This window comes from Mytilus galloprovincialis, chromosome 12 (assembly GCF_965363235.1).
Source record: "Mytilus galloprovincialis chromosome 12, xbMytGall1.hap1.1, whole genome shotgun sequence".
NCBI lineage: Eukaryota > Metazoa > Mollusca > Bivalvia > Mytilida > Mytilidae > Mytilus > Mytilus galloprovincialis.
In genome coordinates this window covers 19,678,690-19,810,499 of record NC_134849.1, presented here as the reverse complement: position 1 = coordinate 19,810,499, position 131,810 = coordinate 19,678,690, and the positions used below count along the sequence as shown (strand labels likewise).

The window sequence follows — 131,810 nt, the reverse complement described above, 5'->3', positions numbered from 1 at the left end:
CTAATCATCTAATCATAGGAGATGTAAATCCTACAAATAGCATAATATAAAGAGAAGATAACGCTTGAAATTGCAATGGAATATACTATAAATTTAAAGACATGTTTCTCATGACACCAACAGATTTTTAAAAACTGATTTTTATATTTTGAGTTGTACCAGTAATTTTAAAGTAAAATAAAACTGATGACAATCTTTCTAACCATGTATCATCATTATTAGTGACTTATTTGAAATGCACAAATTGCATGAAACAATAAACAAGATAACAAATTCAAATTAATTACAAATATGAACTCCTGCAAAATAACAATAATTACATTGACAAGTTCGCTATTCAAATGTGTGCAGTGCTACACAAATTTTTCATAAATGAAGAGGAAACAGCATTTATGACAAGTGATCTTTATCAGTTATCCATCGCTTTTGGGAGTTGAAACAGAAAGTAAAAGTTCCGAATTTTTTTAGGGGAATCATGGAATTTGACGGCAAAGAATTGACAAGTGCTTTGTGGAACATTTTGTACAGTAAAATAGAAAATTATGTTGAAAAGTAATAACAAATGTATATTACATATAAAAAACAGGTCACCCATGAAGGCATGTATGTATATAATATAACTTTAATATTCAAGAAATAATTGTTAATGGGATTACTCGAATAGGAGAAATGGGTCTAAAGGGCAAAATTTGCACAACCTTAAATTCGATTGATAATACTTTAAAAAAAATTATATTTATTATGTTGAGCCTTCAAAGTAACAATGATTTGATGGGTACCACATGCCGTTTTGTTGCTTTGACGTTAAAAAAAAAGCAGCTGAGCTTAAATGTCAGCCTTTTATTCTGTTATCTTTTTTGTATGTAATGTTTACGCTGTACAATAGATGATGCATTAGTAAAGAATAAAAATTGAATGGTAATACTAGTGTTACAATAAAGTTATAATAAAAAAAAATTAGAAAAGTAAATTAATTTCATATCCTCAATATCGTTGATATGGTAATAACAATGTTTACTTAACCATTGGTAACATTCGTCAATCACAAATGTACTTTCACAAAGAAAATATATACAGTTTTGTTATTTCTACATTTTTCGTTTTTTTCGATAACTGTCCACTTCTTTTTTAGCTTATATAACACATTACCAATGGTACTAATGCTATTATTGACTACATTATAGTTGATGTTCTAATTGCTGTGAACTGTAAATTTTAAACTATTTCAAAGTATTACTTATATTGTTCTCTTGTAGGTATCTTTATAAAGCATGTCACATATTTTCTAAGTGAAATACACAGATTTATGCCCTCCTCATATTCTTTTATCTCCACTGTTACAGGCATTACATATGGACACATTTTTTTGTTTAGATCAAGTACATCTGACCAATCAGTCCTTTATTTGCAAAAAGTTTCAATTGAAGATCGCAACTGTTTTACTGGACAATATTTATTTTTAAGCAATACATGTATCGTCACTTTTGTGTAATCAATAATAATGACAATGCAGTTTTTTTAAAACAATAACACAATTGCAATATCTTTTTCTTATATACACGAATTGGCAGAAACACGTCAAAATAAACTTGAAAAAGTTAATTTGTTTTCCACACTTTAACTGAATTTTGTTAGATTACCAATATTTCAGTGTGAAATGTGTTTACCGATCTCAAAGAAAAGACTTTCAAACAAAGACAGTGTTTAAAAAATATGTGTTTCATTGATGCATATTTCAAGCTCAGCGCAAATACAATTATGGAAAATCTAATTAAATCTCACTGTTTTTTAATGTAGGTAAATGATACAAAAAATAATTCAATTGGACAACAAAAAAATAATATGTTAAGATACAGTAACCATGTTATGAACATAAGGCTTTCATCGCCGTTATTCTTCTTTGCAGTTGTTGTTAAATCTTCGACTCTTATACATTACAGAATAGTTCAAACTGAGCATTTTTTCATGTTTTTTGTATCTTAGATTATGCAAATGCATCAATACGATCACAAAATTAAGATTAGCTATAACATTATTTCCACACTCGACATTACAAGCGAAATATTTTCGGTCATTATAGAAGCTCATAAAGTAAACATTTTTTTCATCAATAATATCGCTTATTATTAATATAAATGTCAGCATCTTATTATATAAAATACTGGTCCCTGGATTAAAAAAAATGAATGATAATAATTAAATGTTGAAATAAGGTGTACATGATAAGTACGCGGGTATATAACTTTGATGTCACATTTCAATTCACTGACTTTGAATATAGAATAATTCAAATACTTCTTATTTGCGTAGCATTTATCATACTACGCTTTTCTCGGTCTATAGAAAATAATCTATTGAAGTATACACACATTTATAGCATTAAACCATTCAATTTTAAACATCTTAAAATTGTATAAAAGATTCATTTTTTATAGTCCAGGGCACAAAGAACTTACAAAATAATTTGAAAGAATTAAAAATCAATCAGATTTGAATATGGCTTGCGTGATCAATATGTAACATAGGCGATACGAACCACGTACTCGAATCTATTTATAAATAATCAATTCATTTTTATCATATCTACAGGGTTAATTTTCAATAGCTTTCTCTCCTTTTTAAATTATATATCTTAAATATCAGTACAATACATATTTAATTTTCAATACTTGATTCACTGTCAAAAAACTCGAAGAGAACGTGAAAATAAAATAAAAAAATTTTCAGCTGCACCAGGAGTCATATTTTCTGACATTTTTTTTAATTTAATTCATTTGATTGGGAAAAAAGCACAAACAAATCAGAATATTCGCCATAATGCCATATATATATATATATCACGAGAAGACAAATATTGTGTATTACCGCTATTTTACTAATATTTCCTTCCTCAACACAGTAGAGTAATATGAAAAATTATCTCAAGAAATTAAGGGCGCACTGGCCTGTCAATGAAATCGTCTTAGGTGAAATATTTATGAAATCCGCTACTCCAAAATCCAGGTTACCGGTACATTGCATCTTTAAATTAAATAAGTTCTTTTAGAACTTTTGTATAAAGCAAAACTATGATTCGTTAAATCCGAAGTATCATTTTGATTAATAACAATATTATGTATTAAGTTGTTCTTTGGGAGACACATTCCACTTCATTAGAAAAACACAAGTAAAAATCCGTATTTCAGTCGTGAAGTGCCTACTTAATAAATACCAGTCTCTTATTTTTTTTTTTGTTATATTTAAAAAAAACCAACCTTAATCTTATAAAATAATAATGTGATAAATTTTGACCATCAATAGGACTTAGCTGCTGGACTAGTTCAAACAATAATCAAACTTTTAAAAGATATCAATATGATATATTTAATATTCAAATTAATTTCAACGACAATTCAACAAAAAAGTATTGTGCTTTAATCATTTATTCTATTATTTACGTTTGCCTTTAAATATCTGCATTCTGCATTAATTATTCAGTAATCTGACATTTCTTTGACCTTTGTTGTACTTAAATTAAATTATATAGTAATTTATGCAAATTATCATAAATGATACAAGATAACGAACTATTTAGCAACATTATGGAAATCAGCAAAAATTAAAAAAAATACTCTTGAAAAATATACTCTATAACGATTTCATCATTGTTCATTTCTATTTTTAACCACTCAACGAAACACGTTTGTTCAGTTAAACACATTAATACTACAAAATACAAATAACTCACATAATAGTTCTAGAAAATACCAAGGTTAAATTGAGAATGGAAGTGTTTGGAGTATATTTAACTTTTATTCAATTAAAGGTAAACATCGATAACATTTTGAACAGAATTTCCAAGATCGCTGCAGTTCTCCTATTTAAAGTAGTCGGGATGTTGGGAGCCACTTGTTTCGTGTGACAGTCCCGGCCTAAAATGTATTTATCGATGACAAGCTGCGATCTGAAATATTGTCCACTGACTGTGACAAGCCGCCTATCGAAGATTACTTTGTATAAAAATATATACTCTAAAAGATATATCAAATACAATTCTTACATTATATCATCAACGAAATTATATCAATACATTTATTACCTATAAATGAAAGTATCAGTCCCAGATATGTGCATGCAAATATACTCTTAAAAAAATCTGAACATTATGTGTTTGAATTAACTTCTTAAAATATAATACACAGAATCAATGACTCTGATACGGTTAGACTTAGTGTATTTGATTATAAAGATTACTATGTAATGATTAATGTAGCTTAATAAGTTGTTTTGCTAACATAATTCTCAGATAGCTTAAAGCTTTATATACTTGGAAACATTTATACTGAACTTTTACATAAGAACTAATTTGAGAGTGGTGCTTTTTTGGCTATCAGGAATGTAATACTTTAGTTGATCATTTTTATCTGACATTGTTGGGTTTTTTAATATAAGAAGACAATTCATATAAAGTAAATGAACTATCATAAATTATGTGTACATGGTTATTTTTGTCTAAATATTGCCATTGAATTCTTTCGTATAATTTCTTCTCTCCCTATTGCTTCATGGGTGCTGTTTTACTCGTAAAAAAGATTTATTGGTGAACGCTTTAAAACGCATCAGCACTTTATGAAATATACACTATTTATAACAGTTCAACAGCTATTTCAAATAATAGAATCCACAAATTATTTAAACTTGGTCTAATTTTGTATTAATACAGTTATCTTGGCTGTTAAAAACATAATGAGAGAATTAGTCAATCTTTTACAATTGTACACGAAGAGTTTGATATAACTGAAAAATGATAAAATGTAAGAACATAAGCAGTTTCTGTAAATCAAAATATTAAATGTGTGTTGAAATTCCAAAATTAAAAATTCTTGAGGGTTCCACGGAACCCAGTGTCTCGCCTACTTTTTCTGTTAATCGCAGGCTCAACAAAAATGAGGAAATAAATCAATAGAAATATTCCTCTTGATACTATCTTTTGATTGAAAGAAGCTTCTGTCCAAGTTTGGTAAAAATCCAGGATAGTTTATGAATCTAATTATTGTTGAAAAACTTTAACTGCAGACTGAGTGTAATGCTAACTGAAGGAAAACAAAATAGTATAAGAAAGTTATTAAAATTTTAAAAAGTTTAACCACAGAGTGAATGTGTTGTTTTCTGGTTGAAAAGATGAGTCCATTTAAAAGTAAAATACGAAAAAACTGGATTCATTTGTTTAAAACATTTCCTTCCAGATACTAGCTTTTGATCATTAACAAGCTTCTGATCAAGTTTAGTACAAATCCAAAATATTATAAGAAAGTAATTAAGATTTTAAAAGCTTTAACCACAAAGGGAGAAAATATAAATAAAGGCAACAGTAGTATACCGCTGTTCAAACTTATAAATCCATGGACAAAAAAAAAATCGGGTTAACAAACTAAAACTGAGCGAAATGCATTAAATATAAGAGGAGAACAACGACACAACACTACAATGTAACACACACAGAAACGGACCAAGCATCAGACAAAATCCCACGAGAAAAGCAAATACAACATCAAAACCATATACATGAACGTGGGATAGACAAGTACCGTGGCACGTCTTATCGCAATGCGAATTTACACTCAAAATTAAGAGAAAACAAACGACGCAACGCCAAAATGCAACACACACAGAAACGAACTATAATATAACAAAGGCCATATTCCTGACTTGGTACAGGACATTTTTAAAGAAAAACATGGCGGGTTGAACCTGGTTTTGTGGCATGCCAAATCTCCCCTTTTATAGCCATATGAAATATAACATATAAGTCCAATTAAAAGTAAAATAAGGAAAAAATAGATTTTTTTTTTTACAAAATTTACTTCTGAATACTATATCATGATCATAAACAAGCTTCTGTCCAAGTTTAGTACAGACCCAGGATAGTTTAAGAAAGTTATAAAGATTTTAAAAACTTTAACCACTGAGTGAATGTTATGTTCCCCAGCAGAAAAACTAAGTTCATTTATAAGTAAAATACGGAAAAAAATGGAATTTTATTTTTACAAAATTTACTTCTGGATACTATCTCATGATCGTACACAAGCTTCTGTCCAAGTTTGGTAGAAATTCAGGATTGTTTAAGAAAGTTATTAAAATTTCAAAAAATTTAACAACAGAGTGAATATTTGTGGACGCCACCGCCGACGACGACGCCAACGACGACGATGGAATGTAGGATCGTTATGTTTCGCCTTTTCGACTAAAGTCGAGGGCTGGACAAAAACAAAGAGTTGCGATAGTATTGCCAATCAGACAATTATCCTTCAGTTTTCAAATGACGACGCTAAATATATAAAAAAGAAGATGTGGTATGGTTGCCAATGAGACAACTGTCCACAAGAGACCAAAATGACACAGACATTAACAACTGTCGGTCACCGTACGGCCTTCAACAATGAGCAAAGCCCCTACCACATAGTCAGCTATAAAAGGCCCCGTATGACAATGTAAAACAATTCAAAATAAGTTATTATAGGTCTCTATTCAGGATTTAACCATAAATACTAAACATATACAGTATAGTCCGCCATTACAGGTTTCGACATGAATAATGTGAACCCATTTATATAAGAAAACAAACTAATACGATTATAGAAAAAATAAAAAAGGGAACAGAAGACAACTGCTGAATAACAAACTTGCGACAGACATATACAAAATATGGCTGGGTTCATTGAGTGTATGGATATTCGCAATTTCCTGTAAGGGTTCAATAAAAAAACCAAAAAAAAAAAAAACAAACCCAAAAACCAACACAGTTTGAAATTAAGATGAAAATAAAAATAAACGGAATAAGGTGGTTTAATTAGATAGCTGATAGGACAACTATTTTTAAGTTACATAGATTAAAACTATGATTTAAATAATATTTGAAATAATACACACAACTACGGTTGAAAACTTTTTCCTGGTGCACTCCAACACTTTGATATATGTTTTGCTTGTAACAGTTTTTACCTTTCGATCATAATTTTAAGTACATAGTATGTTTATAGAACACAAACGTATCGATGATAATTCATGTCAACAAAAAAGGGCTGACTGCTGGGTTGGTGAGACTCTGTGGGACGAAAAGTCCACTAACAGTGGTATCTTTAAAATAAAAATTGTAAAATGTTCATATGCTTTTTAAAAGAAATCCAGAAATGAAGTTTGTGTTTAATTTAGAAATGCATTATCACCAATGGTGAATCATAACATTGACTAAATGTGACTCAGCTCCCCCCAAAAAAACAAATAACTGATATTTTAACAGTCGGAGTCACAAAAAGGTTAAACAATCTGATAGGTGATTTTTTTTTAACTTTTGTAAGTAATACTTAAAATAACTAAGCTTATGGGTGCATGGAAACCAACTTTCAGAGGGAAGTAAAATGGTAAATATATGTGTAATTTACCTTACAATAAATTTTTAAGATTTAAATGATAAATGTAATTGAAATGTGATCACCTTTTAACTTCAACAAAAGTTTGTTTACGATATATTAATTTGGTTTTAAATACACAGAGTTGCACAATTGGGGAATTATATAAACTGTTTACTACATATGACTAGTTTTTCAATTGCAAATAATAATCGATAGATTAATAAAGGACAATAAATCTCATAAGTCGTTCACGATTTTTTTTTTATAATACTTAAAAAAAATCATATTTAAAAACTTTAATTTAGGATACGTTTTTGGAATGAACATACATATCTTAACTGAAAGTGATGTTGGTATCATAATGAAAAATGTCATGGTTCCTTATTGATCACCTGGTATATCTGCTTGTTGCAAGTTATAAGGTTAAACTTGTAAGTGATTGATGACCAGCAAATATGTTAGGCGGATCCTGAACCCTTATGACTGGACGGGAACTCTGAAACCAAAAATAAAGAGTTAGTCAGATATGAATAGACGCGAATCTGGGTTGTGTAAGGGAGATTACAGTCAGGGTTTCATTAATGTTATGTATTTTTTTAATAGTGTTTTTAAAGGCTGTTTTTTCGTTCATTTTTGTACATAAATTAGGCAGTTATTTTTCTCGATTGGATTGTTTGAGGTTTATCATTTCTAGGCTTTGTATAGCTGACTATGCGGTATTTGTTCTTGGGTGAAGGCCGATCGGGGACCTATAGTTGTTTATTTCGGTGTCAGTTGGTATTTTGCGAAGATTTGTCTCATTGGCAGTTATACTACATCTTCTTTTTAATATTTCATGTAGATCAGGTGTCGTTCTTAAGTTTTCCCTTATATGCATGTTGCAAACATACTTTTTGGGCTTAAGTTTTCTACATCGTAATAACGGGCTAGCCACAAAACCAGGTTCAACACACCTTTTTTTCTTAAAATGTCCTGTACCAAGTTAAGAAAATAACAATTGTTATATTATAGTTCGTTTCTGTGTGTATTGCATTTTAGTGTTTCTATTGTGTCGCTGTTCTCCTCTTATATTTGATGCGTTTTCCTTAGTTTTAGTTTTATCTAAGTCGTATTCGGAAAAGCTTGAGTAAATTGTTTGGTGCTTTTGTTTGATTCAAGCATCACCTTATTTATGAGACAAAGCGCGCGTTTGGCGTAAACTGCTTTCATCTTTGTACATTTGGTGTACCAATGATGCGTTTATTGATATCTTAACTGCACTAAAACTTTTAACGTGCAAATCTTATATTTTATATCACATTGAAGTATACATCAAGTTTGAAAATGTCTGATGCTATAGTTTGTTCATGAATATGTACATATCATCATCATGGTATTTTCAGATTTTTATTTATTTAAAACAGTAACAAAATTGAGAATGGGAATAGGAAATATATCATAGAGACAACAAACCGATCAAAGAGCAGACAAACAGCACAAGGCCACAAATTGGTCTTCGACACAGTGAGAACATCCCGTAACCGGAGGCGAGTTTGAAGAAAACAAAAATGTGTTTTAGCTCAGTGAAAATGGACGTTAATCGAAACTACTAAAACATAAATAGATAAAAAAACATGCAAGACTAACAAAGACCAGAGGATTATACGATATTTACAATTAGAGGATAGTGAGTAGTGGATATTGATTAATATCAACTCTCTTTATCTAATTTAGAAAGTGTTGATGAACTTGCCAAATGAAACCTACAATGGCTTCTGAAATAGCAAAGATAGTTAACGTATTCAAGCCTCTCAAAATTATGCAATTTCATTGATAAACAGGTTAATATGTCGTAGACACTTAAGGCAAACAATTCACTTGTGATGTGAAATATATGAATATACTTGACCACAAATGACAATGTAAAGAAGGTTTCAGTTAAAATATACGTGCAAAATCTACCAAAAAAGAAACATATTTTGATTAATCCACCACATAATATATCGTATTGGGCATAGCTGTTGCACATATCTAAATATTAATGACAAGATCTCCAAATTATGATATTTTGACTGTTTGTTTATACTTATTTGTGTGGAAAATTTTGATAAAAGACATTAAAAGTGAAGCCCGACAGACCAGTGTCTTATGCTTATTTATATATGAATATCAGAAGCTTGTCTTTTTGTCGATTTATACTTTTTGGTTCTGAAATCTAAAGGGCCATCACAGTTGGTTGCCTTACTATAAGAATACCTTTCACATAGTGTCAAGAACAATTTAAAACTAAAGATCACTTAACAAAAGCTTATTGAACAATATGTGAATAAAAAATACTTATTGTTGCCCCATATACAGATTAATATTAAATTATGAGACTCAGAGTTTAAATGATATCGAGTCCATACCCTCTGTTTGACTTGAAACTAACATAAGTCGAGATTTCATATTTCACACACAGTACATTAGTAAATGATTAGTTATCTCAGGATACGAAAAAAACTTTCGCAAATAAAGTCAAGTCTATAAGAAAGTAAATCTTCAGGAATGTTCTGTTGAGTCTGAGTTATAAATGTTGACCAGATATTGTGGCTTATTACCTTAGCGGGATTTGGCAAAACTTTTAGAAATTTTGATCCTCAATGCTCTTCAACTTCGTACTTTATTTGGCCTTTTGAACTTTTTTGGATTTATTTCAGCGTCACTGATGAGTCTTTTGAAGACGAAACGCGCGTCTGGCGTAGATACAAAATTTAGTCCTGGTATCTATGATGAGTTTAATTAGTGAAGAACGTAGACGGGTACTATATCCGTCATAAATGAGAGTCAACATCTTCCTAAGTTAATATCTTTAATTTTAAGGATGACTTATACCTGAAATGTATATATACACAGAACATTAGCAAACGATTAGTTTTTATCTATTGTAATTCCTGATGACATTTCAATGTCCTGGTGTTCAAAGGTCTAAAGCATTTCCTCATTTAATTCATAGCTACTTTGAAAGACTGTTTCCCCTTGACAATGAAATACTGTGTTCATAGATTTCTTCTACGTTTTCAAGGTTCATGACAATGACATTTTTTTCAGTAGGCATTGCTATGATCAGAACTTGACCATCACTCGAAACACCAGCACATGCATAAGTAAATTGGAATTTTCTGATAATCTTACTTTGGTCTATATCAATAAGGGCTACTTCATGTGCATAATAGAAAGAAACAGCAACTATACCATCTTTAACAAAACAGACACTGTCAGGGATCTCTTTAAATGATATAATAGACCTGATAAATGTTCCATCATTTCTAAAAATTAACAGACAGTTTAAGCATCTGTTGCTGTCATCTCTACCAAGAATTATAAGTTTATCATCAGGTAGTATGCAGCAGTCAACAAAACGAAATCTTCTTCTTTTGGGCACTTTAAGAGTGTTTGAGAACGATGGCTTTATTTGGTCTGTTGTAGGAACAGGAACTAAATACTGAGCTTGATCTGTTCTTCCTGCATTTGCCTGAACGTTACAAGGACGGGTGTTAACTGTAATTACTCCAAATGATTTGACATCATATAGAATGGCAACAACAGCAGGTGTCATTGTCACAAGTAAATAACCGTTTAATTCAAAACCACGCTTTAAATCCTCTATATAATTTCCTTCTTGTGATGTGATTTTTTCAATTTCTTTTAGACCTACATAAGTTTGAAGTTCAGTTGCATATTTAGTCATATTTGAAAATTCGCTTTGCAATTTCCTGATCTTTTTTACGCGTGAATTTACATCGTACAAGAATGTCTCCATTTCAGTTCTCAATTTTGAATATTGAATTTCTAGATCTTTAAGAAGTTGCTGTTCTAGTTGGTTTATGTGATCATCGATGGATTTACGCATGGATCGGATATTCTGAATAGCCTCTGTTTTCTGCTTTGTATTTGTACTTATCCTGTTTCTTAAATATTCTGTTATTTGCTCAAAGTTTTCCTTAAGATCCTCCAAATCTTTTTCAAGGAGAGGAACCGCAGCGGATGATTTGACTTGCTTTAAAACGTCGGATAGGGGTTTCATGGTCTGACATAATTGATGATTATCTGTGGTGCAATGTACACAGCAAGCACATGCAGGAAAAGAACAGTACAATTCAAAATTTCTTTCATGGACTTTACACATATTGCTCGTCCCTTTTATAAATGAAGGTAAATCATAATAATTCTCAGCCGATATTGTTTTATGGTTTTTAGATGTTCGAGACCTTGTATGATGCTTCTCGCATTCTACACACAGGAAGACCTCGCATTCAGTACACCATGTGTCTGCATAACTAGTGACATTATCCTCTTTGCAAAGAGTACAGAAATCCTTACTTGGCGATGCCATTTTATATCATCATTTCTGAAATAAAAGTTTCTTTTTATAGATCATACTTTTGAGATAATAATATTTTTAAAAAATCGTGAAATAATAGCAGTAGTTTTTGTCTCGCTTGACAGAGTCAAAAAGCGGGACAAAGGTATGTTGTTTACGGCGTCAACAATGTATTAGTTTGTGATTAGGTCTAGTTTGTGGTTAATCACAAGTTGTAGGTCAATCATATTTGGTATGCAGTTGTATTAGTATTGGTATGTCTAATTTCCAAGGATAGTATTTGGCGTTTCCCCCTCCTCAGTCATGGTGTATTGAATTTGAAACTTTTGCTTATTTTACATGTATTAGTTCGTGATTAAGGTCGATCTAGTTTATTGGGAACCACTAGTAGTGGTAGGTTGAATAAGCATTTGCATATTTCATTTCAATGGAGACTCCCTCTTAGTCATGGTCTATTGACTTTGAAAATTTTGCTTAGTTGACATGTATAAGTTTGTGATTAGATCAGTTCTAGGAGAACCATTAGTGGTAGGCCAATGTTAATTAGTATTCAGTTGTATAAGCATTTGCACATCTAGTTTTCATTAAGAATACTTAGCCCAGTCCCCTCAGCCATGGTCTTATGACTTTAAAACTTTTGCTTAGTTTGCATGTATAAGTTTTCAATTAGATCAGTTTAAGAATTACTACTAGTATTATGTTAATGATATTTGGTATGCAAGAGAAATGGCATTTGTAAGCATTGTTTCAGTGAAGATTATATAGCTCAATCCTCTCTTCATGGTTCATAGACTTATAATAAGTTAATGATATTTGGTTTACAGTTGTATTAGCATTGGAGCATCTCATTTACATGGAAATTGTTCAGCCATGTACCTCAGTCATGATTCATTGACTTTGAATATTTGTCTAACTTATTTAACACGTTAGTTATTGTTAATCAACATTTGCATAATCAAAATTACAAAAAAGCGAGACATATCTCTTTGATAACAGTTTATTTCTAAGAGTCTCCAATAGATTCAGTAGTTTAACATTTTGGTAGATATTTTATAAGTGATCGTCTTTGCTGGTTACATTTTCAAAAAATATCAATAATACTTTTTTCAAGATAATTGGCAAAACTCTCGTCATTTCAGGCCGCTAACTCCAAAATAGGTCATCCAACTGTTTTGATCACTCAACATTTTTGTAGATTTTGTAAGGGTTATCAATTTGTTTGGTTATAGTTCATTCCTATCTATCAAATATGATATAATTTTCTAAAAGAGCCCGTTGCGCTAACCTGGATCAATGTGTATCTTCATATCATAAGTACCAGGATTGTGCTCTTGATATCGTCAGAATTATAAATTAACTGTTCACAAAACTTTAAAGTTTTGAAATACTAAGGTTTTTCTACCCTAAAAATAAATTAACTTAGCTGTGTTTGGCAAAACGTTAAGGGTTTTGTAGTCCTTAATGCTCTTCAACTTTGAACTTTCTTTGAACTTTTTAACTTTTTTATTCGAGTGTCACTGATAATCTTTTGCAGATGAAACGCGCGTCTAGCGCAAATAGATAATTTTGATCCTGGTATTTATGATGAGTTTATGTTCACCAATATGGTCACCCTTAATCAAATAATATTATTCATTACAAAATCAATTATCTATACATTAACAAGAATAACATCAGGCACTCATAGTAGGAGTTGGCAGCCAATTTCGGCAGTGTTAATCCTTTTTTTATCGTCTCTTGATGATAAATTTAGCTAATTACAGATTCCTTCTTACTTTCATAGTTTTCTAGAACAGAATACGAAATGTCTTAGATATTTGAAACCATTTGTTTTTTAATTGTCCAACAAAAAGTATTTTTATTTCATTCGTTTAAACGGGCAGTGCATTAGAATGAATTTAATTTCTCCTGGATATTTTCATCATATGTAGCATAGAGGGCGTTAGGTTTTCCCGCTTCAAAATTATTTTAGCGGTATTTTATTGCCTATGTAATCATTCAGCATGACATCGTCAATCTGAGCAGTCAAATTTTCTAGGTACGCTACCTTTCTTTAATTTGACAATGGACCCAGTTTCTCCAACATTACTAGAGGATTCTCCTGATGTTTCACAACAGGACATATTCAGAGCTGTTAAACAACAATTAAAATTCCAACAGCAGCCCTTTCGCGAACCTCATCCCGGTTGGTATGCCGGTTTCAAGTTATATTCTAGTATGCCCAGCACGAGCGGAAGTCAGTCTAAGTTTCACCAAGGAACTAACTATGGTTGTGGATCTAACCAATATCTGAGGAATATATGCCCATTCAACCCGAAAGCAGTCGATAGGCCAAAATATCGTTAACTTATTTTTGGGGGGTAAAATATTGATATTCTTTGGTGAAAAAAAATCTACAAATGTAGTTCATGTTTAAATTATAAATGCATTAGCATTATTGTTCAAGAGTCATTTTGACATTGACTAAGTAATGTGACATATGTCCTAATAAAAAACAAATAAAAAGTAATTAAACAAATAATTCACAATGACAGGGTAATTGGTTAAAATGTTATAATGTCGGAAGTAATGCTTACCCTAATAACTCAGCTCGTAGTCATAACAAACTGCGTAAAGGGAAGTGAAATGTCCCATATCTGTGTCATTTGCCTTACTATAAATAACATCTTTAATTTAAATGATAACAGCGGCTGCCTTTTAACTTCAATAAAATTTTATGAACCCCACACTGATTTCGTTTTAAGTGCATTGAATTGTACCAATAAACAATTATTTATTGCAAACATATACATAATGTTTGAAAAATAGCGATCGAAACCAAAGAGACTAGAAAACTCAGAATTCGAGGATGTTATAATAACATGAATAAAGAAATTTTAGTTTCAATAATATGTTATTAAAGCAAATAATTACGGATATATTTTTTGATGTACAAAAATATTTTTAATGAAGTTGATCCTGGTAAAATAATTACATGATTTCTCATTGATCACTTGGTATATATGAAAGTTATGATGTTTAACATTACAAAGCATTTCAAGCCTGTAACGACACTCTTTTATTTTATACTTCGGAAGTGTTTATGAAAAGCTGTTTCTTTTTTATGACTGGATCAGAAACATATTTTCTAATATAAAGACTGATGATTATTCGTGATTTAACAGTACATTTTACTCTCTATTTATACGATAACAAACATTTTGAAGGGTGTCATTTTTACTAAAACATCCCGAATCACAGAACTACTCTACATCATCTTGAGCGATATTTCACTGATGGTTCTTGTGTGTACGTAGATTTACTAAATCTTATAAATACCATTGATGATAGAACTTTGAGTTTTACATTATGCTGAAAGTTAACAATATTTGACCAAATTCCTTTTTCCGTTTTACTCTTTTAACCTTTGTTGTAAAAATAATATAGATTGTAGACACACAATACGACAGGCATGGCTGTTATTTGTTCGATTTTCAAAGTACACGTGAATCAGATAATTTCCCCTTGCCATCATCTCCCTCCATTATTTTAAATGATCACTGATATTTGTTACACATGTTGTGTTACGAGTACTTGTTTAAGGATGTTTTTTGACAAAACTAATTTATGTAAATCCCGACATAGAATAGTCTCAATAGAGTTCAGATTTAATCTAGACATATAGACATATATTAATTTCGACATAGTGTTCAAAACAACTTTTAGAATTCCTGACAAAAACACTCTATAATTCTGAACCCCCTTTAGCTATAGCTAGCATCTAAAACTCCGTTTATACACATATTGAAACCAAATTTGCATTTTCATTCACGAAAGGTGTCCACAGAAATTCTTTTTGCAGAAAAATGTAGACCAAATACAAGTACTAATGAACATGGCATGTGTAACTGTGTCTAGGACATAAAATTAGAGGCTTTAAAGAGCAACCTAACAACAGAAACCTAACAACGGGTTGTTCGATTCATCTGAAAATTTCAGGGCAGATAGATCTTGACCTCATAAACAATTTTATCTCATATTTGCTCTAAATGCTTTGGTTTTTCAGTTATAAGCCAAAAACTGCATTTCCCCCTATGTTCTACTTTTAGCCACGGCGGCCTTCTTGGTTGGTTGGCCGGGTCACCGGACATATTTTTGAACTAGTTAACCCCAATGGTGATTGTGGCCAAGTTTGGTTAAATTTGGGCCAGAAGTTTCAGAGGAGAAGATTTTTGTAAAGTTAACGACGATGGACGACGACGGATGACGGACGCCAGACGACAGACGCCAATTGATGAGAAAAGTTCACTTGGCCCTTTTGGCCAGTCGAGCTAAAAAGTTGGAAATTATTTCATGTAGAAGTATTGATTGTTGGTTGCTTAACGTCCAGTGGCATATTGCATGTAGATATAGTAGATGCACAAGAAAGTAATGATGCAAAGGGATACACGAAAATTTTAAAATGAAAGTTGAAATATCAATGAAGTACATTGACCTCGTTTAAATGAAAGGTGAAATATGCAGAAAAGTATGGTTAGATCTACGTTCAGTGTCAAATGACGACATATAGCCTATAGGGCTTTTAATAAATACACCATTACAGTAGTGTCCGAAGTTAATATTACATAGTGATGATTTATTGAAAAACTTTACAGGTCTGAATAGTAGACTTACATCATAATAGTACATTTGTTGGGTTTTATATTCTCTGAGCTATACATAGAATTCTGTAAAAAAAAATTCCAAAGAAGCAATAACAAATATTTAACGTTCAACCAATATTTTTAAAAAATTGATAAGATGTTACTGTTGACAAAATGATGGTCATAATGATTTGTGTTTGTTTTGTTCGAGAGTTATGGTCTATGATAAATAGGTAAATGTGCATGGAATTAAAAGTAAAACAACAAATGTACCGAACTCCAAGAAAAATGCAAATCAGGTAGTCCTTTATCAAATGGCAAAATTAAAAGCTCAAGCATATCTTTTGAATCCTCAACGCGCTTCAACTTTGTACTTGTTTGGCTTTATAAATATTTTGATATGAGTGTCACTGATAAGCCTTATGTAGACGAAACGCGAGTCTGGCGTACTAAATTATAATCCTGGTATCTCTGATACCTATATATCAAACTATGGAAATCATTTGTCATATTCGTGACTTAGTACAGGTATTACCGTATGTGGACATTGGTAGAATATGACAGATTTAAAAAAAAGCACGAACTGGCCGTTTAAAATACCAAAACCCAGTTTGATGTCAATTTGACATCTCATTCCTGATCTATTTATGTGATTTAAATAATTGAAACAAAATTAAGTTTTGAGACTGAAGTTTTATAATTATATTATATGTATTTGTATTTGTGTATAAATCTTAATCACCTACAAAATAATGTAAAATATAAGAGAAATGTGTATGGAAACTGAATAATACTGTACAACAGTTCATATTAAATAAGAAGAAAAAATAAGCAGCCAAATTTTATGATCAGGCAAAAGGATAATTCGTTTTTTTAAGGAACAATGAGATAATTCACCTTCAGTACAAGGACTAGACATTTAGACAAATGTAACTTTCCTCAGTGAAACAGAGACAACGAAAGAGAGACGTATATTGAAAATAAACTGACAACGCCCTGGCTAAAAAAAAATACAAACAGACAAATAATAGTACACAAGACACTACATAGAAAACTGAAGACTTAGCAACACGAACCCCACCAAAAAGTTTGGGTGATCTCAGGTGCTCCGGAAGTGTAAGCAGACCCTGCTTCACATGTGTTGTTCATGTTATAAACTGTGCAAACGTTTGAGGGTGTTGTCATTGTGACAAAAAAATCAACGTCTACACAATTGTTCATCTCTTTTTTTAATAGTAGAAATACATGACTAGTATGAAATTTATAGCGATAAAAAATGGTTTACTTTTACAAATTGTGAGTTGGATGCAGAGTTGTCTCATTGGCACTCATACAACATTTTAAATATAGTACCTGTTATTAAGACAACAGCAGTAAAAACATAGAATGTATTTTATTTTTTTTTTTATTTCAGGACATGTCATATGACAGACAGAATTCTACTTCGTCAAAATTATCTCCCAATTACGCCAGTTCATTTTCACAATCGTAGAAATGGAAGCCATTGTAGGGATGACGCGATTTTTTGAGTGGTTGAAGACTATAAACCCTAGTTATCACACACACAAAAAATGTAATTTTTCGAAGATATGCATTTTCATCATCCAACTTAAAAGACTGTCGTCCAATACTTTCAGTAAAAAAATAGCTATTCGAACACACCTACTCTGTTTTTGTGAATCATTAGATAGGTATTTCACTTGACCCATATATTTCATCTTTTAGTACTGTGATTTTTTTATGTTATAAAGTCAACCTGTAGCTTTGATACATAAAAATGATAGAATCTGAAGCGAGACAATGTATGAAATATTCTTGCTTTGCACGATATCAAGACAAAATATTCAACTCAAACACGCCCTTACATAAAAAGGTGCACTCGATTTTCTCTTGTCGATAACATTGTTACCCATTTTTGGATTTTTTTCTTGAGTCCTATAATGGAAGGGCAGACACGAAAATTAATGAACTTATATATTGATATGTTTTACGTCCGTGGTAAAAAAAGTTTTAAAAATCGGAGGTTATGCATTTTCTACATCCAACTTGAAAGGGACTGTGAAATTTCCCTGTCCCAAGACTCGTTTTTTTTTGCAAGCAACCCCTCCTAAACATTATATATCTGTTTAATTACACCGAAAGATTTGTATCTTACTCTCTGTAAACATGGTAAAGGTGCAGATAAATCTTTTTTTTTTTACTTGTAAGCTGTAATTATGTTTATGAATAATGTTGAGGATAGGTGGATGTTATCATAGAACCGCGGGAATTATAAATGTACTGATACGCGTCAGTTCGCTTTCTTTGTGTAACGTCATCTCCGAAAAATGCGGCGGGAAGATGCTCGCTAGATAAAAAAAAGTATATCCAAAATGAAAAATACCATGGTACTTGAGGCATATTCACCGATAGTGGTTAAAAAAGGCAAATTCGTTTGAAATGATGAAAATGTTAGAATATGCGAAAAATACACAGGCTACCAACCAATCAAAATCTGGCATTTTTATATAAGGTGTAATTAAGAAAAAAATAGTAAGGGTCGTGAAATGGTTATTAAAATCCAGATTCACAAAACATTAAGAAAAAGACAGACTCTCAAATCTTTTTGGAAACGAAATATAATAGTTAGAAAAATTCTGGCTCACAAAATATTTAAACCTTTTTAAACCTGAGAAGGGAATATACTTATATTCAACTTAATACTCAATTACTCATTTTTTCATCTGGATATCTTGAAGTTTCAACATCAAGTATTAATAAAAAAAAGTTTATCTTAATAATATGCATAGTATAAAACACATAAGAGCAAGTAAATAAATAATTAAAAAATACACCAGTCACATATAAAACATGAAACTGAAAAAAGACATGGAAAAAACAAAATTAAAAGATATATCTAGCAAGTTTTAATAACAAAAAATGTTTAAAAAAGTTAAACAGTGTTGTTGGACAGTAAAAATCAGAAACTGTTGTGACAAATGCCATCATTGGTAGCATGGCAACAATTTAAAACTTGTAAGTAGTTGCTAGATATCAAAGCAATTACTCGGAGTTCAGTAATTTTTTTCTTTCCCTTTTTTTCATATTCAAAATCTAAAACTTTGAGGTGATGAATATTTAAAAAAAAAATAGTATAATAACAAACAAATTAAATAGAATTTGTTTAAGAAGCAGACATTTGTAATTCAGATCTCCATTTGCAGATGGAATAGCAAGATCTCGTATCAATCAATGACTCAAAAACGTTTTTGCATGGAAGAAATATTTACTGTCCTAAAACAGTCTGGAAGACTGTCTATACAGTACATGTATAGCTGCAGTATATTTGAACATATTTATAGCACAATACATAGTCTTACCCTTGGACCAACTAAAAAAAATGTATCTTAAAGTACTTGGTAGATTTAGAACTTTTAGACAGTTATAGGATGAAAGAGCAATATTGTTTGTTGAAAAAAAGCAGTATGATTCCTATAGCTTCATAAACATGATGGCACAATTTAGGTCTTTTAGAATAGTTACATGTGATATTAATCTTTGTGTAGAATCTGATGTTTGAACATTAATCACCTTACTGATTGTACATTCAAGTTTCCCTTTACCCTAGAAATGCATTGTATTAATTTGAGAATGCGAGTAACTGAATTTCCGGCTCTCCCTTGACACCATTTGCGAGTATGGTCTAGAGAAAGGATGATAATCCATCTGAAAGGGACTCGTGTTTAAAGGGATCAATATCTCTTGTCTGTACATAAGACACCATTGTAGATTTCTTAAAAAAGCGGGCAAATGCCGCCTAAATTCAGCAATCGCACCAGCAAAGTGGAAATGGATTAATCTTAGTTTTTAAAACTAGTTTTCCAAAGACACTATAAATAAATATGTTTAATATATATTTTCTGAAATAAATCATTGGTAAATACTCAGAATAAAAATAACAAAATGGTCATAAGCATGCATCTAAATTACAGAGTTCTACAAAATGTTCATACCTTGTAAAATTCAATTATTTTTATTTATTTCTTTACAGCTACAGTATCATATTCTCTAATTTCAAAAATATTTTTACTTGCATGCTATTAGAGATTCCATTTTAAGCATCTAGAATTAAACATATATTGTTTGATATGTCCCCACTTACTTTTTGGTGGAGCAAGGACCTCACTTTAAAATATCTATCCCTTATGGGTTACCAGTTACAATTGAGAAAAAATCTCATGTGTAGTCTCCGGACTGCTTTGATAAAAACTATCCTTAAGATCCTGAGGATATAACGATCAAATTGCGTAAATATTTTTGTTATAATCCTTTTCAGTTGCGAAGGAGATGCTCACACAAGAAAATACAGTGTTTTGGGAGATAACATTTACAATAAAAATTGTTCGATTTAACAGGGTCAGTTTCAAAAGCGCAATAACTGTTCGAATTCATATGCAAAATCTAAATGACATCTTACGTCATCAATATACACCGCAAGACAAAAATATTGCGGAAGAAGAAAAAACAAATTATCAGAACAAAATCAATAGGTTTTCCCACAGAAAAATGGAAAAGCCTTATAATAAAAAAACCAATGATAATAACAACAGTAAAATAATAACAGATTCTTTATGAAATTGAAAAAAAAATACATTGCCTGTACATTGTATGGAATGTGTTTCATGTAAAATCTGTTACTTGTTTATGGTATTGCACGTGTAAAAATGTAAACGGTTATATTTGTATGCTAACTAAATATCATAAATTAACTACATAGTAGAATAGGAAAATTTATAAAACTTTATTATGAAAGTCTTTTTATCTGAGTAATCTTCCCCTTATATCTGAGTTATCTCCCCTTATATGGCAAAGTTGAAAAATTAATCAAATATAAATAGGTAATGAAACAACATACACTTAGGCAATGGAACAATATGAAAAATAGACAATGAACAATATACATTATATGCATTATATAGCCAATGAGTCAACATAAACTATAATATGAAATATATACAACGAAACAATATGCAATTGAACAATATAATCTATAGGTAATGTTACAATATAAATTATAGGTAATGGAACAATATAAAATATAGGCAATGTAACAATATACACTATTGGTAATGAAACAATATAAACTATAGGTAATGGAACAATATAAACTATAGGCAACGGAACAATATAAACTATAGGCAATGTGACAATATACACTATAGGCAATGGAACAACATAAACTATAGGCAATGTAACAATATACACTATAAGCAATGGAACAATATAAACTATAGGCAATGTAACAATATACACTATTGGTAATGGAAAAATATAAACTATAGGTAATGGAACAATATACACTATAGGCAATGGAATAATATAGATTATAGGCAATGTTACACTATACACTATTGGTAATGGAACAATATAAACTATAGGTAATGGAACAATATAAAATATAGACAATGGAACAATATAAACTTTAGGCAATGTGACAATATACACTATATGTAATGGAACAGCATAAACTATAGGCAATGTAACAATTTACATTATTGGTAATGGAAAAATATAAACTATAGGCAATGGAACAATATCAACTATAGGCAATGGAAAAAATACACTATACGCTATGGAACAAGATATGCTATAGGCAATGAAACAATATAGATTATAGGCAACGATACAGTATAAACTATACGCAATGGAACAATATAAAATAAAGGTAGTGAAACAATACGCCATAGAATATTATAATCGATAGTCAATATAACAATAAACTATAGGCAATGATTCAACATAGACTATTGTCAAATGAACAACAAAAACTATGCGCTATGGAATAATATAAAATATAGGGAACGAAACAATATAAGTTTACGCATTGGATCAACATAAACTACTGATGTTTTACAATATCCTCACAAAGGAAACCCACTGTGTCTATGGTTGTTGCCAAAGTCACTCTTTCTCCTACAATTAAACTCTGTGTTGTCCAAACTAATGTAATCATGAGTCAATGAAAATCCCTCTCACATTTTTGTTAAATAATCAGTGATATACTTTAGATGATTAGACAATAATCTAAAGGTTTTGTGTCAAATATAAACTATAGGCAATGGAACACTATACACCATAGGCTATGGCACAATATTCGCTATTGGTAATGGAACAATATTCACTTTAGGTAATGGAACAATATAATCTATAGGTAACGAAATTATATAAACCATAAGCAATGGAACAATAAAAACTATAGGCAATGAAATAAAATAAGATATGGCAACGTTAACGATAGAACGATAACCTGTAGACAATGGAACAATAGAAAAGGAAGGCAATGCAACAATTTATATACCTATATGGAGATATTTTCTTTCAGAACGATAGGTCATTCTTATGAAAAATCTCTAAGACAATACCATGTTTCAATGAAATATGCTCCAAGGCATAAAATAAGATCCTAATTTTCATTGTTAAAAATAAAAAGTATTATTAACCTCATCATTTAATTCGTTTGATAATTAGAGAATTTTTTTTTAAAGTTCATATTGATAGGTTTAACCAAAAAAATCGCAATTTTCCGTAATAAAAATGTCATTACAAGTAGGTCGGTGAAATTGGATGCTAATTCTGCAAATCTTTGTTGAAAATTATGTTTATTTGACGGTATATCAATCAGATAATGCATATTTTAAGGTTTTTCTTGTCGTAGAACAACTCGGATTGTCAGGATTGCCCGAAGAAAGATAGGAATTCTTAACGGCCAGTCTTGTTTTTATCAATCCTGACACCCCATGTGTGTTCAACGACATGAACAATCTTAAACTATACATCATCTATAACATAAACTATATATAGGCAATGAATAAACGATTCAGGCAATGAAACAATATAAACTATAGGCAATGACAGAATATACTCTATAGGTAATGGTACAATACACTCTCTAGGTAATGGTACAATATACACTCTAGGTAAAGGTACAATATACACTCTAGGTAGAGGTACAATATACACTCTAGGTAAAGGTTCAACATAAACTATATTGTAATTAGTAATATTAACTAACGGTAATGACTCAATATACACAATAGGCAATGGCAGAATATACACAATAGGCAATGGCAGAATATACTCTATAGGTAATGGTACAATATACTCTATAGGCAATGGCAAATATGCACTTTAGGCAAATGAAGACAATACACTTAGGTAATGACACAATATAAACTATAGGGTAATGAGTAACATTCATTATAGGTAATGACACAATATACACTATAGGCATTGACAGAATATACTCTATAGGTAATGGTACAGTATACACTCTAGGTATTGACTCAATATACGCAATAGCCAATGACAGAATATGCACTTTAGGTACTGGTACAATTTACAATATAGGTATTATTGAACTGAATTTTAATGTGCGTATTGTTATGCGTTTACTTTTCTACATTGGCTAGAGGTATAGGGGGAGGGTTGAGATCTCACAAACATGTTTAACCCCGCAGCATTTTTGCGCCTGTCCCAAGTCAGGAGCCTCTGGCCTTTGTTAATCTTGTATTATTTTAATTTTGGTTTCTTGTGTACAATTTGGAAATTATTATGGCGTTCATTATCACTGAACTAGTATATATTTGTTTAGGGGCCAGCTGCAGGACGCCTCCGGGTGCGGGAATTTCTCGCTACATTGAAGACCTGTTGGTGACCTTCTGCTGTTGTTTTTTCTATGGTCGGGTTGTTGTCTCTTTGGCACATTCCCCATTTCCATTCTCAATTTTATTGATTCAATGTACACTATAGGATAATGAACAAAATATGCTGACGTAATGTTACTGTTGCTCCATATATGGAATGAAATTAATTCTAGGGATTCAGAGTTTAAAAAGTAACGAATCCACACCATTGGTTTGACTTGTAACTAACATTATTCCAGATTTAATATCAATAGCTATTGATCGAGGATTCATAATTCCATTATCCTGATTTAATACTGCCCTGCATGATTTGCCATCAGGTGCAACAACGACTATGTTATTACTTTTCCTGCAAGCAACATAAATAAACTCGTTTTTATCTAATGCAATTCCGAGTGGTGCCTTAATGTCCTGGTGTTTAAATGTCCAAAGTATTTCCCCACTCAATTTGTAGCAGGTAACTGTGCTTTTCAAAAAGCTAGTGCCGTAGATATTTTTCTTGACCAATGAAATGCAATGTACTTGAATTCCATTCAAGGTTTGTTTTGATTCGTCTAGAAGGTTCATGACAACGACATTTTGGACAGAAGGCATTGATATGACCAGAACTTGACCATCACTTGCGACTCCAGAACAACACTCTTTAGGAGTCTTGAAATATCTGTCAACCTGACTTCTGCCTATATCAACAAGGGCCACTTCACATGCAGCATAAAAGGAAACAGCTACTGTGCCATCTTTAACAAAACAAACACTGTCAGGTACCTGTTCAAATGACACAATAGATCGGATAAATGTCCCGTCATTTCTAAACATCAACAAACCCCTGTGAACACCATCAAGAGTTAAAAAATTGCAATCAGGTAGTATGCAACTATCGACAAAACACATTCCTTTTGGCACTTTGAGAGTCTTTGAAAACGATGGTTTTATTTGATCTATCGTTGAAATAGGAACTAAATGCTGAGCTTGATCTTTCCTTCCCGCATTTGCTAGAATATTACAAGGACGTGTGTCAACTGTAATTTCTCCAAATGATTTGACATCAAGTAGAATGGAATCAAAATCAGGTGAAGTTGTCACATGCAAGTTACGTTCGTTTAAATCAGGACCACGCTTTAAATCTTCCATGTAGTTCGCCTCTTTTGATGTGATTTTTTCGATTTCTGTTAGACCAACGTATGTTTGAAGTTCAGTTGCATATTTTGTCATATTTGAAAATTCGTTTTGCAATTTCCTAATCTGTTTTGCTCGTTTATCTACTTCGTGCAAGAGTCTCTCAATTTTAGATTTTAATTTTAAATGTTCAGTTTCTAGATCTTTAAGAAGTTGATGTTGTAGTTTGTTTAGGTAATCATCGATGGATTTACGCATGGCATGTATATTCTGAATTGCCTCGGTTTTCTGCTTTGTATTTGTGCTTATTCTGTTTCTCAAGTATTCCCCAATCTCATCAAAATTTTCTTTCAAATCCTTCAAATCTTTATCAAGAAGAGGAACCGCAGCTGATGATTTGACTTGTTTAAGAATGTCTGGTAATGGTTTCATGGTCTGACATGATTGATGTTTATCTGTGGTACAATGTACGCAGCAGGCGCAAGCGTGGAAAGAACAGTATAGTTCGAACTTTCTGTTATGGACTTTACACAAATTGCTCGTCGCTTTTATAAATGAAGGCAATTCATGATAATTCTCAGCTGATATTGTGTTATGGTCTTTAGATGATCTCGACCTTTTATGATGCTTCTCACATTCTACACACAGGAAGACCTCGCATTCTGTACACCATATAACTGCATCACTTGTGACGTCATCCTCTTTACAAAGAGAACAGAAGTCCTTACTTGGTGATGCCATTTTATATAATCAGTTCTGAAAATATAATTAATACTGACATTTGTGAAATCAGTCACATAACACTTGATATGTAGTCAGAAAATCACAAGACATGCTAGATTAAATATAAAAGTAATTGAAAACAAGACATTCTTCATACATATCTTGTTTATACAGCAAATATTATTCACAACCAGAACAGCTCAACGATAACAGTGTTGTATTAACTAGGCGCTAGAACAAAAAAAAATTGTGATGGCTCAAAATTTCCAAACTGTATACCTATAGATGACAAAACTCAATGTAAAAGCGAAACAGTTAATTGCAAAATTTCCTTTGCTTGATAAAAATAATCTTTTTATTCATTATATTCCATATTAAAACATTTTAGCAAATAGTCTGATCCGTAAGTATTTTAACTCAGATTATTTTTTTTTGTAAAAGTCATTTGTAGTTAAAAGTAAAACAAAAAAATACCGAACTCTGAGGTATATTCAAAATTGAAAATTCCTACTCAAATTGCAAGATTAAAAACTAAAACACATCAAACATCTAACGTCATTTTTCTGACTGGGTACAGGCATTTTCTTATATGTTTTGTAGTTAAAACTGTTCTAAATACCTGCACAGTATTCTGGAGAGGGGGTGCCTCTCATCCATTTCTTCGTTATTCTTTGTTTTAAGTTATATTTCCTTATTTTTAATTTGTCAAATTATGAATTGTTCTCAGCACGCCACTTTTTTTTGTTATAGTTACAAATTTAATCAAGGACAAATCTTATATATCACCCATTAACTCCTGTAATTATAAACCTGCCTTTTGGTCAAAGTCATATTCTAGTTTTTAACAAATCTTCTGGAAAAATGGGAAATGGGTATCCACTTTCTATTTGAACAGAAAAATTAACAAATGCACTTCTGTTATAAAAGAAGGACGAACTATACTAAAGGGACAGTCAACCTCATTAATCTAAAACAAACTGACAACGCCATGGCTAAAAATGAAAAAGACAAACAGACAAACAATAGTACACATGACACAACATAGAAAACTAAAGAAGAAACAACACGAACCCCACCAAAAACTAGGGTTGATCTCAGGTGCTCCGGAAGGGTAAGCAGATCCTGCCCCACATGTGGCACCCGTAGTGTTGCTTATGTGATAACAAATCCGGTAAATAGTCTAATTCGGTAGGTTACATTCATGAAAGGGAAGGGGATTGTAGTTACGACGTAAGGAACCTATTCGATATCATTTGTGAAACGGTTATTCCATAACAGTCAACCAACTCGTGATGGCGTCCGTAAAATTTACGAAGGGATGATTTCAACTTCACCATTTGGAACTCTTGGTTTAATAGCTTCCTTGTGAGCAGCAACCCTCTATCAAGAAAAACATGATAGGATATGCAAGCACGGGAATATCGTATCAATTGGGAGATATATACCCCGTATGCAGGTGCTGCTGAAATGTTGCTACTTAGAAATGGAAAGTCCACAATTTGAAAGCTGAAATCATCTCTTTTGTCGTAAAGTTATGATTTCAACCGACCCTCATTGTCAATTTCTAGATGTAAGTCAAGATATGAGGCCGACTTAACTGTATCTGTAGTATCCTTTATCTCTAGTTCGATGGGATAGATGCGTTCCACATAGTCACCAAATTTTGAATTATTTAGTAAAAGAACATCATCTATATAGCGGAAAGAGGAGTTAAAGGATTTTGGTAACGTCTTATCTTTCTTCCTAAGAAGTTCCTGCATGAAGTCAGCCTCATAATAATAAAGAAACAAGTCGGCAAGAATAGGGCATACTTTGTTTCCATTGGAATACCGACAGTCTGTTGAAAAACGCGTCCTCCGAACGTAACAAATATGCTGTCAACCAAGAAATCAACCATCTTGATAATATCAGTTTTTTTGTTTGAATCAGAGGGATCCTTTACAAAGTAGGATTTATCCCTCACTAAGACAAGATACTTGTATTTTCGTTGGCCATTCTTTTTTATGAATCAAAGTAATACCAGCTCTTTGAATTTGTCTTTTAGTTTGGAATGTGTATAGTTAGATTGACATTTCCCCTTGTAGGACAATTCATTTGGAATGAAGTGTATTCTTATCGACCGTAAAGAAATTTCAGTTATTTTCACCGAACGCTATTGAAATTGATTTGAAATTCTTACCTTAATTGTTGGTTTGGGCATAAAAAAAGACCGTACGTATAACGAGGAAGTAGAATGTCCAATAACTGGGACACTGATCCGAATAGTAAATAAGATCAAAATGTGTAGTTTGTTGAAAAGCTTGTCGATAGAACATCTCTTTTTATCATTTCACACTCACGGGATAAGATACATGCTTCAATGACTATATCCATTTTTAATTCCCCCTCTTTATCTTTCGTTTCGCCTTGCTCGGATTCTCTAATTGTATCAAATATACTGAGCACGGAATTTTACGTCACACATGAATAATCTTCTGTATTTGGGAATGATTGTGTAATGATTGTATAATTGGTCTTATACTTTTTTTAATTGTACCATTTAGCATATTTGACATCTGCCCGTGAATCTTAATTCAAAATAGACAAAAGTGCGTTTTATCGTATTATTTGTAATTAAGTTAAAAAGAAATGATTTGAAGTATTTTTGTTTTTAATAAGGGAAAATAGCATATGAAGAAGATATGTTTTAATTTGACTTTTTTAATGGAGTTGTGAGTCTTTAAACTTTAGAATCCAGTGAGAGTTACATTGTTGATATCTTGAAGAGTATATTTTACCAGTTTTTAGTAAATTTGGTTTTGAAATACATTTTAACGGTCTGCTAAATTAAAAAGATTGCTTTTGATGAGTACTGGAGCAAAATACATCTTAACAGCAAATTGATCCATAGGCCAACCATATGTTAACCTTTAGCAAAGTTTTTGTCAAACTTAAGATTGTTATCATTAACGTTCACAATTGATATCCTAATGTCATATTACTGATATATATATATTCAGTTTAACAACCTCTCCTATCAAATGTCTTCTTTATTACAAATCCTTAATGAAAGTTCTACCAATAAATATAAGGAATAGAAATATTCTGAAAAAACACCCATTACGACTACTCGTGCCCAGTCCTTTTTTATATCTAGCTGGAAAAAATATGATTTTAAACCCCTCCATACGTGTCCATTCCCCGTTTTCACGTCTTATTCAAGCAAGACATGATAACGGCTCAACACACCATTACTTTTATTAACGAATATTTTCTTTCATATTTTATTTATCAGATTGTATAGTGAACAGATTCATACGTATTGACTTTACCGATTGTGTCATCGTTTCTGTCATAGGCTGTAAATTTTTACTGTCAGATGCAATCATTACTGAAAAAAAACTTTGATTATAAACTAAAGAAATTTGTGATTGATTGAAAATATATGTGTAAGTACATGTATATCGTCATGAAGTTCAATGATGATCTAGGATTTTGAAAAGGGAAAGGGAGAACAAATCCCTAAAACTGTTGAAAGTCACCAACCGTAGAGAGTCAAAATATTTTACGACGATTTTATGCATAAAATGGTATGTTATCTAATCGATTGGGTATACGCCACTTTTCCCCTTTATCCGCCATTGTCATTACATTCTATAATTAGACTGCAATGATACCCAACAAAAATGTAATTAAATTGTCAGTGAGTCAATCAAGTTACATTTGTATATTCATCGACCTGTTTTCATCATCACAATAGAAATTGTCTTAAATACTCTGTTGGTTGTCTTAAAAGTGTGATAGCTGGAAAAGGTATTTGCTTACATACATAAGATCTTTGGACTCTCAGAATTTAATCTTGGAATATAGTGATAGCTCATTACGTTATGTATTTGGGCTACCTGCTTAGAATAGTGTCATCAATGACCCAGAAACAGTGTGTGTCTGAGAATTCACAAATTGCATAATAATGCATGATTATGAAGAATACCATGTAATCATAAAAAATATTGAGAGGTCTTCTTACATATCATATGTCTAATGAAGCTTTAATCTTACATTAATTGGAAACATTTGTAATCAACTTTTACAGAGTAGTGTTTTTGTAAAGTTTTGGCAGTATAAATATAAAAGGAAAAACATAATACTCTAAATGATAGTTTTTGTCAGACATTGTAAGAGGTAATTTCTTAAACAAGAAAAAAACTCGTATGGAGTTAATGAACTATCATGATTTAAGAATAAATGGTTATTCTTGTCAAAATGTTGCATTAAATCATTTTATTTAACTTGTATAATTAATCTCACTTGGACTTTATGGGTGTTATTCACTCTTATAATAAATAGATTGATTTTCACCGCATAAGAACTTTTTGCAACAGTTAAACTGCAATTTCGTTTAACAGAATCTAACAAACTGTCTACGCTTGGTTCAATTTTGTACTTATCAAGTTATTTTGGCAGTTAACAATGATAGTGATAGTTAATAGTATAAATTACCATGATTGTCAAAGAAGTGCATGATACTTCTTCAAAATGATAAGATGTAAGAATAAAAGGAGAGTAATCGAATAATAAGATTATGTAGGAAAGCAAAATTAAAAAAAAGACTTGTGGTTGTATTGCAACTATCCTTCATAGTTCACATGACGAAGAAATAAGCAATTTGATGTATCTTAAGATGATTTAACCATGAATACAAAACCTATACATTAAAGTCCCCACTTACAGGTTTCGACATAAATAAAATGAAATCAATCAAATAAGAAAACAAACTAATACATTGAACAGATATATTCGGTTATAGAGGGGTATTAGCGAAAATACCCATCCATACCATGATATATGTGACGACGTCTGACAAAATGGGCCGAGATGCGGTAAAACGTAATTTTGGCTATGACGTTGCAAAGTTAACGTCTTTAAGCATTTGCAAATTTATTTATTATTGACTAAAAACTATGTAACTCTACTAATTATATCGTGATAGATGCCTACCACGTGTGCGCTAATTGTTATTATCCATACTATTAAACGAGATGACCTCATTTTGTGTGTCGCTTCTCTTCCTTCCACAATAAATTAGTCATCATGTCTCTATGATCTTTAGGTAACATGGATAGTCGCATTTGACATCCATTCTTATGGTTATTCAAATTAAGTTATTTTGGGAGAAAAACGACAAAATAGGTTTCCAGATATTGTTTTCGTTATTAGACTGAATTTTAGTCATAGATAAGACTTCCGGTTTTAAACATGCACAAGAACAACCAATCGTATGTTACATTACAAAAATGAAAAATAAATAAGCCAATCAGAACGTTCTCCATATCTTGGTTTTTAGATCGCAAGAACCACAACTATTATACATCCTTGGAGACAAATATGTTTTCGCGTTTATCCACCTGTAAACTACGATTATACTACTATAATATACAGAGACTCTGTATTCTGTCTACCTTTTTCTGAAATATTTACTATATAAGGGGTCATACAAGTTGCATATATATTGAAATAAGTAAAACATGTGGAAACAAGAATGTGTCCATAGTATACGGATGCCACATCGGCACTATCATTTACTATGTTTAGTGGACCGTGAAATTGGGTAAAATCTCTAATTTGGCATTTAAATTAGAAAGATCATATCAAAGGGAACATATTTACTAAGTTTCGATTTGGTTGGACTTCAACTTCATCAGAAACTACCTCGACAAATACTTTCATCTAAAGCGGGACAGACGGACGGACGAACGAACGAACGAACAGACTAGAAAACATAATTCCCATAAACGGGGCATAAACATTTATTTTTGAACGTGAAAGTAGTGATTTGGTCAAAATGAAAGTAGGGTAGAGATTAAAGGGAGACAAGACTTATTCGGGACGTCGTGATTGGGTCTTTTTAAGCACGGGATTAATCTTTACGGGATGCGGGAATATTTTTTTTTAATTTGGGGATGTCGGGATATGAATTTCGTTAAAATACGCAACTCGGGATTTCATGTTTTTAAGCCCGGGATTTCGGGATCAGGGCCCCTCAGACCACCCCTCAAATGAGCCTTAGTCATTTATACGAGATTCAAATCCTACCATTGGCATATTGTTATGATATTGTAATTATTATGTTTATTTATGTTGGCCTAATTTGTGTTGTATGGCCTGATAGTTGTTTACCAAATAATCTTATAATTGTGCAGTTTAGGAATCACTGGAACAATCACAGAATGATTGGAATTTTCTAGAATGATCCTTATAAAAGATGCGTAATTTAAACTTCTACGTTATTCCAGAAACTTCCGTTGTAACTTTCCAGGATTTTCCACAATGTTCCATTATAGAGTGTTCTAGAATTTTCCATGAAAACACTATATATACAGACACTAAAGTTAAACTCTCATAATTAAACTTGGACATATACATTGATAGACATTAGTATTCACAGCATTTGGATTGACACTTTTATTCTACAAACAACATCATACTGGATTGTGACATTAGTAGTGAACGTAATATTCAAATTGGATTCCGAAAGATTTCCGGATACAGATAAAGATAACAGATTGGACTCATATTTTGACAGTTAAGTTAACAGTAATATTTGTGTAATACCTTTTGTAAACTTTTGTATATTAAATATTGTTAATTTTACTATTGATTTGTGTCTTTTGTTGGCTACAATTTAAAGGCGATTTCTGGCCGTAACAGAAATTGGGGGCTCGTCCGGGAGATCTTAAAAATATTTTATTCAAAATTTGTTTAGTATTTTTATTATAACTAGCCAACAAAATTCTACAAAATGGCATTTGATGCTGGTAAATATTTGAAAACGCCAGACCTGGAGAGTTTTGATAATTTAAAGAAAGAGGAATTAGTGTTGCTTGCTAAACATCTGAAATTAGATTTTAAAGTATCTATGAGAAAACAAATTATCAAAAATTTGGTTATAGACAAATTAGTTGACGCAGAAATTTTAGGTGAAGAGGCTCTTGAACTTAAGGTCGAAAATATTGACGCCTTTAAATTAAAACAGCTTGAATTAGAACATGAACTCAAACTAAAAGAATTGGAAATGAAGGAGATGGAGAAAAGAAAAGAAGATGAATTTAAATTAAAACAAGCAGAACTGGAAATGAAGGAAAGGTTGGAAATAGAGAGAAAAGAAAAAGAAGATGAATTTAAATTAAAAGAACTGGAAATGAAGGAGAGGGAGAAAATAAAAGAAGATGAATTAAAATTAAAAGAACTTGAAATGAGAGAAAGGCTATAGATGGAAAAACTGAAAATTGAAATGGTCAAAGAAGAAAGCAACACTAAAGTCCAGTCAAAATCAGATTATTTTGATGCAGCAAAAAATATACGTTTGGTTCCCAGATTTTGTGAAAAAACAGTCGATAAATATTTTCCACAGTTTGAAAAAATTGCAAATAATTTGAAATGGCCGAAACCATATTGGACTACGATGCTGCAAAGTGTTTTTGAGGGTAATGCCGCTGACATTTATTCCGCACTTCCATCAGAAAAAAGTTCTGATTATGATATGGTAAAACAGGAAGTTTTGAAAGCTTATGAGCTAGTACCAGAAGCATATAGACAGAAATTTAGATCTTATAAAAAGTTTGATTCGCAAACCTATGTGGAATTTGCTCGGGAAAAAGAAGATCTATTTGATAAATGGCTCACTTCAAAGAAAACAGATAACAATTTTGATAACCTAAGACAATTGATGTTATTAGAAGAGTTCAAACAATGTGTTCATTTTGACTTAAAAACACATTTAGACGACAAAACTGTTGGGACAATACATGATGCAGCTGTAATTTCAGATAATTATACCCTTTCACATAAAAGAAGTTTCAAGGGTCAAAATGTTAATACTTCAAGTGGAAATTACAAAAACCAAAGCACTGAGCGTACTAATGAATGTGAGAGTAAACCAGTTGCCACTTTAGGCATGGTTAAATTTGAGAACAATCATGACAAACCAGATGTAATTCAACCACCTTTTAGTTCTAAAACTATCGAAGAGACAGTTAGATTGAAAAATTCAGAAATTTTGTCAAATTTAGACTCAAAACTTGCACATCTGTCTTTTGATCGTAGAGAAGAAATAAAAACTTTGGTATTTTCTTTTAAAAATCTTTTTCCAGATGTGCCAAACAAAACTACTGCTGTTTGTCATGATGTTGATGTAGGAGATGCTTCTCCAATTAAGCAACATCCTTACCGGCTCAATCCACTCAAACTTGAAGTTATGAGAAAAGAAATTAAATATATGCTTGACAATGATATTATTGAGCCGAGTAACAGTGAATGGAGCTCTCCTTGTCTCCTTGTGCCAAAACCAGATAAAACCTTTCGTTTCGTGACTGATTTCAGAAAAGTAAATTCAATCTCAAAATCTGATTCCTATCCAATTCCAAGGATAGACGATTGTATTGATAACATTGGTCAAGCAAAATTTGTGAGCAAATTTGATTTGTTGAAAGGTTATTGGCAAGTTCCATTGACACAGAGAGCTCGTGAAATATCAGCTTTTGTTACACCAGATGGCTTATTTCAATATACTGTAATGCCGTTTGGCATGAAAAGTGCACCAGCTACATTTCAAAGAATGATCAATAATGTTATAAAAGATTTAAACTGTTGTTATGCTTATATTGATGATCTAATTGTATGTAGTGATAGCTGGGAACAGCATTAACACATTTGTATGATACTTTTGATAGATTGTCACAATCAAATTTGACTGTTAATCTTGGTAAAAGTGAACTTTGTCAGGCCACTGTTGATTATTTGGGGCATACAGTTGGCCAAGGTCAAGTGAAACCTATTATGGCTAAAGTGGAAACTATTTCCAAATTTCCTCCTCCTACAAATAGAAAACAACTTATGAGATATTTAGGCATGATTGGATTTTACAGAAAATTTTGTTCAAATTTTACTACTGTGGTTCAACCACTGACTCATCTTTTACGAAAAGATTCTAAATTTATCTGGAGTGAAAATTGTCAAAACGCTTTTGAAAATAGCAAATCACTTTTAATTAATAGTCCAGTTCTGATTACTCCAGACTTTGAAAAACAATTTAAACTTGCCGTTGATGCAAGCGATGTAGGAATTGGAGCTGTTTTATACCAAGAGACAGATGATAATGTTGAGAAACCTATATCATATTTTTCTAAGAAATTAGATAAACATCAGAAAAATTATTCAACTATTGAAAAAGAGTGTTTTGCAATGTTGTCAGCACTTCAACATTTTGATGTATATTTGAATCCCACTGTATATCCTATTCTTGTTTATACTGATCATAATCCTCTCACCTTCATGCATAAAATGAGAAACAAGAATCAGAGGTTGACTAGGTGTAGTTTATTGTTACAGGAATATGATGTAATTGTAAAACATATTAAGGGTAAAGATAATGTAATAGCTGATGCTTTATCTAGAGCTTATTAAATCACTTTGTATATATTATGTATTTTTGTTCATATTATTCATGATAAGGTTTTGTTACACTAAAACTTCTGTTAAGGGGGGAGGTGTTATGATATTGTAATTATTATGTTTATTTATGTTGGCCTAATTTGTGTTGTATGGCCTGATAGTTGTTTACCAAATAATCTTATAATTGTGCAGTTTAGGAATCACTGGAACAATCACAGAATGATTGGAATTTTCTAGAATGATCCTTATAAAAGATGCGTAATTTAAACTTCTACGTTATTCCAGAAACTTCCGTTGTAACTTTCCAGGATTTTCCACAATGTTCCATTATAGAGTGTTCTAGAATTTTCCATGAAAACACTATATATACAGACACTAAAGTTAAACTCTCATAATTAAACTTGGACATAGACATTGATAGACATTAGTATTCACAGCATTTGGATTGACACTTTTATTCTACAAACAACATCATACTGGATTGTGACATTAGTAGTGAACGTAATATTCAAATTGGATTCCGAAAGATTTCCGGATACAGATAAAGATAACAGATTGGACTCATATTTTGACAGTTAAGTTAACAGTAATATTTGTGTAATACCTTTTGTAAACTTTTGTATATTAAATATTGTTAAATTTTACTATTGATTTGTGTCTTTTGTTGGCTACAATTTAAAGGCGATTTCTGGCCGTAACAATATTAATCGGGCTCTCAAAAGGAAAAGCACTGATGGATTGTCCTAGAAGCACATTTTATTACAATAATGATGGTCTATAAGCAGTTTCATTTATTTCATGTTTGAAGCGGTGCAAATTTTTCATTAAATTTGACTTTTACCAAAAAATGCATTGTAGCAAAGGGGAAGAATAATTGTGATATAAGGCCAGACACACGAAAAATAATTGAATTTGACAGAAAGAAAACACATAACGGACTTTGGAAAAAAGGGAGAGGGCTTTTGATACCTTATATGAAATTCTCCAGTCATAATATCTTTTACAAAAATTCATCCTACAACAGTTTACAAGCTGTTTATGCCCTCGATTTCGCGGGTGTGCTCTAGTATATTTAAATTAAAGTCCGCAATATACATTTTTAACCTGATTCCGTATTTTATCCTTATCCAAAATAATTACTTCCCTTTCCGAAATCGAAAGTGGAAGTGAAATGTCATCGTACATGCGTCATGATTCAAGCTTGTTTTGTATCGTTTTGCTCAAGTATTCCATCGGAAATAACAGACATACAAGTCGACGAATTGTATTTTGCCCAAATAGAAAGTTCCTTAAGTGAAAATCTTAGCGATGATGACGGAGTGGTTGTTACCTTTGAGTCTGATGGTTCCTATTCAGAACATGATGATATAGCAAATATAAGGCAAAGAGAGGAATTTGATACATATTCACCGAAAGGGGTGAAAACATACAAATTCCTTGGAAATAAAAAGAATATGCGAAATATACATTGGCTACGATCCAATAAAAATATAGCACCTTATATATAACGTGTATAAGGTGTAGTTATAATACAAAAACAATTTATGAAAAATACAACAAAATAGAAAAGGGAACAGAAGAGAACAGCTGAAATTATTACAGGCTTCTGACTTGCGACATACATATTTAAAATATGGCTGAGTTAATTGAGTGTAATAATATTCAAAATCTCCTTCTAAGGGTACAATGAAAATAGAATAACAAAAAAAAAAAACACAATTCGAAAATCTGATATTTTTTTTTTAAATAAGATGATTTGATTATATTGCTGATAAGATCAATTTTTCATGAGTGCTGTCCTGCACCATGATTTTTGTTTAGCGTTTAACTGTTTTTACCTTTAGACCATACTTTTGAGATAATTTTATTTAAAAAATCATTAAATGACAGTAAACTATTTAAGGAGTTTTATAGATATTGTATTAATAAGTGATCATTTGTGTAGTTACATATGCAACCAATTTATTCATGTTGCAGCAGCAGACTATATCATGTATATATACTAGATATTTGACACCTAAAAGTTGGATTTTCCGACAATAAAACATAAAGAACATGTACAGAAAAGGAATGTGTCAATGATAACTAATGTCAACACAAACAGGACTGACTGCTGGGATGCTGATACTCTCGGGTACGAAACGTCTACCAGCAGTTAAATTTATTTTGTAAAATATTGATATCATTTTAAAAAGAACTCAGTAGGTTGAATTGTATCATAAATGTATTATCCCTTTTGTTCAAGGGTGAATGTTGACATTGACTATGTAATATGACACATTTCCTAATAAAAATCATATGAAAATGCTATCTTAACAGTCGTAGTTACAAATAGATTTACACAAACAGTCCAACATGTCAAAAGTAATACTATTTGCAAGTAATGCTTACCCTAGTACATGTAGTAACTGAGCTCGTATGGTTTGATTACAAAATGGCGTAAAAGGAAGTAAAATGTCCAATATCTGTGTCATTTCCCATACTATTTATAATATATAAAATTTAGATAACCATTGCAGCTATTTAACTTCAATAAAAGTCTGAAGCCCTACATTCACGTTCTTTTAAATACACAGAGTCGCGCTATTAGACAATACTATCTATTGTAAATATATAAATAGTATTTCAAGTGTGGAAGAAAGCGATCGATATCAAAGGACAACAAAGTCATAATTCGAAAATATAATATCTATTAGTAAGCATAAAAATACAGTTTTAACAATAATTATTTATTACGAAACTCTGATTTTGAATGTTTAAAATTGATCATTGTTAACTAATGAGAGATGGCCAGGTTCTGTGTTGATCACCTTGTATATCTGCATATTGCAAGTTATAAGGTTTAAAATAATAGTCATTGATGACCAAAACTATGTAGAGCGTATCCAGAACCCTGATGACTAAAGTGAAACCAAAAGTAAATATGAAGTCTTGGTTTTGAGGTGGGATTAAGGTCTGTCTTTCATTTCTGTCATGTACAACTATTTGACAACAGAAACCTATAAAAGTTATAACATGTATAACTTAATGATTAAACTATCAATTAATTTCACGTCGTTGGTTGTATCTAATCTTTTGTAACAAATATTTTGAAATCAAGGGCAGATAATTATTTTGAATTAGAAAGTATAATTTGTATTGTAGGTTTTTTTTCTAAAAACAAAGTCTGTAACGCCCTGCTTTTTCATATTTCGAAAGTGTGTATGACAAGCGGTTTTCTCATTGAATATTAACCAACTCTATCAATATCTGGATCAAAAAACATATTTTTGAAGATAAATACTGATAGTTAGCAGGACATATTACTCTCTAGATATACAATGACAAAAATATTGAAGGTTGTAATTTTTACCAAAACACAGTGAATCACAGAACTGCTCTATATCAGCAAGATTGACATTTAACTGAGTCCTCTTGTGTGCAAGTAGACTAACTAATTCTCTTAAATACCATAAATAATAGGACTTTGAGGATTTCATAATGCTGGAAGTTAACAACATTTGACAATAGTCTTTTTTTCCTTCTTACCCTTTTGTTGGGCCTTTAGTGGAACGATGATATAGATTGTATATACATCGTAAGACAAGTATGACTGTTCCTTTATTTGTTCGATTTTCGCAAACATGTGAATCAGATGATTTCTATTTGCCTTTATCTCCCTCCATTAGTTTCAATGACTGCTGACATTTGTAAGCCATCGTATTTTATCATTATTTGGTTCTGGAATCTATTTTCTTCAAATAATTTGTGTAGATCCCTACATGGAATGAAGGTTAAATTAAATTTTGACCTATATCAATATCTATGTTCCAAGATTGTGTTCAAAACAATATCTAAGAAATCCTGACCAAAACACTCTTTAATTTTTAAGCTAAAGCTAGCAGCTAAAACTCTGTTTATTCAAAATTTTGAAACGAAATTTGCATTTTCGTTTTATAGGCAAGGCGTCCACATACATTTCGTTTTAGAATGAATGACCTTCAAATACAAGTACCAATGAACATTTCATGTGTTACTGTGTGTAGGATAAACCAGAAAAGTGAGAAATTATTACATGACAGTAATTGTGTATGGGATACACAAAAAAATTGAAATGAAAGTTGAGATATCAAGGGAACATTGATCTCATTTGAATAAAATGTAACTTACTCAAATAAGTCTTGTGACATCTACCTTTAGGGTAAAAATGACGGACAAATAAACTATAGCTAGCCTTTAGGGCTTTTAAAAAATACACCATTGCGGTAATGTCCGAAGTTAATATTTATATTGATTTTCTCTTGAAAAGCTTTTTAGTGAATTTGGATTAATATTCTCTAAGCGAAAAGTGGAATAGTATATACTGTAAATTAATTCCAAAGAATGAATATCAAATATGAAACGTTCAACCACTGCTTTTAAAAAATCAATAAGATGTTTCTGTTTACAAAATGGTTGTCAAGCATGATGTTGATGATTGTATTCCCGTCCAGGAAATATGGTCCCTGATAGATTGGTTAATAGGCATAGAATAAAAAGTAAAAAACATAAAAACAAAAAACCTAGGAAAATCTAAAGGTCCTTTATCACATGGCAAAACCAAAACATCAAACATATCAAACGAATGGAAAACAACTGTCAAAATTGTGAATAGGTATTACCGTATGTAGAAAATGTTAGAATGTGATCGATAAAAATTCAAAATGCATGAGAAATATGTATGAAAACTGATTAGTACAACATTTCAGATTAAATGATAAGGAGAAAAGAGGCAGCAACATTTTAGGATCAGGAAAAAAATATGACCTTGTAAGGAGTTACAAATTATTTCGAAAATGTCAGGCTCACCAAATATTTAAAAAATTAGGCTCATTAAATAGTAAAATGAATTCAGGGTCTTGTAGAATATAGAAAAATTCAGACAGTCTCATGAAATAGCTAGTTAAAATCAGGCTTACAAAATATTTAGAAAAAGACAGACTCTCGTATCTTTTTGGAAACGAAAGTCTCTTAAAAAAAATTAGTAAAATTCTTACAACATATTTTCAGGCTTAATTTTATGGACGTCATCACGAGTTGGTTGACAGTTATGGAATAACCGTTTCACAAATGATATCAGATATGTTCGTTACGTCTTAACTACAATCCCCTTCCCTTTCATGAATGTGAACTACCAAATTAAACTATTTACCGCATTTGTTATTATATAAGCAACACGACGTGGGCCACATGTGGATCAGGATCTGCTTACCCTTCCGGAGCACCTGAGATAATCCCTAGTTGTTTGTGTGGTTCGTGTTGTTTATTCTTTAGTTTTCTATGTTGTGTCATGTGTGTTATTGTTTGTCTGTTTGTCCTTTTCATTTTTAGCCATGGCGTTGTCACTTTATTTTCGATTTATGAGTTTGACTATCCCTCTAGTATCTTTCGTCCCTCTTTTACATGTGCTATAAATATTTTCGTAGAATCTTATGTTTTAACAATAATCACCTTACTGATTGTAGATTCAAGTTTCTCTTTAATCTATAAATGCATTGCATTAATTTAAGAAACCATTTGTCTGTGATTGTTTGAGTTACGAGTTTATCTTTTTTAATGACCACAAAATTTAAGGTAGTCATGCATCTATTGTTCTATGCATATGTATGAAATGTTTATAGCTGAAGCAAATATCGAATTCTTTTGAAAGAATTCAAATTATTGAGATTGTAAGATTCAATCCATTTACTTGATGCATAAGACAGTATTTATCATTTCTTATGTTTGCATTAATGAAAAATCTTGAATGGAATTACCAAAAATATTTTTGAAAAATAGAAGCTTGATAGATAGTTTTTTTCACATAGTATATTTTTGATTTATTCAGGAAATTACCTTTTCCCTAAGGACCTGTGTTATCTGGTATAATTTTCTGAGTATAGAGTTGTTGCTTTGTCATTCTGTGCATATAAATCAAATCATTTCAGGATCATAGATTTTATAAATATTTTATTATGTTTTTATCAATTAAAGCATATAAACATGACACACATACACATGTAAAATATATACAATACCATTATAATAAATACATTATGATTGTTGATATTGTTGATATTTTTCATAAAACAGATCAAAAGAAAAAAGTAATGAAAATAAAAAGTTAAGTTTATAAATAATAATAGGTAACAGATAGTATAGGAGTGAAAAATGATGAAGAAAATGAAAAAAATAAGAAATGTTCCTGTTATATTCCTATCTTCATATTGTTTTAATCTTTAAATGTTACATTTTAAGGAGGATTTTATCATAAAAATTAACAATATATTTATTTCTGAACAATTGACAATACAGATCAAGAAGAAAATACGAGAATTAATTATATAGTCTCTAAAATAAATGTTTGGTTAATAGTCATAATTTTTTTTTATAAATAGCATTTTTTTAAAGCGTCACACACATAGTTAAATTCAGTTATTTTTCAATTTTCATACAGCTATCATATTCCCTAATCTATACACATCCTTAAGCTATATTTTCATTGCTTGCAATGAGATATTCGTTTTTAGCATTGAGAATTAAACATATATTTCATATAAAGACAATCATATTGTGTGGATTAGGGAATGCCTTGGAAAAGTCTTCTCCAAAAAGAAAGTTTAATTCAATCTTAAAATTATTCCACATGAAAAAAAAAACAGTTATCAATATTCTGTAGAAATCTTTGTACAGTGAAGAAATTCTAAAAGAGATTTTCTGTAGACTCGTTTTCTGTTTAAATAAAAAAGAATCATCAGTAAAACTTATTTTATCTAGATACTGATTTGTTGCAATGTTTAATCTGAATCGCAACCACTATAATCTTTTTTTTAACAGCAAAAAGGATTCTGAAAACAGTTTTCCAGTTCAGATTTTGCTCACATTGAATCTTAACCCATGTTAATTGTAATGAAAAAATAACATTTTTCTAGTCAGTACAATGTACATAGTATTTGATCTTTTCAGAGGTTGAATAATACTTGTAGAACATGCGAACATGCCACTGTGAATTTTTATAAAACATATGTTTTAAAAATGTGATAGTTTTGCTCAAATTGGTCAAATATACATGTCATTACAAAAACAACGCAATAGCACCCCTTCCATAGACTAAGTTGGTACAATAAATTACGTACAAAGTGATTTGTACATTTTTACACTCGGGGTGTCAAGATTGCCCAAAAAAGACTTTCATACGGTCGGTCTTTCATTTGATAAATTCTGACACCTCTCGTATCTGAAATCTTTGAAATAGGCCTTATCTTCAACATAAACAATAGGCAATGAAACAATATGATATATAGGCAATGGAACAATATAAACCATACGCAATGGAACAATATAAGCTAATGTCAGAATATACTCTATATGTACTGTTAAAATAGATAATATCGGTAATGGTGCAATACAAAATAAAGGGTAGTGAGTAATTTTAACTATACGTAATGACTCTATATACACAATAGGCAATGACAGAATATACACTAAAGGTAATGACTATATACACAAAAGACAATGGCAGAAAATACACCTCAGGCAATGGACCACTATAAACTATACACAATGGAACAATATAAGCTATAGGCAATGACAGAATATACTCTCTATGTAATGGTACAATATACATTATAGGTAATGGTACAATATTCACTATAGGTAATGGTACAAAATACACTCTAAGTAATGGTACAATACATTGTATATACTCAAGGTAATGACTCAATATACACTCTATGTAATGACTTAATATACAGTCTAGGCAATGGAACACTATAAACTAAACGCAATGGAACAATATAAGCTATACGCAATGGAACAATATAAGCTATAGGCAATGACAGAATATACTCTATATGTAATGGTACAATAAACATTAAAGGTAATGACACAATATACACTATAGTGTAATGAGTAATATTAACTTAAATAATGACTCTTTATACACAATAGCTATATAGGCAATGGCAGAATATGCAATATAGATAATGGTGCACCGAACACTATAGATGATGGTTCAATATACAATATAGGGTATCGTACAATTTACAATATAGGTTATTGACAATTTATAATGCAGGGTATGGTACACTATACACTATAGGGTAATGAGTTAAAACTAGAGGTAATGAGTAATATTAACTATACGTAATGACTCAATATACACAATGGGCAATGACATTATATGCACTTTAGGTAATGGAACAATTAACACTATAGGAAATGGTACAATTCACAATATAGGTAATGGTACAATTCACAATATATGTAATGATTCAATGTACACTAGCTACAGGGCAATGAACAATATATTCCTATAATAATGTTACGGTTGCTCCATATATGGAATGAATTTAAATCTTGGGATTCAGAGTTTAAATAGTAAAGCATCCTTACCAGCGGCTCGACTTGTAACTAACATTATTCCAGATTTCATATCAATTTCTACCGTGGAAGGAGCTTCGATTCCATTATCGTGATTTAATATTGTCCTATTTGATATGCCATCAGGCGAAACTACAACTATTTTATTACTATCCCTGCAAGCAACAAAAATAAATCCGTTTTTATCTAATGCAATTCCTAATGGTGCCTCAAGGTCCTTGAGTTCAAATGTCCATAGCATTTCTCCACTCAATTTGTAGCAGCTTACTGTGTTATTTATAACGTTGGTGCCGTAGATATTTCCCATGACCAATGAAATATTGTGAAGATTGATTCCTCTCAATTTTTTCTTTGAATAGTCTTGAAGGTTCATGACAATGACATTTTGTGTTGTAGGCTTTGCTATGACCATCACTTGACCATCACTTGAAACGTCACCACATGGATGAGAAAATTTAAAATTTCTGATAACCTTTCTTTGGTCTATATCCACCAGGGCCATTGCAGACGACTTATAAAAGGAAACGGCCACTGTACCATTTTTAACAAAACAAACACTGTCAGGTTCCTCTTGAAATGACACAATTTGAATAAATGTTCCATCATTTGTAAGCACCTCTAGATTATATGAATGGCCCTTGTCATCAGCTATACCAAGAGCTATTATATTACCATTAGGTAGAATGCAACAATCAACAAAACGAAATCTTTTTCCTGTAGGTACTGATAGAATTTTTGAGAACGATGGCTTTATTTGATCTATCGTTGGAACAGGAATTAAATACTGAGCTTGATCTTTCCTTCTGGTATTTGCCTTAACATTACAAGGACGGGTGTCAACTGTGATCTCTCCAAATGATTTGACATCATGAAGAATGGATGCAAGAATGGGTGAAGTTATCACAAGCAAGTTACGTTCGTTTAAATCAGAGCCACGCTTTAAATCTTCTATGTAGTTCGCCTCTATTGTTGTCATTTTCTCAATTTCTTTCAGACCTACATAGGTTTGAAGTTCTGTTGCATTTTTAGTCATATTTGAAAATTCGTTTTGCAATTTCCTTATTTTTATGGCTCGTTTATCCACTTCGTGCAATAGCGTCTCCATTTCAGATTTCAATTTTGAATGTTGAATTTCTAGATCTTGGAGAAGTTGCTGTTCTAGTTGGTTTAGATTATTATCGATGGATTGACGCATGGATTGAATAGTCTGAATTACCTCGGTTTTCTGCTTTGTGTTTGTACTTATTCTGTTTCTCAAATATTCGACTATCTCATCAATATTTTCTTTCAGATCATTCAGATCCTTTTCAAGGAGAGGAACAGCAGCTGATGATTTGACTTGTTTAAGAATTTCGGAAAATTGTTTCATGGTCTGACATGTTTGATGTTGATCGGTGACACAATGGACACAACAGGCGCATGCGTGGAAAGAACAGTACAGTTCAAACTTTCTGTCATGCACTGTACACAGATTGCTCGTCTCTTTTATAAATGAAGGCAATTCATGATAATTCTCAGTCGATATTGTCTTATGGTCTTTAGAAACTCTAGACCTGTTATGATATTTCTCACAGTCCACACAAAGGAAGACCTCGCATTCTGTACACCACGTGACTGCATCATTTGTGACGTTATCCTCTTTACAAAGAATACAGAAGTCCTTATTTGGCGACGCCATTGTATGTATTTTTCCTGAAAATATAGGGAATACTGACATATTTTCCAATAACTATTCAAAACTTGGTATTAAGAAACTCACAAGACAGAACAGATGAGGTATATAAGTAAAACAAAACGAAATATCTTTAGCATATATCTCTATTTTACAATGTAAATTTTTTTCACAAAGTAGAACCAAGCATTCTAGTCTTCTAATATATTTTATGATGGTATGACACTAAACACCTAAAAGGCGGGACTGTGCTTGATATTCATATGATGCAGACATAATATTTCAATAAGTATAATTGAGATCTGGAGCTGGCATGTCAGTAACTGAAAGTAGTATCTCCGTTTTTTTTATCGTTAAAAAAAGAAGAAAATATTTACATACTAATTTATTACAGAATCGGAACAAATATATCGAATTTTGTATTCATACATACCTCATTGTACCTGTGAATAGCGTATATTATTCGTATTTAAATCATTATTTGATCTGGTAATTTCCAAACTAGGAAGAGATATTAGTACAATAATAGTAAATTGATAACGGAAAGTGTGAACTATATCCGGAAACTTGTTCTTTTCAAACAAGCTAGATAATACCAGAGACATATATTATATGTCTCTGATAATACATATCGATAAATAAGAATTTCATATATACTTACTTATTTACGATTAAAAATGAAATATTTTTAATAAAGTTTAAATGAATTGTAATGTGTTATTGATAAACAGAGAGAAACCGTAGATTTCTTGTAAAAATAAAGAGACCCTTCACTAGAATGCTGGACTAGTGAAGTGAATTATTAACAGCATGCAATGTATTGTTGAATAAAAAAAAAGCTGGTAGTATCTTATTAATTCATGTATCATTGTCATTTTGCTTAGTTTTATTTTTGTTGTTACCTATTCTGACATCGGACTTAGACTTCTTTTAAACTGAGTTTGTCTGTGCCTATTACTGTGTGTATGTTTATTTACATTGGCTAGAGGTATAAGATGAGGGTTGAGATCTCACAAAACATGTCTAGGTTGAACAGTAGCAAATATATCTGTAACAGAAGGGGATAGGTGTCGACACCTTCTGTTACGTGTTTGTCTAGTTCTTTGTTCATATAGTATTATCAGGATATCTGATATAAGAAGTAGGCTGAAAAAAAAAGAACTCATTAATTTATAGACAATAATACAACAATGAAGTACAATAACAAAAATACCGACCTCCGAGGAAAACTCTAAACGGAAATCCCTAAGCAAATGGAAAATTAAAAGCTCAAGCACATCAAATGAATAATGTCATATTCCTGTCTTCAATAGAAAAAAGTAGATTAAACCTGGTTTTATAGCTAGCTAAACATCACACTCGAATGACAGCCGCATAACATGCCATTATATTGACAACGATTGGTGAACAAATCAAAGACATAATAGGTAAAAATTTCACAAATAGTGGTACAGTTTTCCACATTGTATCATAGTCCTAATCACTATAAAACAAACAAATATGCCGACAAAGAGAAACAAAAAGGAATATAGACAAACCACATGAACAAAAACGAAAGAAAAAAATAAACAGTCAAATAAAATTTAAAAAAAAATAATAATACAAAAGTAAATTTAAAAAACGAAACGGTACTAAATAAAATCAAAAGGAAAAGATGTTCATGTCAAATAAAATAAATTTAAATAGTAATTCCAAAGATTAAGCTTGAAAAGTAACTGTAATTGAATGCATATACTGCGCGTATTTTAGCAATTACCGTATCAAAATAATGTCAGTGTCTTTGTTTTTGACTAACTCGAGTGGAATTAATTGATGTTACTGTTACACTGCCTGTCTCCAATATCCATCGATTCAACCCCTCGCCCCTGGAAAATTCGCATTATGCCACTCTTCTCCCTCAGCGTGATAAGGGAAACCAGAATCAGGCCTATTCTTCACCTTTCGGTAACAAGAGTGACATTCTACACGCAGGAGCAACTCATGATTAAGTGATAAAAAGAAACTTGTCACTTTCAAGAATATATCAAAAGATGTGGTGTTGAAGAGATATTGAGTAATTGAATATTTATCAAATAAACAAAGTAACATAAAACAGGCTTTGCTCATTGTTGGCCGTACGATGACCTATAGTTGTTAATGTCTGTGTCATTGTGGTCTCTTGTGGACAGTTGTCTCATTGACAATCATACCACATCTTCTTTTTTATACACTTTTATAATTTACAAATTATTAAACTAATGCTACTTTGTATATTAGTTTGTCTGGATGAAATTAAACATAAACAAACATTTACTTACGAAAACAATCATCGGAAACTACAAAGGGAGAGCACCCAATTCATATATAATTAAATACATGGCGGTCTAGAGAGGGATTGTCTTTTATTCATTTCTGTATTCCCCATTTTTAGGCATTGTATCTTTATTTTTGATTTCGTTAGCAAATTATGAACTGTACTCTATTCTATATTTCAGCACGCAACTTTTCTTTTTATATTATTTTCTATTTTGTTAACCCCATCTAAGACAGCTGCAAATTTTATTAAAAAAACATGACAGTTAATATATCGTTCAACAAACAACTGGTGTAGTTACACATCCGCTGTAAGGTCAAAGTCATAATTTGTTGTGTATCAAATCTTCCGGAAATGAGTATTCACTTTCTGTTTCAACAGACAAATTAACAAATGTATGTCTATTATAATTATATTGGCATTTCCCACTTGTTCGCCCCTTAATTTTGAATGAAGTATATTTTATTTTATCGTTTAGAAGTATATGGTGAATTTTTACCTAACACAACTGAAGTTGATATGTAATTTTACCCTAACAGTTTGTTGTGTGAACAAAGAGAAAATGATATACAGGGAATAAAATGTCCAAGTTCTGGAAAACTGATCTGAAAAGCTTAAGTAAACAAGATAAGTTGTAGCGTGTTTTAAAACCTAGCCGGTCGCATCTGATTACTATACTTTTATCAAGTATTGTGAGGTTGTATTGTATATATTTACGCGAATAATGGGATTTGATTTATATTGCTATAAGGATAACTCTTATTTTGACGCTCGTCGGCGTATATATAAAATTTAATCCTGGTATCTATGATGAGTTTATTTACAACCACTGGGTCGATGCCACTGCTGGTGGAGTTTCCTCCCGATGTATCACGAGCCCAGTAGTCAGCCCTTCTGTGCTGACAGGAATTATCATTGATATGGTGAAATTTATAAATTAACTGTTAATAAAACTTTATACTTTTTGAAAAACAAAGGCTTTTCTACCTCAGGAAAAGATTGTCTTTGGCAAAACGTTTAGGAATTTTGGTCCTCAATGCTCTTCAACTTCGTATTTTATATAGCCTTTTTAACTTTTTTGGATTCGAGCGTCATTGATGAGCTTTTTTGGAGACGCACGTTGGTGTACAAAAGCATTGAAAGAACCGTACAGTTCAAACTGTCTACCATTGGTTATCAACCAATTACTCATCACTTGGAAAAATGACGGTAATTCTTCATTTTTCCAAAACGATTGGGATTTGCAGTCCATACAAAGAAATATCTCACATTATGCAAACCATATGACTGCATCACTTATGACATTTCTTCCTTACAAAGAGTACACAAATCATTACATAGCATTTGATATAGAAATTTCCGATATATTAACGACCGACTAATGTCTGCTTATTTTATACATTTTGTAATAACCAAGTATTACATTTAAAATGTAAAAAAAGTCACGAAAGTAATATAGTGGGAGAACATCATCTATATAGTGTAAAAAAAAGAAGGTTTCCATGACTAGGCCAATTGTTTCACCAAGCGTTACATAAACGTTGTCATCCCAAGAAGTAAAGTATCTTCGAAATAAAATTTTCCGCGATTTTTCTGTAGGAACCTGGAGTGTGTATTTTGTACAAAGTACAATTTATCCCCCCAAGCCAAGACTTGTATCTACGCTTGCAATTTCTTTTTAATGGAACAAACTTGACCAATTCTTTCATTTTGTCTATTCTGATAAATATATGATAATGTATGACAAAACAAAAGTGCTGACTTGTGGGCGTGTTATATTCTCGGGATCGCAAAGACTACTGTAACAGTAGTATTCCTAAAACATTCACTCTGTTCCAAATCGATATATTTCAAATGTTGGTGTTATTAAAATTATAAATTTCACCAGCACCATTGTTCAAGGTTGAATCCCGACTTTAAATAAAAAGTAAAATCACAGAAATACTGAGCACTGAGTAAAATTCAAAACGGAAAGTCCATAATAATGTCATAACCAAACGCTCAAACACATCACATAAATGTGATACTCATTTCTATCTTATCACTCGTAGTTTCAAAACGTTTTACAATAGAAATGCAATATGTCTAAATGGTAGAGGTTTAAATAATTCTTACCCTGATAACTATGTTTGTATATGTTTGGAACGGAATTCGAAGACGAGAGTAAAATGTCCAATATCTGTCAATAATGTAAAAGTTAAGATAATTATAGAATTACAGATATCTCTTACTTAGTAATCTATATCACGGCTGTTTACACAACATTCTTTCGATTTCGTTTAAAAAAACACCGATTCGCATGATGGAACAATTATATACGATTAAGATATGGATAGTAATAGAATCTCATTTCTGTTAACAAAAGTGGAGAATATGTACAAGTGACACAGATGGTGTCCCCGCTTGTATATGACTTGGAAAGGTGCATTAAGCAAGAAAGGTGACGCCAAACTTGGTCTATGTTGTATGGTACTTATTTATAAGTATTGTGTATAAGTTTCATAACATTAGGTTAGAGAATACTTAATTTAGAGAACGGTATATAATCAAGGGATGTACGAACGAACGTAATGAGGGACGTACAGACAGCTAAGGGTAACACATAATGACTCCTCCGCCGCAGCGGGAATATTAAAAATAATTCGGAAGATCCTACATGAACAATAAACCCCATAAGTCGAAGAAGTTTGTAAAAATAATTTTATGTATTATTGTTCATAAAGAAACAAATAAAATTTTACTGCTATATATGATGAGATTATTCACAACCCCTGGATCGATGTCACTGCTGGTGGAGTTTTTATTTCCCGAGGGTATCACCAGCCCAGTAGTCAGCACTTGTGTGTTTCTACCTCAGGAATAGATTGCTGTATTTGGCGAAACATTCAGCAAATTTTTGTTCCTAATTAGCTCCTGAACTTCGTACTTAATTGGCCTTTTAATCTTTGTTATAATCGAGCGTCACTGGCAAATCTTTTGTAGACAAATCGCCCGTAAATTCAAAATTTTAATCCTGGTATCTATGAAGATTTTGTTTACGGAGAATGAACAGCAATATGTCAAATGAAATTGATCATAGTAAATCATTATCACGTATTTATACATTTGAAGTAATAAGCGTGACCTAGGTTTGTAATAGGTCCCTTGATGTATATTTGTATTGCCTATATAATCCTTAAAACAGGTAATATTTTCCTAAATTATAACCAGTTGACTATTACATGTATGTCGAGAGATATTTTTCCCGCTGAAAGTTCTGATTGTTCAAATGTATTTATCTAAAAATAACCAAGCAAATATCAATCAAAATGTTTCCATATCTTTATAGCTTGTACAAAAGATAAGGAGCGAGAAATTGTTTGTGTTACTACCCTCTACAACTTTTGGTTTTCACTGTTCTTTTATTTTGTCAAAATCAGATTGAACAATAACACATGATCCTTTTAGGTTTTTTTATCAAACTGAATAGATAACCACAATCATCACTAACTATTATAACTACACACAAAGCAGTACATAGAAAAAAAAATGATGTGAAGGTACAAAACAAAATCCCAAACACTAATTCGTCATCAAAAAGGGATAGAATAAATATACATGCATATTAACCTGCCATAGATTGTTTAAGCAATAAGTCATGGAAGCCATAGATTTGTTGCACATTGTCTGGTCCGTGATATTCGAATTTTATCTTGAGCGTATCAAATAACATCAACTTACCACCAATGGTTCAACTGAAATTGACCTTATCAAAAACAAATACGTTGTTGACATTGCCTTCGCAGTCAAACAATGGCACATCTATATCACTTTATCGATGGTCAATGCTACACAAGAACCAATAGTGATTTTCACTTTGTACAGGCATGGAAATATTTGTGACCTTAAACGTTTATAGTATACAAGGGTAAATGAACTTTTCATGGATACTAGAATTAAAATTTTGTAAGCCAAAAGAATAGTACAAAGGTGAGAAGCATTAATTTGGATCACAAACAAGACAGGTACGAACAACACAATACTGCATCAATGAAATCATCCAAATGTTAGGAAGTTTTACTAACGGCTTTTAATAACCATCAAAAGATACAAGAGTACGCACACTGAAATGTCTTGCCTTCTTTACTAATCATTGATAGTATGTTGAGTCCTAAATATAAAGCTCTATTACAACTATCACATATCCTTAACATTAACCGAGAAAACTAAACAATGACCAATGAACAATGAAAATGAGGTCAAGGTAAGATGAACCATGCCAGACAGACATGTACAGCTAACAACTCTTCCATATAACAAAATTAATATAGTTGACCTATTGCCTAAAGTTTAAGAAAATGACCAAACCACAAAAACTTTACACTGAGCAATGTACCATGAAAATGAGGTCAAGATCGAATAAAACCTGCACGACTGATATATGGATTATAAAATATTTCCATACACCAAATATAGTTGACCTATTGCATATAGTATTAGAAAAAAGACCAAAACTAAAAAACTTAACTTTGACCACTGAACCATGAAAATGAGGACAAGGTCAGATGACACCTGCCAGTTGGACATGTACAATCATTCCATACACCAAACATACAAGACCTATTGCATAAAGTATAAGAAAAACAGACCAAAACACAAAACTTTGACCACTGAACCATGAAAATGAGGTCAAGGTCAGAAGACACCTGACAGTTGGACATGTACACCTCACAGTCCTTTCATACACCGAGTTTACTAGACCTATTGCTTATAGTATCAGTGATATGGACTTGACCACCAAAACTTAACCTTGCTCAATGATCCACGAAATGAGGTCGAGGTCAAATGAAAACTGTCCGACGGGCATGGGGACCTTGCAAGGTACGCACATACCAAATATAGTTATCCTATTACATATGATAAAAGAGAAATTAACATTACAAAAAATCTTAACTTTTTTTCAGGTAGTCACTGAACCATACAAATGAGGTCAAGGTCATTGGACATGTGACTGACGGAGACTTCGTAACATGAGGCATATATATGCAAATTATGAAGCATCCAGGTCTTCCACCTTCTAAAATATAAAGCTTTTAAGAAGTCAGCTAACGCCGCAGCCGCTTCCATATACGCCACCGCCGGATCACTATCCCTATGTCGACCTTTCTGCAACAAAAGTTGCAGGCTCAACAAAAGTTGTACATCAAAAACTTGAGAACATTTAAACCAATGCCAAGTATAAGACTGTGACATTAACACAACCTGTGAGTCGCCATAAAAATCACTTATCAATATCTAGGTGTCCAATGTTATACATTTAATCTGACCTTTGGTTTTAAATATGATACTTAAATTTATCGTTTTATGACATTTGAGGTACAAGTCTATCCTTATACATGCTACAAATTGTAAACTATTTTACAGTGATGGAGGATTGATTCCTTGTATGGGACTATTTTTGCCATGAAATTGTCAATTTGTTTTTAACTTATGAGTTTGAATATATCGTTGGTATCTTTGGTCCCTCTTTGTCTTGCTTTAGTCTTTTTCAATTGCATCAGCTCTTGGTATTAGGTTTTGGATTATACAAAATTGCAGCCTTGATTCCCTCTGAAGAGACATTAATTATCATTATGTGGATCTAGTGCAGTAAATTAGGTTCTGTTAATGTTATTGCACCTGTTTGCTTACAAGTACCTAGTACTATTTTTCAACTAGTAATTTTATATACCTTGTGAATATAACAATCTTAAGTGTGTGTGTGTATGTGTGTGTGTGTGACCATAACTATTTGTGCTAACTAAAGAGACATTAATTGTTGAAATGTGGATATGTTGTATGTATCAGTAAAATTGGTACCATTAATGTTATAACTTCTGCATGTTGTCAAGTTACTATATGACTTTATATACTGGGTAAATAACAACAGAATTGTGTTTGTGACCATTTTAATTTGTGCTTATCATTAACTATAATAAATAGAAAATATAACAGATAAAATATCATTACACATATAAATAATACTGTAAAATGCACAGATCATAAACACAACGGACCTCCTCAATAACCAAGATATCTACTCATTCACAACATTTAAACATGTACTTATATAAGAATGTAATTTCTCACAATTTGACATTTTCTATGTTTTACTTTATATAAAATATTTGTTGTTGATAACTCTTTCGTACATAAATAAATGTAACTGATATACTGAAGAGCAAATAAAATGTCAACTCTTCATTTCAGTTCATTCAGTTAAATAAGAACTAATTGGGCAGATTTAGATTGTAAACCAACTTGTTTTTGGCGGATACTTTATTTTGCCTTTTGTAATCTCTTTCAGTCTACTTTTGTTGTTGCAATTTTCACATTTTCCAGATAAATTTAAGTTAGGAATATTGATATCAGCAATAATAAAAATTTGACTTGTTTTTTTACAGACATGGGACTTCACAAAAATTATTTGGGTTTACAGTGTTTGTCTTATTTTAGCACAAAGGAAGTCATGAAGAGTATTTGGCTTACATTAATTGTCTTAATTTTGCACAGAGGATGTCACGAAAAACTGTTTTGTTGAAAGTAATTTATAAAACATTCAAGGGACAAGTGTGAATGCATGGTAATCATTTTTACTCAAATTTCATTATTTTATAGATGTGTTCTAGTATAGGTTTATCATCAAAAGCAATGCGAAAATAATCACCTTTTTACATTATTTTTATAAAACTTTACTTTTCAGCTCCCTAGGGTAGTTTATCAATATACAGTGAAACCTGTTTTAAGAGACCACTCAAGGGAGACCAAAAAAGGTCTCATAAGACAAGTGGTCTTTTAATAAAGGTTCAATCTATTGAAAATGCACTACAGAGGGATCTAAAATTAATGGTCTTATAACTCTGGTGTTTGCTTAATACAGGTGGTCTCTTTAGCAGTTTTGACTGTATTTATCAAAAAGATGCTGAGTTAGTCTGATAAGTGTTAAAAGTCAAATGTGTGTTCTGTACTTTGGCAGGCTAGTAATTTTTAGTAAAACGATATGTTGCTACATTCACATCTTTTCTTTGAATATTCAATACATGGTGAAGTGATTTTATAAATCAGACAACGCAAAGTCACAAAATAGAAATATAAACAATATGAATTATTTCTTAACATATATGTTGTGTACAAGATGTAAGTTTGTACAAATTATAATTTGTACAGGGTTTTTGTACAAGTTATAAGTTTTTTGACACCTACCTTCTTGCAACAGGTGATACAGGTTTAACTTATAAAATGTACCAGTGTAATGTTTTCAATTAAAAAAAATATGCATCAGCCTAACATTTAGTGCTATTATCATTGCCTTCAAACTGGAAATGAGGATACCTGAATGGTTTAAATTCTAATTTTATTTTTTTCCTTATACCATATTCATATCTATACAAAATTTTTGTGAGGTCTTATAATGTTTTTGTATCAATGCTCAGTATTAGATTGTATCATGAAGTTGTGAAAAATTGACAGAAGTATGCGGAGCATAAGACTGTGTGCTTGCATCATCCATTTTTGTTCAGCAGGTCACAAAACACTGATAACTTGTACAAAAATTCTGTACAAATTATAATTTGTACAACATTACAACTTGTACACAACATATACATTGTTTCTTAATGGTTTTTTTTTCAGAATCATGGTTTAAAACACATCATTAAGACCATAATTGACCACTTAAAATGAACCCACTAAATATCGTTTCTTTTCTTTCTTATGTTTCATAGTTTATAAACACATTATTAAGACCATAACTGACCACTTAAAATGTACCCACTAAATATCGTTTCTTTTCTTTCTTATGTTTCATGGTTTATAAACACATTATTAAGACCATAACTGACCACTAAAGTTGTACCCAGTAAATATTGTTTCTTTTCTTACTTATGTATCATTGTTTATAAACACAACATTAAGACCATAACTGACCACATAAAATGTACCCACAAAATATCATTTCTTTTCTTTTTGATATATCATGGTTTATCATAACAACAACATTAAGACCATAACTGACCACTTAAATTGTACCCACAAAATATCATTTCTTTTCTTTTTAATATATCATGGTTTATAAACACAACATTAAGACCATAATAACTGACCACTTAAATTGTACCCACTAAATATTATTTCTTTTCTTTCTTATGTATCATGGTTTATAAACACAACATTAAGACCATAGCTGACCACTTAAATTGTACCCACTAAATATTGCTTTTTTTCTTTCTTACGTATCATGGTTTATAAACACAACATTAAGACCATAACTGACCACTTAAAATGTACCTACAAAATATTGTTTCTTTTCTTTCTTATGTATCATGGTTTATAAACACATCATTAAGACCATAACTGACCACTTAAAATGTACCCACAAAATATCATATCATGGTTTATCATAACAACAACATTAAGACCATAACTGACCACTATAAATGTAACTACTACAATTTTAAGTGAGAAGATAAAACTGTTTGACACACATTGACTTTGGCATATCTGACTAATGGTTTCTTAATAATAGTATAACACATATATTGATACAATACAATATAAAACCTCTGATTTTTACAACAAAAATCAAATATTAAACTTTCTTTATATTTTAATTACAAATCCATATGGTATTATGAATGAAATCATACATTTCATTCATAGAAAGATAAAAATCATATCAGTTTTCATACCATTTTACATTTTCTTAGGTTAACAAAGGAGGGTTAACGATGCATAGTTAACCTTGTTACATAGATTCAAGAAAAAAATAAAACTAAAAAAGGTATTTAAAAAAGGTTTAAGTACTCAATAAGTTTAAGCCATCTTCTTTTATATCTACGTCCAAGAAACAATATATTGAATGTAAGACAACATTTCACCATGTCTCAGCAGATCAAAGATTGGACATTTACCAATATCAATACACTAATATGAAGCTGACATGCTGTTTATGTGAATCCTTCATGATAAACTTCTATTTTATTTTTGACAGATAAAATTGATACAAAACTGGTAATTCAATCTTAAAATAGAGAATGGAAATGGGGAATGTGTCAAAGAGACAACAACCCTACGAAAGCATAAAAACAAACAGCCAAAGGCTCTGCTTTGGTTTAAGTTACGAAGCTAATCCATCATAAATATTTTTTTTGTTCATTCTTGACAGGTAAAACTGTTTCAAAAATTAAAATTTCATCTTTTAGCTCTGTATTGGTTTAAGATCTGAAGCAAATCCTTCATAAAATGAATTTCTCAAATTCATCATTGGAAATAGGTAACTTCTGCCCTTTTCAAATAAGACTTTTGAGAATCTTTTTGACATTTTATGGTATAAACTTAAAGCTTGTTCCCTTTGTCATGTATTTTCTTAACTTAAACTACAACATTGTGCTATATAGTGTTATTTATCAGTGAAAATGTATTTATTTCAAATTAAAAACAATAGGTTAGTCTGTACTAAAATTAAAAGGTATCATTACAATATTTGTTACCTTGAAATATAAAATTTGTTAACCAGGGCTACCATTTACTGAGGCACGAAATAAAATAAATGTTAGAAATATCTTCCACTGGACATTAAGTACACAATTATTAATTAATCATTGATGAATACTCTAGTTAAATGGTTAAATGCCTCTAATCTTAGTTTTGGCACCAAATAAGCTAATTTTAACAAAAGGCATATGCAACAGTTTGGCTAACTAATTGAAATATGATCAAAAGGAGAAAATTCTTGTCCATGCAAAAAAAAAAAGACTAAGTACAAGTTCAAAGATAACAAATATAAATAAAAAAAAAAAAAAAAAAAAATGTCTTAATAGATTTCAGTGTCAGAGCAAATTAATACTGCTACTAAAAATTTTAGATATAAAATCTATGTTATTAGTAAATAAATTTACAAACAATATACTACTGGCAATGAGCACATACTGAAAACTAATAAGGTGATAAATAAACCATAGCTGACTTCAACATAGGGATATTCAAAGCAAACAATCTGTCCTAACTAATCTCACATACAGACAACACACAAGTATAAATAACTTTAAAACTGTAAAAACTGAGTAAAATATATAAAATATCATCCTAAATAAAACAATACAAAACAATATGGGAATACAATTGATACAATAAACTAAAATGTCTAACTAATTAGGATCAAAACAGTTTCCATGAAGTGTCAAAAATTGATTCATGATTAGTTTGGCAGTTGCTATTAAAAATTTATCAGGTTCTTATTTGGTAGATTTGACTGGTTTATTTGCAAGTTCAACAAAACTTCTGCCGAACAAACCATATGTGGCATCATTTCTTCTAAACAAAAACAAATATTTGACTAGTTTTTGGCAGCGCAGACAAACAAGAACAGTAACATGGACATTGAAGCATAAATACAAACCAACCCAGGCAAAAGGGGGGTTCCAAACCTATGTCCTCACTCAAAAGCATTGATCATCATAAAAAAAAGGAGAAGGTTCCAATACCAGAAACCCTGGATTTGCCTACTGGGAAATTATCATGATAGATCAAAACCATGGATAATAAATGTTCCCTTTCTTTTAAAATTGCTTTGTTAGTTTTTATTGTATTTACCACAAGGCATCACTAGCCCTTTTTCAGAACATTGAGCACATTATGGGACTATATATTTCATCATGTTATAAAACATCAATTTAAACTTTTCCTCATCCTCAATCCAAGGGAAATTGTTTAATATCAATGGGCAAAATTTACAGCAAACTTTCATACATGCATTCAATTTTTTAAATTTGCAAAGATTGTGGTTGGATTCTGAGACAGTAAAAATTTAATATTCATTTAAGAATTGAATGCTTCTTTTTGTAACTTCATTGGGATGTAAAAGCGTTGACCGAAGTAAATTTTGTATGAAGTGCAATTTCTCAAGGAATAACATGTGATAATGTGCATTTTCCCAATCTGACAGAATAACGCATTATAATGAAGCATACATCTAATGTAATTATTAACAATTAATATAACTGTTTGGTACCAAGAATAAAAAAGTTTGAAGAACAAACAATTAATTTGCGTTCACTTTAAAGGAACACATGCTAAAATCTCCTAAAATCTCACAAAAATAATCTCATAATTTAATAAACACTTTATATACAATTCACTTAAATAATCCCGGGTAATCTTTGTTACTCATCAAGCCAACATTTGGTTCTTTATCAGAAGCCATCTTTTATTCTATATTAATTTCAAATTCTGATGGAAATAATTACATACATTCTACCAAGGATATCTCTTAACAATTAGTTTATAAATATCAACTTATAACCAAAAGTAATCTTTGTTACTTATCATGCCAACATTTGGTTCTTTATCAGTAGCCATCCCTTATTCTATATTAATTTCAAATTCTGATGGAAATAAGTGCAGCATTCTACACAGGATATCTCTTAACAATTAGTTTATAAGTAACAACATAAAACCAACAGTTAAAATCTATTCCAAAATCAATCATATTGTAGGTCTTAGAAGACAAAAACGTAGTTAATTGTTGAAGGTTGCATTTTCTTAGAATAGGTGTTGAAAAAAGTATCTTTCATGTCCCAAAAGTGTTAAATTCTTGGATAGCCCAAATAAACCTTATTGCTATTTTGAAATCTGCAACACTTGACCCAGAAGATCTGCATCCTTTGAACTTTTGTTTGTGACGTCAGACATTTTCTATTGTGAGGTCAAATTTAAGGGGAACCTTTGTGATGTTTAGTAAAGACTGACAAATATGGAATAGGTCTATACAACAACATGATACTATATCTGACACATAATTCTGTAAAAATATGTAATTTTTTTTCCATGGCAGTAAAAAAAGACCAATGATAGAATTGGTTGGTTACTACATCATCCTTGTCATCCTTGCACCTAAAATGGTAAAAAGTAGACTGACTATTCAAAGAAAGTTTCCAATTCAATTATGAATTTCACAATCTTCTAGCACTGGGTTTACATAAATGTTGATATGAACACTAAGTCTGAGTAATTTTATGCAGTGAACTATTCATTTAGAACTACAATGAACATATTGCAAAATTACCCAAAAGAGAAAAATTCCTCCATTACATCCTCTGAAACTATGGCCAAAATGTATAAATCAATGACCAGTAGTAAGTTGAGTCTCTCTTTCACATAAATGTTGATATGAACACTAAGTCTGAGTAATTTTAGGCAGTGAATTCTTCATTAGGTATAACAATGAACACATTGCAAATTACCCATAATTCCTACTGACTTCCTCTGAAACTATGCCAATATATGTTTTAATGACCAGTAGTAAGTTGAATCTCTCTTTTCCGTAAATTATACTTCACGTCTTTGTCTTTTGTGTTAGATATTAAACTCTGGCCATTCATATTGGTAATTGTTCGTTTAGGAGAGTTTGGATATGACCCATTTTTGGCTTCTGACTCTAACTCTGCCTGTGTCAAGTAAACACCTTCATGGAGAGTCTGTAAAAGAAAATTTATAAATATCATGGTAGTTACAGCATTTATAAAGCAACACATCATTTGGTAACCCTTCCGGAGAACATGATTTCATTCTGTGTACTGTGGACTCATTATAATTGGTTAGATACCAGTTTTCTTGGATTTCAGTACCTATGTGAAAGGAGTAGGAGCATATCAAATATCAATTTTCTTGGAATGAAGAAAAACTGCATTTTAGTGGATTGGATACTTGAATTTGTGGTTGTTCCAAAAATTTGCTTACATAGCTATGGGAAATTTGTGCTTCATAAGGCATTTCTGGGCATTTTAAAGCAAACTTCAGGGCTTTTCTCATTGTTGAAGGTCATATATTGATCTATAGATGTTAATTTCTGTGTCATTTGGTCTCTTGTCGAGAGTTGCAGGATGTCTGAATTCCAATTCCTGTTTCCCACGGAAAGTAAAAAATTCATCAGGTAAGTGAAAACCCAGGTACCAGTTTCCTGTCGGGAAATTAAATCGTCTTTACATGGTACTTCCCATACAGTAATGTAATCAATGTTAACAAATAAAGTTGTTTATGTTTTTTAATTGTTCATATATCAAGCTTTTTTTCCTTTTTTTCAGATTAAAAAAAAATAGGAACAGAAAAGTGAAAACTGATATAAGGGAAAGTAAAATTTTAAGATAAGTTGTCAGTAGGTAAGTGCATTTTCAAAAATATTCGGAAGCCCTGGAGTTGTCTCATTTGGCAATCATTCCACACCTTCTTTATATAGGACTATTTTTTCTATACTATCAAACCTACCTTCCATCTCCAGGTTTTAGCATACAATGCACACAAATAAACACACAAACCACTACCAATTATCTGTAATAAACAGGTGTAAATGGTTAAAAAAATGACGTTTTCTCTGAAGAAAATATTTAAAAAAAAATCATTTAGAAATGTAAATGTACTGATCTAGCTTGTGTAATTGTAAGTTATTTATTGGTTTTCCTTGAAAAAAAGTCTATAAACAGGACAAATTTCCATTTAGAAATATTGTTGTATCACTTGAGGGGACACTTAAAGTTAGGTTTAAAACTTTAGACCCGCACTTAAACTTTTTATTCAAGCAGCTCTTGAGGTGTTTTGTAGACTGTTGAAAATCCTTTTTTGACATGTTCTTTTTTTTCAACTGGTGTTTCTTTTATTGTTCTTTTGGTGTCTTCTGCTTCATTTTGTAATTTAAAAGATTAAGCTTGCTAAGGGCTGTTCCATTAAAACATACATGGTACCCAGGGACAACCCATAAAAGCAATTTTAGAGACCTGCATACATTTAAAGCCCATTAAACACAATATTTCACACCCACCCATAGTGGCAAATTAATGTATCTTCCCTGGGTCCCATGTATGTTTTTATGGAACAGCCCTAAACATTTTAATTTTCAATATTTAGAATTAAACTATGGAAAGGGGGAAAAAGTGTATTCCTTTATTAGAGTAATAAGAAGGTGAATCAATTGTGGCCCATTTTGAAATGTCATTGAATGTTGGTTACAAGTATTCTTGCTTTCATATATAGAAGCCAAAACAGAGACAACAAGTGATTGATTGATTGATTGTTGGTTGCTTAACGTCCAGTGGTAAATATTTCATGCATGTTCAGGACCAAATATTTCATGCATGTAAAGGAGACAACAAGTGAAATCCAGGTCTAAATCCTTTGGACTTTGATGGATTGTAGTCACATTGGTGTTCATACCAAATCTCCTTATTGGTATCACAATAAAATTAGGACTAGTGAAGAACTGAAAATATATGGTCCACTCTTTGACTATCATGAAATTATAAAACTAGATGTGTCAGAGCAACACAAAGTGTCCTGTTCACAAAATAGGCTTAAAGGCATTTTTAGGAGAGGAAATTTGAAAATGAAAGTTTCTATAACTTTTATTATCACGAAATTTTTAAAGTCCAAAGCCTATTACTTTAGCAAAAATCAATGGAGTGGATTCATAAAACCAAAACTCTACTTGTAACTCATCATAGTAAACTCACATAATAAAAATCAGCTCAATATGTGAAGGTGTTAAAAGTCTTATAACTAAACAAGTTTGTTGCAGAATGACGTTATGACGGAAAGACTGATAAACTTAATATATGGCCTTGACAACTTTGTTGAGTAAGTTGAGTAAAATAGAGCACTCCTGCATACATACCTGTATAGTTAACCACAATAATAAATATATAACTGATGTTTGTTTAAACAACTCTAGTCCAAGCTTACAACATAATATTGCTTCTGTCAAGGTTATTGCACTGAAATAAAAAAAAAAATTACATGTATACCAAAACATATCTGTATGCAAACTAAATGCAAGGTAGTTGTACAGAACTATACAAAGTTTCATAAATAACCATCTATTGTTTAGGAGGAGTTATGCTTTAAGGCACATGGACTGACAAACAGACACAGGGAATTATTCCTGTATACCCACCTCAACTTTATATGGCGGTTTATAAAAAAAACTGTGCATGGTGTTATAGAGAAAGATTATTTGTGCATAAAATTCTCATTACACTAAAACCTTTTTTTCTGATTTGAATCCAAGGCAATAGATTTTAGGTTTTTATCCTTACAAATGAAAAAGTAAACACCCTTAAAAATACACAACTTCCAGTAACTGATATAAAATGCTTGAAACAAGGATTTAATTCAAAGCTTTTAAAAGGATGGAAAATTGTCTGAAGATGAAAAAAAAAAATCAAAAAAAAAATCAAACAATAATGATAAAAAATGGTGGTCTTACCAAAACATCCAACACTGAACACCAACTCTCCTACACTGTACATCTGTCACGTAAACATACCATTGTCTGGAATATAAATCATTTTTCAAAGTACAAACTTCTTGATGAGTGGGTATTCTCAGTAGTCAACAGGGAAAATTTCATATAAATATATTTTTAAATCAACGAACGACCTTCTGACATTTATTCAACAGTTAAAATATGTTCAATAATTTCATACTGTATACAATAACATTGTAGTTTTGTTTCTTTCTTTTAAAAAAAAAGTTGAAATATGCTTGCAGCTAACATTTATACAGCTGTTACATCCCTCAATAAACAGTTGTGGTGTGATTGACAATTAGTAATATTTTCACTCCAACAGGTGCTAATGATTGTTTTGAACATGCAGCTGTTATCTGCTCTTTGATCAGGTATGAAATATTCACCATTTCCACTCTTTAAGCATGGAGAAAACCTTTATCATTAAAATCATGGTGAATATTTCATAGAGACTGTCACATAAACATACCATTGTCTGTAATATAGAAATCATTTTTCAAAGTACAAACTTGATGATGAGTTGGTAGTCTCAGTAGTCAACAGAGTCTCTATGAAATATTCACCATTTCCACTCTTAATTTTAATGATATAGCTTTCCTCCATGCTGAAAGCCTCACTGTAACCTCAAGATTTAGAACATACACAAAGAACTATTCCTTTGGTGTTTTTTTTAAAGAATGTACAGCAAAATTAATTAAGGACATGAAATGATACAATGTATACTCAATATTTTCCATCAAGTTTCCACAAGGTCTATTTATCTTGTTGTTGGTACAAATATTTTCAAGTACTGTGGATTCATTAATTTCATGGTATCAATTTTCGTGGATTGAGAAAAATTTGCATTTTCGTCGATATCTGATTTTTACATGTTTTCATACAAACATTTAAATTCCTTTAAAAAATTTGCAATTAGTTGGATATGTGAATTTGTGGTTCAAACGAAAACCACGAAAATTTGTATCCAGTGAATAATAATGACTCCACCGACAGTACTAGTATTTTGGGTGATTGATTGATACCTCATAACCATTTTCCCCATTAAATTCAACAAAACATTAATACATGTATACCTTATAGTTGGAGCAGATATAAGACTGATAAGAGTAAGTCTCCATAAGTTAAGAGGATGAGATTCTTGTATTTCTAGTATATGTTTCAGGAAAAACGTATTCAATTCTACTACCTGAAAAAAAATATATAGACTAATAATGTACTGAAAAAAAATCTATATGAAATATCAGAGAAGGGGCTTGGAGGTTAGGAAATACCTCAGTTACAGCAGCTGTTTTCACAACCTTTCAAAAATGTGTATGTTATACTAAAATGTTTTCATAATTTAAATGTACACAACATATATACAAAGGAGTAGGTTCAGCAAGACCCTGTTTTGGCCCCAAAATATAGTTTTACAAAATTGTTAAAATGTAAACCTTTAGTTATTTATTGGACAGTAGAATACTTCTGCTACATAAATATGGGCTGTTTTTGACAATACAATGCCCATATCCAGGTACTAGCACCATTAAGTCATGCCAAATTACTGAAATCCTCATAATTCTAGCATTTAAGTTAAATTTTAGACGGTTTTCGTGTAAAACGAAAGTGGCCGCATTCGTGTTCATCCTTAATATTGAAATGTAAGTTGTATTTTATGATAATACATAACATATATAAAGGTTAAGGATGAACACGGATGCGGCCACTTTCATTTTTACCAAAATCCATCTGAAAAGTGACATTTTTCGGCATATTAGGTAGATTTTTCATATTTGAGCTTGAATCGGATCGTTTTTAATGACTAAATCTGTTAAAATCTTTCACATAAACTAATTAATTCAAATAAAATAGACACTTAAGTGTTTAAAAAGTGGTCAAAATCTTTTGTCAGATGAACCTGAAATTTGAGGCCAAAATCGGTCCTTACCGGACCTACTCCTTTTTTTTTCAAAAGTTTTCATGGAAATGACCAAGAGAGTGCAAACCATTAAAATTCTCAAACAAAAGATAATTTGAAGCTGCTTCTTTGAAATCAGCTTCATGCAAATTTGAAAAGATACCAACTATGCAGTTTGGGTTTTTCTCATTGTTGAAGGTCATACAGTTGCCTATAATTGCTTACATCTACTTCATTTGAACTCTGGTGAACATTGACAATTTTCCTTATTTTTAGAAGTTAGAGTTGGATGCAAAACTGGAATCATAAGCAGACCACAAGCTTAAATCTTCTGATTGTATGACCTTGAACTTTTTCCTCTGACATTTCAACAAGATTTAAGCTCTCTTGCTAACCAAAAACATTGCTTTATTTTTTAATGTGAATGAATGAAATTTTAGGGCCCTGCAGTACCTACAAGCTTTATCCTACTATATTAAATCACGACATTATCCTATGACCCCTGATCTTGAATTAAAGAGAATTCTGTGTACGGTGCATTGCCAAGCTAACAAAATTAAATGCAGATAAGGAAAATCAGATGCAAGAGTTAATAAGTGCAAGCCTTTAAAGAAATATGGTTATCCCTTCCAAAACTGAAGTAATACTGTGAGAGTACTTTAATTCATGGGTATTAATTTCCGTAGTTTGAGCAACATTTACATGTTTGTGAGTTTTTAAATTAGTGGATTTTAGTTTCTAAAAAAACAATGAAAAATTGAAGCCACTAGAAAATAAGGTTACAAATTGTCTTGATTGAAGGAAATTGCAAAGTAAACATTGACCTGTGTAAATCGTAGTGATCACACTAATTAATCCAAGCTAGAGTGATCAACAGATTAAAAACCATCAAAGATGTTATAAACATGTCATCGAAAGAAAACAGTTGCATAAACAAATGCTATAAACGTATCTTGAATTGTAAAATAATTTTTATCAAATGCAAGCCCAGCATAAAATTGTTATTTCCTATACATGTATACGAGAATTATTAGGATATATAAAAATGAACACTTTATAATAGCATATCAATACTGGAAATCTGACTTTTATTTGTCAAAAATATTTTTTTATGAGAATAAAATGATCAAAAGTTGTACATGTTTGGTTTTTAAAGATTAAATGGGTATAATCCTGCCTGCAGTTGTAGTTCATAAAAAGTTTGCCCTGTGACTAATATCATAGTATTCTATGGTGTGGCGATATTCAATATATTCTCTAGATCATATATCAGTATTTAAACCTACATGGGGATCTTTCCATGTCTTGATTTGGACAAAGGTTGTTTTATTTCGTTGCACACTTAAACTTGTGGATAAAGTCATCCATGTTAACCACAAAAAATTGGTTCCCCACGAATAAAAGTACTTTCACAGTAGGTTGATAGGTTGAAAAAATTGTCACATTAAAAATAAAATAAACAAATTTTCTTTAGTGCAATTTACAATTTATGTTTTAAAGAAAATTTAAGAAAAGGCGAAAAATAACAAAATAAACAGCTGCGCCATGAGCGCATGATACGCCCGACGTCTTATGTGGAAGTCTTATGCAATAATCATAAATAGTTTATGAGAAAGTTTTAAGCAATAACCATATATTGTTTTAGAGACACGGCGGGACATGTGAAACCCCCCACCCTGTTTTTTTTTTACAAAAACTAAATATTACCAAAATAAAATTTTGAATCAAAACCAAAAAGTATACAGATCTTTAGATTAATATATCAAAGAAGTGTGTAAAGTTTTAAGCAATAATCATAACTTATTTTTGAGATACGGCGCGACATGTAAAAAACCCTCCCCTGTTTTACAAAATACTCAATAACTCCAAAATAAAATTTTGAAAAATCACCAAAAAAAATACAGATCTTTAGATTAATAGAACAAAGAAGTGTGTAAAGTTTTAAGCAATAATCATAAATCGTTTTTGAGATACGGCACAACATGTAAAAAAAACCCTCCCCCTTTAGTACAAAATACTAATACTCAAAAATGAAATTTTGAATCATCACCAAAAAGTATACAGATATTGAGAATAATATATCAAAGACATGTGTAAAGTTTTAAGCAATAATCATAAATAGTTTTTGAGATATGGCGCGACATGTAAAAAAAACCTCCCCTTTTTTACAAAATACTCAATAACTCAAAAATTAAATTTTGAATCATCACCAAAAAGTATACAGATATTGAGATTAATATAACTAAGAAGTGTTATAAAGTTTTAAGTCATAATCAAGAATCGTTTTTGAGATACAGTGCGACATGTGAAAAAAACACACCCCTGTTTTAGTTATTAAGTGCCGTAATTCAAAAAGTTTAAATCTTATTTTCACCAAAAAGTATACAGATCATTTGACCATCATAAGAAACAACTATATTAAGTTTCATGAAATTTGGATAAGTCGTTCTCAAGTTACGGTGCAACATGTTTACGCCGGACAGACGGACACCGGACATTTGTATACCATAAAGTTAATGAAAGAAGTAATTAACAAATTAACTTAAACATACATACCTGCCAGAATATAATTATTATACAGATTGCTACTATTCTCATATAAGATGAATTTGGATCTAGCCATCTCACGTGAGTCCAACTGAAAATATACAAAGATCAATCAAAATGGTTATTTAAATGTCTAAAGAATACAAATCTATACTAATTCCAATTTATATTTTATAAAGTGTCTTTTCATGTTTTGATGTGACACTATTGTTACAGATAAGGGTGCAGGTTTGGTACAATTAAAAGGTTTAAACCTGTTGCATTTGTTTGCACCTGTCCTAAGTCAGGAATCTGATGTTCAGTAGTTGTTGTTTGTTGATGTGGTTCATCAGTGTTTCTTGTTTCTAGTTTTTTTTATATAGATTAGACCGTTGGTTTTCCCGTTTGAATAGTTTTACACAAGTAATTTTTTCGAGCTCTTATAGCTGGCTGTTTGGTGTGAGTCAAGGCTCAATGTTGAAGACCCTACCTTGACCTATAATGGTATACTTTTATAAATTGTGACTTGGATGGAGAGTTGTCTTATTGGCACTCATACCACATCTTCCTATATCTTGTTATAAATACTTGTTAATATCAGACTTATGGCACAACTTATCTATTATCACTTTCAAAATTAAATGTATCAAATGTAATTCATAAGATTTGTACAATGATTATGATGTGTAGTCGGATTGTAATTCTATAGAATATCACTTGAGAAAAGCTAACATCAAAACCTATATCAAACAAGAATGCACATGTTAAGGCATACCCACTCCAAAGATATGACTCATAATTGTCAAGATGCTATCTAAATTTTAAGTCACTCTGTTCAGTAGAACTTGAGGTAAAAGTAAAATTAGAGAACAGAAATTGTAAAGGGGCATAAATCTAGAACGATAAAAGTGACACCTCCAAAATTCAATGTTGATCGGTGCATTGGGGTAATAAGCATTGGATTTAGGTTTCAAAACATTTGGTTAAGGCTAACTAAAGTTAGGGAACGAAAACCAAGTTTGAGATGTACTTATGTATAAACAGACAAGGGTTAAACTTAATGCCCCCTCCACAACAGTGGGCGTATAAAAATTGGAATGCAATAGAACAGTCAAAAAGGTCAAAGGCTACAGGTGGATTTCTTCAACTTAACCAAATACATCCTTAGAACAAGCTGTAATAATTTTCTTTATTTTATAAAATATTTCTTTGATCTTTCTGACTGATAATTTCCTTTCTCAGCACATTTACCGAGTGATATGAAAAAATTATGGCTAGAAACTAAGGCTGCACATGCTCTTGTCAATGTTAACTCACTGTCGTTATAAGCAAAATAGAGATAAACAGATTATCATTGGTAATCTCAACTCAATTGCTTTTCTCACTTTAACCAAACCAGCTCAAGCGAAGAAAATCAATCTTGTTGAGATCACCAACGATAATCTATAATTATTAAAGATAATCAAAACAGGACAAAATTAGAAGGTATAAGAAAATGTTCTCTTGGAATTTACCTTGCTGGTGTGAACTGTAACACTGCTCTTCTGATCTTTCCTGATGTAGAATGTATAGCTCTGAAAAATTAAAAAAAATCACATAGTATTATAAATCTATCAATTAGGAATGACTCATCGCATACTCATCATTTACAATGAGATAATATTGTGAGCTATATTGCTTATGGATGATTTATCTGTTAAAAATGTGCGCACGGTCGTAAAAGTGTTTACTGTGCGCAATGTGATGTAATTATAAGTATTGAACGCTTCTTTTTGTAACTTCATTGTGGTGAAAAGCGTTGACCGTGCACAAATTTTTAAAATGAAGCTCTTCCACGCTTCATACAAAATGTACTTCGGTCAACGCTTTTACTACCCAATGAAGTCACAAAAAGAAGCATTCAATACTTCTAATTACTTTTTTTTAGCTAGGATTATGAAAACACGATTTTTATCAAGTTTTTATTTAATTTACCAGTGCACTTTATTGTGGGACCTCGTGTCATCATGATGACATGATTGATAATTGTTATTGTGTAATGAAGTTGATTATGGAATAACTCGAGATTACAGTGTAGCCAATCAGAATAACGTATTATGATGAAACATACATCTAATGTAATTATAAGTATTTATGCTCACTTATGATACCCCTGTTATATTTTAATAAACATTTTAGCATGTTCACATAAAGCTTGATTTATAGTTGCTGAGAAAATGAAACATAAACTTCATACACAGTCATTATATGAGTTGAGTCGAAAAGAAATCGACCTTATACAAGTGTACGTAAGTATGTACATGTATAAGAATCTGGATGATCTTAGGACATTCATATAAGAAATACAATGAAATAAAAATTGAATTTGGTCCGTTTTATAGCATTCTATTAACAATTCAACTAGCAAACAGTCCAAGACTTCAAAACCCAAATAGGTAAACAGATGCATAGATGCTGATTTGCATAAGGTCGATTTCTATCTGACGCAGCTCATATGTAAAAATTCATCATTCACTTAACAAGAAGTTAATGAGCCATGAATTTAAAAACGTATCTCACGGCATTCCATGCTCACATGATGCTTGATATCAAATTTAAGGAAACTTTGATTCAGGGGATAATTACATAATTGGCAGATAGCTATTAAGGTGGTACCCAACACTTTCACTAACATTAATATGGCTCGTTTAATTTTCATAAAATTTTGACAATGCATTAAAGGGAAACTTCGCAAAAAAATCAAAAATTGATATTATGTCCATTCTGTATAAAAATGCTCAAATTTATAGATATTAAAAGTTTTATTCCGCTAAATAAGAGATCACCATCGATTTTAAATTTTGAGTATCAGTTCTCTGCTCTCCGCCATCTTGTCACCTTCTCCGATGAAAAATCCCGATATGTCTATAAACCACAAAGGAACAAAACTACAGTAAACGATGTAGTCGTAATTGCGTGTCGATATCTTGTCAATCGTACGGTTGTTTTTATCTGACTGACTAACTTGATACGGAAAATGGTCTTATATTTTTAAATAACCATATAGTCTGTTATTTTTAAACTGATAATATTGTAATTAGTTAAAAAGTCAAAGTTGAAATCATAAATAAGTGTTCCGTGGAAATTGTTTTCGAAAATCTAATTCGTTCATAATTCTTTCAAGTAATAAACTTTATTTAAATAAATTCGGATCTTCCCTCATCTGATCACCAGCATGGCTAAAGGTATTACTCCCAAAGGTATTGGAAGGGGTGTAAGGTGACACGTCCAGGTATTCAATCGATTTCCTGTCCGGCGGGCTTGCAAGTTCATGCATCGTTTCACTTCTGTAGATATTGATCAGTGTACACGACCGTTACTTATAACTTTCCATTTTGAACTATCAGGTGCATGTATAATATACATTTTTGTCTTGCGTGTCCGAAAGTGATATAATATACAAGTCATTACTGAACTCATACGCTTGTTTATAAATAACATTTCTGGTGTAAAGAATATATATTTATAAAAAAAAAATAATACAAAAAAAATAATTGAAGAAATACAAATCTATTTACATATTTTTCCAAGGGTTAATTTGGGAAAATGTAATATATACTCGTTGTCAATAGTTTAGGACAGATTGGAACATACCAGAATTATTGATTAAAAAAATGTGCGAACTTGTCGACGATTCGTGTATACACATACGCCTGGGTAGAAAGTTACGGAACTATAGTCAGTAGCGCAATTTAAAATATGTATACATGTATACATTGAACATAAGAAAGAAACATACATTTTGTGTAAATTGTGGTAAAAGTTTTGTAATAGACTAGTACACGTATGCCAACAGTATGTAATCAACGAATTCGATAGACTAATGTATACCAAAAGAAGAAGAAGAAAAAAAAGAAACAATTTGATTTAAATACAGGTCAATTTATAACTTGCTTTGGTTCATCGAAGTTAAGAACATAGTAAACTCACAGATTTATGTATCAATTAGATTGTTCTCGAATAAAGCTTTAAGGAAGAAATTCGTCATCATCACAATTGTTCCAACATTCATGTAAAATATATGCAACTGGACGTACACTAATAATCCCCAAGGGATGTGAATATTTTCTAGGAAAACTATTGAGTATCAATTTCGGGATTTATTTTCTTTCTTGATATTCAATGACAGCAATTTAAAGAATAAACTGCTTGTCGGATATTTGTCCGCTTTAGGGGTATTCTTGCAAGTTGAACAGACTTATAATAACATTCAAAAATAGGGAAAGATAACATTAAATTCGTTGTCTTTTAATTTTAAACATCGTTGGTCAAATAGTTATTTAAATTAGTAAATTAACTTAATATTTGAATTCAAATAAATAATAGCACCAAATATAATTAAATAATTCCACGGCGACCAATTTTGTTTGTCACCAACTTGAATATGTATTTTTAATGTGTGTATTAAATGCTCCCACTGATCCGAATAGACAGTCACACCTGGCAAGGTGTGCCCTAGAGGCGTGGTTAAATACCGAAGTGCAAATAACAATTTACCTTTCAACAAGCCATCTACGAGTATTGCCAGAGAACCGTGAATACACACATCGTATAAACCTAGTCATAGCAGAGATAGTAAAAGGTCAATACTAGTACACCAACATTACAGATTATTGTACTCTAATTTGTTCACCTTATCAGTCCGAAAATGCATTTATTAAAAATAAATTTATAACTTTTTATGTTGTCTACAAAAATAATTCGAATATACGTTTAACATAGATAATTTATCTCACGAATGAGTACAATTGAACGTCTGTGCGTTTTATCTTCTTATTATCGGATGGTTATTAGATAAAGCATAAGTCATCGGCGCGCTTACGATTACGTTAAAATATGATTAAAAACCAAGACTTTTAATGATTGTATTTTAAATCCCGGCATGCAAAAATCAGGAGAAAACGTCACGACCTACAGGAAGTAATTGATATTTTTTCATTAATTATTGAATTTCTCCTTTATTACTGCACATATAGCGATAAAACTTTGTGAATGTATATATTATGTCATAATGAACATATTTAAACCATAAGTAAAAAATCGTGAATTTTCCCTTTAACTTTGACCCTTACACAAAAATATAAAAATTTCAAAAATTTGATCCAACCATTTTGTCAGAAAAAATACACTGGTTATATAGCAGTTTGACAAACACCAATTTTGATCATTGAGAAGCTAAATATTCCCTTTACAATACAACGTTATTAAAACGTTTAGATGAATTTACAGAGTTATCTCCCTGTAGTGTTAGGTACTACCTTAAACTAAGTTTTCATTTGGCTAACTCTGGTATCACAGGTACAGGCGAACCATGAAATAAAAAATTCAACAAATGACAAACTTGTATGCTGATTTTGTATATGCTTGTATGCAGATTTTGTATAGGCTTGTATGCTGATTTTGTATAGGCTTGCATGCAGATTTTGTATAGGCTTGTATGCTGATTTTGTATAGGCTTGTATGCTGATTTTGTATAGGCTTGTATGCTGATTTTGTATAGGCTTGTATGCTGATTTTGTATATGCTTGTATGCTGATTTTGTATAGGCTTGTATGCTGATTTTGTATAGGCTTGCATGCAGATTTTGTATAGGCTTGTATGCAGATTTTGTATAGGCTTGTATGCTGATTTTGAATAGGCTTGTATGCAGATTTTGTATAGGCTTGTATGCAGATTTTGTATAGGCTTGTATGCAGATTTTTTTATAGGGTTGTATGCAGATTTTGTATAGGCTTGTATGCAGATTTTGTATAGGCTTGTATGATTTTGTATAGGCTTGTATGCAGATTTTGTATAGGCTTGTATGCTGATTTTGAATAAGCTTGTATGCAGATTTTGTATAGGCTTGTATGCAGATTTTGTATAGGCTTGTATGCAGATTTTTTTATAGGGTTGTATGCAGATTTTGTATAGGCTTGTATGCAGATTTTGTATAGGCTTGTATGATTTTGTATAGGCTTGTATGCAGATTTTGTATAGGCTTGTATGCTGATTTTGTATAGGCTTTCTTAAAGTCAATTTCCTTGACACTTACTTAATACTTTCCCAATGGTAGTTTCTCATTTCTAACTTCTTACAGATCTCCATGCCAATCCAGATTCCTAGACCATTACATATCAGTACGTCAAGGATTAAAGAATCCCACCAACATTCGGCAAAGTTTGGCAGTAGATGACAAAATACAATCTGAAATAAGACAAAATAAGATAATACTGTATACCAACTAGTTTAGTGACTTTTGTAAATACAAACAAGAATGTGTCCCAAGTACATGGATGCCCCACTCGCACTATCATTTTCTATGTTCAGTGGACCGTGAAATTGGGGTCAAAACTTTAATTTGGAATTAAAATTAGAAAGATCATATCATAGGGAACATGTGTACTAAGTTTCAAGTTTATTAGACTTCAACTTCTTCAAAAACTACCTTGACCAAAAACTTTTACCTGAAGCGAACGGACGCACAGACTGACGGACGAACGGAGGCACAGACCAGAAAACATAATGCCCCTCTACAATCGTAGGTGGGGCATAAAAAATGGCCAATGCAAATTGTTATGCATATGTTAAACTTGGACCTTCATAAATCATGCAAATAAACTACATTGAGTGAATCTAAAAATGACGAGATTAAATTGCCAAGAAGTGGGCTTGAAAGGGCTTAATGCAAAATAAAGTATCCACAAGAATAATTCATTTAGAGCAAGTAGTTTACATATAAAGGAACAGGTCTCATTTTTTGGGGGTTATATTCATGAATTTCAAATTGTGAACAGGATGGTTAACATTTCAATTTCAGAGAAAAAAAAACAAAAACCAAGAAAATGTACCACTTCTGTCACTTTAAACTTCCATCTCCAGAATAAAATAAAAGAGTTACCTCAGAAAACTCCCATAAAACACTAATTGTCCACAATATTCCATAGTGTCTGATCAACAGTGCTTTCATTGTCCATCCTAAAAAATGTGCCACTGCAAAAAGATCTAAGTGTGACCATATTCTTGCTACATCAATCTGGGAACAATTAACAGCATATTCCTGAAAGTAAAAATGGTATATTGATACAATGTTCATGCACAAAAATATTTCTTGTATTTTGTTAAAAACATGTTCACTCCCTCTTAACCCGATTGATAAGAGTTGCCTCCCTTGATGACAATAATATTTAGCTTAGAAATATAATCATCAGTTAAAGTTGTTGATTTTTGTGAAATAATTAAGCTTTAATGTGCAAATAAATGTGCTCAATGGTAATATTTTGTTTGTTTTGTTTTTGTCTTTTCATCATTTTTTTATTAGTGGTTTATATGGTGTTTTTATTACACTTTTTTAATTTTTTATTTCACCTTTGGTTTCAAGTATTTACAGAAAGGGAGATACAAGTTTCTCCATTGTATTTTACCCCTTTGTTCTATGTTAAGCCTTGTCAGCCGACGTTTTAAAAGCTAGGTACACAAATGGTGATTGTGGACAACTTTGGTTAAATTTGTGATGAGAAAAGCTCACATTGCTCTTCTGGTAAGGTAAACTAAAGATAAGAAGATGTGGTATGATTGCCAAAGAGAAAACTCTCCACTAGAGGCCAAATGGCATAGAAGTTAACAACTGTAGGTCAGTGTAACCTGGGCTCACCTTTTCTGATAGTCCAACCCCTTATTAAGTCAGGATATAACTATTCTGGACTCACCTTTTCTGATAGTCCAACCCCTTTTAAATCAGGATATAACCATTTTGGACTCACCTTTTCTGATAGTCCAACCCCTTTCAAGTCAGGATATAACCATTCTATCATCTTCCTCACATCCTGACGGTTTTGGAACAGGAAAAATACAAGTATATGGAAATACAGGACACTTAAACCTAAAATATAAACAATATAATGGCCATAAATTTATCAGCTTTTAACTTGCATGAACAGATACAACTGTTGCTAATTTCTGTGTCATTTGTTCTCTTGTGGAGAATAATAAACATGATAAATGTCTCATTGGCATTCATACCAAAAATTCTTATTTTTATATAGCAGCAAGAGCCTGCTTGCAAATTATAGCATGAACCAATAATAATATTTCAGAAACAAATTATAAGCACATCTTCCAATGAAGCACAAAAACAACCAAAAAGTCTAGTATGGGTCATTAAGGTGGTACCTAACACTGCAGGGAAATCAGCTAAACGTTTTAATCACATTGTATTGTTAAGAAAATATCAAGCTTCTCAATGATCAAAATGAGTGTTTGTCAAACTGCTATGTATCAAACCAATTTTTGCCGAGAAAGTGATTGGTTCAAATTTTTTGATATTTTGATATATTTTTTCAAAGGGTGAAAGTAAATATTTTGTCAAAATTTTATGAAAATTAAACGAGCCAAATTAATTTTAGTCAAGGTGTTGGGTACCACCTTCACTATTACTAATGGAAAGTCCCTGATGGTACAAGATATTCTGATTTATATCATATTTTCTTTCAGATACAATACATTTGTCATCATGCATGTATGTTTTTCTTTAAAAGTTCCAATAATGCATTCATTTAATTTTTTCATTTTTTTTCCCAAATTTTTACTACCTTGTCATGCTTGTTGCAATCTTGGGTGATAATTTATTATCTCTTCACATAAAAATATGATTTATAGCCAAACTTATTCAAATTATATTGTAAACAATTTTCCAATACATTCAACAGCCTGTCAATAGCATTCAATCAACGATAATGATCTACGGGGACAAAATATATTCCTCTTGAAATTAATGATTTTACTAGCATCAAAACAGAATCCATAGATAGCTTGTTACTGATATATAGATTATCTTGAAATAACACAATCATTCTGTATCCATAAACATATTGACGTATATTTGAAGGATAAATTTTCCCACAAATATCTGCAAAAAATACCAAAAATCTATAACAATTTAAACAGAGTTGTTTACTTTGTGCATTTAGGCCATGCAAATTTAAAAGTGAAAGTATGATTTGCAGCAAAATTAGCCTTAAAATCACATTAATATATAATCAATCTTTACCATGTCTATGCTCAGCCAATTTCCAAGGCTTATAAAATTACAACTAAAGGCCAAAATCTGTGCAAAATACAGAAAATCTATAATGATAAACAGAGTTGCTTACTTTCTGCATTTAAAGGCCATGCAAAAATGAAAGTATAATTTGCAGCCAAATTAGCCCTAAAATCACATTAATATCTAAATCAATCTTTATGCTAAGCCAATTAACATGGCTTATAAAATGACATGTAAAGGCCAAAATCTGTGAAAAAAACTGAAAATCTATAACGATAAACAGAGTTGCTTACTTTCTGCATTTAAAGGCCATGCAAAAGTGCAGCCAAATTAGGCCAAATAAAATAATAGGTGTGTTTCCTACTTCTCTACCTACCTGATATTTTAAGCTTAAAATAGCCTACCTTAAAGTCAGAATTTCTCTCCCATAGACTCAATGTAAAAATAAATTATAAAATAAATAAGAATTCCCTACCTACCCTATTTTTTTCAAAGATGTAATAGGAAACACACATATTATTCTATTTGGCCTTAGCCCAAAATTCAAATTAGTATCTAATCAATCTTTATGCTAAACCAGATGCCATTTAGGGTAACAAAGTTACAACCTAAAGTCCAAAAAAATCTATTGCAAATAAATCAGGCGGCCTTTCTTTTTATCATTTGAATTGTTTTTACATGTCATTTTAGTGCCTTTTTAAAGATAGCTTGCCATTAGGTATGGGTTTAAAGACAGACAATGCTTTTAGTTATAAAGGCTATAAGGTGACATATATAATATAGTTGCTAATTTTATTTAGTTTTTTTGTGGAGAGATGTCTCATTCAAAAAGTAAAAATTCAACCCTAAAATAAATGCTTATTAAAAAATATTTGGTATGACTATAAGAAAACATGAGTTGTACAGTTCTTTGTTTAAACTTACCAAAGACAATTCTCCATAGTGCTGGATGTGGTCTGGTAAAGGGACCTACAAATACATTGAAAAAAGTTAAACTTTATCTCAACATATCCTTTCCCCACTATTGTAAATTCAGAAATTATTGCGTTCATTTATTATTGCGATTTTGTCATTTTTGACTAAAATGCAGTTTTTATCTTTACGATATGAGAAAAATCCTGTTGATATATATAAAGAATTTCAAAATGCGAGTTTAAATTATTGCGATTATAACCCTGTCGCATTTTTCGAAATTATAAAAAACATTGCATATAATTTCTGAATTTACAGTATAAAATGTCTAAAGTGACTAAACCTATTTTCACCTGTTTTATGTCAATCTCAGAACAAATCATTAACTAGCTAGATTAATGTGCATTATCTATCATGTAATGGATGCATAACTATTCACTGGATATCAATTTTCGTGAATTTGTCTTATACATTCATACATGAGTTTTCTCGTTTGAATTGTTTTACATTGTCATTTCGGGGCCTTTAAACGCTGACTATGTGGTATGGGCTTTGCTCATTGTTGAAGGCCGTACGGTAACCTATAATTGTTAATTTCTTTGTCATTATGGTCTCTTGTGGAGAGTTGTCTCATTGGCAATCATACCACATCTTCTTTTTTATGTAAACAAATGTATGGGTTGTTTTCTGAATTCCCAATATCTTAAAGGAGGGTGTACTCCTAATTTCTTAAAAGGAGAGATCTTTTCTTTTTCATGGACAGTCTCAACATTTTATATTTCATAAATGTTTTTAAGATTTCATAGGCGTTTACAAATAGTGTACATAATTATAATTGAAAACCCTTCCTTAAGGTTCAAGATTTTTAAGTCTGACCAATTGTTTTGCATATTTTTTGTGTTGTGTTGATCTTACAAAATTTTCTACTTAATATATATATACAAATGTCAAATGAATGTATATGATGGTTTTATTTCAGGAAGCAATGTTTGTACATGTTTATACTAGGTTTATCTATCATTTCATAAATTATTCAACTCAGGAAAAAGATCATGCTAAGATAATTTGTATCAGATAACAAATGTTTGTGTATTCTTCCTTATTTATATTCAGACTGGCAATTTCTTGAAACTCAAAATCTGTCCTGGACAATCAGGCTGGCTCACTGTCTTAATCATTAGAGTAGTTGCATTGGTAATTGTAGTATATACACAAGAAACTTAATTAGTACATAATAAATTAACTTACCGTTAGGGAAAGCTAGCAGACTGATTACCAAGAAAAAGAATACAACACAACAAAATCCGTGCCATAAATTATCTTCTGGCCCGGAATCATTTCTGTAAAAAAAAAAAAAAAAAAAAAAAATTGGTTAAAGTGTTTAATAATAATAATCATCCCCCCCTTTTTTACCTGTATTGGCCTCAGATCATATATACCTGCTATCCTTCTCTTGATTCATCAATACAAAAAATATTAATAACACATAATTTTACTACATGATCATCTTATTATGAAATAAAATAAGGAAAAAAGATAATCAATGACTGTATAAGATATAACATTGATTCGACAGGTATCTATCTATTATCTTTTTAAGTATTTGCCCCAATAAAACATTTAAGAAATGAATACTTCTTTTCGTAAATTTATTGGGGCAGGCCCGTAGCCAGGAATTTCCAGGAGGGGGGGGGGGGGGGGAAGGGGGGGGTTCGTTGGACACACAAACTTGACTTTAACAGTCACAATTCGAACAGAACATTAATTGACTTTAACAGTGCTTATTGAGGGCGGGTTCGTCCGAACCCCCAAACCCCCCCTGGCTACGGGTATGTGGGGTGTCATTCCATTTACCACCTGTTTGATGATGAAACACAGTGAATATTGGTGGATGTTAAAAAACGATATATATGTATATCAATAGATATTATAGAAATAAAACATAAACATGACACTTTAATAACAGGGTTACTAACCATATCAAATTCTTACCCCAAGTAAATGTTGTCAACTTTGGCCATGCAACTACTTAGCATTATCTGCAGATAGCCCACCAAATATTTTTAGATCATTCCCTTCTATACTAGAACAAAATGTAGAAGGCAAGAAAATTTTTACATAAAAATTTCCTTGTACAATTAAACTTATTAGCAAACAGGACGTGGCTGCATTAACTTAATAGATGTAAAGATTGCATACTCTACAACTGAACATTATCTAACTGGCAACCAAAATAATCAGGCTTACCATGTAAAAAGACTTGATCAGAGTGGATCCAAAACAAAAATCTGGCCCAGCATGTCAGTAATGATCAGCCTTTTACAAAGTAGGGTTTTTATTCGATCATATTTACTGGATGTATTTAATCAGTCATTCGGCTGGATGTTAATTTATATATATAAACAGCAAATCATCATCAAGATTCAACACAGTCATTCCTAATGTCTGTCAGACATGTGGTAATGTCCAGTATTAAATGGTTTGGTCCAGTAAAATGTCAGCAATTACTGAACCAATTCACTAGTGTAGATAAGATAATTTTGTAATAGTGATAAAGATTGTTAAAACACTGACTATAGACCAGTGAAGCATAAACAAATTGGACCAAAAGACCACTGAGGTCCAAAAAACCTATGAATCTCTGACATTGATTTAAGAACTGTTTTCCATCTTATATATTATATATTACATGAACATTGTTCTTATAATGTCTTCTTCTAACAGGGGCAATATCCTAATAATGTTATTGATTCAAAGAAATTTCCTTGATGTACATTTATACCTTCACAGAAGTAATATTGATGGATCATATATACAGAGACCAGATGTGACCCAAACTGAGCCAGAAATATAAACAACTGTCATACATACAAGTTGGATTTTTTCTCACTTAAAATGTATATATTTATACATGAATAACAGAGGTACCTCATCATAAGAATTGTAAGGGATGCATGTTGGGATCAATCACAAACTCATTTCAATCAGCTTCATTGTTTGTACCCCCCCTCCCCCTTTGCAGTCCTGTGTTATCTGATACATAAGAATTGATGTCATACTGAGAACCACATGTATTCAAAATATATTTAAGAAATGACTGTAATATTTTTTCTGTCTATGAAGAAATAACATAAAAAATGTGGTGCACACTGAATAACGCGCGTAGCAGGTTATTTAACAGTGTGCACCACATTTTTTTATGTTATTTCGAATAGACAGAAAAAATATTACAGTCATTTCTTATAATTTAATTCTAAATTCCATTTTAAACCGTAGAAAACCATGAAAAAATGTTGATGACGTCATGGACACATGACTAAATTATGTCTATGGGCTCACAACAAAATAACGTCAGCCAATCAGAAGACACGTTACATCCAAAATTAAATTATTGATATATATATCATGTATATGTTTCAATCAAAACTTTCTTATATATATTACTTTTCATTAGTTTTATTACAAACATGTATTTTTATGAGAATCCTTTTGTTTGATAGGTTAATTACTATCAAGCTTCATACAAAATGTGATTCTGTCAATTATTTTTAGCCTTAAATAAAAATACAAAAAGAAGAATTGATTGCTTTGAACAAACTTTACAACATGTACAAGGCCAAGGGTAAACCATTTTTTTTAAGTCTGTCAATTTAAGGAATTTCGCTTGTCATGTTTTGGGATTTTTGTCAGATTTTCGGAATCCTCTGGTTTTATCCATTTGATTGCCTTTAAAAAATATGTCCATTGACCCCCATTTTTCTTTTTAAAATCTTTTACATATAGATAAGCCACTTGTAAAAGTCTACTTATTTTTTAATAGTTTTTTAGAACTTAAAATTGTCAATGATAAAGCTATGAAAAGTCAAGAGAGGATATTTTCCCGCAAACATTTCAATGGCTTAAATATCTCGAAAACAAGCACATTGACCAATTATATTTGTTTTGCTCTTTTGATTTCTTTATTAATCCCCTATCAATATAAAAAATAAAGTGTTTTGAAAAGCTAATAATTTTGAAACTGAGAAGCGAACTCCCTTAATGTGAACTATCAAGTTAATCACCCTAGGTTTATTCAGTACATGACTATCTCTACCTTAGATCCCATTGATTTGCAACTGGGCAAATTGATTTCAACACCATATTTATATTTTTTAAAAGCAACAATTTTTAAATTATAAATTAAAAAATTTTCTTTGGTTGTAACTATAAAATGTAAATCTCTTTGGTTTAAATGTGTTAAGGTTATAAACCTTGCAAAATCAATTTCTATAAAATGTTAACTGGAGATAGTCAAGCTAACAAAAAGTCAGTTCTATATTAAAGTGATGGTTTTCATGGTTTTATTCTAAAGACCTCTATCATACTTTATCAACACCTTCTTTTTTGCAATGAAAACAAATTTGAACATTTAATAACTACAACTCATTTCTTATATATCTGTATATATATGTTATTTAATATCCTATTTGTGGTTACATAACTATATACATGTACAGTAATAAAGACACAATTAAGGTGGGAGTGCATACATATAAATTGATAAAATATTCATATTCTTGAACGAACCTAAATCTACTAATATCTTTTTTATTCAAAAAGTTATAACAATCAAGTGCATAGATTGGAAACAAAAATGTTGTGCTCTACGTCTAGTATTCATACATTAAGTGTAAAAGTGAAGGGAAAAAAACAAAACCAAAAAATGATTACCTGAAAGTTCCCATAACGCAAAACAGCAAGTAATTTCCATTCTCTGTATTGGACTTTGGCTAATTACATTACTTGGAAGTTAATACTGACGGATCTTTTTCCAATATTACAGTCAATTAGTTATAACTTATTGTGATTTTTTCCCCGATACATGTATTAAATTTGTTTTAGTATCCTCTATGGATTAAAAGCCTTCAAATTTTTGGAAAGAGATACAAGTTTTTAGAATTGAATTTCTTTAAGACATTATACAGTTAGCAGTTACAGATTCATGTGTATGTATGTATTGATCTATGCTGGATTCTGGTCAATATTTTAAGGGTACAGTTTAAGAATGTTTGATTGGATAATAAAGTTTCAGAAAGCTTGATCATTACGATTTTTTTTAATATATAAATTTAGGAAAATTCAAACCACTCCAATTTAGGAAAATACAAACCACTTCTATTTAGGAATTAAATATTTTAAGAGAAGTTAAGTTTATAACTGCTTGATTGGATAACCAAAATTCCTAAACTTAGATTTTGTTCTCATTTTTAATTAAGGAAAATCTAACCACTCAAATGCAGGAATTAAAGCTTTAAAACATAAGTAACAACAATATACCTTCAAAGATAACCATGAATAGATATCATCTACTATGGAAATACTGTATGGCGAGTTATTTTTGGGGGTGTAAAATGTCGTTGAATAAGGTATACAAAGTATTTTGGCGATTATTATTTTGGCGGATTCAAAATCTTTATCAATACCTTTGAATGTACACTTTTAATTTGGCGGAATTTATTTTAGTGATTTTGTTCTAGTCGCTAAAATAAGTGAAAATTAACACCGCGCAAAAATAATCTGCTATACAGTAGTCTGTGTCAATGAAATGATTTTATTCACCGAAAGATGTTTTTGATAAGCAGACATTTTATGGACATGTTGATAGAATAGAATTCTTTGAATGCATGAACTGTAAAAAAATTGTGTCGTCAAATTTCAAATGATCAAAATAACTGACAATATAAAGATAAGAAGATGGGATATGATTGCCATGGAGAAAACTCTCTACAAGAGACCAAATGATTTATTAACTATAATAGCTGTTTGTCACCTGATGGAGCCTTCAACAATGAGCAAAGCCCATACTGCATAGTTAGCTATAAAAGCCCCCAAAATCACAAATGTAAATCAATAGACCACTTTCGAGTTCATCCATCACCGGAAAAAACTCGTCAATTATACGCGCCTTTATCATCGTCATTTGTGCGTTTAGGGGCGTCGTCACTTCCTTCCAATGTTGAGCGAGTGGTTGGAAAACTATAATTCTATATTGTACGAATTATTCGGCAAATTGAATTCTCAAAATTGACAATCAACACTGCTGTCATTAGGGAAATGTCAGTAAGTACCTACAGAGCAACCATTATTTCTAGTTTATCCTGCACAAAGACGATCACTTAGACGCTTGATGAACGTAAATAGTGCAGGGATACAGGCGAGCCCCTCTATCTGGTAAATGACGTCATAAAGGCGTGTATAATTGACGAGTTTTTGCCGGTGACGGATGAACTCGAAAGTGGTCTATTCAAACAAGAAAACTTAAATTGGATGATTTAAGTCATCAGATCGACATATATATAGTCACCTTTTTTCATGTCTTCACAATATATGATTCAGAGAAAAGTAAGAAAATTTGATGTCATACATGTATACATATTCAAATTTTGACCAATGAAGAAATCAAACAGATCACATGTTGATTAAATAAAAATAATCAACTTGTCAGGAAAAGGAAAAATCGTGTAAGAATTAAAGAAATAAATATATATATGTCATGAGCAACTACAAAAACAGATATTTTTTTACCAACACTGTCTTCAAGTCATCCATTAAATGAGACTAATTAAAAAATGTATATATATACAACTAAGTAAATTACCATGACACAGTCTTTGTGTGTGTTAAGCTGACAACAAACAATCAAGTCTTTAGCATCCATTTATACAAATATAATGAAGCATTGATTAACGGTAAACACATCATCATTAAAACAGATTGGGTGTCTGTCCTAAGTTATTCTTTTAATCACTTGAAATAAACTAATCAATTACAGAAACAGCACAACTAACAAAAAAATACTAGAAGCCTTCAAGAGCGTGTGTCGCTCACCTTGGTCTATGTGCACATTAAACATGATAAATGATAAATTCATGACAAAATTGTGTTTTGGTGATGGTGATCTTATTTTACTGAACATTCTTGCTGCTAAAATTATCTCATCTATAATGAACTTGGCAAAGTAATTACAGTTGAAAATTTTTGTAGAAATCTACAATTTATGAAATTGTTAAAAATTGACTGTAAAGGGCAATAACCCCCTAAGGGGTCAATTGACAAAATGTTTGACTAAGTATTTGTAGATCTTACTTTGCTGAACATTATTGCTGTTTACAGTTTATCTCCATCTATAATAATATTCAAGATAATGACCATAAACTGCAAAATTTCCTTAAAATTACAGCCACCCAACAACAGGTTGTCCAATTTATGTCTGACAATTTCAAGGCAGATAGATCTTGACCTTATAAACAATTTAACTTCGTCAGATTTGCTCTAAATGCTTTGGTTTCAGAGATATGAGCCAAAATCTACATTTTACCCCTATGTTCTATTTTTAGCCATGGTGGCCATCTTGGTTGGTTGGCCGGGTCACACCACACATTTGTTAAACAAGATACCCCAATGATAATTGTGGCCAAGTTTGGCTAAATTTGGCCCAGTAGTTTCAGAGGAGAAGATTTTTGTAAAAGTTTACGGACGAAGGACGCCAAGTGATGAGAAAAGCTCACTTGACCTTTCAGGTCAGGTGAGCTAAAAATGAAGAATGTGTTCATCAAGGGACACAGATTATCATCATATAACGTTATAACAGATCTAGACCATCATTAGTTCTTTCACACAGAGGGAAAATCTGGCACCTTGGGGTGGGCTTCATCTGCTCCTTAGGAAAATGTGTTTTAGTTCAGCTAAAATTAATACCAAACTTAATTCCTAAACATATAAAAAATTTATTGCAAATTGTGTGCAGTTGTCTCTATAGAAGAAGTTCTTGTTGAACAAGATATTCTCTAAGAAGGATATATCAGAATGAAACTGTTTTAAATGTAAGTGTAAAATTGAGAATGGAAATGGGGAATGTGTCAAAGAGACAACAACCCGACCAAATAAAAAACAACAGCAGAGGGTCACCAACAGGTCTTCAATGTAGTGAGAAATTCCCGCACCCGGAGGCATCCTTCAGCTGGTCCCTAAACAAATATATACTAGTCCAGTGATAATGAACGCCATACTAATTTCCAAATTGTACACAAGAAACTAAAATTAAAATAATACAAGACTAACAAAGGCCAGAGGCTCCTGACTTGGGACAGGCGCAAAAATGCGGTTGGGTTAAACATGTTTGTGAGATCTCAACCCTCCCCCTATACCTCAAACCAATGTAGAAAAGTAAACGCATAACAATACGCACATTAAAATTCAGTTCAAGAGAAGTCCGAGTCTGATGTCAGAATATGTAACCAAAGAAAATAAACAAAATGACAATAATACATAAATAACAACTGCAGACTACTAGCAGTTAACTGACATGCCAGCTCCAGACTTCAATTAAACTGACTGAAAGATTATGATTTCATCATATGAACATCAGGCACAATCCTTCCCGTTAGGGGTTTAGTATCATACCATCATAACATATATGAGAAGAACATAACCCGTGTCATGCCAACAACTGTTTTTAAAATAAATGTGTTTAGTTTCGATGCAAAGACCTTATCAGTGACTCAATATTAACGCCAAAATATGCAATCTTTAATGACTTGACAATAGTATCGTAATTATATCCCTTCTTAATAAGTCTATTCAAAGGTTTTGTAAGTTTCTGAGGTGAATACTGACACCTTTGTGCTTTATAAAGAATATTTCCATAAACAAGAGGCTCTCAAGAGCCTGAATCGCTCACCTGAATTTTTTTGGTTTAATCTCTCATCAATGATTATTTTGGCTTTTCAATTTATTTAAATGTTCTTTGAATCGTCCTATTTTCTTCAAAAGCAAAAAAAAAATCATTTTCTCCTATGTTCTATTTTAGCCATAGGAGCTATGTTTCTTGACATACAAGGAAATGAAATATAAAATTTATACTAGATACTCTGAAACTCTGAAACTCATTTAGCCTAAGTTTGGCTGAAACTGATACAGCAGTTTCATAAGAGAAGATTTTTTAAAGTAAGTCAACATGATGAACAAATTGTGAAAAAAGTCTTTAAAGGGCAATAACTCCTAAAGAGGTGAATTGATAATTTTGGTCAAATTGACTTATTTGTAGATCTTACTTTGCTGATCATATTTGCTGTTTACAGTTTATCTTTATCTATAATAATATTCAAGATAATGACCAAAAACTGCAAAATTTCCTTAAAATTACCAATTAAGTGGCAGCAACCCAACAATTGGATGTTTGATTCATCTGAAAATTTCAGGGCTGATAGATATTGACCTAATGAACATTTTTACTCCATGTCAGATTTGCTCTTAATGCTTTCGTTTTTGAGATATAAGCCAAAAACTGCATTTGACCCCTATGTTCTATTTTAAGTAACGGCGGCCATGTTTTTTGACGGATCAAAAATCAAAGCACACACTTTGTGCAGGATAATCTAAGGAACAACCATGCTAAGTTTTAACCAAATCCATTCAGTAGTTTCAGAGGAGAAGATTTTTTAAAGTTAGCAAATATGATGAACAAATTGTGAAAAATTGTCATTAAAGGACAATAACCCCTTAAGGGGTCAATTGACAATTTTGGTCATATTAACTTATTTGTAGATCTTACTTTGCTGATCTTTTTTGCTGTTTACAGTTTATCTTTATCTATAATAATATTCAAGATAATGACCAAAAACTGCAAAATTTCCTTAAAATTACCAATTAAGTGGCAGCAACCCAACAATGGTTTGTTTGATTCATCTGAAAATTTCAGGGCTGATAGATCTTGACCTAATGAACATTTTTACCCCATGTCAGATTTGCTCTAAATGCTTTCGTTTTTGAGATATAAGCCAAAAACTGCATTTGACCCCTATGTTCTATTTTAAGTAACGGCGGCCATGTTTTTTGACGGATCAAAAATCAAAGCACAAACTTTGTGCAGGATAATCTAAGGAACAATCATGCTAAGTTTTAACCAAATCCATTCAGTAGTTTCAGAGGAGAAGATTTTTTAAAGTTAGCAAATATGATGAACAAATTGTGAAAAATTGTCATTAAAGGACAATAACCCCTTAAGGGGTCAATTGACAATTTTGGTCATATTAACTTATTTGTAGATCTTACTTTGCTGATCTTTTTTGCTGTTTACAGTTTATCTTTATCTATAATAATATTCAAGATAATGACCAACCAGATGCTCCGCAGGGCGTAGCTTTATACGACCGCAGAGGTTGAACCCTGAACGGTTAGGGCAAGTATGGACACAACATTCAAGCTGGATTCAGCTCTAAATTTGGATTGTGATTAAATAGTTGACACAGCATAGGTTTCTGACACAGAATGAATGTGTTCTAATGAACTTAAAATTTTTGTTTCTCTTAGAGCAATTCACTATGCTGTTGAATATTAATCCTCTCAAAAAAATGTTTGAAGAAATTTTCTTTTTTATTTATGAAATTTCAAATGAGAAAAATTGAACCCAATTTTTTTAATCACATCCCCCTTTCCCTTATTCCAAAACTAATCTCAATTAAAATTTCTAATGGAGTTTGCAACAATAACTACTCATTTAAATACATCATAAAATATTAAGATGTAAAAAAACTGCTTGTTATCACTGAATGGTAAAGATTATTTTAATTTATCAGTTGGTAGTAAAAAGTGAATATACATTGTATATTGTATATAACAAAGATTTAAGTTGATTCTGGACAAAGAAAGATAACTCCAATTAAAAAAAAATCTTGCTATTGCACAATATTTTGCAATTAGATATTTCTTGCTTACTATTCTGGACAAAGAAAGATAACTCTAATTAAAAAAAAATTTGATATTTCACAATATTGTGCAATTAGATATTTCTTGCCATTGCGCAATACTGTGCAATTGAAAAGACTTGCTATTACACAATACTTAATATAATAATTTTAGATCCTGATTTGGACCAACTTGAAAACTGGGCCCATAATAAAAAATCTAAGTACATTTTTGGATTCAGCATATCAAAGAACTTCAAGATTTCAATTTTTGTTAAAATCAGACTAAGTTTAATTTTGGACCCTTTGGACTTTAGTGTAGACCAATTTGAAAACAGGACCAAAAATGAAGAATCTACATACACAGTTAGATTTGGAATATCAAAGAACCCCATTTATTCAATTTTTGATGAAATCAAACAAAGTTTAATTTTGGACCCCGATTTGGACCAACTTGAAAACTGGGCCAATAATCAAGAATCTAAGTACATTTTTAGATTCAGCATATCAAAGAACCTAACTGATTCATTTTTTGTCAAAATCAAACTAAGTTTAATTTTGGACCCTTTGGACCTTAATGTAGACCAATTTGAAAACGGGACCAAAAGTTAAGAATCTACATACACAGTCATGACAGTTAGATTCAGCATATCAAAGAACCCCAATTATTCAATTTTGATGAAATCAAACAAAAGTTTAATTTTGGACCCTTTGGGCCCCTTATTATGTTGGGACCAAAACTCCCAAAATCAAACCCAACCTTTCTTTTATGGTCATAAACCTTGTGTTTAAATTTCATAGATTTCTATTTACTTATACTAACGTTATGGTGCGAAAACCAAGAAAAATGCTTATTTGGGTCCCTTTTTGGCCCCTAATTCCTAAACTGTTGGGACCTAAACTCCCAAAATCAATACCAACCTTCCTTTTGTAGTCATTAACATTGTGTTTAAATTTCATTGATTTCTATTTACTTAAACTAATGTTATTGTGCGAAAACCAAGAATAATGCTTATTTGGGCCCTTTTTTGGCCCCTAATTCCTAAACTGTTGAGACCAAAACTCCCAAAATCAATCCCAACCGTTCTTTTGTGGTCATAAACCTTGTGTCAAAATTTCATAGATTTCTATTAACTTAAACTAAAGTTATAGTGCGAAAACCAAGAAAATGCTTATTTGGGCCCTTTTTGGCCCCTAATTCCTAAACTGTTGGGACCAAAACTCCCAAAATCAATACCAACCTTCCTTTTGTGGTCATAAACCTTGTGTTAAAATTTCATAGATTTCCATTCACTTTTACTAAAGTTAGAGTGCGAAAACTAAAAGTATTCGGACGCCGGACGACGACGACGACGACGCCGCCGACGCCAACGTGATAGCAATATACGACGAAATTTTTTTCAAAATTTGCGGTCGTATAAAAACTGCAAAATTTCCTTAAAATTACCAATTAAGTGGCAGCAACCCAACAATGGTTTGTTTGATTCATCTGAAAATTTCAGGGCTGATAGATCTTGACCTAATGAACATTTTTACCCCATGTCAGATTTGCTCTAAATGCTTTCGTTTTTGAGATATAAGCCAAAAACTGCATTTGACCCCTATGTTCTATTTTAAGTAACGGCGGCCATGTTTTTTGACGGATCAAAAATCGAAGCGCACATTTTGTGCAGGATATACCAGGGCTTCCAAAAAATATTTGAGCCAGCCGGACATTTCATATCTGATCCTGATTTTAATGCCTTAAGACTTAGTCAAAAAAGGCTATTATGGTAATCAGATGGCCATTCCAATGATTGACATTACATTAAAAAAAACGATTTTAAACTTTACTTTGATATGATATGAATTTGATGTTCGGATGTAACTGTTAAATTGGCAGTGCATCATTCAAAGTGTGCACATCAGCGTGCTCGTATCTGCCTTAGACTTTTTATTTGTGCAAAAACTTTAGTTTCGTTTTCACATTGTTCTAACCGGATGTTGACTTGACAATGGTAAAACATGGATACAGAGGTCTTCAGGCAACAGATAGAATTTGTAATCTTTGTAAAAATGGAGTGGAAGATGAACCACACTTTTTACTTAAATGTAAATCTTTAGAAAATGAGAGAGAGTCAATTTTATCAAATATAGTTAAAACTTTTAAAAATTTTAAGAATCTAGACATTCATTCACAATTTATATGGCTCATGTCTAATGAAGATAACTATATATTGAATCAAGTATGTAATTTGATTAATAATTTAAATACTGTAAGAAAACAAATTCTAGAAACTTAATTAGAATTGCTAATATTGTTAATATTTTATTTTACTTTTATATATCCATGTTTACTATGGGTACACTACTGCCAAAGGTTTGTCTGTTATTCGCAGCTAGATTGGATCTTATTTAATATGAACTTCAGGGCTAACTGTATTTGTCAATCTCATTGATAATAATAATAATTATAAATATATAAAAATAAAAAAAAAATGTATAGATATATATAACTATATATATATCACATATTGATGTTTTTGGTTTTCTTTTTTATGATTTTCTTTTGTTTAACATAATCATTGTAATCATTGTAATCAAATGTACATTTAAATTTATCTTGATTATTCTGCTTGTAATGGGCGTCTTTAATTGACAATAAAAATATTGAATTGAATTGAATTGAATTGGACCATAAACGGATACGTAAAATCCGTGTATGTTTACAAAGCACGACTGAGTGAAGAAGCTCTTTCCACGTTATTTCTTCAACAAAATACTTGAAATGAACGTTAGATACAGGTATCAATGATAATTTTAGCATTGTTGAAGAAATGTAGGATGCATAATTAAATTTACCACCTGTGCACATGCGCACACGTGTTCTAGTTCATACGACGTAGTTCTGACGATTTTTCATTTAAAACCTTTTTCAATTTTTCATCAAATCATGTTGATAAATTAATTTCTTTCTAATAATTTTAATCTTTTGGACTAAATCAATTAGAAACAAACCGCTGAAAAGTAAGAACAAAAATTGTGAATAGCCCGATCAATTTATACGATGTCCAGTACTGAACATAGTTCACCTGTCACCTGAACAGGTAGATTTCAGCTGTCCAACTACTAATATATATAAGCCTGATTAAAATTAGAAAGTATTGGATTAAGTGTTGTTTTGATAGTAATAAATCATCATGTCACATTTATGACCGGAAATGTGTTGATGTTAAAGGCAAAAGTTTGGGTCAAAAAGATCGTGAATTATGTAAAAATGACCGAAAAAGCCTTGAAAACTAAAAAGTATATGACCGTTTCATGCTTTGCCCAGCCGGACTTTTACCGGACATTATACAAATGACCGGAATATATGACCGTTTTGGAAGCCCTGGGATATACTAAGGAACAATCATGTTAAGTTTCATTCAAATCCATTCAGTAGTTTCAGAGGAGAAGATGTTTGAAAAATTGTTAACGACGACGACGACGTCGACGACGACGACGACGACGGACGCCAAGTGATGAGAAAAGCTCACATGGCCTTTTAGGCCAGGTGAGCTAAAAATTGGATGTGAAATCTGCTTGTTGAGCTATATTTACGAATGATGTCTTTATACCGCCCAAGTGTATTATAGATATGAATATATATATAGTTTGTGACTATTAGTGTCTGCAGTCGTAACATTTGGAATGGGTTGGCCTAAAAATGCTATAAGGTTACTAAATTGTGAAGGGAAGTGCCATCAACTTAAATGTTTAATTAGCCCAAGTCTAGTACTATACTTTTCATAGAATTCAAACAAGGAAAATATTGTGTACTAAAAAACTTGACAAATGAATTTCCTGATTGTGGTATAACTTTGGTGTTTTTTTATTTACAATTTATTCTTCCCTTATTAGTGTTTCTTTAACTATTACAAATTAATTTTAAGATGTTACAATATGTATATGGTTATCAATCTGTGGACAGTTATCTACCAATTTTTACTGCTTATGAACAGTAGTTAAAAAAAGTCCAGTTAGGGAAAGTATTAATTTATAAAAGGAAAATAAAATCAAACTCTCTAAAAAAAACTTCCAACATTCAACAATGAATATCCTTTTGTACAGAATAATAAATCAAAACTATTCTATTTTGAACTGAAATACTATGGCCTAAGTTAAAGCATTCACAATTTCCATAGCTTACATGCAACTCCATTAACATATATACAAAAGATTCACAAATAATTAAACTATCATGGCCTAACACCACCTAGCAATGAAATCATCCATAAAATGAGTCTAATTACCAAATAAATCATTTGACATGGCCTTGGTACAAGCTGTCAGAAAAATATCCTATTGTTCCCATAAAAATCAATTAAATGAAGAAGAAAATATCTTTCTGTAGAAACTCTCTGAGGAGGATAATTATCTGGTCATGTGTGTCTTGTCAATTGTCACAATAAGACTGGAATATGTTTGCTACATCTTACAAATTTATACAAAGAAGTGGAAAGGGGGATTGGGCAACGCTATGATGGACCTAGCTCTAACAATCAAATTGGTAACAGAGAAGGAGGAGGGGGAGTACTCAGTGCTACTGCTCTTTGATTCCCATCCACCCAATTGTCATTTTTAGATGGGGGCAAGGCCAGGAGCCTGGGATCTCACACATTTATATGAGGAGAGGACTGTGTAATATTGTGTTACTGCTCTTTGATTCCCAACCACCCAATTGTCACTCTTAGATGGGGGCAAGGCCAGGAGCCTGGGATCTCACACATTTAATTTAGGAAAGAACAGTGCAAGATTGTTGCATGGCTCTTTAATCCCTATCCACCAAATTGTAGGACAACAGCTTTTGCAAGGAATTGATAATTCTAATACCAAATGATAGCCTTAAAAATTGTTTGCTTATTTTTAGATATTCATTTGTAAGTTGAGACTATGTTAAATCAAAACTTTAAACATGTCTCAATACCTTTAGCAAAATCATAAAGAAGGTTTGAAATTGAATTCTTCTTCTTATTAAGATCCTGGAATTTCCAATCAAAGTCAAGTAAAAAAAATTACCAAACTCCTGGGAAAAACCAAAAAGGAAAGTAACCTCATCATCAAACAGATGAATTAAAAGCTCCTCCTCTAGAGCATTACTCCAGAAAGGACACATTATTTCCATTGCAGGAATTCTGGATTTGTCAATTTATTTTCTCTGGAATTTGGGAACAAAGCCCTTCTTGTAACTACCCCAACTGCAACTGGATAATTTTCAAAGTGTAAAAATATGTTAGTGTAAAGTTGAGTGATGAATCTAAATAAACAGCTGCGCCATGAGCACATGATACGCCCGACGTCTTGTGTGGAAGTTTTATGCAATAATCATAAATAGTTTCTGAGAAAGTTTTAAGCAATAACCATCTATTGTTTTTGAGACACGGTGGGACATGTGAAAACCCCCCCCCCCCCACCCTTTAAAAAAAAACCAACTAAATATCACTAAAATAAAATTTTGAATCAAACCAAAAAGTATACAGATCTTTAGATTAATATAACAAAGAAGTGTGTAAAGTTTTAAGCAATAATCATAAATCGTTTTTGAGATACGGCATGACATGTAAAATCCCCTCAACCTTTTTTTTACAAAATATTCAATAACTCAAAAAAGTAATTTTGAATCATCACCAAAAAGTATACAGATCTTTAGATCAATATAAAAGAAGTGCGTAAAGTTTTAAGCAATAATCATAAATCATTTTTGAGATACAGCGCGACATGTAAAAAAACCCTCCCCATTTTTTTTTACAAAATACTCAATAACTCAAAAATTAAATTTTGAATCATCCCCAAAAAGTATACAGATATTAAGATTAATATAACTAAGAAGTGTGTAAAGTTTTAAGCAATAATCAAGAATAGTTTTTGAGATACGGTGCGACATGGGAAAAAAAACACACCCCAGTTTTAGTTACAAAGTGCCGTAACTCAAAAAGTTTAAATCTTATTTTCACCAAAAAGTATACAGATCATTTGACCATCATAAGAAACAACTATATTAAGTTTCATGAAATTTAGATAAGTCATTCTCAAGTTACAGTGCGACATGTTAACGCCGGACAGACAGACAGACAGACGGACAGACACCATACATTTGTATACCATAATACGTCCCGTCAAAATTTTGACGGGCGTATAAAAATGCATCATACAGTCATTCATGACAGTGTAAATGACTTATATAAACCATGAAACCAAATTTCAGAAATCCTTATGATTTATTGTACTTCCTGAGAAAGATGCAACAAAAAATATTCATGGGGCGAATGGATGGACTGACTATTAGAAAGACAGACCTTTAACAGTATACACCACTCTTTTTAAAGCAGTGGTTTAAAAAAAAAGAGATGTGGTATGACTGTCATTGAGACAAGTATCTACCAGCTGAGACCAAAGGATGAAGTCAGAAGATGTAAACATATTAACTTTCCTTAAAAAACAAAGTAGTCTTTATAGCATTTCTGTATCAAAATCAGCAGCGATCGACAAGCTTGCAAAAATCCATGGCAGCTTAATTCAATACTGTCTGTTGTGACTATGATTAAGAGGAGTTATCAAGTATCTATTTATGCCTGTTTTCTTAATCATACACCAAATCAATTATAGACAAACAAAGAATCGACCCAGTTCAATTATCCCAGCCATCACATATAAGGTGTTGGGAGAAAAGAGTGTTTCGGAATACATCAAATGCATCTCCTGGGAGTTATAATTGTTCGATCAATTAATGAATAAAATGTAATATTTAACATATGAGTATATGTACTAGCTAGAAGCATGTGTATCTCATTTTAATGAATAGAATGTAATATTTAACAAATGAATACATGTACTAGTTAAGCATAAACGGGATAAACTTCCCCTTTAGCATTTTCAGAATACAGAAAACATGTCTCATAGGAGTAAATTGTCTGATTCATTAATGAATAAAATGAAATATTTAACAAATGAATACATGAACTAGGTAAGCATAAACGGGATAAACTTCCCCATCTGTTTTGTAAACATGAAAATCATAAGCAGCTTAAATATTCAGGTGTCAGTCTGTCATAAAAGAAATAATAAGTCTGCTTATCATGAAAACAGTTATAACAAAAACAATTGTATTATTTCTTTAAGGAAGAATATCATAAGATATAATCAATAAGAAATATGAGGACGTTTTTTCTTCTTGTCTACACATTTATCATGTTTATATACAATGTAGAACATGTAGACTATTAGACCAACTGATATTTTCCACGTTTGGATACTTTCTTTCCCTCTCAACATACTTAATATCAACATTTTAATGTTAATATCTGGGTCAACAACGAAATTACAAATATGCTGATCAAACTTTGTCATTGTTTGTCAAAACCATGAAATCAAACATATTCACTAGAAGTAGAAACAATCTTTTTGTTGATCAACAAAAATTGGTTCCCATGACAATAAATGAATCCTCAGCAAATGAATTAAACTTTTCTAATATTTTATCCTATATTTAATTATCGCACCGCGGGTAAATTATTACGTTGTGATTGGTTAAATGCCGTCACATGGTGACCCCCTATGAGACCGTAGGGGGTTAGTAAATTTCATTGGGGGTCCATGACGCGTTAATGGTGACGTCACATATTAATGTTGTGTTTCATTGTTTATTTTTTTAACAAAGCGCAGCAGAAAAATTCTAGCGTGCGATAAATTCGTTTTACGGTTAACTTATTAACTGACCCCTACGGATCCATAGAGGGTGAATAAAATCCATAGGGGACTCGGCCTATGGCCTCACCCCCTATGGATTTTACTAACCCTCTTTGGATCTGTAGGGGGTCAGTAGCGAACCATATAACTTATAATATTGTTAATTCAGAAATATTGCAAGTTTTTATTAATGGGAATAGTGTTGGTCATTTAAGTGGGTGAGTATAGCAATAATAAGAAATCACATTTTTATTTACATTTAATTGCAATATTATCTCTTATTTTTGTACTTTCATAAAAAAAAATCTGCATGAATTTACCATGTTTACAGTAAAACCTCAAAATATTATTTTTTTTTGCCTATTTAACAGAGGCCAAATAAAAATCAAAGAGCTGAATAGCTCTGAGGGGAAAGACGGCCCTTGTTTCTATTTTATTATGTTTTTGGAAAGGGGGGGGGGTATCTTTTGATAGTTTACATATGAAGAATGAAAAAGAGAACCGCTAGAACATGTAGAAAGGTTGACAATATTGAAATCAATTGTTGTTTATGTAATTTCATTTCCTTAGTTTAGGATTCAATTTGGACCAATGGAAGTGATCTGCATCTTCTAAATCTAAACATTTGATTAAAGTTGATAGCTAATTATCTAAAACTCAACTGAATTCTGTCATTTCACAACAACTACAATATTTTTTGAAATCTTGATTGTGTACCACTGAACTGCAGGCTAGGGCCATTTTCCATTTTTTGTGACAGTACTCTTGGATTTTAAAGTTTTTTCTTTAGAAAGTGTGGACTGAAAAATCTATTCAGTTTTAAATTTCCATTGTTAAAGTTCTTAGTTACAACTCTCATCACAGGGAAACAGGTACTAATAAAAAAAAAACAATATGAGTGATGTAAACTGTGTAAAGCTTGTTTCCAAATCATAATTTTGAAATATTTGTAAATATAAATATGTTAAAACTATAAAAATGCAAATTTTTTTTTTTTTTTTTTTTACCATTACAATGATTATGTAGGTACACAAAAATTTAGTTTTAATAGAAGACTACTAATCCAATGAAATGTCACATTTGAAGTGTTTAAATACTTTAACTTTTATTTTAGTGGATAATTACTCATCAATTGAGGTGCTCCTGAATTGGAGGAAGATTCTCAGAATTTTTACAGAAACAAGTGGTTTCACTAATTAACAACAAAAAGAATTTTAGCGACAAGAAGCGACAAGAAGAATATGTTTTTCTTGTCGCTAAATAGTCTTCTTGACGCTTCTTGTCGCTTTTTGACGCTTCTTGTCTCTAATTAGTGAGACCCGAAAAAAGTAATAAAATCGTTTCTTTCCCCTGTGTCATGTAACCCCACGATCTTTGTTTATTTTGAAAGTTGTTGACCTACAAATTAAAGTATTGCATGTTGATGTTTAAATCATCTACAGTAAACAATATTATGTTTAAATTTAACAAATACAAATTTGTGATTAGTGCACGATCTCTAAGAATGATTTAAATAACCAGTGAACTGGTGAAGGATATCCCTGCTTCTTCCAAGAATGACGTCACTATAAAATACAATGTAGGTTGGATATATTTAGAATATCTCGTCATACTAATTTTTCTGAATTGTTAAATAAACGTAAATAGTGTAAAGGAGAGTTCAAGATACGATAATTTCGTGAGAAACAGAAGGGAAATGTGTAAAAAAAGTGTTTAAAGTCAAACTATTCATTTCTGGGTCTCCTTCTCTTCAATCTAAGTAAGATTTGTTGGGGGTTTTCCAACACTATAACATGTATAAAAACAAAATGAATGATGTGAGGGAGTGTCACTCTGGTCAACCCCATAGGGGATTGACGGCTTGAAGCCGTCTTTCCCCAAAAATATGTGTGTTTCCTATGTCCCTACCTACCCTATATTTTAAGTCAGAAATAGACTACCTTAAAGTTTTTTGGGTCATTTTTCAATAAGCACAGTTAAGTCAAAATTTCTCTCCCATAGACCATAAAAAAATCTGTCTTTCTATAGCTACCTATCTTTTTTAAAAGATGTAGGAGAAAGTTAAACACACATATTATGTTATTTGGCCTGAAAGATAAATCAAATCTAAATTATATTACTTACATGTACATGTATGACATAATAATTGACCCTAAGAAATTAGATAACACATATATATGTCACCTATGACATGCAAAATTTCCTTATAGTCTAAATACTTTGTATAAAAAAAAACATTAAAAAAAATTATGCAAAATATGGGTGTGTGGTCTCATGTCATGTTGTTAAACACTCTGTTAAGTAATGCAGTATTTATTACATTGTATTAATACAATAAAAATTTCAATGTGAAAGCCATTAGTATACAGTTTATAGCTGGTTAAATCTGTGTAAGTAATCAGCTCATCTTGACTTCCTGATTTTCTCATTAGGATAAAGTTTATCAGAAGAAATCAGTCTACATGTACCCAGTACATATAAAATCATATATATATATATATATCTGTCAACAGGAAGGTCTATCAAAAAGATGGGTTTCAGCTATTGAAAATGTGTGTATCACTAGGCCTTGTAAAAAAATAGTTGTATTGCATACTTTTTCTTCTTTTCAATGCCCAGTGGCGGATCCAGAGGGGTGTTCTGGGGGTTGGAACCCCACCTTTTTTTTGGACGATCAATGCATTTGAATGGGGACATTTAGTTGGAACCCTCCTTTATCTTGGGTTGGGAACCCCACCTTTTTGAAATGGCTGGATTCGCCCCTGATGCTTTACCATACATGTACTCCTCTTTATGGAAATTTTTGGTTACACACTGTCTAAGTCCACAACATTTCCCTATATACATGTAGGTCTATTTAAAAATAAAATTCTTCGCTGAGCGCAGTCTGATACGAAAAGTTGTGGCAAATTTGGACACAATATTCAAGCTTGATTCTGTCTGAATTTGAAATGTGATCAAATTTTTGACATGTTTTACATTGTCTTATCGGGGCCTATTATAGCTGACTATGCGGTATGGGCTTTGCTCATTATTGAAGGCCGTACGGTGACCAATAGTTGTTAATGTCTGTGTAATTTTGGTCTTTTGTGGATAGTTGTCTCATTGGCAATCATACCACATCTTCTTTTTTATATAGTATAGGTTTCTGACACACAATAAATGTCAAGATCTTACAAATCTATTGCACAATACTGCACAATTAAAGATTCTTCTTGAAAATTTTTAAAAATAATTCTGAACCCCTTAAAAAAATTGGAACTCCCCAAATTTTTAGAATCCCCCCTTGAAGCAATTACCCCCCAAACTCAAACCCAGCCTTTCCTTTGTAGTATATGATTGTAGAATAATTTCACAGAGATCCATATTCTTAAACACAAGTTTTTGTCTGGAAACTATAGAAAAATGCTTGTTTTTGGCCCTTTTTTGGCCCCTAATTCCTGCATGAATTGGTCAATTACCCCCAAACTTAATCCCAGCCTTCCTTTTGAAATATGAAACCTTGTGGTACAATGTAAGAGAGATCCATACACTTACACACAAGTTATTGTCCAGAAACTACAAAAATGCTAGTTTTTGGCCCCCTTTTTGGCCCTTAATACCTAAACTGTTGGCACCATAACCCCCAATAATGCAATATGAATCCAAACCTTCTACTTGTGGTATTAAACATTGTGGTACAATTTCAGAGCAATTGAAAAACTTATACACAAGTTAATATCCTGAAAGTAGAAAAATGCTTGTTTTGGGCCCCTTTTGGGCCCCTAATTCGAAAACAATTGGGACCATAATCCCCAAAATTAATCCCACCCTTCCTATTGTGGTATTGAACCTTCTTATCAAATTTCATAGAGATCCATTCACTTAAACTAAAGTTATTGTCTGGACACCAAATGTGTCTTCAGATGACGCAGACGACATCATACCATTATATGATCCCAAAATTTTTTTGCAGTCGTATAAAAAATTAAAAGAGGCGAGTTGTTCTAAAATTTAATACATAAACTTCTAATCCTGATCATAGGAACATAGAATGTATACTTGGAAAATTATTGCCTTGCAAAATATTTGAATTTCAATCATAAATATTAAAAAGTTTCACTATGTAAGTCAGATTTTTCAAGAACAATTTTCCGAAGATTTCAAAAATACTTTTACAATTTCAAGACATAAACAATGTTCATGTTTATGTATGGTTCTTCAGGGTAGTCATTTTTTTTTTAGGAAATATCATTATGGACAGAAATTCAGTGAAAAAATATTGTTAGGTACATTTTTGTACAGTACAAAATGTACGTCACAGTGAAATTTTTTTCCAAAAAAACATGACAAAGTTTCATAGAAATGGTTACTTATTTTATTATTTTATTTTAATTTCATATTGAAATATTGTACACTGGACACCAACACTATCTTACATGCATTGTAAAATATTGTGTGGACAATATTTTCTTTGAATATTTGTCTAGCCTACAATATTTTATTCAAAACATTATTTAATGTTACACATGAACATGCATTGCCTCAAATTGGACCATTTTTAAATTTTAAATGCTCTAATTGATACATGAATATGATACATGTAGCAATGATATATTGTATAGGAAATAATTACTGTTAGAAATTTTAAATCTTTTAAATCTTTCGATTTGATTAATATTTGTTTACATGTACTTCATGGAAAAACTGACAAATAGCCTAACAACATATTGAAGCCTATTCTCTTAAATTATTTCATTGATGAAGAGTTATCTCCCTTTTGTTACAACTTCAAACACAGAAATTGCTCAACTCCTTTAGTTCTTGATATATTATTTTTTTTAGGCTTCAAAATATTGTTAATAAAAAGTAAAATCATCTGCTTATATTATTAAAAATAAGCAATATCATCTTAAGAGTGAAATCTTAAGTGAATACTACTTTTAATCATGTTAAAAATTACTTTTTTTCTGATAGAAACAATTTACTGTTAATGAGTTTGTGCCATACCCTCACACTAGGGTTTAATCATCAGTAGTTTCAATATGCTGGTATATTTATTTATTTCTTAATAATATAAGTATTTACATCCCATGATCAACAAGAACACTTAAATTTATGCTGTGGTTTTTTATCAACTCAGGTGGTTTTTTATCAACTGAGGAAGTTTTTCTTGCAGTATTATATAAACAACTGATTTTTGACCGAAATCTAGTTCAAATAATTATCATGTCTTGATGTTTCATTTTTCATATGGCAATAACTATAAATATTATATTGAAAGTCATACTAAGAAGACAACATTGCTAATCATTGACATTATTTGGACTGCTTGCATTTATTTTATATTTATAAATTATAATGAGGGGGCTGATGGGATATTTCCGTTCTTCGTGATCGGCGCATTTTCGCTATCGTGATCCGTTTTTCTACAGATTTATTTTTCGTGATTCGTGATGAAACCATTGTTCGTGAATCGTTTTCATTGGAATTTTATGTTCGTTCTTCGTGATTGAGACATATTTTTCGTTCTCGTGATTTTTTTTTCATAACGAAAATAAAGAGTTCCATTGAGTTGTCTTTCTTGGCTTAAAAAGTTGAAGTGGCGCGATAGTTTTAAAAGTGCAATTAGGTCATTTATTAGTGCAAGCTATGGCAGCCCCCATGGCTGAGAGCCGCAGCAATAACATTGTCGAGGTTGTGATATTTTATGTAGATCCAACCTGTCTTGGACAGGAAAATAAATTTATTGGAGGAAAAGAGAGAAATATATACTTTATAATCTCTTAGTTTAGCCTCAAGATAAAACACAGATGTGGTTCCGTGGTATTTACGCCAGTAAAACATTTTTATGAAATATTATTATTATACAATAAAAGAAGTCAGAATGTGACTGTTTTTAACGATTTAATTTAGAACCTGGGAGAATTCAACATGTAAACAAGTAATGAGCCAGTAATGTATTTGATTGTAGCTTAATTGCACCAAACAACCAGCTTCTGAATCTCTATTATCGAGATTGATTGGTGATACTCTTTTTATATTTTCGTGATCCGTGATCATGGAAATTTATTTTCTGTGACTCGTGATTGACAAAAAAATCAACTCGTGAATCGTGATGAGACCCCCCCATCAGGCCCCTCTATAATATGTTTAACAATTAAACATATTTTTTTTATAATCTAAAGGCATGATTTTATATCAGACTTCCGTATACATTGAAAAGTAATTCATTATCCCCAAAATTCAAAAAATGATTTATAGTCGTTCGTCCCCACTTGACCCCTCCCCCTTTTACGTTCACCCTTATGTAAATATTTTGAACGAATGTCATCATGACCTCATGTACAAAGCTGTATGTTTAATTCAATTTTATCATATATCTCAGTATTTAGGCGCATTCATGAAAAGAGAGAGAAAAAACTTGTGATTCACATCACACCATAACATGATAAACACACGTGTTTCACTGTTTACAAAATCGATGTATGAGACGAAGCAGCCGACGCACGACTTCTTACCTCGTAAAGGCCGCGTACAGCAATCCTAACACTGAAACTGTCAATAAAGTTATAGTATGTGGTTTGTAGAAAAATGCCAATGTAATATCATCCACAGATTTCTCATTAATTATCCTAAAATGTTCTTGTTCTTCATCAAGAGGAAGGTCATCATCGCCGCTCGCCATGTTGCATAAGAATAATAAAGAGTTTTAGTAAGGGAGGTAACTTAAGTGTTGTTTTTAAGATAGGCCAAACAAAAGAAAAAAGGTGGTTTTATAAAATCAGAAAGTTCGATTCATTCGGGATTTAAATTATCTATAATTGTATTAAAAAGATACAAGACCCAAAATAAATGAATAGACCACATGAGAATACACCTTATCGCTATTTGTCCGCCATTACTGGACATCACACAAGTTCCCGTAAAATTTTGACGTCATAATAGAAAATATCTGACGCCACAATGGAAAAGTGATTGTTGTATGACGTCAAAAGTTCAAGCGGGACAGATTCTCGGGTCAAGCGGGAATAGCGATAAGGTGTATAAGTTAAAGTACAACTACACAAGAAAGGAATCAGGAACACTCGGCCCAAAGACAACTCGGACCAAGTCAACTCGGACTAATTTAAAACTTTTTAAACTATGGATCAATTTAAAAGACAACTATGACCAGTTTGAAAGACAACTCGGACTTATTTAAAACTTTTAAAACTATGGATCAATTTAAAAGACAACTATGACCAGTTTGAAAGACAATTCGGACCAATTTGTTTTTTTACCATATTTATCTTCTCAGTTCACTAATACTATTTTAAATTGATGGGACACTGTATTACAAAGATCTTCGAGTCAAAGCAATTAAAACAGGGTACTTATAAAGTGAGAAACGGAATCGAAACGAAACGAAACGAAATACAACGAAACGCAACGAAATACAACGAAACGAAACGAAATATAACGAAACGAAACGAAATGAAAAATGAAGAAACGAAATACAACGAAATGAATCTGACCCTTATGCTATGCAATTGTGTGGTGCTGTTGATGTAGTTATCATTGTTACAACCACGCTAAAACAGTATGTAAGATGAAAAGAAAAACTCCTTTGATCTCTTAATTGAGGATTGTAAATTAATTTATTGTTTATTGAAAGACTGCATACTTTTCTACAACCCCGTGTGGACGTGCTACCCGTTCTGACGTACAATATAACACTTTGATGTTCCAAAAATACTTTTTAAAGGCATTGTCTTTCATCCTGTCGGCTCCCTTTATCATGCCTGAGTTTATATATGGGTAAGTTGTGAGCGTGAGAAAAAAAATCAAAGGTCTTTGAAGTTTTCTTAAACGCATTCAGCACCAGATGTTGCACGGGCTCCAGCCGGGTATATATAAAAGGAATATTTTTTATTCAACCGTTATTACGCAAAATGGAGCCCAATGAGAAGGAAAAGAAAATGTAAGTACCCTTATACATGTACATTTTAAAATTTATTTCGACAGTGTTAGAACTTAAAAACATTTTGATGTTGAGTCATTGCAATTTTTAGTAGCTAACCAGCTGATATCTGATATCTTTATAGACCATAATGGCAAAATATTTCAATAGCCCAGGTCATAATAAATTGTGAATAAAAAAATGATTATTTTAAGAGTATTTTAGGGGTTTGAGGGTTAATGTATATAAATGGTCTTTAACGTCCAGTGGCAAGTCAAATAAATATTCAGGACGAGAACATTTATAATAATATAATAAGATATGAATGTTTTACCCTGTTTTGTGCAAGAATTTCGAAAACGGTTCCACTCTGGTTTTTGTCTATGTATTTCTATTTGTATCCATCTGATGAGTTAAGCCCTTTTCAATTGATTTTTATAGTTCGTTCCTATATTTTACTGTTACATCACTGTCCCACGTTAGGGGAGGGTTGGGATCCCGCTAACATGTTTACCCCGCCACAGTATGCATGTATGTGTATATGTATGTGCCTGTCCCAAGCCAGGAGCCTGTAATTCAGTGGTTGCCGTTTGTTGCTGTGTTACATATTTGTTTTTTTTCGTTAATTTTTTGTACATTAATTAGGCCGTTAGTTTTCTCGTTTGAATGGTTTTACATTTGTCATTTCGGGGCATTTTATAGCTGACTATGCGTACCGCTTTGCTCATTGTTGAAGACCGTCCAATATAGGAACGAACTATCAAAAGCCGTTGAAAAAAATCTTTTGGCCTTTATATCAGAAACGGAGAACTATTGGGTACTACGGGAGTTTTTAACGACCTTGACTGGCTATAAAGCCCTTGCACGGTCGGTACTATTGGGGAAAAACAAGTTCCTGGCAGTATATTTGATGCTTTTGAAGAGGGTTTCGTTTCTTCATTTTTACGTTTCGTTTCGTTTCGTTATATTTCGTTTCGTTTCGTTGTATTTCGTTGCGTTTCGTTGTATTTCGTTTCGTTTCGTTATATTTCGTTTCGTTTCGTTTCGATTCCGTTTCTCACTTTATAAGTACCCAAAAAATAAATAACTCAGCAGGTCTAATCGACAGTCTGAGATGGCACCAGATTCTTCATAAATTCATCTTTTCCCCAAAAAAATTATAAAAGTATTAATATTATTTAAATATACTTGAAATGTCTGAAAATTGGTTTCATTTAACTTGAGGTATATTGTCTCAGGAAACCTTACCTCACTTTTATTTTAACAGGGCCATAACTACATTGAGGCACGTAGGCCTGATTATTCGGGATCAATGTTTCTTAATTATTTGTCTTAATTTGTTCATTGATTGCCCTTCTTTATTCTGTTAGTGTTGCATTCCTTTTGTAATCTAGTAATTTCTTTATGAACTTGATCATGAGTTTAAAAAAAAACCCAGCAGCCACAGACTTAACTATGTGACTTCCATTTTTGCTTTATCATGCAACATTGGTCTTTTGATGTTGTCCCTAGAAACTAAGTCTTACACTGAATTTAACTTTTTTGGATTCTTTTGTAGACGAAACGCGCGTCTGGCGTATATACTAAATTTAGTCCTGGTATCTATGATGAGTTTATTTATACATTTTGCTTTGAGACCAAAAAATAGGAAAAAAAATATTAAAACAAAACTTGCATTTTCAGATTAAGAAAGGGTCTGGGAAACACCTATTAAAAGAGCATGATTTTGCATCATTTGTTCTATGATAGCTTCTTGGGCCTTCAGTGGCGAAATATGTTTGCCAATACTTTTAAAAGAGGCTAGTTACAACCAAACTTTAATACTAAGTATGTATACAATACATGTAAAAAAAATGCAGTTGGGAAAATAAAAGATTAATTTTTGCAGAGGATGATGATTAATTCTGATTGAATGGTACACAAAGACTTGACTATACATGTAATATTTTCAATAAACAAATCATTTAAAAATTTTATGTTTTTGAATATCTTAAATATAGTTTGAAAATGAATAATCTGTCCCTTGCTTTAATGAAAATGAAAAATCTTGTTACAATAGTGCAGAAAATGAATAACCTGTCCTCTTAGTTTACAAAAATAAATAACCGATCAAAAACAAATCCTCCTGCCCCCCTCCGAATATCAAATGGTCATCCCCTAAACAGTTGTGGAGTGATGAATCTAAAAACAATTCACACGGTATAGCTGACTTATATACATGTGTTATATTAACCCTGAAACCAAATTTCAGAAATCCTTGTATTGTAGTTCCTGAGAAAAATGTGACGAAAAATATTCATGGGACGGACGGACTTTATGTGTAAAATCATACAAGTGTTCGGTAAACAGGAAGTTCTTTTTCTTTTTCTTTAAGATTCTAGCGATCCTTCAATTATTGAAGATTATTCGCCGGGCGTCGATTATAAAAATTTACATTGTAGCAAGGAATAATCAAAAATAACAAAATAAAAAAAACAAAAAAAACGTATGAACATTCGAAAAATAAATTTTGATAAAACTATATACATTTGATAACAGAATAGTTAGGGGTAGAATATATATGGGGATGAGAGCAGATTCTGTGATCATACTCTTAAATCCCTCTACTGTACTGCATGATACTATTTGTTGTGGCAGATAGTTCCAATTTATAATTGTTCGTGGATAAAATGAATATTTATAACTGTCTTTAGATGTTTGTATTTGCCTAAATGAGTGCGGATTGCTATGTCTGGTTCTATTGTCTAGTGGGATCAAAAGGTTATGTGTAGGGACTGCAACAATTTCATGAATAATTTTGTAAAAGAAAACAAGTCTGTAACGTAAACACATAATTTCGAGTGGGTACCAATTTAGGTCTGTCATCATTTCAGTAACTGAGCTGGTGTTATGGAAGCGGTTGCACGAGAAGCGTGCTGCTCTTCTCTGAACTTTTTCGATTTGTGTAATTTGCTGTTTTTGATGTGGATCCCAGATTGTTGAGCAGTACTTTAATTTTGGTCGGACAAGAGCTTTATATGCATGTGCTTTAACTTTTGGTGAGGCTATTTTTAGGTTTCTACGAATAAATCCAAGGGACTGATCTGCTTTTGATGTCATGTTATCTATATGTTTGTCCCATTTTAAATTTGATTGAAGAGTTAGACCTAAATATTTTGTAGAGTCAACTTTTTCTAGAGAGTGATTGTGTAATTTATAAGTGAAGTCTAAAGGTTTGCGTTTTTGAGTTACACTGAGAATGTTGCACTTATCAGGATACAAATGCATGAGCCAGTCCTGCTCCCACCTGCCAGCCGCTTTTGAGTCAGACTGTAATTTATATGCGTCATCTGTTTTTTTTAATTTCCCTATAAATAATACTATCATCTGCAAACAATCTTAATGTGCTATGTTCAATATATTCTGCCAAATCGTTAATAAAGATTAAAAATAAAATTGGGCCAAGTACTGTGCCTTGGGGTACCCCAGATGTTACAGGAATTTTATTTGATGTTTCACCTTCAAGGACTACAGTTTGTGTTCTGTTTGTTAAGAAAGCTTGAATCCAATGATATGCATTGCAATTTATACCGTAGAAACCCAATTTTATACATGAGGTGGTGATGTGAAACTTTATCAAATGCTTTTGCAAAATCCATTATTATGATGTCTATTTGAGTTTTTTTATTATTTGAATTTACAAGATCTTGAATAAATAATATTAGCTGAGTTTCACAGGAGCGGGAGGATCGAAAACCATGTTGTAAATCATACAATATTTTATTTTTTTCCAGATGTTTCATTATACAACTAGCTACAACATGTTCTAATAGTTTGCAGCAGATGCAAGTCAATGATATTGGGCGATAGTTCCTAGGATCGTGTTTGTCGCCTTTTTTGAATGCTGGACATACACTAATTGACTTGCGTGACGCCAGTCATCTGGGATCTTTCCAGAGTGCAGTGATGATTGGAATATGATTGTTAAGGTGGGAGTGATGGATGATTTACACTCTTTTAAAATTTTTCCATGGATGAGATCAGGCCCATCTGCTTTGTTGATATTAATGTTATTTAGAAGTTTTTCTATGCCTTGTTTTTGTATTTTAATATCAGGCATTTGTGGATGTTTACTGACTCCCTTATCTGGTATTGGGTCATCTGTTACAGGTGTGAATGCTTTTTTGAACTGTTCATTTAAAATGTTAGCTTTCGCTTTTGAGTCAGATGTAAGTGAGCCCTCTTTTCGGAGTGGTGGTATATCAGAGCTTTCAGACTTTTGTGTTTTTATATAACTGAACAGATTTTTTGGGAAGCTCTTTGATATGGTAGTAGGGTTGTCATCAACTGGTATACCACATATCATATTTTCAATATAATTCCAATAAGATGTTCTTTGTTGTTTTTGTATATCATGTTTTAATTTTTTGAGTTGGTCTAGTTTCCCCTTGCCTTTCAATTTGTACTTTTGATATTTTTTCTTATACTTTTTCATTTGTCGTCTAATACTGTCTGTTATCCATGGTAAATTTTTGCTGTTTCTCATCATTTTCTGTGGTATGTTCTCAGTGATAGTGTTTTGTAATGAGTTTTTAAATATTAACCAAAGAGTGTTTATTCACTATCTTTTTCTATGATGAGTTTATTTTATATACTATCTTTTGATATATTTCATCTATATCCTCTTTTATTTATTGCCATTTTGCATTTTTATATTTGTATACTTTACGTGGCTTGGTTTGGCATCTATTTGATGAAAGTAAACATTCTATATATACAATAGCATGGTCTGCCTCCCCTAATGGTGGCATGGTTTCAGTTTTTTCAATGATGGCTGGATAATTTGTTAACACAAGATCTAAAATTTTGTGATTTCGAGTTGGTATGCTTACAACTTGTGCTAATGAATGGTCATTTATCATATCTAAGAGTTGTTGATGTTGTTTTGAGTTTGCTTTTCCAGGGATGACGCTTGTTGTTTCCCAATTGATGTTTCCTAAATAAAAGTCCCCACCAATAATTATGGCTGACTTTGAGTTTGCGTTTATTCTGCTTATGGATTCATTTAGTAAATCTTAAGATGTATCATCATCTGGCTGAGGTCGATAATAAGCACCTATATAACATTTACGTGCATTTGATATCAATAGTTCTACCCATATCATTTAACATCCTGTGTCTAGTTCTTTGAGTTCTGTGCATAAAAAATTATTTGATATAGCTATGATAGCTATGATCTAGCAAAATAAGTTGTCGAGTGATGAATCTGAAAATGCACCACAAGGAATAGCTGACTTAAATAAACCCTGAAACCAAATTTCAGAAATCCTTGAATTGTAGTTCCTGAGAAAAATGAGACGAAAAATATTCATGGGACGGACGGACTTCATGTGTAAAATCATACAAGTGTTCGATAAACAGGACGTTGTCGAGTGATGAATCTGAAAATGCATCACACAGTATAGCTGACTTATATAAACCCTGAAACCAAATTTCAGAAATCCTTAAATTGTAGTTCCTGACAAAAATGCGACGAAAAATATTCATGGGACGGACGGACGGACGGACTGACGGACTGACGGATGGATTGATGGATGGAAGGAAGGACAGACAGAGGTAAAACAGTATCCCCCTTTTTTCAAAGCGGGGGTATAAAAACGATATACAGGTGTTTGATTTTCATACGATGAAGACATACTCTTTCAATCAGTTTCATTGATGTATGTAGCTGACATGTCAGTTACTGCTAGTAGTCCTTTGATAATTTATGTATCATTGTTTGAATTGACTTTTAGTGTGCGTATTGATGCGTGTTTCTTTATTCTATATTGGCTAGAAGTATAGGGGGAGGGTTGAGATCTCACAAAAATTGTTTCACAACGCCGTATTTTTGCGCTTGTCCCAAGTTTTAAGCTTTTCGCCTTTCTTAGTCTTGTGTGGTTTTTTTTTAATCTGAGTTCATTTATACGTTTTGGAGTTAAGCATGTTTTGCATGTATGATGTCCGGTTTCGCCACTGAACTAGTACACATTTTTATTTAGGGACCAGCTGCGCCCACCTCAGGTTGCGGAATTTTATCCATTGGTGGCATTTGGCTGTTATCTGGTATTTGCCACGTTCCCCCATTTCCATTCTCAAATTATTTTATATTGTGATTCGTTCAATTATCCTTATTTGTCAGAAATCTCAGTTTTTTAACTGCAACCGTTATATTGAAAACAAATATACTGTGATTAATTGCTTTTGTCGGCGCCCGGGAAAAATCATATACTCTCTGTGTTTCTTTGTTTTTGCGGACTTTTGTTTGTATCTTCGTCGTATTTCCGTTTGCATTTATTTTGTATTCCTTAAAGTCGTACGAAAGGAGTGACTGATGAAAAATAATGTTTATCCAATTCTTAAACCAATGCATGTATATATCATAAACTTAGTCTTTTATGCACGATTTTATTATTTCTTACGTAAAAATATCCTATAATCGTCAATTTTTGTGTTTCTGTCTGTTATGATTTAACAAATATAACAGCTTATTAATTAATTGCGTGTTTTGAAGCCGTAGTCTAACGATTGTCACCTTATAATAAACAATCAACAAAGAAGCATAGATATTGAGCACGTGTATTACATGAACAATCAGATAATAGTTTATTTCAATGATATACCCATGCGTATTGCGATCACCGGATTTTTACGAAAAGGGTCACGAGAAGCCGGGTCGCTTTGCATACGGAAAATATTTCGGCGAATTGCTTCCTGGAAGCAAGCAATTAAAGATAAGTTAACTTCTTCTAAATGTGGACAAATTAAAGAATTTTCTTCTGAAGAAAGTATATTTACCTAAGCTGTATAATGAAAACTTTATATTTATTTAGTTATAAAATCATATGCATCAAGTTTTTTTGTTGTAAATTGCGGTTTCAAATGACATATGTATCAAAATAAGATTTACTGATTTATATCGAAATGATTTTTTTCTATACTTGATCAGATGACGATTGGTGGAGCACATGGTATATTCCATATGTTCTGTTGCATGTGGATAAATATAGATTCTTACATTGATACCAGTTGATTATCGGATTTCTCTAATCGAGATAGTTAAACCTGTTAGCATATTTCGATTCATCCAGTTAGCTAAAAAGGTTATGACCCTTAAAATCATTCAATGATCTTTTGAGATCACCAGTAACCACACGTTGATTAATTTTTTTTATACAATTGGGTGGGAAAGGGATAAATTTCCATAGAATTAGAGAAAGCAATGTAGCCATACGCAAACTATATGATAACGCAGTCAATACGGAGTGTTGTCAGAGATTACAAACAACATTTATGACATTTATCTTTTACATTTTGTGGGATTGGTAACTTGAAGATGTTGTAATAAAAATGGTAATTGGGTAGAAACCACACCTCATATATATTTGGAATTATTTGTTGACAATTCATAGAAATAAACATTGTTAACACTAAGCGAGTATTTCTTTTAAATTATTTATTGATATGTTACAGGGAATTAACATTGGTAAATTGTAGCACATTTTAATCATATATATTTGTGACATTTTCTAATAAAATTGCGGGAACAAATCTTAGTAAATCTTAGTCCCATTTTTGGCTGCCTTATAGATGTGTCAAATTTTCAATTGTGACAGAAGTCAGAAAAATTACCATTGTTATATTATAGTTAGTTTCTGTGTGTGTAACATTTTAGTGTTGTGTTTCTGTTGTGTCGTACTTCTCACTTATATTTGATGTGTTTCCCTCAGTTTTAGTTTTTAATCTGTATTTGTTTTTTTTCTCAGTCGATTTATGAATTTCGAACATCGGTATACTACTGTATTTGCCAGGGAACTCTCACCTTGTTGACACAGTCGGACAGTTTCGTATCTTAGCCTAATTTGTATCGTCGTACTAGATTCATGAGCTTGTAACATATCTTAAAAGTAGAATAACAAAATTACCGAAATCCGAGGAAAATTCTAAACGGTTAGTCCCAAAGCAAATGACAAAATCAAAAGCGCAAACGAAAAACAAAAACTGTCATATTCCTGACTTGGTTAAGGCATTTAGAAAACGGTGGATTAAAAATGGTTATATATAGCTAGCTAAACCTCTAACCTGTATGACAATCGCATAAAATTCCCTTATATTGACATCGATGAGCGAACAAAACACACAGACATAATATGTAAAAATGTCAAAAATAGGGTAACAGCAGTCAACAATGTGTTATATCCTTAATTACTTTAAAACATGTCAACAATGATAAATTACTGTTGCTTCGAATGAACAAATAACAAATGTACCATGGCGAATGATTGTTTTATTAATAAATAATCAACAATTTATCTGCCATGCAATGTTCTTACAATCACTTTAATAATTTGATGTTCGCCCTTTTTTTTGTATTTACCCACTAAAATACAATGACTCCTATAGGGAATAATAAATTCGCTTTATATTAAATGCACCATTTGTTTGCCTCAACATCCCCAACATTTAGCATCAGTTATTCATGTTCTTTTTTTACAGCTTTTTGTGTATAAATAAAATGCACAAACAACACATGAACAAGCAAAAGGAAAATTTAAAAAACGACATTGACCTTTGACCTCGACACCATTCTTACGTTGGTGTACCACAGAACTCAAATCCATACATATCCTAGGTTTCTATTACGGTTAACGAGTTACATTCATATATCTCTTATGTCAAATACAAAAGAGGAAACAACTCTAATATGGAAACTCAATATCGATTCCGTTAAAATTGATCGAAGCTAACAAGAAAATTGCCGAATATTTTACGGTTGCGAAGGAGATGCACTCACTGGAAAAACAGTGCACGGGGAGATAACTTTTCAAAAAAATTAGTTCGGTAAAGCAGGGTCAAATTTAAAAGCGCATAAACTGTTCGAAGAAAATTACCAAATATCTAAGCGACATGTTAAGAAATTCACAAACAAGAAAAAAATTTGGCGGAAAAAAATAATAATAGTCAGAACTGTTAAAAAACCTAAATGTTTCTAGTGATCTTAGACAAAGACCTTTCATAAAAAAATTGAGAGATGTAGTACGATTGCCAATGAGACGCCTATATCCACCGAAGTTTGTATCCGTTAACAAATTCTTTTGTGATAGTTTAATAGGTCAAGCAATTTACAATTTCTAATTTTCTAATGTGCACAGATGTGTGATGCGGGGAAAAATAACGTTATCATCAGACCAGAATATCTGATGTCAGTTATATACTTATTGTGGTGATTAAAAAGTATTAGGCAAATACAATGAATTTAGAAAGGGAGAATTGACACAGTCAATGCATCATGTTTTGATTATCTCGCTTAGAATGATAGACCATATAAACTAATAATGGGACATACTGAAAATAGTTTCAGTTACGAAAGGACAATCAACTTTTAGTGTAATGATTTATTAAAAAAAAAATAATGTTGCACTTTAACTGTAACGAAAATGCTTCACTCAGTATTTCTTATGACACCTGTATGCACCCAATGGCAATATTAGCCCAGTGCACAGATACTTTATGAATTCCTTTTCTTTAAAGAACTGAAATAGTCACGAACTTACATCTCACTACAATAGTACTGCAAAATTACTTTACAAATTAATATCAGTCCCATACTCTGTTAACTACTTTTTTTTAAGTGAATGGATGACTGTGTAAACTTTTTGTTTCCCGTCTAATGTCAAATTAATTGTAAATTCAGGACAAGAACAATGAGGAATTATGCATTAAGCTACTGATTTGTACAAGACTGAAAGATTAAGTCGGATTTTTAACGTGCTAATTCTCAAGGTAAAAGTCAACAAGTAGACATTTTTGTATTCTTGTCTCTTTTTTTGTTTGTTTGAATATATGCTTTGTCTTTATGCCAATTTGTGTTTCTTTGTTACACATGACTTGGACCTGTACTAATAAATCCCATCATTGTTTTATTGTGTCATGGTAAATGTTTTTTCTATAATAAATAAGATTATAACACAATATTGACTGCTGTAGCCCTATTTTTGACATTTTTGCCTATTATGTCTGTTTGTTTTGTTTACATGTCGTTATTATAATGGAATTTAATGCGATTATGAGAGGTTGTATACAAGAAAATCAAGTCAGGAATATGACAGTTGTTGTCCATTCGTTTGATGTGTTTGAGATTTTGATTTATCCATTTGAGTATGGACATTCCGTATTGAATTTTCCTCGGAGTGCAGTATTTTTAAAAAAATTACTTTTTAGCCTACTCGGACACAATGCTTCAGAGCTTTTACTCTTAAATGCATATTACTTACCGAAAAAAAAAACCCAGCAAATGCCAAAGCCCAGTCTTTTATTTGAAACGGGAAGAGTTTAGACCAACGAGTACGTTACAATTAACAAGAACCCAGAAGTTGTGTTTTTAAGGGACATGGTTTGACTTGATACTTGAGAAATTTGAAGTTCAATAAAAGCAGCCAACAGTTTGATACATTCTACGTCTGTCTTCCTGATGCACATATGTTCATTAACGATAGGGAAAAAGGGGGTAGGGGGTGGTGAAGGATTGGGACGTAATTTCTGGATTCTTTTAATTTTCCTGTAAATACCTTCCACACCCTAATTTACTAATTTTGCTTGCAAAATCCCCCTTTTGACACTTATTATGTTGGGGTAGAATCCCGATTGAGGAAAATTGAAGTATTTTCACTTTGAATATTTAAAACAATCATACATCTAAAATTAAGCTATAATTATATTGTTTCCATCTCATAGAAAACACATATACGTTAAGTTTGTCTACTTTTTAAATTAGGTACATATTGCGAGACAGTTTTAAAATGACCTTGGTGGAAAATTCATACAAGGGATTTTTTGATACTAATATTTTCTTGAAGCACGATATGCGTATTTCGAAAATTCCTTTCTCATTAGGGGTGATCGAATCCATACAAGAGTTAAACAATGTTAAAAAAGAAAAATCTGAATGATAAGAATATTGGCTTATTTTTAGACGAATTACTAAATTATAAATATGTAAATAAACTCATCATAGATTCCAGGACTAAATTTTATATATACGCCAGGTGCGCGTTTCGTCTACAAAAGACTCATCAGTGACGCTCGAATCCAAAAAAGTTGAAAAAAGCCAAATAAAGTGAAACTGATCATTTTTACAAATGTTGTACAGCAATTTTTGAAAAGGTTCAAACCACATTCTAAGAATACCTAGAACACGTAGAATGTATAAACACTTGAATACACAAGAAGCTAAATAACCAAAGGTGGTATTCAGAGGATAGCTAAATCCAATAAAACTAAAATAAAAGTGGGATCCAATGTTTCTTAATATTTTTTATATACTCCGCAACACAGAAAATCAGAAAGGAACGTTATAAATGATGCATGTTGGCACTGCCACACTGATTACTAAACTGATGATGCAGTCAATTATGAGTGTTATTCACTCAGTGCTTTTAAAGTTCGACCGGAGCGCTGTTCTGGATTGATATTCTGCAGGAACTCTAATAAAATCCAAACGTTTGAGGGTCATGGATTAAAATATTCATAGAAACTCTAGGTGATATAAAACAAAACGTCGACTTAATTTATTTTTGTTTAGTACCTTTCTTTCCTCACTTATTTCTATCAAAGATACCAAACTCCAAGGAAACTACAAAACGAAAAGTCCTGTATTAAATGACAAAATCAAAAGCTCAACCACATCAAACAAAGGAAAACTTCGTACTGTTAGTTCCTTATGTAGAACATGTTGGATCAAACCTGGTTTTATAGCAAGCAAAACTTTTAACTTGTACAACAGTTGGAGTGAATTCCATCAAATTGAAAACAATGTGTGCCCAACAAGTTTTATTTTTTCTTATATATAATTTTATAAACGGTGCTTTTTAGGTAAATTTATCATAAATGACGCTAGCACTGTAACTTACTACTTCGGCGAACTGTATCCACCAACTACACACACATACAAATTTACTATTACATGTAGATAGCATCTATACATTTTGTGTGTTCAAAACATCTTTCACCAGGAGAAATATCCGGAATATGTACGTATATAATTTCATAATATTCTAATTCTAGTTCATTTAAAAACTTACTGATTTTGACCAGAAACAAATAAACACGAAACAATTGGTCCTACCTCCATCGTATAACGGAATTTGTACTACTTTGAAAAAAGAAAATGTTCATTTATAAGCTCAATTACACGACAATTATTTCCAGGTTTAGTGACAAAATTTTAAACTTTGCCGAAAAAAATGACCGACCTATAAAAATCCTATTTTGAAGTAATTTTTATCATCAGTTCGAAATGGTAAGTTTCCATTTCTGCATGTTCTTGTAGTTTTTGTTATTCGAGAAATAACTTGATAACTTTTGATTACAATTATTGCAAATTATGGAGTTAGCTCCCCTTCATCGTTTGTTTCAAATTATTTTGATCTTGAAATACCAGAACAGGAAACGGAGACGAATATTATATTCGTGCACCATTATATGTTCTGAACTTATATCAATTTAAACTTGGAAGGGTTCTTGTTTGTCACGTTTTCACCACTGCCTGATTGATAGCATGACTAGCACTTAAGTTGTGTCGCCTTTTATAAAAGGTTTCATTATTAAACCATTGGCGATAAAGCATTGTACATCTGGGAGCCTTGTTACCACTCCCCCGAATTGCACAATGTACATTGTATTTAAGTGTTAACTAGATTTATTTGATATCTTAAAACTAGTTGACAGACATGTTTTTGTTTACATTATCACACCGTTAGTAAGTTTTGATTTTGTCCGTGTAACAATTTTAACCAGTTAAACAAAATATACACATTTGAAACTACAGTCACATCATATTTGACATTAAGAACGGCCTACATGGTGTTATTATCATAGATACAATGCAAAACAATGTTTTTTACACATTTTAAAAACAATATACAAACTATTCAGATTAATAAAGTAGTCCTTCATCAAAGCAAAACTATTTGTGGAATGACATGTTAATATAAACAACATACATATATCTTAGTTATTCTAAGTAGGGCTGCCAGATTAGGTAAATATGTTTTACATGGTAAATTGTCTGCTGCTTAATATTGAGAATTTACGAATGAAACTTACAATAGAAAAAGAGCTCTTTCAGAAAAGCTCAAGTCCAAACATGTTGTACAGGAGTGGTGCATAAACACGTTGACAAATTTGTAGCTATTCATAAATTTTAAGCATCCGAAACGGGTTTGTTTACTCACCTGGAACAAGAACGCTCAAACCTAAATATTTAGCCAAGGATGATAGTTGAAGGCCTATATATTAAAACCGAATAAAAGTAGAAACGAAGCACTTGTTTTCATTCATTGCTTTAGCAATTTTAGACTTTTTAAAATTTAGTCAGAATGCTCATAACTTATCATGAACAGTATGTATAAGATAAGGAATGATATAAAACATATATAAAATAATGCATTGAAAAAATTGATTGATTGGTTATTTGTCTTTAATACCCATGCTTCATTACTCGCAACTTCAAAGTGGCCAGTTTATTGTTTGGAAAAACTGAAATGCCCGTAAAGAACCCTCAATTTTCGATAGAAAAATGTAACTTCCTCCCCATAAATGACATTTAAAAAAATGACAGTATTTATACTGAAATTATTATAAGTAAAATCTACAAGTTATTCAGAGTGCTAACATAGCATGGAAGAATACGACATTTATAATGACATGTTTTTTCTAAAGCTTTTTTTTTGGGCATTAACCGTCAGCTATACGGCAACTTTTCTTTTATTTATTTCCACACAATCTCTTTGATTGTATCAAGTATTGTTTGATAACTTTAATTATAGTGTTGAGGTGGCTTTTTCATTGATGTTATCCTGAAATTTCATTTAATTCATAATAAACATGTAAAACACACAACTTTAAAAAGAATTCTTATTGATGGTTTATCATAAAAAAATAAAAAACTAATAATATGGCATTGTTACCTTTTACCAACTACTAACTATCAGCTATCAGCTATGATTCATAGATAATTTACATAATTTACATAAAAAAATACTAAAACATTACAGGATCTTTACACAGCTCTATAAAAATTAAAATCACAAAAAAAAAAAAAAAAAAAAATCGTCTGTTTTTGTTGCATTAAGTATTCCTTCGTTCTTTCTCTTATAGTTGATGTGTTTCCCTCGGTTCCAGTTTGTAACCCGGATTTTTTTTTCGCTTAATCGATTTATGACCTTAGAACAACTGTATATTACTGTTGCCTTTATTCACATTAGTTATTGTATGAAGACGACTATCAATATCATTTGCATATTATGTCTTGGTCGACCATTTGTATCTGAAATAATCTTATGCACAGAAAATACATGTTTCATACCATATCATAGAAATTTCTTGAACATTCCTGTTTATATAAAACTTGAAGAATGCTATATGCATCCTTGTGATATTGTGTAAAGGTATGCAATTAAATGAAGGAATTTAGATACAGCAGATATCTAAGCCGAGCATATTTTCGTAAAACAGTGAGAAAATTACCTGAAAAAAATTGTAATATATAGATTACCTTTTAGGTGATTTGAAATAGTTAGTTTTTCGGTAGAAAATGATATTTACTTTGAAATTCATAATTATCAGTAAAAATAGAAATTATATGAACATGATGAAGCGATAGTTTGCATTGTGATGAATTAAAAAATTGGTAAAACTGACATCGTAGATTTTAAAAGTCAATCTATTTCAAGAAATACAAAATGGTTAAACATTTTTGAACTTCGAAAACGATGAAAAGAATGATTGATAAAGAAAGCATTAAAAAAAAACGTAAAAAAAATAAATAAGAGATAGGATAGATTATTCACAGCCTATGGCCTTTTTAAATGTTGATTTTGAATGCCCTTCTGAATGTATGAAGTAAAAGTGTTCATTCATGCAGATAAATAATACAGTTTTGGTTCATCTGGATCGAATTTTACCTATTGTCTAGCATAGTCCTTAACTCTATCCATCGTAACAAGGTTTTCTTTATCCATTCGATTGGTTGTGGAATGTGATATTTTGGGCCTTCGGTTGAAAAATCTTTAAGTTGTTTTTGTTTTGGTTTATAAACTCTCCATATCACTTAAGCTATGGATTTTCACATTCATGGCCTTGACTAGACATTTATTATCGGAATGCGTATCTCGCGCCAATGAATGTGTTCTGTAAAGGTTATAACTGTTAATTATTCCACGGTCTGTATTTAATAAACTTTCACTATCAAAACGGTACAATTGTGGCTCTTCTGCATTTTTCTCAAAGGAATTTCCATTAAATTGACATACAATCTGTTTGCGGTGCAAAAGGGTCTTTATCAATACTATGCATCAGAGTTATTACTCGCATAGTGATATTTACCATATGTGGATTCTAAATAAACCCTAAAGAATCTATGGATAATTTAAAATCAGGCTCTTTCTCTGGAATTAGTTCTTTCAAAATATTTAGTTTTTCAATCCTGTCTATCCATCATTCCCAATGTGAAATTGAAAAATCGTTTACATAAAATAATCTGCAATGCTTTTCAATATAAAAACGGAGGCATGCGCTATTAATGTATTGCTTTGGAATACCAAGCTGCATATTTGGTTTATAATTAACAAACACGTAACACCTGCTACACAAGGGGATTTGTTAAAAGTGACACACAGATTAAACATGCTACACAGAGGAAAAAAATGCCCAGTATGTTGGAGTTTCTTTGTCAAATAATTTTTGTTGAAATTGGAGACAGACTTTGTTTTAACCAATTGTCGGCATTCATTTGTAGGTCTTTTCAACGAACTCTCTCCTTGTCAACCTATTCTTAATTTCATATGAGTCGGAGTTTCTTCAGGCACCTGTCAAAAACAAGTATAGCAAAGAAACCAGATAATTTGTTTTCATATTCAGATATATTAACTTGGATATAACGATGATATTCATTTGATGTACTCTGTACTTAAACATCCTGTCATTGTGTTATTGTTCTATTGTACTTTCCTTGTCTTTCATTTTTGCTCATGTTCTTTGTCTATTTGGTGTTTTGTTGATCTTTGAAACATACGACGTCGCTCTGTACTTATACATCCCATTATTGTGTTATTGTGCTATGGAATATTTTTGTATTCTTGTTTTTTGATTTTTGCTAATTAGCCTAGTATAATGTGCTTTGTCTTTATGACTTTTGTTCTTCTTTGTGACATATTTGTTTGTTTTATATTGATTTTAAAAGATGATACCACAATATTGACTGCTGTACCCCTATTATTTACATTTGTAATTATAATGTGTGTTTGTTTTGTTCATACATCGGTGTCAATATAATGGAATGCGATGCGACTATTATACAGGTTAGAGGTTTAACTTGGGATTAAAATAGGTTTAATCCACCATCTACTACTTAAGAAAATGCCTTTACCAAGTCTGGAGTGAGACAGTTGGTATCCATTCGTTTAATGTGTCTGAGCTTTTGATATTGTCATTTGATTAGGGACTTTCCATTTTGTATTTCTTTGTGACACATTTGTTTGTTTTATAGTGATTAAGATGAAAACACAATGTTGTCTGTTGTACCCCTATTTTAAAATTTTTTACCTGTTTTGTCTGTTTGTTTTGTTCACACATTGTTGTCAATATAATGGAATTTGATGCGACTGGCATACAATTAGGGGTTTAGCTACCTATAAAACCAGTTTTAATCCATCATTTACTACTTAAGAAAATACCTGTGCCAAGTCTATATGACAGTTGGTATCCATTCGATTAACAAGTTTGAGATCTGATTTTGCCATTATTAGGGACTTTCCATTTTGTACTTCTTTGTGACATATATGTTTGTTTTATTGTGATTAAGTTGAAATAACAAAAGTATATGTTTCGCTATCAAATAACTTATTCATGTACTATTTACATGGTCAAACACTTTGTATTTAACTTTTGAAAACCCATTCAAATATGTACTGACAAAGACCAATTCTTATTGAAATTAACATGAAACATAAATGCAAATAAAGAGTACTGTAATGCTACAAGAGGTTTTGATGAAATACACAACTTCATCTATGACGTCTGTTTTGATCATTTTCAAGAAACAAATACAAAACGTTTATCGGACAAATACACTTTTGAACTAAGGGACAATAAGATGATAAACATTACAGATATATCCTTAGGCAAATATAATAATTCAAATTAGTTTGTCTAATTCATTGTTTATTTTCAGCGATTTACTAATTGTTTTGAAAGAAATTCTTTAATAATGACAATGTTCCCTTTTTTTGACAGATTGCTCTGACGTACTTTTATATGTAGAGTTACTACATTTTTTTGTCAATGCTCCATGGTGTCTGGTATAACATCTGTTTTATTCATCCAAATCCATTTTCCCTTACCAAATGGCATATACAGAGCAATATCTGCAACAATTAACCCACAACCAATAAGCGTTATCACAGCACCATACTTTGCTAAAGTATATCCAATTTGCATTTCCTCTTTTTCAGCAAAGTAATCTCAAGTCGCAACTAGTGATATATCACCAGGTATTCCTTTTACATATACTCAAACTCAAACTTAAATAACCTACAAAGAATGATAATATCATTAGTACAGAATTCGTGTTAGTAATTATCTCTAAGTATATGGAAACAACGTAATACCATTCTTGGGAATAAGATAAATACATGTTTGTTGTTATATTCTGATTGTTCTGTTTTTTATAGACGCATATCATACATATCCTACTAGAAATAGGTTTAATGAATAAAAGAAATTAAGACCACCCCTCAAAAAGAATGAACAGAAAAGAAACTGCATTTTATTTACAGAAGAATACGGATGGATATCATGATCTCATGAATCATTTAAGAACATAAAAATCAATGTAAAAGAGGGACAAAAGTAACAAAAGGAACATACAAACTCATAAGTTGAAAATAAACTGACATGTTTTTGATATGTATCAGGAAAGTCGTTCGATCTCATGAATCAAGATTTTGATATGTATCAGGATAGTCGTTCGATCTTTAAGTATCGACTGTGTCTTTTCCCCTGTTTTGATATTTTGAATAAGTGCGAATTTGTATGGCTGGCGAACGACAACGTCTTTGTCTATTTATCCATTAAAGCTCCATCAGCATTATACTGTTGTTTTTAAATAGATTTTCAATGCGATTCGTTTACTGTAAATAGATTGAGCATCTTGATGCAATCTAACTTCATTTGCCACTAGTCTATATATGATATTGACATTTTGGTAATAAGCTGGATATTTTTGACTACGTATAGACGTTAACCACCATCAATTTTCAATATTACTTCGTTTCATTTCTTAAACAGATAAACGGATAAAATGGCAACTTCACATGCTAAAAACAATTACATTGATAACTTAAGGTGGTATGGGAGTCTAAATTAAAAATGATAGAATGTTCATACTTTGCCAAAACGTAGTATCTCTTGAAATATGTTCAAAAATATCATAAAAATTATAGGTCACCGCGCATTTTCTAAAGCTGCAGGTCGTGACAAAATGACACATTTTGTATGGATTATACAGGAAAATGCACCATTATGTGATTAGAAGCTAAACTAAATGATAGAATTGTAAAATAAAATACGAGAAGAAAGATTTTCTAAAATGCTTTGAGAATGTCAAAAGAAAAGATAGGGTCAACGTGCGTTTTTTTCCGACTAAAATACAAAATAGCAAAATTCCATGTAGATTCCTTTAGAAAATGCACTATTTCAGAGTTGCCTCCCCTTAAAATGCCAGTTTAAAAATATTAAAATTCACGAAGAACTAATCAACACTTGTATACATATTAATAATTATAAGTTATTATCTTCTAAATTTGTTCTTTTAAATGCAAATTCATATTAGTTATCTGTATTCCTGTATAAAATTTTGCTAACTTGATAGAAAATCTGGACCTTAGATCCTCTGTTGTTTACAATCCAAGATGGCGAAAGACTTCCATACCACCTTAAATAAACAAACATTCACAGCAAAAGTGTAAACTTAAATTGTTTGTGTATCTGTTTCAAAACCTTTCATCGAATTATGAAGAATAAGGATTTTTTGCAGTTTAAAAACAATAGCATAAACTAAAATGTTTCACGTTGATATGAACCTCCAGTAATTCCTGTTCCTAAAGCACACAGTTTTGTAATAACAGTGAATAACTTCTGTTTGGTAAAAGAATGAGTGATCATCGATACCATCAGAAGGAATAATGCGCCCGACACTAGCCCGACTGCCTGATGTAGTTAAATTCGAATCAGAGATTTCCAGCTATCTATATTAAAATAAGAACTACTATCTGTATCACTGTAACCTATTTCGATCATGGTAAGTCGTTCATAATTTTTTACTGAAACGAAATTGCTGAAATATAATGTTGTATGTGGATTTCACTTTATATTGCTATTTTCTTCTGAAATTTATAATTGAAAGGTAATAGCTCAAAAAAATATTTGCCCTTATTGCAGAAATATAGATTCCTACACTGCAACAAGTTTATTACGATATTTCTCCACTCGAGACAGTTAAATTTTAATATTTAAAGCGCGAGGCTTGCCGAGCTTTTTAAATAATTAAAATTTAACTGTCGAGAGTGGAGAAATATCGTAATACACGAGTTATAGTGTCGGAATCTGTTTCTCCGATGACTTTTATCATTCTTTTTCAAAGATTTTCAGAAACTTTGGTTCTCTATATGCGACGTCATCAGGCATGGTCGTCTTTTTTCATGACGTCACAATAGGAAAATTCAGAAAAAACAAAACATTTTGACATCGTAATCAAATTTCGACTAATCATTTGCCGAGAACAGATTTTTCACTAGTGAGGGGAAAAAAATGCTCACACCAATCAGGAAATGTGAAAATAGCACAAAATTAGAGAAAAAACGTATAAGGATTCCTCGCATTTCAACTAACAAGTTTCAACCTTCACTAGAAATGAAGTGTAGTTGGAAATTATACATTATTCGAAAAAAAAAAGAGAGAACATTTCAGGTTCCTGTTGAATATATGAGTAACTGTAAGATAGAATGTTCATAATATACAATTTTTTGCTACATTGGCAAACAATCAACTATTAGCTCATTTGCAATTTAACTAACATATTGTGTCATCGTTACACGGCTTATGTATACGAAACAAAACCTACCACCCACACTGAAAAAAACCCCAAAGCAGAACCAAAAAAGTAACTCATTTCTCAAATAAAAACCAAATTTGAATGTGAAAAAATGATATATCCATGTTTTAATATTTGAACATATAGACATGTACATATACTAATTATTCAATATTTATATAATTAGTAGCGGTCGTGATTGTCACATTTAAAGCCTTGTTGATTGGACAATAAAAGGTAAATAAATTGCATTCGAATCATGTCGACAGAATAAAGATTTAAATTATTTTTTTAGTTCTAGCATTATAAAATTGTTCATCACAGAAATTCAAATCATTTTACTGCCATAATGTTTTTCATTGTAGACTGTTATAAAGGAGTTACTTTATGCCTGAAGCGGTTAGAATTATACCGTTCATGACAAAATTGCAGTTTAATATTAAGGTGATGTTGTAAGGGTATTTCACAAAGTACAAACTGACATCAAATTTCTTAGCACATAAGATAAAAAGTACAACAAAACTATCGAACTCTTAAGAAACGAAAAGTCTTTTATCAAACGTAAAAATCAAGCATACACATCATACGAATTGAAAACAACTTTTATATTCCTGACTATTAACACACACATAACAAGTATCACTGGTATATGGACTTTTATTTGAATTATCATAGGACTGGGGTGGAATGACTGCAGAAGTGTAATGGTCATAGTCAAAACCAATACATCACCATATCGTCGAAAATTCATCTCATATCAGTTTACAAAGAAACTAATTTATTTAATGGTTTATGTATCTTTATCGTTTTATTTCTCAATCGCAGTAAGGAAGTACCTTCATAAATAAAGTCTGTCAAATTTTTATATGGATTTTACATCAACGTCTGTTTCAGACGATTTTTGTTTACAGTATCAGGTTTTCTTTAAGTTGTCTTTCCTTTCTGTGGGAATAACTGGTACGAATAACATGTGCGATGATGTGTAGACTTCTGAAGACAATGGTTATTATAGAAAATGCGTGCTATTCGATAAAAGCAAGGGAGGACAAAGTTTGAGGGGTAAATGATAAAAAACAGTTTGTAAGTAAGAATAGACAGTTAGTACCTGACAATAACCTATCAGTATAACTGAAAACAGAAGCAAGATAAATCGATAACAAATTCCGTAACATACAGACAGTAAAAATAATTTGAGAAAAGGAAGATAAAATTTGAGAAAAGGAAGATATAACAAACCTTAAGATAAAAGGAAAATAGATGAAATCAGATGATCTGGAAGAGTAAGAAGTTTCCCTTATATCACCTGCCGTGTTAATCATGATAAGGGAAAATTAGGTTTTTAAATTCTTTAATGTAATTTTATGAATGCAAAAAATAAAACAAGATTAACTATACCAAGAATTTAAGATGCATGCAAAACAAGGCATGACCAAATTGTTACGCGAGTATATAAAATAGGGAAAATATTTGCTTGCAACTAATTCTAAAGCATGACACATATTAACAGAGAGATATTGTGCAAACACCTCGTCCATTGGCTAGTAGTCTACAGTTTTTTTTTTAAACTAAACTCACATTATGTATTCTGTCTAAATGAAATGAATTTACAATCATGATGAGTACTGCCAAATATAAGCTATCGCATGAGTGGTTGTTCTTTGATCCTGCATATATCGCAATATAAACACTTGAATTTAATGTGTTGAAATAATATGTTTCTATTCCAAAGACAGGCTGAGTGTACTCATTACATTTAACTCCAGGATTCAATGACACTGCCAACATAACTATAGACGAAGAGAGCAACGCAATACAAATAAGTGGAAGAACTTTAAGAACTTTGATCACAACTGTTCTCAATAACTCTCCCATTGTTCCTTCGTGTATACTAGCTAAATTTGAACGACACGATATGAGTAAATTTCTTGTTTTATAAAGGACAAGAAGTCATGTGATAACAAAATGCAAATTGTCGTACAGTGTATGTTCTGCGTTTCTTCAGTAGATGTTGACATAGAGAAAACTTATATCTTATTATTAAGACCAAAACAATAAAACATATGTATTAAATAAAATTTGGAACCAAATATTGTTTGATTACATTGATAATATGCAGAACAAAGTATTTTTTAACAGACAAGTCAAGTTCACCTATTTAACAAGGCTTATGAATATTGATTTTATTACCAAATACAATATATATTTTTAATATTCATGGATAGTGTATAACTACAACAAATAAAAATATTTACTATAGAAACGGGGAGTAACACAATACACATTACAGGAAGAACTTTGAGAATTTTGTTCACGACTGCTCTCAATAACTTTCCCATTTTTCCTTCGTGAAAATGTGACCGACACGATATGAGTAGATTTCTTGTTTTATAAAGGTAAAGAAGTCATGTGATATAAAAAAAAATGCAAATTGTTCTATGTTCTGGTATTCTTCAATATATGTTGACATAAAGACAACTTTGTACATGGTGTCTTATTGTTTAGACCAACACAGTATTAGGTTAGATTAAGAAAACAAGATAGTTTGAATTACATTGTTTAGATGTTCAGTTGCAAACTATTTTCACTTAACAAGTAAATTCATCTATTAAGCAAGGCTTAAGGATATTAATTTTTACCCAATATAATTGAAACTGTATGGTTAATGTTAAATGGTTATTCTTACATCGAAATAAAAAAAAAAACTATGTTTGTATTGAAAATAACAAGTCTCGAATTTCGTGCCTCCGGCGTACTTTTCTGGATTTACTTTCATCAGGAACGTTTTATGCTCAACATTCGATACTTTGAATAACAAAAGTGGTCAGGGAGACTAATCTTTAAAAAGATTATGTTGATAATACTGGATTTGATTTCTGTACTGAGGAAAAATAAAAATAACACGCTTAGATTTGTATTCAACAAAAGAAGTTGACTTAAGTATAACAGGTCCTTAATGACAAAGATAATCATTAGTGATATATTGTTTATGATACGTATGCATATCGTATATTATTTTCTTTATTTTACGTTCTTGATTAAACATTGAAGGATTAAATTTGAAAAAAGTTAAATAAATCCTCAAAACATGATATTTAAAAATAAGTTCTTCTTTTATTAAATGTATTATTAAGTTTCTATTGTGGAATCATAGATATTATGTTTACCTATGTGTCGTTTGAAGAATAGTCTCATTATCATTGTTATTGCATTTTTAATACTTTTGTTTTATTTGTTGCCCGGTATTTTTAAATATCATTCAGAGATAATCAAACGTAATGAAATGTTTATCCTGACCATCTTTTCTACCCATCATGTCGTCTGTTTCATAAGAAATAGATTTGTGGTTCAATGATCTTGCAAAGATTAAAAATAAGGATACAGTTACATGCAGGATTTTAAACAAATAATCTAATAATAGTATATAGGAGAAGCTTCCTATACCATTGTATACCAAGCACGATAAATTGAAAGTAATATATTGGTTATTAACCACTTCTTAATTACAAATTACTATTACTTCAATCCTGACCATTTTCTAAGAATATGAACTACATAAGAAGACTGCCTACCGGGTTTGTACTAATATGAGCAATACGACTGGTGCCACTTGTGAAACGATATATGCCTACTCTCTTATGTTATATAAAAAAATTCCGTTGATAATCTTTTTTATATATATGAAAATATCTAGCTACTAGTATTTACATGCAATTTATATGATACCACACTATAAATAACTCCTTTGCGTATTATCTATTTTTGAAGAAAAGGTTTGTAAGCAGACGTATGTAAAAAGTAAAATCACAAAAGTACTGAACTCCGGGAAAAATTAAAAAAAGATAGGTCCCTTATCAAATGGCAAAATCAAATGCTCAAACACACCAAACGAATAGATATCAACTGTCATATTTCTGACCTTGATGCAAACATTGTCTTATGTAGAAAATGATGGATTAAGCCTGGTTTTAAAGCGTTCTAAACCGCTCAGTTGTATGACAGTCGCATCAAATTCTATCAAATTGACAACAATGTGTGAACAAAACAAACATATATAATAGGTAAAAATATTCAAAATAGAGGTACAGCAGTCAATATTGTGTTATGATATATAACCTTTTTTCAAGGATAATTGACAAATATCTAACAAATGCTATAAAGTATTTAATTTATTATGTCCATTATTATTTGTTATTAATTTCCTTGTTTCTGTTGTTCTGTAAAGTTGACGCCATTTTATGATAAAATTATCTATGTGTCTGGTATAACAGTTGACTTCTTTTGCCAAATCCACTTTCCTTCTCCGAATGGAATATAAAGACAAATATAACCCAAAATAAACGCACAACCTAAAATCGTAGTAACAGCGCTGTACTTTGCCAAGTTATATCCAACTTGCATCTCCTCCTTTTCTGGAAAGTAATAGCGATTGGCCAGATCATAAAGTGATCTTGCTTTTTCTGATATAGCTTCCGGGATTCCTCGTCTGTATTCACCGATTGCTTTATAAGAATAGTAAACTGTAAAAGATCGAAAGAATCATTTTTATACCTTTATGGGGTTAGTTAGATACATTATGCAGGCATTATGATAATTGGAGAACACAAATCAAAGCAATACAATAGGTTGATGCTAAAATGGAGTTACATGATTTAGAACATTGAGACAAAAAATCTGAAAATATAGCAAGTCATTCATGACATCTTTAATTACATGCAAGCAATAACCAATTTGTTTCAAATTTTGATTCACTTCGGGAAGTACGTTACTCTTGCTTTTATAACCTTTTGTTAAACGTTTGGAATACTCTAGTTTTATTCATGTAGTGCCAATAAAGATAAATGTAGTGACCGCTAACCCATTCATTTCATTTTACAATGTAGTTTAAAAAGCTATTTTTAAATTCTTATAAAGGTCTTGTTATTTCTTCATATTTTGTTAATGAAAAAAGTGCCTTTGTCAGATGAATAAAAAGCATAATTTTAATGCACAATTTTCAAATGATTATATCCCACAAATACGACCACGGACATTTTTTTTCCTTCAAAGACTTTCCTTCAAATTTTGCATCACATCCATCATACTTTCCATGAGGGAGTTAATTTAGCCCAATCGTTGCATTAACCAGTGTAGTGATCATGGTTGGCAATATTGCTTAGGTGACATGACATTTAATATCATTTGATCAGTCGAATGCATAATAGATATTATTTGTCTATCAACTGTTTAAGCGCCATGTATTTCGAAAGAATTTAAATTATTTGTTCATTTGGAAACTTTATTCTTATTATAGTTTCAAATAAAATTACTTTAAATATTTATGACTAACCTGCAATTGTTCCAGTCCCTAAAGCAGTAATATTTGTGACAATCTTGAACAGTTTCAGCTTTATAACCTCATTGGTGATAACAGATACCATTAACAGAAATAATGTTGCAGAGACTAGTCCAATTGCTTCATGCAATGCCGATCGAATAGGTAATTTCCAACTTTCTAAAAAGAAAAAAAAAAAAAACAACAGTTTTCGGTATATTATTGGAATCCATATTATTTTTCGTCTACAGATAAAACAATGAATAAGCTGTATTGTACATTCCCAATTTTAACTCAAATCAATATATCTTTCCTTAATAATTACATGTACAAAAATAATTATTATATACACATCTTTATCCCATCGGCCGAGTTCATAGAACGGTTGTCTTGTCTTTAAGATTAAGTACACGATGAAAAGATGTGATGCCTGTTTTGCGCTCAGTTTTGTAAAAAGATGTCTATTATGGAAGTAGGAAGTAACATTTAGTAATTTTAGATGGAGCGGTTTTTTTTCGTATCTAGTCGTCTGTTTTCCAATATAATATTATCTATTTATCTAACGTGGAAATGGTGTTGCGGTGTTCCGTGTGAGTGTCTATAAAGAAATATGTTTGTATTGTTGAAAAACAAATTATATATAAAAGATTTTTTTTTTTATCTTTCTCGTAATTGACGATGTATAATATAGGTCTTTTCTATACTGATGATGATATGTTCGACTGACATCTTTTATATGTTTATAGAGTAAAGTGACCGATATCTCAGGATGACATGAACTATAATAGCAAGGAGGCTTATAGTATTTATGGGCATACATTACAGTTTGGTCCCACTGGGATTTTCTGACAAAGATTTGCAAACAAGCTTATTTCCACTTAGTCGATTCAAATATATGGTCAGCAATACATATTGATTTGTTACTTTTATAGATGAATGGGGTCGACATTTTTAGGCTAATGATAAAATTTAGTGGGAAAAATGCATCTTTTGCCGATGTGTCACAGTTTGGCGTCGCAAAAATAAAATTTTACGTTAGCAACGCCATTATCTCCACCTTTTATCATCACTTAATAGGATCATTTATTTATTTTTTCTACATATGAAAATGCCTGTACCAAGTCAGGAACATGACAGTTGTTGTCCATTTGTTGATTTTTTGATATGTATAAGGGTTTTGTTTTTGTTCATGTTATTCAAGATAAAGAATAACGCTCTTTTAAAGTAAATTAATTGTCTGTATTTGGTTTTTAGTGGATGGTTCATGGATCGAGACCATACGATACCTAGTCACATATAAATTAACTCATCATAGATACCAGAAATAAAATTTGATATTTAAAATATACAAAAGACTCATCAGTGACGCCCGAATTAAAAATGTTATAAAAGGCTAAATAAAGTACGAAGTTGAAGAGCATTGAGGACTAATAATTCCTAAAATTTTTGCCCAAAACAGCTAAGGTAATCTATTCCTGAGGTATAAAAGCCTTAGTTTTTTCAAAGTTTTGTTAAAAGTTAATTTATAATTATGACCATATCAATGATAACTCAAGTCAAAACAGAAGTGCTGACTACTGGACTGGTGATACCCCCAGGGAAATAAATCTCCACAAGCAGTGGCATCGACCCAGTGGTTGCAAATAAACTCATCATAGATACCAGGAATAACATTTGATATTTACGCCAGACGAGCGTTTCGTCTACAAAAGCAAATCAGTGACGTCTATATTATAAATAATCTATTATAAATAGTCCTTCCAAAATCAGGATCATCGTCCATCATTGTATAATATTGTATGAACCTCGTCTGTGAATGTCTTATGTTGCATTTTGTTTCCGTCATAAAAATGAAAATTCGGGATCGATAATTAATATTATCTTTTATTATCCGCAGAATATGAAATGTTGTATACACACCTGATTGTGGATTTTTAGTTGGGTTTTGTCTATTTTTGATCTCATAATGTATTCAAATATAGATATTAACGTACGAAACTGTAACTACTTACTAATCATCAACCCTTCATTCATCATTATAGACGAAAATCGTTTTATTTTTGAGAAATTAGATTATTGAAGAAAACAATGTGTTTAGTCGAGACATGTTGCGTTAAAATCCTTAGATTATGAATATTCATTGAAATTGAGAGTTATTTTACAGTATAATTTCATCATAGGATGTTGCTTAATAAACAAAAATGATTTGAAACTTGTTAAAGGTACGATGTTTGAAAATGAAAGGTGTCTCGATAAATACTTACACTTCTTAATAATGAGGAGCTGATAGCAGGTAAGACAAATATGGATGGATATTTGTTGATCGTCCGTATAAATATTTTCAAATGGAGATCAACAGAGCATATAGACAAATCACATTAGCACAAAAAGGACAATACTACAAAAATCACAATGACGGGAAGTACAGAGCCACATTAAATTCCTTTCACTTAACAGTATAGGTGATATCCATATAGAAAGTACAAGAATACTATAACACGTTTTTCAAATGATAAACTATTGATATACCCAGAATCTATACTTCAGCTTGAAGACAATCGTGTATTATTAAAGAGGTTTATGCGGAATATTTTTTCAAAAAGGTCTTGGGTACCTTTCGAAGAA

At 31.4% G+C, this 131,810-nt stretch overlaps 4 protein-coding genes across 6 annotated transcripts in view; all 4 read right to left on the bottom strand.

The window, feature by feature from the left end:
* Nucleotides 1-24,214: 24,214 nt before the first annotated feature.
* On the bottom strand, nucleotides 24,215-25,894 carry LOC143055240 (uncharacterized). Its single transcript, XM_076228373.1, has one exon. It carries the CDS (start codon nucleotides 25,892-25,894, stop codon nucleotides 24,215-24,217), a length of 1,680 nt encoding a protein of 559 aa, XP_076084488.1.
* Nucleotides 25,895-42,316: 16,422 nt separating this feature from the next.
* Nucleotides 42,317-49,895, bottom strand: LOC143055436 (uncharacterized). 3 transcript variants are annotated; one of them, XM_076228580.1, is made up of 3 exons: nucleotides 49,765-49,888; nucleotides 46,259-46,502; nucleotides 42,317-45,376 (listed from the first exon to the last, which is right to left on the bottom strand). In XM_076228580.1, the coding sequence occupies exon 3, from the start codon at nucleotides 45,360-45,362 to the stop codon at nucleotides 43,668-43,670; it is 1,695 nt and encodes a 564-aa protein (XP_076084695.1). In that variant the 5' UTR covers nucleotides 45,363-45,376; nucleotides 46,259-46,502; nucleotides 49,765-49,888; the 3' UTR covers nucleotides 42,317-43,667. The 3 variants fall into 3 exon arrangements, with proteins under 3 accessions (XP_076084695.1, XP_076084696.1, XP_076084694.1); XM_076228581.1 differs by lacking the exon at nucleotides 46,259-46,502 and having other exon boundaries at nucleotides 49,765-49,895; XM_076228579.1 differs by lacking the exons at nucleotides 46,259-46,502; nucleotides 49,765-49,888 and adding an exon at nucleotides 45,790-45,870.
* A 5,374-nt stretch (nucleotides 49,896-55,269) lies between these two features.
* Nucleotides 55,270-102,457, bottom strand: LOC143055437 (phosphatidylserine synthase 1-like). The gene is made up of 13 exons (XM_076228582.1): nucleotides 102,287-102,457; nucleotides 78,604-78,695; nucleotides 77,368-77,412; nucleotides 75,164-75,282; nucleotides 74,302-74,460; nucleotides 73,456-73,607; nucleotides 68,897-68,956; nucleotides 67,413-67,494; nucleotides 64,033-64,145; nucleotides 62,918-62,983; nucleotides 62,327-62,426; nucleotides 60,928-60,990; nucleotides 55,270-60,140 (listed from the first exon to the last, which is right to left on the bottom strand). Exons 1-13 carry the CDS (start codon nucleotides 102,451-102,453, stop codon nucleotides 59,952-59,954), a joined length of 1,407 nt encoding a protein of 468 aa, XP_076084697.1. The 5' UTR covers nucleotides 102,454-102,457; the 3' UTR covers nucleotides 55,270-59,951.
* Nucleotides 102,458-128,053: 25,596 nt separating this feature from the next.
* The window catches only part of LOC143055636 (uncharacterized), a 4,370-nt gene continuing 613 nt past the window's right edge, over nucleotides 128,054-131,810 (bottom strand). The window contains exons 2-3 of the mRNA XM_076228804.1: nucleotides 129,201-129,365; nucleotides 128,054-128,391 (exon numbers count right to left, since the gene is read on the bottom strand). Of these exons, the coding sequence (XP_076084919.1) occupies nucleotides 128,123-128,391; nucleotides 129,201-129,365 (434 nt within the window). The 3' untranslated portion in view covers nucleotides 128,054-128,122. The remainder of the gene's footprint in view (nucleotides 128,392-129,200; nucleotides 129,366-131,810) is intronic.

Coding starts and splice junctions, on each gene's coding strand:
- LOC143055240 (XM_076228373.1), bottom strand. CDS start 25,894: ATGGCATCACCAAGTAAGGACTTCTGTTCTCTTTGTAAAGAGGATGAC.
- LOC143055436 (XM_076228581.1), bottom strand. CDS start 45,362: ATGGCGTCGCCAAATAAGGACTTCTGTATTCTTTGTAAAGAGGATAAC.
- LOC143055437 (XM_076228582.1), bottom strand. CDS start 102,453: ATGGCGAGCGGCGATGATGACCTTCCTCTTGATGAAGAACAAGAACAT. Junction 68,957..73,455: donor TACCATTGGGAAAGTATTAA/GTAAGTGTCAAG, acceptor TTAATTTTTCAG/AGCTATACATTCTACATCAG. Junction 60,991..62,326: donor TATTGTGGTTAACTATACAG/GTATGTATGCAG, acceptor TGTTTATTACAG/ATAATTGGTAGTGGTTTGTG.